Consider the following 144,179-nt stretch of genomic DNA (forward strand, 5'->3'; position numbering starts at 1 on the left):
TGTGAAATAAAAATCATGAATTTGTGATACATCTTTGTATATACTCCCCTGTCGGAGGTTCGAGTCCCCGCTCGGGTATGGGTGTGTGTGTTGTCCTTAGCTTAAGTTAGTTTAAGTTAAATTAAGTAGTGTGTCAGTCTAGGAACCGATGACCTCAGCAGTTTGGTCCCATAGGAACTTACTACAAATTTCCATATTTCTTTGTATATACATTTCCGTGTGCTGTTGTTATTGTTGTTGTGGTCTTCAGTCCTGAGACTGGTCTGATGCAGCTCTCCATGCGACTCTATCCTGTGCGAGCTATTTCATCTCCCAGTACCTACTGCAGCCTACATCCTTCTGAATATGCTTAGCGTATTCATCTCTTGGCCTTCCTCTACGATTTTTACCCTCCAGTACTAAATTGCTGATCCCTTGATGCCTCAGAACATGTCCTACCAACCGGTGCCTTCTTCTAGTCAAGTTGTGCCACAAACTCCTCTTCTCCCGAATTCCATTCAATACCTCCTCATCAGTTATGTGATCTACCCATCTAATTTTCAGCATTCTTCTATAGCACCACATTTCGAAAGCTTCTGTTCTCTTCTTGTCTAAACTATTTATCGTCCATGTTTCACTTCCATACATGGCTACACTCCATACAAATACTTTCAGAAACGACTTCCTGACACTTAAATCAATAATCGATGTTAACAAATTTCTCTTCTTCAGAAACGATATCCTTGCCATTGCCAGTCTACATTTTATATCCTCTCAACTTCGACCATCATCAGTTATTTTGCTCCCAAAATAGTAAAACTCCTTTACTACTTAAGTGTCTCATTTCCTAATCTAATTCCCTCAGCACCACCCGACTTCATTCGACTACATTCCATTATCCTCGTTTTGCATTTGTTGATGTTCATCTTATACCCTGCTATCAAGACACTGTCCATTCCGTTCAACTGCTCTTCCAAGTCCTTTGTTGTCTCTGACAGAATTAGTATGTCATCGGCGAAACTTAAAGTTTTTATTTCTTCTCCATGGATTTTAAAACCTACTCCGAATTTTTCTTTTGTTTCCTTTACTGCCTGCTCAATATACAGATTGAATAGCATCGGGGAGAGGCTACAACACTGTCTCACTCCCTTCCCAACCACTGCTTCCCTTTCATGTCCCTCGACTCTTATAACTGCCATCTGGTTTCTGTACAAATTGTAAATAGCCCTTCGGTCCCTGTATTTTGCCCCTGCCACCTTCAAAATTTGAAAGAGAGTATTCCAGTCAACATTGTCAAAAGCTTTCTCTAAGTCTACAAATGCTAGAAACGTAGGTTTGCCTTTCCTTAATCTTTCTTCTAAGATAGGTCGTAGGGTCAGTATTGTCTCACGTGTTCCAACATTTCTACAGAATCCAAACTGATCTTCCCCGAGGTCGACTTCTACCAGTTTTTCCATTCGTCTGTAAAGAATTAGCGTCAGTATTTTGCAGCTGTGACTTATTAAGCCGATAGTTCGGTAATTTTCACATCTGTCAACACCTGCTTTCTTTGGTATTGGAATCATTACATTCTTCTTGAAGTCTGAGGGAATTTTGCCTGTCTCATACATCTTGCTCACCAGATGGTAGAGTTTTGTCAGGAGTGGCTCTCCCAAGGCTGTCAGTAGTTCTAATGGATTGTTGTCTACTCCCGGGGCCTTGTTTCGACTTAGGTCTTTCAGTGCTCTGTCAAACTCTTCACGCAGTATCATATCTCCCATTTCATCTTCATCTACATCCTCTTCCATTTCCACAATATTGTCCCCAAGAACATCGCCCCTGTATAGACCCTCAATGTACTCCTTCAACCTTTCTGCTTTCCCTTATTTGCTTAGAACTGGGTTTCCATCTGAGCTCTTGATATTCATGCAAGTGGTTCTCTTTTCTCGAAACGTCTCTTTAATTTTCCTGTAGGCAGTATCTATCTTACTTCTCGTGAGATAAGCCTCTACATCCTTACATTTGTCCTCTAGCCATCCCTGCTTAGCCATTTTGCACTTCCTATCGATCTCATTTTTGAGACGTTTGTATTCCTTTCTGCCTGCTTCACTTACTGCATTTTTGTATTTTCTCCTTTCATCAGTTAAATTCAGTATGTCTCCAGTTGCCCAAGGACTTCTACTAGCCCTCGTCTTTTTATCGACTTGATCCTCTGTGCCTTCAATATTTCATTCCTCAAAGCTACCCATTCTTCTTCTACTGTATTTCTTTCCCTCATTCCTGTCAATTGTTCCCTTATGCTCTCCATGAAACTCTGTACAACCTCTGGTTCTTTCAGTTTATCCAGGTCCCATCTCTTTAAATTCCCACCTTTTTGCAGTTTCTTCAGTTTTAATCTACAGTTCATAACCAATAGATTGTGGTCAGAGTCCACATCTGCCCCTGGAAATGTCTTACAATTTAAAACCTGGTTCCTAAATCTCTGTCTTACCATTATATAACCTGAAACCTTCTAGTATCTCCAGGGTTCTTCCATGTATACAACTTTCTTTCATGATTCTTGAACCAAGTGTTAGGTATGATGAAGATTTGCTCTGTGCAAAGTTCTACCATGCGGCTTCCCGTTTCATTTCTTAGCCCCAATCCATATTCACCTACTACGTTTCCTTCTCTTCCTTTTCCTACTCTCGAATTCCAGTCACCCATGACTATTAAATTTTCGTCTTCCTTCATTACCTGAATTATGTCTTTTATCTCATCATACATTTCATCAATTTCTTCATAATCTGCAGAGCTAGTTGGCATATAAACTTTTACTACTGTAATAGGCGTGGGCTTCGTGTCTATCTTGGCCACAATGATGCGTTCACTACGCTGTTTGTAGTAGCTTACCCGCACTCCTATTTTTTTATTCATTATTAAACCAACTCCTGCATTAAAAAAATGGCTCTGTGCACTATGGGACTTAACAGCTGTGGTCATCAGTCCCCTAGAACTTAGAACTAGTTAAACCTAACTAACCTAGGGACATCACACACATCCATGCCCGAAGCAGGATTCGAACCTGCGACCGTAGCAGTTGCGCGGTTCCGGACTGCGCGCCTAGAACCGCGAGACCACCGCGGCCGGCCAAGACTCCTGCATTACCTTCCTTTGATTTTGTATTTATAACCCTGTATTCACCTGACCAAAAGTCTTGTTTCTCCTCCCACCGAACTTCACTAATTCCCACTATATCTAACTTTAACCTATCCATTTCCCTTTTTTAAATTTTCTAACCTACCTGCCCGATTAAGGGATCTGACTTTCCACGCTCCGATCCGCAGAACGTCAGTTTTCTTTCTCCTGATAACGACGTCCTCCTTAGTAGTCCCCTCCTTAGTAGCACCTACGGTACGGCTATCTGTGTCGTTGAGGCTCGCAAGCCTCCCCACCAACGGCAAGGTCCATGGTTCATGTGCTGTTGCCTGTAATTCCTAACTTTCGACTGTACTATTTACAATTACCTGTTGTTGAAGAGATATTTAATGGTTGGTTGGTTTATTTGGGCCAGTGAACCAAACAGCGAGGTCACTGGTCCCATCGGTTTAGGGGAGGATGGGCAAGGAAGTCGGCCCTGCACTTTCAAAGGAATCATCCCGGCATTTGCCTGAAGCGATTTAAGGAAATCACGGAAAACCTAAAGGAGGATCGCCGGACTCTGGTCAGAACCGTCGTCCTCCAGAATAACATCTTAACAGTATTTTAACATTTTAATTGCACTTCGTACATTATGTAAGCACTTTAAGCCATAGAAGAGGTAAATCATAGTTCAAGGTGACAATAAATAATATGTTCGTCGTTTCGGAAAGTACATTCGTTCATAAATGTCAGCTTGTACGACCTCAAAGATAATGAACTACCGCAGTGATCACAATTATTATCTATGACAACGCCGGATACAAATTATAGAGTTAATATGTACTTTAAAACAAGTAAAATAGTAAAATAACACGAAAAGTGGTCTCTTATTAATCATAAATAAATTGGCTTCGTATGAAGCTGAGCGTCCACAATGTACTTCTGTTTACGTTATTTAAAGGTCTCTCTTATATTAAAATTTTACATGAATAATAAGTATTAGTGCAAAATCGACATGTAATCTCAGAAGCCGGCTAGTAAACCTTTGTAAAGGACCTCATTCACCCCTGTGCGATTAGTATGTGTTGTGATGTGGACTTGAGAAATAATCACCTAGAACTTGCACCGCAAATATTGCAGAAATGGAAAGTGCTGTTGGTGTGCGGTTTTCACAGAATGGATTGGTAGTAAGAGTCTCGTATTGTGAGCCATTAACGAGATCATAACAGTAGTTCGGAAGTGTATTTCTTGAGCAAACGTACACTTCTACAAATGGAACGATGTCTGTTGAGGTACAGACTAAAAGCAGGGTAAATTAGAATGTCAGTGGTGTTTGTTGCAAGAGTCTAGTGCGAGTTATTTACGAGATATCGTAATTTGAAAAGTTTCTTCTCCGACACTTGCTTGTGCCATTCAACATGCGTCGTTGTTAGATACTCCATGATTTGTCTACAATGTGCTTGTGTGTTTCTTGAGCGCATTGTTAATGTGTGACTGTCCAAGCAGTGGATCATGGGTGAATGATGAGATTTATCAATGCAGAAAAAGCCAACATGCTCATGGTGTATGGAGAGTGTAGGAGAAATGAAGTTCGTTCTTGTACACGTGTATGAGGCTAGATGTCTCAATAGGCATCAACCACCTAGGCAGTTGTATTTCCGAACCTCTTGAACATGTTACGTGAAAGTTGTAGCGTAACGCCTGTACAACGTAACAGAAAGAAACAAGTGAAGTCAGAGAGGGGGAAATTAGTGCTCTTAGTGCCGTTTCAGTTGATCTGCACATTAGCTCCCATGCAATTCCACGAGGAAGGGGAATGAGTCAGGAAAGTGCTGTACGCTTTCTCCATGGACATACGTTCCATCCCTATCACATCTCTCTCCATCAAGGGCTGTATGGAAGCGATTATGAGTGTCGTATTAACTTTTGCACGTCGGCATTTAAGACAGGATACTCTGGATGTATCATGTATCTCGCTTAGTAATGAAGCAACATTTACCAATCATGACCTCGTAAACCACCGAAACATGCTCTATTGGTCTGTTGACAATCTCCGTTGGCTTCGTCAGGTTCAAATGGTTCAAATGGCTCTGAGCACTATGGGACTTAACATCTGTGGTCATCAGTCCCCTAGAACTTAGAACTACTTAAAGCTAACTAACCTAAGGACATCACACACATCCATGCGCGAGGCAGCATTCGAACCTGCGACCGTAGCGGTCACGCGGTTCCAGACTGAAGCGCCTAGAACCGCACGGCCACAACGGCAGGATGCTTCGTCAGGTGGAACGTCAGCGTCCGTGTAGTGTAAACGTGTGGTGTGGTATAGTGAACCATCAGTTCATAGGCCCGTTTTTCGTAGACTGAACACTGAATATCGCACTCTCCTAACGGCCAACCTTCTACGGATGCTAGAAGACGTTCCTCTGCAGAGCAGGAGGAACCTGTGATACCATCATAGTGGCTGTCCAGCATTCCATTTGATGCACAGGACCTGTACCTTGGCCAGCCCTTTCCCCGGATCTGACACCTGCAGATTTTTTTTTCTGTGGGAGACAGCTGAAAGACGATAGCCACAAGTACGTACCAACTGCACGCGATGATATGCAAGGATGTATTACGGGAGCATGTCGGATGTTGTTGTTGTGGTCTTCAGTCCTAAGACTGGTTTGATGCAGCTCTCCATGCTACTCTACCCTGTGCAAGCTGCTTCATCTCCCAGTAACGTACTGCAGCGTACATCCTTCTGAATCTGCTTAGTGTATTCATCTCTTGGTCTCACTCTACGATTTTTACCCTCCACGCAGTCCTCCAGTACTAAATTGGTGATCCCTTGACGCCTCAGAGCATATCCTACCAATCGAACCCTCCTTCTAGTCAAGTTGTGCCACAAACTCCTCTTCTCCCCAATTCTATTCAATACCTCCTCATTAGTTATGTGATCTACCCATCTAATCTTCAGCATTCTTCTGTAGCACCACATTTCGAAATCTTCTGTTCTCTTCTTGTCCGAACTATTTATCGTCCATGTTTCACTACCATATATAGCTACACTCCATACAAATACTCTCAGAAACGACTTCCTGACACTTAAATCTATACTATATGTTAACAAATTTCTCTTCTTCAGAAAGGATTTCTTTGCCATTGACTGTCTATATTTTATATCGTCTCTACTTCGACAATCATCAGTTACTTTGCTCCCCAAATAGCAAAACTCCTTTACTACTTTGTCTCATTACCTAATCTAATTCCTTCAGCATCACCCGACTTAATTCGACTACATTCCATTATCCTCGTTTCGCTTTTGTTGATGTTCATCTTGTGTCCTCCTTTCAAGACACTGCCCATTCCGTTCAACTGCTCTTCCAGGTCCTTTGCTGTCTCTGACAGAATTACAATGTCATCAGCGAACCTTGAAGTTTTTATTTCTTCTCCATGGGCTTTAATAACTACTCCGAATTTTTCTTTTGTTTCGTTTACTGCTTGCTCAATATACAGATTGAATAACTTCGGGGATAAGGCACAACCCTGTCTCACTCCCTTCCCAACCACTGCTTTCCTTTCATGTCCCTCGACTCTTATAACTGCTATCTGGTTCCTGTACTAATTTTAAATAGCCTTTCGCTCCCTGTATTTTACCCCAGCCACCCTCAGAATTTGAAAGAGAGTACTCCAGTCAACATTGTCTTAGGCTTTCTCTAAGTCTACAAATGCTACAATCGTAGGTTTGCCTTTTCATAATCTACCTTCTAAGATAATTAGATAATTCGTAGGGTCAGTATTGCCTCATGTGTTCCAATATTTCTACGGAAGCCAAACTGATCTTCCCCGAGGTCGGCTTCTACCAGTCTGTAAAGAAATCGTGTTCGTATTTTTCAGCCGTGACTTATTAAACTGATAGTTCGGTAATATTCACATCTGTCAACACCTGTGCACGTCGGATGTCTCCGCTGAAATGCTAGCAGGTGTGCGGCAGTCATTCCGGACAAGGCTGGAAGCCTGTCTTGAAGCTGGGGGCGATCAATCTGAACACAAACTGAGATGGTCAGTTGTCTCGTTACTGATCAGAAGCCACGTAACTAATGTACGCAATTGAGTTGTTCTTTAGTATACGCTACCACAGGTACTGTACAAGTGTCGGTGCGGAAACTTTTCAAGATACTATATCTCGTAAACGACTGGCACTAGAGTCCTGCAACAAACACCTCTGACATTCTAATTTACCATTCTATTAAACCCGTTTAAAAAAGTGTATCCGACCGGGTTGGCCGAGCATTTCTAGGCGCTACAGTCCGGAACCGCGGGACCGCTACGTTCGCAGGTTCGAATCCTGCCTCGTGCATGGATGTGTGTGATGTCCTTATGTTAGTTAGGTTTAAGTAGTTCTAAGTTCTAGGGGACTGATGACCTCAGAAGTTAAGTCCCATAGTGCTGAGAGCCATTTTGAGAAAAGTTTAAGTTTGCGCAAAAAACTATTATTGGAATCTCTTGATGGGCTAAAAATACGAGCCCTTGACTACCAATCCATTCTGTAAACACCGCATATCAATACAGCTTTCCATTTGAGCAATATTTGTGGTGCAAGTTTTAGGTGATTCAGCCAGTGTGAGGTAAGTGTCCGGAGGTATTTAATTGCAAAGCTTTGAAAATCATAGAAGCAAATCGGTTTCAATTTAGAAGTAAGTAGTGACAGTACAGGCCCTGCAATTTCGAAGGGTTACGTAAAATGCAAATCTTTAAACAAATGTGCTCATTATCGGTAGATTAACTAATTATGGAGTGCAGCCTCCAGAGATAATTTCCTCGTCATATTAGCATAACTGCTCATTTGCTAAATCGATAACTGTACTGTAAAGACAATCACTGATTACTGCAAACGAGTTCTGCGGAGGCCTTAATTGGAAGAAAGACCACACAGGAGTCGTTATAGCAAGTCTCGTGAGGTTATGGAAGCCACACCCACCCACCCACCCAGCCGCCCTGCGAGACAAGCAGCTCGTCACGACGCACGCGGTGTGTGTGTTTAAAGAATTCCGATGCAATTAAGATTTTAATTTGTGAGTGCGGGAGCGCGCGTCGGCAGGTAACGGCGTCGGGTGGCGTCACCCGGGCAGAGCGCGTAATGAGGGCTGCGCCCAATTACGCCGGCGATCTATCTGGACCGGCGTCAGAGGCCGACGACTGCTCCGCTTCTCTCTCTCCCTGCCAGATAGCATCGAGCGCGGCAGCGGCGGCAGAGGCAGAGGCAGAGGCAGAAAGTGAGCAAATCGAAAAGCAGAGCGCAGCCGGCGAGAGCGTTAATCGAGAACGTGTCGAAACGGTTCCGGCGGCCGCTCGCCGACGCGTAATCTGCTCCGTCTGCGACTGACGCGCGTCAGCTGCTCCCGGGACGCACCGCATCTATCAGTACAGCGAGACACCTGTGACTCTAGCGTGGTCTGCATCGGCCGCTCTCCTACACTGCCAGGAATGTACCGCGAGGGATACAAACGGACAAAGTGATAATGCAGACAATTTTAGACAATACTGGCCATTAAAGTTGCTACACCAAGATGCAGATGATAACGGGTATTCGTGGACAAATGTATTATACTAGAACTGATATGTGATTACATTTTCACGCAATTTGGGTGCATAGATGCTAAGAAATCAGTACCCAGAACAACCACCTCTGGCCGTAATAACTGCCTTGATACGCCTGGGCATTGAGTCAAACAGAGCTTGGATGGCGTGTACAGGTACAGCTGCCCGTGCAGCTTCTACACGATACCACAGTTCATCAAGAGTAGTGACTGTCGTATTGTGACGAGCCAGTTGCTCGACCACCATTGACCAGACGTTTTCAATTGGTGAGAGATCTGGAGAATGTGCTGGCCAGGGCAGCAGTCGAACATTTTCTGTGTCCAGAAAGGCCAGTACAGGACCTGCAGCAGGCTGTCGTGCATTATCCTGCTGAAATGTTGGGTTCCGCAGAGATCGAATGAAGGGTAGAGCCACGGGTCGTAACACATCTCAAATGTAGCGTCCACTGTTCAAAGTGCCGTCAATGCGAACAAGAGGTGACGAGACGTGTAACCAATGGCACCCCATACCATCACGCCGGGTGATACGCCAATATGGCGATGACGAATACACGCTTCCAATGTGCATTCACCACGATGTCGTCAAACACGGATGCGACCATCATGATGCAGTAAACAGAACCTGGATTCTCCGAAAAAATGACGTTTTGCCATTCGTGCACCCAGGTTCATTGTAGAGTACGCCATCGCAGACGCTCCTGTCTGTGATGCAGCGTCAAGGGTAACCGCAGCCATGGTCTCCGAGCTGATAGTCCATGCTGCTGCAAACGTCGTCCACCTGTTAGTGCAGATGTTTGTTGTCTAGGAAACGTCCCCATCTCTTGACTCAGGGATCGAGACGTGGCTGCACGATCCGTTACAGCCATGCGGATAAGATGCCCGTCATCTCGACTGCTAGTGATACGAGGCCGTTGGGATCCAGCACTGGCGTTCCGTATTACCCTCCTTAACCCACCGATTCCATATTCTGCTAACAGTCATTGGATCTCGACCAACGCGAGCAGCAATGTCGCGGTACGATAAACCGCAATGGCGATAGGCTACAATCCGACCTTTATCAAAGTCGGAAACGTGATGGTACGTATTTCTCCTCCTTACACGAGACATCACAACAACGTTTCAGCAGGCAACGCCGGTCAACTGCTGTTTGTGTACGAGAAATCGGTTGGAAACTTTCCTTACGCCAGCACGTTCTAGGTGTCGCCACCGGCGCCAACCTTGTGTGAATGCTCTGAAAAGCTAATCATTTGCATATCACAGCATCTTCTTCCTGTTGGTTAAATTTCGTGTCTGTAGCACATCATCTTGGTGGTGTAGCAATTTTAATGGCCAGTAATGTATTTCTATGCTATCAATGTATGGTAAGGTTATTGAAAAGGCTGTGTATTATAAATTATGCGTGTCCTTTGGAAGTCAGGTCTGGAAGCTGGAGAGACTGAATAAGAGTCACTAACCGTTCTTTCCAGCAACCTGAGGTCTTCTAAAGTTGTGTCCCCAGCGCAGAAGACAGCCCGTGGGTCGTGGGAGCTTCTGCGGTCGATGCTGCTGTGCTGTCATCTGGAACCTGTGACTGTGCTTTTTATTGGATGCCACTTGCCCCCATTAGTCTCTCAAGATCTGTAGGACTCACAATGATGGTTGGCGACAGTTCTCATTAATGTATCCTGTTTCATTATTGTTTAAATCTTCATACGTTTTACACTCGACACAGCTTTCTTAATTGTACGGTAACTTTTCTGACAACTTCCGATATAGAGTACGACATGTTCTCCCCGTAACAGAGATACGTGTCCGGCTCTGAAGAACGCCCGGAACAATCTTACACATCTGGCGCTCCGAACGACCGAAACAGAGTTGCGTGACCGGACCTTCAGAACGCCCGAAACAGTCACTAGTGCAGCCGAAGTACTTCTTCTCCTGGCGCGCCAAAGCGACCTGGAGGTGTCCGAAGCATTTCGGTTGTAATATCATTACTCATATGTTTCTCAAAACTTTTGAAATTTAATGAGCAAAAACGGTAGACTCGTAGGGTAACTATGAGAGATTGTCATACTGAAAACTGGGTTAAATACAATGAAAAGTATAGGCGCTTCAGTCTGGAACCGCGCGACCGCTACGGTCGCAGGTTCGAATCCTGCCTCGGGCATGGATGTGTGTGACGTCCTTAGGTTAGTTAGTTTTAAGTAGTTCTAAGTTCTGGGGGACTGATGACCTTAGATGTTAAGTCCCATAGTGCTCAGAGCCATTTGAACAATTTGAACACCGACATTGGACTGTTCATGACTGGAAACATGTTGCCTGGTCAGACGGGTCTCATTTCAAATTGTATCGAGCAGATGGACGTGTACGGGTATGGAGACAGCCTTACTAATCCAGCAGGGGACTGTTCAAGCTGGTGGAAACCCTGTAATGGTGTGGGGCGTGTGCAGTTGGAATGATATGGGACTCCTGTTACATCTAGATACGACCCTGACAGGTGACAGATACGCAGTCACCCTGTCAGATGACCTGCATCCATTCATGACCATTGTGCATTCCGACGAACTTGGGAAATTACAGCAGCACAATGCCACATCGCGCGCGTCCAGAATTACTGCAGAGTGGCTCCAGGAACACTCTTCTGAGTTTAAACACTTCCTCTGGCCACCAAAATCCCCAGACATGAACATTATTGAACACATCTGGGATGCCTTGCAACGTACTGTTCAGAATTTATGAACAGCCCCTCAGGATTCATGGTGTCAGTCCCTCCAGCACTACTTTAGACAGTAGTTGAGTGCGTACCACATAATACTGTGGGACGTCTGCTTGCTTGCGGGGGCCCTACGTGATATCATGCAGTAGAACCGCCTTATCTTTAACAACACGCAGAAAGAGGTCATTATCCACAGTGTTGAGAATGGCTATGATGTGTAGTCTGAGTGGGGCATGGTTAAATGGAGGGTGGCCCAGCTATCAGGGTTGGGGCCACTCCTGTTTCTTATTTATGTAAATGATATACCGTGTAGCATTACAAGTGGTTCCAAAATCATTTTGTTTGCCGACGACACTTGATTGGTGGTAAAGGACGTTGTGTGCAACATTGGTTCTGTTCGAAATAGTGCAGTTCATGACATAAATTCATGTCTTGTAGAAAATAAACGCTAAATCACAGTAAGACCTAGTTTTCACAGTTCCACAATTCAGCAAAACCCGACGTTTTCAATTCACAGAATGGGCATATGATTCGTGAAACTGAACAGTTCAAATTACTAGGTCTTGAGGTAGATAGTAAACTGTCCTGGGACGCCCACATTCAGGATCTGAAGTAAGTGATAATTCAACACGAGAAGTAGTCTTCTTTTCTTATTTTCATTCGCTTATGACGTATGGTATTACAGTCTCAAAGGATATTTTTGGCTCGGAAAAAGTCGGTTCGGGCAATAAGTGGTGTAAGTTAGCGTAGCTCTTGTCAATCCCTGTTCGTTAGTCTGGGTATTCCGATATTACCCTCTCAGTATATATATATTCTTTACTGTCGTTTCTTGATAAAAATATCAGCTTATTACCAAGAATTACTGGCTTTCACTCAGTTAATACTGGGCAGAAATCCAATCCCCATTTCGATCGCTCTTCCCTGACTCTTGTGCAGAGAGGTGTGCAATATACTGGTCGACCCATTTGTAGTTAGCCACCGCAAGAATTCAAAAATCTTAGCTGTAATTCACGCGCTTGCAAATCGAAACTGAAGAGTTTTCTCATGGGTCACTCCTATTCTGTCCAGGAGGTCCTTGAAAAATTAAGCTGATTCCTGTGTTATGTTGTTGATTGCGTTTACGTACACTTATAGCTTGTCTTTCTTGGGTTCAGAATCATTTTTGTTATCTGTTACTACTTTTATGTTGTAATTTCATGTAGTGACGTGTTCCATGACCTTGGAGATTTGCTCCTCATTTTGGTCCTACGGAATTAGGCGTGTAAAATAAAACAAAAAGTCTATTAGTCTTCCAGTTACTGGCAGCTACAATACAAGCGTCACTCGAAAACAAATGCTCGTTAGTCATGTTTTAACATCGAAGATGTTAAGTAACGATCAGCGTCTTGCATATACACATAGCGCCATAGAGGGCAGTGCACACTGAGGAAGTCATGGCATAGCGATACATGTACTAGATGGCAGTAGTATCGCGTACACGATGTGTAAAAGGGCAGTTCATTGGCGGAGCTGTCATTTGTACTCATGTGAAAAGGTTTCCGACGTGATTAAGACTCATTGGACATTCCATTTGGGAAATCGTTAGGGAATTCAGTATTCCGCAGTGTCTAGAGCAGGGCCGGCCAAACGCTGCACAGCGTGCAGACGTGCGGAAGTGCTGCACATGTGCGCACGTGTGCGACAGCGACATCTGTTATTAGACATGTGTCCTAAATGAACGGCGGCCTCTCCACTTCCCTGTTTATGTGGTACAAGCAAGAGCGCAACATACCCAGTCTCGTTTACCCCTGGCAACCGTACCCTTAACAGAGAAGTACTGAGAAATGGCAGGTACGGTAAAAAGCAAAGGACGGGAGATCTATGTTCTCAGTCGTTTAAAAATGACTGGGAACTGCAATTTTTTTTTTTTTTTTTGTAGCCGTTGGTGAAAACTCACAGTGTTTGCTATGCCACCTAATAATACGCGGCCAGCGAAACTTTTCAATTGAAAGACACTACAATATATATCACAAAGACGAGTGTAGTGTACTCAAGAGTGAAGAACGGCAAGCAAATTTAAATGTCCTTAAGAAAATGGATGAGACACATCAACTCGATTGTCATTTCTCATGACCAGTGATGAAAGTGTTTGGATTTATACCTTTCATAATTAAAAGTTATTGTTTACTAACTGTGCATTAGTGCCTCATTCTGTTCCATGTTACATTATTATCAGGAAACTTGGTCATTAAACCGATTGTTCCAATGTATACTTATATTTAGGGTTTTTTTAATGTGTGAAGGGCTACGCTCAGCTGAAGTCGATAAAACGTAACATTCATCTAACTGTCGGTTATTATTCAGATTTCAGACGGAGCTGATGAAAGATGTAGCAATAATGGTATTGAGATAACAGGTGATCATCGAGAAGTCTGCGGTTATCATTCTGTTCAGAGGTCAGTGAGACAGATTATGTGGGTGTAACTGAGGGCACCGAGAATTAGTTATAGGAAACCTTGCATTAGTTTAAAGTTATTTGAAATCATGAATAAGGTTCGTTGGAAGTCGCTAAGTGCTCTCCTTCTTAAATACTAGATCAAAAACATTACTCGTATTTACATGCCGTCAGTCAGGCTGCCATAATAAAAACCCACGGTTGTTAACTGTATTACTTGTCTTACTGGGTTAAACTATTAACATAAAAGTAGACGTCTCAATGAGTAGACTGCGACAGTATTTTAAATGTTTAATACGCGAAATACCTTCCCATGGTTGTCTTGCCAGCTGTGGAAAGAGCACTAGAATGCGCCGGTACAGAGTATCCATAAAGCGACATCTGTGAGTAGACACATGCACTACATGAACGCTGACGGCTGCGGCGTGCACGCTGTGACCCGGGAGTTGCACATGTGCAGGAGCACCGCACGCGTGCAGAATTTCTGGCCGGCCCGGGTCTAGAGCGTGCAGAGAATACCAAGTTTCAGGGATTACCTCTAAAAATGCCCTAAATCTGGTATTCTGAGACGGTAATGCCTGAAATCTGGTTCTCTCGGCACCACATTTCAGGCGTTACCTCTCACCAGAGGGACAAGGAACGAGCCTCCGCGAAGAATGCGCTAAAAACATCAGTATCACATTCGGGCGTCCCCTGGGCAACCGTGGTTCACTAGCTAATCCTTCCAACCGGTACTGCAACACAGCAAACATGGTCACTACAACGTTAAATTGAAATGGTCTTCCTCAAGACCCCAAAATTCTGCCAATAGGCACAATCTTGAACATCTGTGACCTAAATGTCGAAGGGATCTCTAAAAGCAACTGTGGACGCCTCTCAAGTCTGTGCTGTGAGAACAACGTAAACGTAATTACTCTACAAGAAATACAAAAGACGGCAGTGGTCCCCAAAACAGAGGAAAAATCCCCGGATATAGATCGTTAGATGCTCTTCACGACGAATACTATGTGTACGGAATAGAAACATATTTTAGGATGGACGTAGCTGATCAGAGAGTGGTTTCGAAGGACTCTCCAGACGATATTTTTATTTTGGCAGTGATGACATGCGGCACTACTACTATCAACATCTACAAACTTCCAATAGTGATTTGACCCACACCCCTATTCAGACATTCTACTGGCCTTGCCATGTATGTTGATTTAATAGCCACCACCATACTTGGGAACGTAAGGCATAATGATAAACATGACAATATCTTACATGATTGGCTGTCGTCGAATAATGTGTATTTCGGTTTTAGTGCAAATGACAAAGGTATTTTCCAGTTCGCAAGACGGCAGAAAGACACATCACCAGACCAATGCTTTATCACTATCCGGTCAAGTTAACTAAAATGAACTGGCAATCGGGAAAATTAAGTATCTTTTCCACACAGCCAACATAGGCCCATTCTTATTTATTATAGCATCAAGATACCGTTATCAAATTAAACTACTAAAGTTCACTGGAATTTTAAAAAAGCGAACTGGCAACAGTATGCTGACGAACTTGACGAGATTATTGATTACACTCTTGTGCAGATTAAGAACTCTGACAGATTTAATAAAGTTGTCAAAGAGGTAGCAAATGGTTCAAATGGCTCTGAGCGCTATGGGACTCAACATCTTAGGTCATAAGTCCCCTAGAACTTAGAACTACTTAAACCTAACTAACCCAAGGACATCACACACACCCATGCCCGAGGCAGGATTCGAACCTGCGACCGTAGCAGTTCCGCGGTTCCGGACTGCAGCGCCAGAACCGCTAGACCACCGCGGCCGGCAAAGAGGCAGCAAAAAAACGATAGCCAGAGGACACAGGAAACAGTACATCCCTGGATAGCCCTATGATTGTGATGAGGTATACGAGGTATATCAATTTATATATTCAAATAAAACAGCAGACGAACTTCTTCAAGCTCTCAATGAGCACAGAAGAAGAAATTGGAGAGCCTCTACTTCACCCACTCGAGGCGTAAAGTGTGGCAGCTAATCAAGAAACTGGTTGCGGATTCTAAGCCTGAGACATGGCAATACATCACACCAAATGAAGTCACAACACCCTTATTGCATAACTCTAAATCAGCTATGAACAAGAACCGTATTAGACTGGTGAAGACATTCACGGGCAAAACGCTCTCACCTCGTCCCCATCCAGAGCTCTCACGCGAGGCCACAATCTATGAGCTGGAGGAAGCTTTAGTAAATGTGCGTACGGACAAAGCGGCTGTTTTCAACAAAATATATCCAGATTTCCCGTAAAAACGAGGGCCCGAAAACGAAGCAGTATTTATTACAGCTATAGAATGTAATAGGACCACTAAAAAACTGACAACAAAATTTAGGTCTGCAAAGATATCCGCTGTGAAAAGGCTGGTAAAGATGGCATCAAAGCATCACATTAGAGACCCATATCACAACTTAGTGTAGCTTATAACCTGGTATAAAGAATGTTGTTACACCGAATTCAACTATTAACTGGCAAAGTAACTTCACTGCATCAAGACGGTCTTCGAAAGAATCGCAGTTGCTGTGATCAGGTATTGGCACTAACATCTTTCATTGAAGCACGGTACCAATGCAAATTAAACAATGCAATAGCATTTGTTGGTCTTACTGTCGCATTTGACGCAGTTGGCACCATGACCTGCTCCTGAAATTTGCAGAAATCATACCATGTAAGAAGTGGGTTATTTTAATGGATACACGCACAGCAACAGGCGATTTCAGGTGTTCCTTGGAGACCAATGGAGCAGATAATGAAGGCTGGATGATGGGATGCAGCACGGCTCTGTGTGATGACCAACCCTTTTTAATCTTTACACCAGCGATATAACCAACACTAGCACTAAAAAGATAGGCTTTGCTGTCGAAGTAGCACTAGCTTATCAAGCAAGAAAGCTGGAAAAGTGGAAGGATCTGTAACCACAGATTTACACGTAATGGGCGACTATTTCAAGAACTGGACATTGAAGTCAAAGCCATCTAAAAGGGAGGTAAATGCTTACCATCTTAGTAAACGTGAGGCAAATCGCAAATTAAATGTGGTTTTCCTCAAATGCACCCTGGAACATAACCCATGCCCAAAATACTTGCCAGTCATTTCAGATCAGGCACTTTCGTTTAAGAGCTACTTAGTAAACGTAGCAAAAAGTGAGCACCATAACTGATATTGCTGGAAAACTGGCTGGATGGCTGGGTAAGAACAGGGTGCAAATGCAGATGCTCATCCCATTGCTTCAACGGCATTGTCCGTAGGCCTTCACTTAGCGACCGAGTGCAGCAGCTTTTGCGTCGGGTTGTCAGTGCAAAGACAAGCAACACTGTGTGAAGTAACTGCAGAAATCAATGTGGAAAGAAGGACGAACGTATCCGTTGGAACAGTGCAGCGAAATATGGCGTTAATGGGCTACATTTGACAGCATGGAACCGACGCGAGTGCCTTTGCTCGGAGCACGACATCGCCGGTAACGTCTCTCCTGGGATCGTGACCATGTCGGCTGTACCCTGTAACGCAGCAATACCGTGACCTCGTCAGATGGGTTCGATTTCAATTGGTAACAGCTGAGGCTAGGGTTCAAGTGTGACACAGAACGGGGCCATCGAATGGTCCCATTCAAAAATAATCAACATATGCAAAATACTAACGCGAATTCTTTACAGACGAATGGAAAAACTGGTAGAAGCCGACCTCGGGGAAGATCAGTTTGGATTCCGTAGAAATGTTGGAACACGTGAGGCAATACTAACCTTACGACTTATCTTAGAAGAAAGATTAAGAAAAGGCAAACGTACGTTTCTAGCATTTGTAGACTCAGAGAAAGCTTTTGACACCGTTAACTGGAATACTCTCTTTCACATTCTGAAGGTGGCAGGGGTAAAATACAGGCAGCGAAAGGCTATTTACAATTTGTACAGAAACCAGATGGCAGTTATAAGAGTCGAGGGGCATGAAAGGGAAGCAGTGGTTGGGAAAGGAGCGAGACAGGGTTGTAGCCTCTCCCCGATGTTATTCAATCTGTATATTGAGCAAGCAGTAAAGGAAACAAAAGAAAAATTCGGAGTAGGTATTAAAATTCATGGAGAAGAAGTAAAAACTTTGAGGTTCGCCGATGACATTGTAATTCTGTCAGAGACAGCAAAGGACTTGGAAGAGCAGTTGAACGGAATGGACAGTGTCTTGAAAGGAGGATATAAGATGAACATCAACAAAAGCAAAACGAGGATAATGGAATGTAGTCAAATTAAATCGGGTGATGCTGAGGGGATTAGATTAGGAAATGAGACACTTAAAGTAGTAAAGGAGTTTTGCTATTTAGGGAGTAAAATAACTGATGATGGTCGAAGTAGAGAGGATATAAAATGTAGACTGGCAATGGCAAGGAAATCGTTTCTGAAGAAGAGAAATTTGTTAACATCGAGTATAGATATAAGTGTCAGGAAGTCGTTTCTGAAAGTATTTGTATGGAGTGTAGCCATGTATGGAAGTGAAACATGGACGATAACCAGTTTGGACAAGAAGAGAATAGAAGCTTTCGAAATGTGGTGCTACAGAAGAATGCTGAAGATAAGGTGGGTAGATCACGTAACTAGTGAGGAGGTATTGAATAGGATTGGGGAGAAGAGAAGTTTGTGGCACAACTTGACTAGAAGAAGGGATCGGTTGGTAGGACATGTTTTGAGGCATCAAGGGATCACAAATTTAGCATTGGAGGGCAGCGTGGAGGGTAAAAATCGTAGAGGGAGACTAAGAGATCAATACACTAAGCATATTCAGAAGGATGTAGGTTACAGTAGGTACTGGGAGATGAAGAAGCATGGAGAGCTGCATCAAACCAGTCTCAGGACTGAAGACCACAACAACAACAACAACAGCATGCGTTAACGATCAATTCTTGTTTCGGAAAACGCGGTCGAGCGCTGATGGTCCACAATCGCACCCTCTCTTACACTGCGTCGTCCGACTGAAACCAACATGTCGCCAAAGATGTGAAAATCACGGTGAAAGATCCGGGCTGTACGGCTTCCTAGATGTTTTGACTACATGATACTTGGTAGTTTCTACAAAGTGTCTTCACAGTCCTCCGTAATGATTGTGGTTCCACGCTCGAGGAATCGACGAGCAGAGGAAGTATCACAAACTCTAGGAATTGGCGCAGTTCAAAGTTGCAGAACTCGAAAATTTCCGTTAGGTGAGACAAAGAGAGAACTGTAGCAACCCACGTGCTTGCAGAATTTTTTGCACAGTCTTCAAGGCGGTAAGTCCAGTTGGTGGGATTACTAGTTTCACTGCAGCAGGAAAGAGGCAGAGCGTACCGAAACCGATAGCGTAAAGTGACAGATGTCGAACACATTAATCTTGTGACTGTCTGTTTCAGTTTAATTATGAGCCTCCAGCTTTCATTCAACTTTCAGATATTCGTTTGAGAAACACGCATAACCCATTTTACATGTAGAGAGCTAATTACCAAGTGTGCGACTTCAGTGGTGACGGTAACTTATGAACGCTTCATGTAATGTATCGGAAAACTGATCAACATTGTAGGAAAGTCGTTGCAAAAGCGAAAGCTCATCAGTTTCTTATTCACGTACTGAGGTAACAAATTATTGTAACTTAGGCCCGAGTTTTTGTGCATCCTGTAGTTCGAATGTATATCAAAGTATTAACAGAATCTTCCGCCGGTTCTTGGTAGAACAATATTATAATAATAAATGAAAAGCACCAGTTTGCTTTTGTTCTACAAATTGTAGAACAAAAGCAAACTGGTGCTTTTCATTTATTATTATATCAAAGTAATTTTTCTGTTTTCTTTTGTGCACTTGATCGTACATCTTAAATACATTAAACAATATCACAACCCTGTAATAAATAAATAAATTTCAAGATTGAATCAGTGCTTTTTTTTTCTCTGACTTATCAGTCTTCTGATTGGTATGATGCGTCCCGCCACGAATTGCTCTCTCGTGCCAACCTATTTATTTTCAGTGCTATTATTTTATAGCGTCCAGCGCTATTATGGACGCTATAACAATTCATAGAAGTTACAAGTTTCTTGGTGAATACTTTCTTTAATTACACATTTCAATGTATGCAACATACGGCTAACTGGGCGCACTAATCGGCCACTCGGTATTGGGGCGAGGTAAAATGAATTTGTTGTGCAGGTGAACGCCAGCGGCCCCAGGGGTTCACGGTAGACTAAGACAGTCCAGGTGCAGACATGGGAAATTTTGGTGCTAGAGCGAAAAGACGATGCTCCCAGGAATGGCGCAGTGTCACGCAACCTGAAAGATGGCAGAGCGTCTATAGTAACTTAGAATTAAATATTGATGCAAATCGGAATACATCGGACATCCCAGAAATAGGAAGGCGCATCCACTAACACAACAATAATTTAGTTGTCTTTTAAACAAAAAAGTTTGTAATTGACGGTGACTAAATATTTGAACAACTAACCGCTGAATTAACAACTTTTAAACGCTTCATTCAATTAAAACAGATCTTAATACATTAGCAATCCCAGAAAAATGACGCACATCCAATGACGCAACAATAATTCCAGTACCTTTAGAACAACAAAATTTACTAATTTTTTGTTGTGGTCTTCAGTCCAGGGTCTGGTTTGCTGCAGCTCTCCACCCTGTTCTATCCTGTGCAAGCCTCTTTATCTCCGAGTAACTACTGTAACTTACATCCTTCTGAATCTGCTCACTGTATTCATCCCTAAGCCTAACTCTACGATTTTTACCCTCCACGCTTCCCTCCAATACTAAACTGGTGGTCCCTTGATGCCTCAGAGCGTGAACGACCAACAGATACCTTCTTCTAGTCAAGTTGTTACGCAAATTACACTGCTCCCCAATTCTATTCAGTACCTCCCTATTAGTTACGTGATCTACCCATCTAATCTTCATCATTCTGCTGTACAACCGCATTTCGAAAGCTTCTATTCTCATCTTGTCTTAACTATTTTTCATCCATGTTTCACTTCCATAGATGGCTACACTCCACACAAATACTTTCAGAAAAGACTTCCTGACACTTAAATCTATACTCGATGTTAATAAATTTCTCTTCTTCAGATACGTTTTCTTTTGCATTGTTAGTCTACATTTTATATCCTATCTCCTTCGACCGTCATCAGTTATTTTGCTGCCCAAAGTACAAAACTCATCTACTACTTTAAATATCTCATTTCGTAATCTAATTCCCTCAGCATCACCCGACTTAATTCTGCTACGTCCAATTATCCTCGTTTTGCTTTTGTTGATGTTCATCTTATATCCTCCTTCCGTTCAACTGCTCTGCCAAGGTCTTTGCTCTCTCTCCAGAAACTGCAATGTCATTGGCGAACCTCAAAGTTTTTATTTCCTCTCCCTGGACATTAATTTCCACTCTAATTTTTTTTTTTCCTTTACTGCTTGCTGATCTTCCCCGATGTCGACTTCTACCAATTTTTCCATTCGTCTATGAAGTATTTGCGTTAGTATTTTGCAACGTGAATGATGAAACTGATAGCTCGGTAATTTTCACACCTGTCAACATCTGCTTTCTTTGGGATTTGAATTATTACATTCTTGGGTTAGACAGAGCAGCAATCAATCGTAGAATTAAGTTGCTTTAATATGACATTTATAGTCACAGCGCAGATCAGATTTCGACCTGTGTCACGTCATTATCAATACAGTGCGGAATTGTAGCAGTTATTCGTGCTCAAGTTCTACATCTACATCTACATCCATACTCCGCAAGCCACCTGACGGTGTGTGGCGGAGGGTACCTTGAGTACCTCTATCGGTTCTCCCTTCTATTCCAGTCTCGTATTGTTCGTGGAAAGAAGGATTGTCGGTATGATTCTGTGTGGGCTCTAATCTCTCTGATTTTATCCTCATGGTCTCTTCGCGAGATATACGTAGGAGGGAGCAATATACTTCTTGACTCCTCGGTGAAGGTATGTTCTTGAAACTTTAACAAAAGCCCGTACCGAGCTACTGAGCGTCTCTCCTGCAGAGTCTTCCACCAGAGATTACCTATCATCTCCGTAACGCTTTCGCGATTACTAAATGATCCTGTAACGAAGCGCGCTGCTCTCCGTTGGATCTTCTCTATCTCTTCTATCAATCCTATCTGGTACGGATCCCACACTGATGAGCAGTATTCAAGCAGTGGGCGAACAAGCGAACTGTAACCTACTTCCTTTGTTCTCGGATTGCATTTCCTTAGGGTTCTTCCAATGAATCTCAGTCTGGCATCTGCTTTACCGACGATCAACTTTATATGATCATTCCATTTTAAATCACTCCTAATGCGTACTCCCAGATAATTTATGGAATTAACTGCTTCCAGTTGCTGACCTGCTATTTTGTAGCTAAATGATAAGGAAACTATCTTTCTATGTATTCGCAGCACATTACATTGAGATTCAATTGCCATTCCCTGCACCATGCGTCAATTCGCTGCAGATCCTCCTGCATTTCAGTACAATTTTCCATTGTTACAACCTCTCGATACACCACAGCATCATCTGCAAAAAGCCTCAGTGAACTTCCGATGTCATCCACAAGGTCATTTATGTATATTGTGAATATCAACGGTCCTATGACACTCCCCTGCGGCACACCTGAAGTCACTCTTTCTTCGGAAGACTTCTCTCCATTGAGAATGACATGCTGCGTTCTGTTATCTAGGAACTCTTCAATCCAATCACACAATTGGTCTGATAGTCCATATGCTCTGACTTTGTTGTTCTTGAAGCCTGAGGGTATTTCACCTGTCTCATACATCTTGCTCACCATTTGGTAGTTTTGTCATGGCTGTCACTCCCAAGGCTTTCAGTAGCTCTAATGGAATGTTGTCTAATCCCGGGCCTTGTTTCGACTTAGGTCTTTCAGTGTTCTGTCATATTCTTCACGCAGTATCATATCTGCAACTTCATCCTCATGTACGTCCTCTTCCATTTCCATAATATTGCCCTCAAGTACATCTCTGTTTTATTGACCCTCTGTGTACTCCTTCCAACTTCTTGCTTTCCCTTCTTTGCTTACAACTGGTTTCCCATCTGAGCTCTTGATATTCGTGCAGGTGGTTCTCTTTTCTCCAAAGGTCTCTTTTGATTACCCGTAAGCAGTATATGTCTTACCCCTAATGATGCATGCCTCTACATTCATACATACATTTGTCCTCTAACCATCTCCGCTTACCCATTTTGCACTTCCTGTCGATCTCATTTTTGAGACGTTTCTATTCCTTTTGGGCCTGCTTCATTTACTTCATTTTCGTATTTTGTCCTTTCATCAGTTAAATCTAATATCTCTTCTGTCACCAAAGAATTTGTACTAGTCCTCGTCTTTCAATACTTGATCCTGTGCTGCCTTTACTACTTTATCTCTCAAAGCTACCCATTCGTCTTCTGCTGTATTTCTTTCCCCCATTCTTGTCAATCTTTCGCTAATGCTCTCACTGACTCTCTACAACCTCTGGTTCTGTCAGGTTATCCAGGTCCCATCTTCATTTCTGCAGTTTCTCCAGTTTTAATCTACAGTTCATAACCAATAGCTTGTGGTCAGAGTCCACATCTGCCATTGGAAATGCATTACAATTTAAAACCTTGTTCCTACATCTCTGTCTTTCCATTATATAATCCATTTGAAACCTTGCCGTGTCTCCAGGCCTCTTCCATGTATACAACCTTCTTTCATAAGTCTTAAACAAAGTGTTCGCTATGATTAAGTTATGCTCTGTGCAAAATTCCACCAGGTGGCTTCCTCTTTCATTCCTTACCCCTATTCCATATTCATCTGCTGCTTTTCCTTCTCTTCCTTTTACTACTTTCTAATTCCAGTCCCCCATGACTATTTAATTTTCGTATCCTCCCGCTATCTGAATGATTTCTTTTATGTCATCATACATTTCTTCAATCTCTTCATCTGCGGAACTAGTTGGCTTATAAACTTGTACTATTGTGGTAGGTGTGGGCTTCGTGTCTATCTTGGATAGAATAATGCGTTCACTATGCTGTTCGTAGTTGCTTATCCGCGCCCCTATTTTTTTATTCATTATTAAAGCTGCTCCTGCAATGCCCCTATTTGCTTTTGTATTTATAACCCTGTATTCACCTGACAAATGTCTTGTTCCTCCTGCCATCGAACTTCACTAAATTCCACTATAACTTTAACCTATCCTTTTCACTTTTTAAATTTTCTGACCTTCCTGTCCAATTAAGGGATCTGACATTCCACGCAACGATCCGTAGAACACAAGTTTTCTTTCTCCTGATAACGACGTCCTCTTGAGTAGTACCCTCCCAGAGATACGAATATTTTACCCAAGAATACGCCATCATATAACCATACAGTAAGGCTGCATGTTCTGGGGAAAATTGCGGCTGTAGTTTCCCTTTGCTTTTAGTCGTTCGCAGTACAAGCAAGAAAGGCCGTTTTCGTTGTGTTACAAGGCGAGATCAGTCAATCATCGAGACTGTTGCCCCTGCAACTACTGAAAAGGCTGTTGCCCCTCTTCAGGAACCACACGTTTGTATGGCCTCTCATCAGATACCCCTCCGTTGTGGTTCCACCTACGGCACGTCTACCTGTATTGCCGAGGCCCGCAATTGACCTATGACGTCTTTTATATCTGTTTTATGACGCAAATGTTTGTCAGAACATCGTATTCTCCACATTTACACAGCAAATGAATAAAGCAATAATGCCTCACTTATTTTTATACTTGATTCATTATTTAATAAACAGTTTACAATTTTGACAATAACATTATCTAAAAGTTGATTTTAAGTGCTATTAAAAACTGTGCTGATTTAAAAGTCAGTTACGTTAGCATACACCACTATTTAAAATGAAACCACAAGATACTTTTTTCAAGAAGGCATAAATAATTGTTTAAATTACATTTAACGACATTTCATTGTCATTTAACGTGCGTGTACTTGCAGAAGAATATTAACTTATATGTGGAGGAACAAACCTATAGATATGTAATTATCGTGAATGGTGTTAGTGTGACTGAATATTTACAAAAATTGTTTCTTTAAAAATTGTTATAATATGTGAGTCTGGTCCGAGAAATGGACTTGCTGAGTCAAATCTTGTCCGTAGAGCTTAAGAACGATGTATTTTTGGTCGGGACCACGTTTAGCCAACGGCCGGCTGGTGTGGCCGTGCTGTTATAGGCGCTTCAGTCTGGAACTGCGTGACCGCTACGGTCGCAGGTTCGAATCCTGCCTCGGGCATGGTTGTGTGTGATGTCCTTAGGTTAGTTAGGTTTAAGTAGTTCTAAGTTCTAGGGGACTGATGACCTCAGATGTTAAGTCCCATAGTGCTCAGAGCCATTTGAACCATTTGAACAAAAAAAAAAGTGTCAGTTCTATTCGTCTCATTGGCAGTGATATATCATGCGAAAGTTACTTTCATCCTTAACTTTGAGACTGCAGTGCGTATAATATTTTGTATTTTTCTCACCTAACATTCTGTAAATGAAGGATTAAACTTTTCTTTATTTATTTGAGTCATCAGTCTGCTAGCTGGTTCGATGCGGCCCTCAACGATTTGCTCTCCTGTGCCTACTTGCCTTTCTCTCTCCAATCTCTGTCTTCTGCTATACTTTCCACACTCTACAGTTCTCTGTATTACCATGGAAGGTAATTTCTCATGTCTTAACAAATGTTCTACCATAGTGCCCATTCTTCTTGTCAAGGTTTTCCATTTATTCCTTTCCTCACTGATTCTACGGAGAACCTCCCCATCTCTTACCTTATCATTCCATATAATTTTCGATATTCTCCTGATGCACAACATTCTCTTCTGTTCCTATTTTCCCCTAGTCCACGTTTCAGTATCATACAACGATGTACATTCTTACAAATTTCTATTAGATCTCTCTTGGCAAGGAATGCCCTTTTAGCCAGTGCTGCCGGTCGGAGTGGCCGAGCGGTTCTAGGCGCTTCTGTCCGGAACCGCTCGACCGCTACGGTCGCAGGTTCGAATCCTGCCTTGGGCATGGATGTGTGTGATGTGGTGAGGTTAGTTAGGTTTAAGTAGTTCTAAGTTCTAGGGGACTGACGACCTCAGAAGTTAAGTTCCATACTGCTCCGAGACATTTGAACCATTTGCCAGTGCTAGTCTCTAGTCTGCTTTTTATTTGCTCCTTGCTGTCCAGGTAGGTTGTAATGTGTAGAATGCGAAAAATCTACGAAAGTCGCACAAAGCACAATACCACGGACCAGAAAATATCAAGTGTTCCTGGATACACTATCCTCTAACTACAACAGTTTTAAATGGATAAAGATGGCAGTAGTTGCGTAGAGATGAAGAGGCTTCTACAGAATGGGTGAGCGACGGAGCTTCGACAAACCAGTCTTCAGACTGACGAGCACAACAAAACCAACGTCGCAACGATATGAAAAACATTCGAGCTGTAATTTAATTTTTAAACGAGAAGAAAGATAAATACGAGAAGAACGCTGACATCTAAATTGAAATAAATAGGGAAATTCATAAATTTCCTTAGTTAGGTACCTTAACCACAGAATAGAGGCTAGAGATGCTGCAAGCAAATCAGGAAAACAGCTGTAACACCAAAACTGTGTTTGCAGTGTCGGAGAATAAGTCGTTCAGTACAGAAAGGAAAACAACAGCATTCATCTATAACTGCGAAAGTGAGACACGCTTGATGATATACAGAACTCTGCAAAGCAATGGAGAATGCGGCTTTCCAGAAGGTTAACAAGGATTATGCTGGTAAGAAGAAAATTTAGCAACGATTCAAGAAAAAAAAAAAATCCTTCACAGACGAAACCAGAAAGCAGCCACTCATACAATAAAAATAAAAATTTTTGGTCTTTTGTCTAACGTGAAAACTACTAAATAAATGAACTGGGAGCAAACATTTTGGGGAAGTAAATGAAGGAGATGCCGAGAAACAGCATAATGTCGGAATTGTCAAGAAATGAAGAGGAGAGCACCAGGTAAAGTATGTCCCGATTCTAGGTCCAGAATCTTACATCGGCGTCCTTAATGTAGCTGGAGTCATTGACCAGAAACGAGGAGCATCGACCGCCATTAACCTCAATGGGGAGTCGCCGGTAGCTGCTGCGTAGCCGCCGTTTCCATTCCACGGATGGTCAGCATGTTTCAGTCCGGCGAGTAAATAGTGCTTATGAGCCGCTTCATCGATCTTCAGCTAAACTGTTTATCTGGGTTTACATACCATACCACTTCATCGTACATTTTCCAGCTACTGTCCTGCTGCTCAAGCATCCAAGTTCCTGGAAAGCTTCTACGCTTCCTAGGACCGTGATATTCATTCCTGAAGGATTTCAAAACACGAAATGTGATCAGTAACGAATTCTTTTCGCGTGCTTTGTGGAAAGGCAATATTTTAGTTGCCTGATAGCGCCTAAGGACTACCTGGACGTGTGGACATACAGCTAAGCCAGTGTCAGGTTACAAATCCCAAAATTTCGAATGGTACTTCCATTTTCAATCCGAGCAGTTGTAAAATCGCTGTTACTTACACCACGACCGGCTGAATTTGTTTTCAGTCCGCAATATTATACTCGTAAATTTACACCATCACCGTCTGTGCAGACAGTTGTAAATCTGTCATTTTAATACATAATAGTTGTCGTAGTAAACACGAATGTGAACAATGTGGTGTATTTGCGGATGCTTTAAAATTACATTCCTTTCGTCCGTAAACATGAAAACTCTTGAGTCAGGGTGTAACGAGTGTAAGTGCAGATATTTCTGCTGGTGACTGAGGACGGTGTAGTGAACAACATTACATCAGTATTTAAGTTGTTTACACTCGTTACCGCTCATATGTTTTTAGATCATGATGATGATGATGATGATGATGTTTGGTTGACTGGACGCTCAACTGCGAAGTCATCAACGCATCTACGAAGTCCCAATGTTTACACAGTCCAATCTAGCCACTGTCACGAATGATGATGATGATGATGATTATGATGAAATGACGAGGAGAACACAAACATCCAGTCCCCAGGCAGAGAACGTCCCCAAACCGGCCAGGAATCAAACCCAGGACCGCGTGAGACAGAGACAGTAACGCTAGCCACTAGGTCACGAGCTGCGGACATATGTTTTTAGACTGGTTTGTGCCTCAAAGTACACGTGACAAGAGCAGGCTTATTTTTCCCCGTATGCAGCAGTTCAGGTGATGAAGTGTGGACATATGGGCGCAAAACGGTTAGTCTGTGCTGACAGACATAGTTCACTCAGTGGTGAATCATTACGACTATGCAGAAAACATAAGGTCGTAAAATTTTTGACGTGTTTCTGGGAAGACTGTTAGATGCAGAGGAAAAACAACTAACACACATATAAAAATATCTATACTTATCTCCATTACGTCCTGTCTACCGCAAGTAACACAATCCTACACAGATTGACTGTACTGTCGAGTTCAAAGGAAGTGCACAACTTTTTTAGCCTTTGCACCACACATTAGAAACAGAGGAACTGGAAACATAAAAAGCATCGATCATAGTCTCATTCACAACTGTTTTATTGTTATTCTGTTGACGACCCTGTCCTGTAAATGATACAGTTGTGTCCACGGTTTTGAGCTTAATTGTTCTAAAACTCCAATCCATGTGGAGGTCGCTATTGGAAATTGATGTGTCAGAAAAGGTCGAAAAGTTGTGTTAAATTGTGCTGCCTTGGTGTCTTCACTCTCATGAAGTTTATTCCTGCATAACGAAAAGCGAAGAGTTTGATCATGATCATATACCGTGGGCTGAAACAGACGCGTGATTCGAATATTCTGCCGGCCGCTGTGACCGAGCGGTTCTAGGCGCTTCAGTCCGGAACCGCGCTGCTGCCACGGTCTTAGGTTAGAATCCTGCCTCGGTCATGGATGTGTGTGATGTCCTTAGATTTAAGTAGTTCTACGTCTAGGGGATTGATGACCTCAGATGTTAAGTCCCATAGTGCTTAGAGCAATTTGAACCATTTTTTGAACGCGGATATTCTGTCCTAGACAGTTACGAGACGTAGTTATTCTATTCCTTACGTTAGCGGTAGTTAAAATAACGAAGACAGAGCCGTCACAACGTCATGTGCTCACTTCAACAGGGAAGCTAGAAATCCAGACACAGAATAATCAACACATGTAATTAATAAAGTTTCCATACACAACCGAACAACAGATGAAACTGAATTCTAACGACGCATTGGATTGGACAAAAATACGGAAACATTGCGAGGAATGTATGTTGGTACATGAATGCAATGCTAGTCAAGCCTTCAGGTTCCGCTGTTTTATTTGACAACAAACGACGTCTGCGCAATGTCCTCAATTCGTTGCAAGTGTCAGCTGTGGTCAAAACAGTGTTCTGTGTAGTTGCGAGCGCATTATGTGGGAGATAAGTGAATTAGAAGTAGCAGAAGTGTTTAATGTTACAAGAGGCACCATGTCAAACATTCTTACAGCATAGAGGGAAAGCAGGAAAACAGCATATGTTGTTACAACGCGGAACAAAGTGTGTATTGGGCGATCGTGACAGACAGTCTTTGAAGACGACTGTGCAAAAAAATAAGGAGACGACAGTTGCCAAAGTCACTGTAGAAATGAATCACGCTCTCGCGAACCGTGTCAGCACCAAAGGAACACGAAATGAGTTCTAGAAGCAGGGAACTGTAGGGCGAGCTTGAATTCCAAAACCTCACATCAGTTACGCAAATGCTGGATTCCTAAAGACATGGTGCCGAAGCCATAAAACATGGACTATGGAGCAATGGAAGCAACATCGCTCAAAAGAGGAAAGGCCGCTGGACCTGATGGGATACCAGTTCGATTTTACACAGAGTACGCGAAGGAACTTGCCCCCCTACTTGCAGCGGTGTACCGTAGGTCTCTAGGAGAGGGTACCGTTCCAAAGGATTGCAAAAGGCCACATGTCATCCCCGTTTTCAAGAAGGGACGTCGAACAGATGTTCAGAACTATAGACCTATATCTCTATCGTCGATCAGTTGTAGAATTTTGGAACACGTATAATGACTTTTCTGGAGACTAGAAATCTACTCTGTAGGAATCAGCATGGGTTTCGAAAAAGACGATCGTGTGAAACCCAGCTCGCGCTATTCGTCCACGAGACTCAGAGGGCTATAGACACGGGTTCCCAGGTAGATGCCGTGTTTCTTGACTTCCGCAAGGCGTTTGATACAGCTCCTCAGAGTCGTTTAATGAACAAAGTAAGGGCATATGGGCTATGAGACCAATTGTGTGATTGGATTGAAGAGTTCCTAGATAACAGAACGCAGCATGTCATTCTCAATGGAGATAAGTCTTCGGAAGTAAGACTGATTTCAGGTGTGCCGCAGGGGAGTATCGTAGGGCCGTTGCTATTCACAGTATACATAAATGACCTTGTGGATAACATCGTAAGTTCACTGAGGCTTTTTACCAATGATGCTGTAGCATATCGAGAGGTTGTAACAATGGCAAATTGTACTGAAATGCAGGAGGATCTACGACGAATTGACGCATTGTGCAGGGAATTGCAATTGAATCTCAATGTAGACAATTTTAATGTGCTGCGAATACGTAAAAAGAAAGATCCTTTCTCATTTAGCTACAATATAGCAGGTCAGCAACTGGAAGCAGTTAATTCCATAAAATGGAATGATCATATAAAGTTGATCGTCGGTAAAGCAGATGCCTGACTGAGATTCATTGGAAGAATCCTAAGGAAATGCAATCCGAAAACAAAGGAAGTAGGTTACAGTACACTTGTTCACCCACTGCTTTTATATTGCTCACCAGTGTGGGATCCGTACCAGATAGGGTTAATAGAAGAGATAGAGAAGATCCAACGGAGAGCAGCGCGCTTCGTTACAGGATCATTTAGTAATCGCGAAAGCGTTACGGAGATGATAGATAAACTCCAGCGGAATACATAAGAAACACGCGATTGCAGTAAAAGTCAACGAAATGAAGCACAGTCACACACACACTGACAACATCAAAGAAATGGCTTAATACACACAAAATAACGCACATGAAAATGGAAATTATTTCTCGAAACGCGTCGTGCAAAAAGTAAAATAAAGAAAAATCGTGACTGGTAGCAGAAGATTCATTTATTTATAAGCAAACCTATTGTTTCTACAGTCGCAGGCTTTCAAAAACCTTTTATAATGTTGTTGTTGTTGTGGTCTTCAGTCCTGCGACTGGTTTGATGCAGCTCTCCACGCTACTCTATCCTGTGCAAGCTTCTTCATCTCCCAGTACCTACTGCAACCTACATCCGTCTGAATCTGCTTAGTGTATTCATCTCTTGGTCTCCCCCTACGATTTTTACCCTCCACACTGCCCTCCAATACTAAATTGGTGATCCCTTGATGCCTCAGAACATGTCCTATCAACCGATCCCTTCTGGTCAAGTTGTGCCACAAACTTCTCTTCTCCCCAATCCTATTCAATACTTCCTCATTAGTTATGTGATCTACCCATCTAATCTTCAGCATTCTTCTGTAGTACCACATTTCGAAAGCTTCTATTCTCTTCTTGTCCAAACTATTTACCGTCCATGTTTCACATCCATACATGGCTACACTCCATACAAATACTTTCAGAAATGACTTCCTGACACTTAAATCTATACTCGATGTTAACAAATTTCTCTTCTTCAGAAACGCTTTCCTTGCCATTGCCAGTCTACATTTTATATCCTCTCTACTTCGACCATCATCAGCTATTTTGCTCCCCAAATAGCAAAACTCCTTTACTACTTGAAGTGTCTCATTTCCTAATTTAATACCCTCAACATCATCCGACTTAATTCGACTACATTCCATTATCCTCGTTTTGCTTTTGTTGATGTTCATCTTATATCCTCCCTTCAAGACACCATCCACTCCGTTCAACTGCTCTTTGCAAGTCCTTTGCTGTCTCTGACAGAATTACAATGTCATCGGCAAACCTCAAAGTTTTTATTTCTTCTCCATCGATTTTAATACCTACTCCGAACTTTTCTTTTGTTTCCTTTACTGCTTGCTCAATATACAGATTGAATAACATCGGGGAGAGGCTACAACCCTGTCTTACTCCCTTCCCAACCACTGCTTCCCTTTCATGTCCCTCAATTCTTATAACTGCCATCTGCTTTCTGTACTAATTGTAAATAGCCTTTCGCTCCCTGTATTTTACCCCTGCCACCTTCAGAATTTGAAAGAGAGTATTCCAGTCAACATTGTCAAAAGCTTTCTCTAAGTCTACAAATGCTAGAAACATAGGTTTGCCTTTCCTTAATCTTTCTTCTAAGATAAGTCGTAAGGTCAGTATTGCCTCACGTGTTCCAGTATTTCTACGGAATCCAAACTGATCTTCCCCGAGATCGGCTTCTACTAGTTTTTCCATTCGTCTGTAAAGAATTCGTGATAGTATTTTGCAGCTGTGGCTTATTAAACTGATTGTTCGGTAATTTTGACATCTGTCAACACCTGCTTTCTTTGGGATTGGAATTATTATATTCTTCTTGAAGTCTGAGGGTATTTCGCCTGTTTCATACATCTTGCTCACCAGATGGTAGAGTTTTGTCAGGAGTGGCTCTCCCAAGGCCGTCAATAGTTCCAATGGAATTTTGTCTACTCCGGGGGCCTTGTTTCGACTCAGGTCTTTCAGTGCTCTGTCAAACTCTTCACGCAGTGTCGTATCTCCCATTTCATCTTCATCTACATCCTGTTCCATTTCCATAATATTATCCTCAAGTACATCGCCCTCGTATATACGCTCTATATACTCCTTCCAGCTTTCTGCTTTCCCTTCTTTGCTTAGAACTGGGTTTCCATCTGAGCTCTTGATGTTCATACAAGTGGTTCTCTTATCTCCAAAGGTCTCTTTAATTTTCCTGTAGGCAGTATCTATCTTACCCCTAGTGAGATAAGCCTCTACATCCTTACATTTGTCCTCTAGCCATCCCTGCTTAGCCATTTTGCACTTCCTATCGATCTCATTTTTGAGACGTTTGTATTCCTTTTTGCCTGCTTCATTTACTGCATTTTTATATTTTCTCCTTTCATCAATTAAATTCAGTATTTCTTCTGTTACCCAAGGATTTCTACTAGCCCTCGTCTTTTTACCTACTTGATCCTCTGCTGCCTTCACTACTTCATCCCTCAAAGCTATCCATTCTTCTTCTACTGTATTTCTTTCCCCCATTCCTGTCAATTGCTCCCTTATGCTCTCCCTGAAACTCTGTACAACCTCTGGTTCTTTGTTTATCCAGGTCCCATCTCCTTAAATTCCCACCTTTTTGCAGTTTCTTCAGTTTTAATCTACAGGTCATAACCAATAGATTGTGGTCAGAGTCCACATCTGCCCCTGGAAATGTCTTACAATTTAAAACCTGGTTCCTAAATCTCTGTCTTACCATTATATAATCTATTTGATACCTTTTAGTATCTCCAGGGTTCTTCCATGTATACAACCTTCTATCATGTTTCTTAAACCAAGTGTTAGCTATGATTAAGTTGTGCTCTGTGCAAAATTCTACCAGGCGGCTTCCTCTTTCATTTCTTAGCCCCAGTCCATATTCACCTACTACGTTTCCTTCTCTCCCTTTTCCTACACTCGAATTACAGTCACCCAAGACCATTAAATTTTCGTCTCCCTTCACTACCTGAATAATTTCTTTTATTTCATCATACATTTCTTCAATTTCTTCGTCATCTGCAGAGCTAGTTGGCATATAAACTTGTACTACTGTAGTAGGTGTGGGCTTCGTATCTATCTTGGCCACAATAATGCGTTCACTATGCTGTTTGTAGTAGCTTACCCACATTCCTATTTTCCTATTCATTATTAAACCTACTCCTGCATTACCCCTTTTTCACTTTGTGTTTATAACCCTGTAGTCACCTGACCAGAAGTCTTGTTCCTCCTGCCACCGAACTTCACTAATTCCCACTATATCTAACTTTAACATATCCATTTCCCTTTTTAAATTTTCTAACCTACCTGCCCGATTAAGGGATCTGACATTCCACGCTTCGATCCGTAGAACGCCAGTTTTCTGTCTCCTGATAACGACATCCTCTTGAGTAGTCTCCGCCCGGAGATCCGAATGGGGGACTATTTTACCTGCGGAATATTATACCCAAGAGGACGCTATCATCATTTAATCATACAGTAAAGCTGTATGCCCTCGGGAAAAATTACGGCCGTAGTTTCCCCTTGCTTTCAGCCGTTCGCAGTACCAGCACAGCAAGGCCGTTTTGGTTATTGTTACAAGGCCAGATCAGTCAATCATACAGTCTGTTGCCCTTGCAACTACTGAAAAGGCTGCTGCCCCTCTTCAGGAACCACACGTTAGTCTGGCTTCTGAACAGATACCCCTCCGTTGTGGTTGTACCTACGGTACGGCTATCTGTATCGCTGAGGCACGGAAGCCTCCCCACCAACGGCAAGGTCCATGGTTCATGGGTTTTTTTTTATAATTATCAGTTCAAAATGTCTAAAACTAAACTGATATAGGACTTTCTGTTTATTGGCTTCTGGTGTGCAGTTGGAGCATATTGCCCCAATAGGCACACCAGCTGTGAACAGCAAACGAAACACGATACTGCAGTGCCCGTGTTATTCCGAATTACAGCGCAAAGTTTATTCAGACATGCACGCATGACCGAAAGAGCTTTTCATCGTAATTCACAGCAATAAAGGCACTACAATATCGTACTTATCCGCCTTCACGGGGCAAGCGACTTTCGAGTAAAATATCTGCCCTCTACCAGAATATACGTTATGAATGTACGAGTACTGATTGTTACGACACATGGTTGACGTTATAAGGAATTGTGGGTCTGGCTGTGAGTTGTGACCGGATAGCCAAATGGTCAAGCGACCGCTCGCTATAAATACGGGTTCGAATCCCGGTCCGCACAAATATTCGTTGTCATTTCATTATGCAGCTGATGGAAGTTCACATTCGCCATTGCAAATACATTTAATGTATATATATTATACAAAATGTCATTTGCTAGTTTATTTTAAGATATTATATTTTTAAATAACTATTTTCTCTATCTATGAACACCTGACGTTGAACAAAACATGTTCGAAACGCGATATAGCGCACTAAATTAAACACAAAACAAGTAAACTGACTGGTACCATAAAATAAAAATAAGTATGATACAGACTTATTTACAGAAAATTTATGACGCTAAACGCAAAGTTCTTGAATGAACAATGGTACAGATAAAAAGAATGTAGTCAAATGCAATACAGGTTTTGTCTAGAAACACATTCAGAATGGAGACAGTAATTAAAATAAAACTGTGGTACTGTCCAGAGATCGCGTTGCCACATCAAAATTGGCAATGCTTGTCGTTACCACAGATATTAGCACTGTCTCGCTGCAATTTACAATGACGAGTGGGAGAGGCTGAAGAAGACACGTCCTCTGTCTCAGCACAGCAGCACCCTCACATGAAAGTCAATACAGAGTTGGGCATGGAAGGGCTCCGCCCATTTCGTGACGTCAGTCAGTTTCGTCGCGTAGGATTAAAGAGTTATTCAAGTCTCAAATGGATATGTAGAACTGTATATGGTAAACACTGTACTTCAAGAGAAAAGTTTATTAGTTAGTGCATCAAGTGACGGTTTAATAGTAAATGACAGTTGCAAGACATTTTATCGAGTTACGTAAATCTTTTTTATTTTTTCATGCAATAAAGTGAACTTCACACAAGCCGTATATCTGAACAATCGGAGAATGTACTGTTATGGTCAGACGATTGTAGTTTGGTCATAACAAAAGCAATCATTAAAATCAGGTTTATGTCCGCTGGAAACATGTAAGGCGCTGAACTTATTAATACGATGGTATGATATGATATGTGATATACCAATATTATACTAATACACTGAAACGCCAAAGAAACTGGTACAGGCATGCGTATTCAAATACAGAGATACGTAAATATGCAAAATGCGGAGCTGCGATCGGCAATGCCTATATTAGACAACTAGTGTCTGCTGCAGTTGTTAGATCGGTTATTGCTGCTACAATGGCAGTTTATCAAGATTTAACTGAGTTTGAAAGTCGTGTTATAGCTGGCGCACGAGCGATGGGACACATCATCTCCGAGGTAGTGATGAAGTGTGGATTTTCCCTTACGACCGTTTCACGAGCGTACCGTGAATATCAGGAATCGGGTAAAACATCAAATCGCCGACATCGCTGCGGCCGGAAAAAAAGACCAACGACAACTGAAGAGAATCGTTCAACGTGACAGAAGTGCAACCATTCCCGTAAATTGCTGCAGGTTTCAATACTGGGCCATCAACAAGTGTCGGTGTGTGTACCATTAAACGAAACATCATCGATATGGGATCTCGGAGTGGAAGGCCCACTCGTGTACCCTTGATGACTGCACAATACAAAGCTTTACGCCTCATCTGGGCCCGTCAACATCTACATGGTACTGTTGATGACGGGAAACATGTTGCCTGGTCGGAACAGTCTTGTTTCAGATTGTATAGAGCGGACAGACTTGTACGGAAATGGAAACAACCTCATGAATCCATGGACCCTTCATGTCAGCAGCGGACTGTTCAAGCTGTTGAGGCTCTGTAATGGTGTGGGGCGCGTACAGTTGGAATGATATGGGACCCCTGATACTTCCAGATACGACTCTCACAGGTGACACGTATGTAGGAATCCTGTCTGATCACCTGCATCTGTTCACATCCATTGTGCATTCCGACGGACTTGGGGAATTTCAGCAGGACAATGCGACAGCCCACTCGTCCAGAATTGCTACAGAATGGCTCCAGGAATACTCGTCTGAGTTTAAACGCTTCCGCTGGCCACCAAATTCCCGAGACATGAACGTTGCTGAGCATATCTGGGATGCCTTCCAACGTGCTGTTCAGAAGAGACCTCCAGTCCCTGTCACGTCGTGTTGAGTGCTCGCGGGGACCCTACACGATATTAGGCAGGTGTACCAATTTTTTTGGCTCTCCAGTTTATAAATATGCCAAAGGAAGGTCGGTTTGAGAGGGTTTGATGAAAAGTTGAGGCAGAATGTTGACAGAGAGAAGGTAGTTGCAGCAGAACGGGAGTAACGAGTAAGCCCCGGGATGCAAGTGATGCCTGCTGTGTGGTAGCGGTTAGTGTAGAGACAGTTGACTGTGGACAGGTGGCGATGTTCAGTGGCTGCACGATGCGGCCGACATAGTGTGACTTTATACTGACCTTTCCACTCAGCTGCAAACAACCAGGTATCCCCGCTGGCGCTGCAGCGGAACACGTGATGTGGTCGACATCTCCAGAAATCGGTATCTTGCATTCCACGGGGGCTGCATGCAGATGTTAATTTCTGCTGTTACAGCCCGGAGACTTGATGAAAATTTATACTGGGAATCTTTTACAGTCGCTCTTCAAAGTGCCGGAACTTACTCGAACTGAGAAAATTCCTAGAGGGGGGGAGGGGGGGGGGCTGCTGTTGTACTAGCTGTTAGCGAGTGGCTGAAAACTTTGGTGACAGCTGTTTTGACTTTTCGTTTCAGTATTCTGGGAAGGGGTCATGGAAGAGTGAGTGTAAAGATGTTGGGTTCTATTATTATTACATTGGACAGTATTATTATATTTATCCTTTTTGCGAACATTATTCTATTATTTTATCTATTAGTGTAAATAATGAATTGCTTGCCATTTGTACTTGAACATTCAACAGGATTTTCCCCTCTGCTTTGCTTTTATGTATGTGGTAATTTTTTTGTATGGTCAGAAGGTGCTTTTTATTGTTGATTCTAATTATTCTCATGTCATCTTCTGTAGCGGTTGGTTTGTGGTCATTTTCGCTTAGGTGTTCTGCAAATGTGAAGTGGTTTGACCCATATTTCCATGCTCTCATGTGTTCCTTGTATCTGACGTCAAATGTTCTCCCTGTTTGCCCTATGTATGAGCCTTCACAAGTGGTACACTGTAACTGGTATATACCTGCTTTCTGGTGTATGTCTCTGTTTTTTGTCAGTTTTGGGGTGTATTTTTGTACATACAGGGTGATTCAAAAAGAATACCACAACTTTAAAAATATGAATTTAATGAAAGAAACATAATATAACCTTCTGTTATACATCATTACAAAGAGTATTTAAAAAGGTTTTTCTTTTCACTCAAAAACAAGTTCAGAGACGTTCAATATGGCCTCCTCCAGACACTCGAGCAATATCAACCTGATACTCCAACTCGTTCCACACTCTCTGTAGCATATCAGGCGTAACAGTTTGGATAGCTGCTGATGTTTCTCATTTCAAATCATCAATGGTGGCTGGGAGAGGCGGCCGAAACACCATATCCTTAACATACCCTCATAAGAAAAAATCGCAGGGGGTAAGATCAGGGCTTCTTGGAGGCCAGTGATGAAGTGCTCTGTCACGGGCTGCCTGGCGGCCGATCCATCGCCTCGGGTAGTTGACGTTCAGGTAGGTTTCATAACTAACCTTTTTCGTAGGACTCTCCATACAGTTGATTGTGGAATTTGCAGCTCTCTGCTAGCTGTGCGAGTCGATTTTCTTGGGCTGCAAACAAATGCTTGCTGGATGCGTGCTACATTTTCATCACTCGTTCTCGGCCGTCCAGAACTTTTCCCTTTGCACAAACACCCATCCTCTGTAAACTGTTTATACCAACGTTTAATACACCACCTATCAGGAGGTTTAACACCATACTTCGTTCGAAATGCACGCTGAACAACTGTCGTCGATTCACTTCTGCCGTACTCAATAACACAAAAAGTTTTCTGTTGAGCGATCGCCATCTTAGCATCAACTGACGCTGACGCCTAGTCAACAGCGCCTCAAGCGAACAAATGTACAACTAAATGAAACTTTATAGCTCCCTTAATTCGCCGACAGATAGTGCTTAGCTCTGCCTTTTGTCGTTGCAGAGTTTTAAATTCCTAAAGTTGTGGTATTCTTTTTGAAATCACCCTGTATTTGTCTGTTGAGTATGCTATGTTTATTTTCTGTCTTTTGAAAATGTTGGTGATTTTATGAGTGAGTTTGTGTTTGTATGCCATTGTGTACCATCTTGTGTTTTCTTTCATCTTTTTCTGATTAATCTGTGTAGTTGTTATAATAATATCTCCTTAGTGTAGTGGTTGGATTTATTGTTATGGAAATGCTACGTAGAGCACGAGTAATCGGCCTAGCAGCAGCGAGACAAAGGTAGGCAGGCAGCCAGCTACCTGTGAGTGTGTGTGTGAGTGTGTGTGTGTGTGTGCGTGGCGCCCCCCTGCAGCAGGCGTCGCCCGCGCAGCCACACACGGCGGCTGAGTGAATGACGCTGCCAGCCACTGGCCTTCGCCACATGCAAATGAGCGGACCGGCCGGCCGTCTTAATGGCTCGCCTAAGCGCGCCAGCGCACGCCACGGCTCTCGCGACCACCGTCCCCCCACAACACACAACCGCTTCTGGAAAGCGAAGCACCGCACAGCAGATACGGAAACCACTTAGTTATATTAATTTACCCTACCTAATCAGCTTGAAACATTCACGACCTCTCTTACTTCAGGCCATAATTTAACACACCTTAAACACTTGTGCCACTGTTTTATTACACTATCGGCCACTAAAATTGATACACCACGAAGATGACGTGCTACAGACGCGAAATTTAACCGACAGGAAGAAGATGCTGTGATATGTAAATTATTAGCTTTTCAGAGCATTCACACAAGGTTAGCGCAGGTGGCGACACTTACAACGTGCTGACATGAGGAAAGTTTCCAACCGATTTCTCATGCACAAACAACAATTGACCGGCGTTATCTGGTGAAACGTTGTTGTGATGCCTCGTGTAAGGAGGAGAAATACGTACCATCACGTTTCCGACTTTGATAAAGGTCGGATTGTAGCCTATCGCGACTGCTGTTTATCGTATCGCGATATTGCTGCTCGCGTTGGTCGAGATCCAATGACTGTTAGCAGAATATGGAATAGGTGGGTTCAGGAGGGTAATACGGAACGCCGTGCTAGAACACAACGGCCTCGTATCACTAGCATTCGAGATGGCAGGCATCTTGTCCGCGTGGCTGTAACGGATCGTGCAGCCACGTCTCGATCCCTAAGTCAACAGATGGGAGCGTTTGCAAGACGACAACCATCTGCACGACCAGTTTGATGACGTTTGCAGCAGCATGGTCAATCAGCTCGGAGACCAAGGTTGCGGTTACCCTTGACGCTGCATCACAGACACGAGCGCCTGCGATGGTGTACTCAACGAGTAAACTGGGTGCACGTCATTTTTTCGGATGAATCCAGCTTCTGTTTAGAGCATCATGATGGTCGCACCCGTGTTTGGCGACATCGGGGTGAACGCACATTGGAAGCTTGATGGTATGAGGTGCCATTGGTTACACGTCTCGGTCACCTCTTGTTGGCACTGACGGCAGTTTGAACAGTGGACGTTACATTTCAGATGTGTTACGGCCCGTGGCTCTACCCTTCATTCGATCCCTGCGAAATCCTACATTTTAGCAGGATAATGCACGACTGCATGATGCAGGTCCTATACGGGCCATTCTGGATACAGAAATTGTTCGACAGCTGCCCTGTCCAGCACATTCTCCAGATCTTTCACCAATTGAAAACGTCTGGTCAATGGTGGCCGAGCAACTGGCTTGTCACAATACGCCAGTCACTACTCTTGATAAACTGTGGTATCGTGTTGAAGCTGCGTGGGCAGCTCTACCTGTACACGTTATCCACTCTGTTTGACTCAATGCCCAGGCGTATCCGGGCCGTTATTACGGCCAGAGGTGGTTGTTCTGGGTACTGATTTCTCAGTATCTATGCACCCAAACTGTGTGAAAATGTAATCATATGTCAGTTCTAGTATAATATATTTGTCCAACGAACACCCATTCATCATCTGCATTTCTTCTTGGTGTAGCAATTTTAACGGCCAGTCGTGTACTTCTCAAGGTGGCGCTGTGGTTGTGTACTGGACTCACATACCGGAGGACGCCGGTTCAAATCCGCGTGTTGCCATTCTGTCTTAGGTTCAAATGGCTCTGAGCACTATGGGACTTAAAATCTTAGGTCATCAGTCCCCGAGAACTACTTAAATCTAACTAACCTAAGGACATCACACACATCCAAGGATTCGAACCTGCTACCTTTGGTTTAGCGACGAAGCCCACTTTCATTTGGATGGGTTCGTCAGTAAGCAAAATTGGCGCATTCGGGGACGGAGAAACCGCATTTCGCGATCGACAAGTCTCTTCACCCTCAACGGGTGACTGTGTGGTGTGCGATGTCCAGTCACGGAAAAATCGGTGGGATGTTCCTTGATGGCACGGTGACTACCGAACGGCACGTAAATGTCTTGGAAGATGATTTCATCCCCATTATCCAAAGTGACCATGTTTGCGATACGATGCGGTTGATGCAAGACGGAGCTCGACCCCATCGGAGCAGGAGAGTATTTGGTGTCCTGGCGGAGCACTTTGGGTACTGCTGGCTCTGGGGTAATAAGAGGCCACTGTCATGCGCCTCGATTGGCCGCCATATTCTCCGTGTCTGAACACACTCCTTTCTGTGTGGCTAAAGACGAAGTGTACAGCAATAACCCCAAAACCATTGCTGAGTTGTAAACAGCCATTCAGGAGGTCATCGATAGCATCGATATCCCGACATTTCAGCGGATCATGCAAAATTTCGCTATTCGTCTACGTCACATCATCGCCCATGATTGCAGGCATATCTAACATGTCATAACCTAAATCCGAATGTCTGTAGTGACGTTGACGTGTTAAATAAAGTGTGTGGAAGCCGTTGTTTGTAACTAATTTACGTTTCTTTTATACAGTTCAATAACTGCCACACTGTAACGCAACGAAAATACTCTTGACATTCACACGGCAGATTTCCTACAATACCATTCCCTATTGAGCAGGTTGTCAACGAAAGGTAGTGCTTATTGTTGCGCTCTACCAAAACTACGGTACGGTAGTTTTGGTATAGTCCGTAAATAACGTAGTGAATTTTAGGATTACCTGTAGCAGATAGATTTGGTAACGATACAAATATAAATGAATATGATCATTTTTTCCTTGACGTGGAGCGACAATTATACAAAACTTTCAGAAAAATATAACTCTATTTGACTGAAAGATATGCTTGGTTACACGGTCCATATTTCAGCTTTAAGCCACTATTAAGTGTTACTAATGTCGAAAACAACTCACTTGTGTAGAACCCAAGTCATCGTTAAAATATGTATCTTCTATAATATATACCTGGTGTTTTGTTAAGTAAAAGTGAGAACATTTTTGTGATGTTACGTATACGCCAGCCACTTAACTTATCACAAAAATATACTCATTTTTTTTCTTTTAAAAAAAAAATCAGATTTATGCAACCGAAGATACGTATAACGATGACTTGTGTTCCACACAAGGCAGGTGACTTTTGACATTCGAGCACTTGATCATGACTTAAGGCTGAAATCTGGATCTTGCAATAAAGCATACCATGCAATAAAGCATACCATACATTCAAATGACGCAAGCATATCGAACATGTCATAACCTAAATCCGAATATCCTTTCCGTAAATAAATGAGTGTGTGAGAGAGGAACTGGGACTTGACGAGTTCTCTATTTTTCTTGTTTGTTTGCTTTGCACATAGAAGCCCATGTCGTTCAATGTTAGCCTATGGAATATAAATTGCGTTTTAGAAGTATTAATAATTAGCTGCTCGTGTGATTTCTGCTGTTTTATGTAACCAAAGCAATTACCTTTGATGAAGTTACAGTTCACATACACAAATATACTAAAATTTATGTAGTTATTGTTGTTATTTTGTGCTCAACAGAACGTCTCTTCACATGATCAAAGATAAGAATATTCTGTTATTATTGACAAGTGCTAAAGTTTTTTAGCAGCAACAGAAACGTGTTTTTTTTTTGTTCTATGTTTTACTTTTTCTAAAATTTTACCTTTACCTGAGGAAATTGCTTTTACCAGCGCTGTATGATATATATTTGATTTTCTAACTTTTACTGCAACGTCCCTCTCTTTCACGTTTCAAGAATTTTCGAACAGAACCTGAACTACGTATTGACAATTTCAATTTTGCTATAAATACTGTTTATTTTGAAGTAACAGACATGAAGGTATCTATGTGGAACAAAAATGTTCCGTTTGTTTTGCGGCCCGTGTATATACAGGGTGGTCCATTGATAGTGACCGCGCCAAATATCTCACGAAATAAGCATCAAACAAAAAAAACTACAAAGAACGAAACTCGTCTAGCTTGAAGGGGGAAACCAGATGGCACTATGGTTGACCCGCTAGATGGTGCTGCCATAGGTCAAACGGATATCAACTGCGTTTTTTAAAATAGGGACCACCATTTTTAATTACATATTCGTGTAGTACGTAAAGAAATATGAATGTTTTAGTTGGACTCCTCTTTTCGCTTTGTGATACATGGCGCTGTAATAGTCAAAAACGTGTAAGTACGTAGTATCACGTAACATTCCGCCAGTGCAGACAGTATTTGCTTCGTGATACATTACGCGTGGTAAAATGGACCGTTTACCAATTGCGGGAAAGCTCGATATCGTGTTGATGTATGGCTATTGTTATCAAAAATGCCCAACGGTCGTGTGATATGTATGCTGCTCGGTATCCTAGACGACATCATCCAAGTGTCCGGACCGTTCGCCGGATAGTTACGTTATTTAAAGAAAAAAGAAAGTGTTCAGCCATATGTGAAACCTCAGCCACGACCTGCAATAAATGATGATGCCCAAGTTAGTGTTTTAGCTGCTGTCGCGGCTAATCCGCACATCAGTAGCAGACAAACTAAGCGAGAATCGGGAATCTCAAAAACGTCGGTGTTGAGAATGCTACATCAACATCGATTGCACCCGTACCATATTTCTATGCACCAGGAATTGCACGGCAACGACTTTGAACGTCGTGTACAGTTCTGCCACTGGGCACAAGAGAAATTGCGGGATGATGACAGATGTTTTGCACGACGAAGCGTCATTCACCAACAGCGGTAACGTAAACCGGCATAATATGCACTATTGGGCAACGGAAAATCCACGATGGCTGCGACAAGTGAAACATCAGCGACCTTAGCGTGTTAATGTATGGTGCGGCATTATGCGAGGAAGGATATTGGCCCCCATTTTATCAATGGCACTCTAAATGGTGCAATGTATGCTGATTTCCTACGTAATGTTCTACCGATGTTACTACAAGATGTTTCACTGCATGACAGGATGGTGATGTACTTCCAACATGATGGATGGCCGGCACATAGCTCGCGTGCGGTTGAAGCGGTATTGAATAGCATATTTCATGACAGGTGGATTGGTTGTCGAAGCACCATACCATGGCCCGCACGTTCACCGGATCTAAGGCCCCCGGATTTTTTTCTGTGGAGAGAGTTGAAGGATATTTGCTATCGTGATCCGACAACGCCTGACAACATGCGTCAGCGCATTGTCAATGGATGTCCGAGCATTACGGAAGGCGAACTACTCGCTGTTGAGAGGAATCTCGTTACACGTATTGCCAAATGCATTGAGGTTGACGTACATTATTTTGAGCATTATTAATGTGGTGTTTACAGGTAATCACGCTGTAACAGCATGCTTTCTCAGGTACAACGGAAATAAAATGTTCAGACGTACCTACCTTCAGTATTTTAATTTAAAAAACCTACCTGTTACCAAAATGTTCGTCTAAAATAGCGAGCCACATGTTTGTAACTATTACAGTGCCATCTATCACAAAACGAAAAAAATGGTCCAACTTAAACATTCATGTTGGTTTACGTACTACGCGAATATGTAATAAAAATGGGGGTTCCAATTTAAAAAAAAAAAAAAAAAAAAAAAAAAAAAAACGCAGTTAATAGCCGTTTGACCTATGGCAGCGTCATCTAGTGGACCAACCATAGCTCCATCTGGTTTCCCCCTTCAAGCTAGACAATTTTCGTTCTTTGTAGTTTTTTTCGTTTGACGCTTATTTCGGTAGATATTTGGCCCGGTCACGATCAATGGACCACCATGTATATTTGCAAATTACGATTTACCGTTTAAAAACCAAAGGCGCAACGTATCCAATTTTCTTAACAATTATATCTCTGCAGAACCCACCTTGCAACACCCTTACAAGCTTTTCGGACTGTTTCTGACCACCCTGTATGTTTTGCCGGCCGCGGTGGTCTAGCGGTTCAGGCGCTCAGTCCGGAACCGCGGGACTGCTACGATCGCAGGTTCGAATCCTGCCTCGGGCATGGATGTGTGTGATGTCCTTAGGTTAGTTAGGTTTAAGTTGTTCTAAGTCCTAGGGGACTGATGACCACAGATGTTAAGTCCCATAGTGCTCAGAGCCATTTGAACCCTGTATGTTTACTTCGGAGTTATCAGTGCAGTATAATGTAAGTGGGGGAGAAATCGTGAGAATCGAACACGAAGATAGTCTATACACGTCTGACCTTACTCTTGAATCAATTCGGGCTCCTGGTGCCACTCCGGGAGAGATTTATTATGCTTCTATTATTCATTGTTACTTAAGTCTTCAGGTTGACAGCGTAAGTGGCCACAACTCCATGTTTTCAGACTGCGCTTAATCCATATGCTGTTTTGTAGTATTTATAATTTGTACTAACTAACATTGCACCAGTGCAGCGATATGGTCCATCTCGGAGAGTGGCGGTGACAGTACCTGTGTAGCAGATAGTTCGGATTAAATGGTGCCTTCAGTACCACTTTGACAACTCACAACCAAATCGCTACCTTTCGACCCCGAGCCACGGTACAGAAGAGTCTCTCACCACGGTCTACATTCCAAAAACTACCGAGTGTCTTCAAAAAGTACGTCACGCATCATTAAGGCAGACCAAGTAAGTTTTATTGCACACTTCACTACATTTCACAGTGAGACAGATACATGACAGTGTTTTTCAGCATAGTCACCAAGATTCTGTAAAGAACGGTCGGAATGCTCTATTAGTCGTTCATTTCTTCTAGAATAGAAATTCGCTCTTTGATCACGGAACGTCGAAAAATCTGCGGTTGCTGCGAATCAGTTCCTTAAGTGTCTGGCCATTGTTATCTGTGGTCTTTGTTCCCGACCAACATTACCGACATCGTGCGGTCTCGGTCACATTGTTGGCACCATTTCACTACGACTAGACGTGACAATGCGTTTGCGTCCACATACCACCTGAGTTTCGTGGTGAATCTGTGTACTGTTTAGACGTTTTGCCCACAGTAACCGCACAGTGCCGCGACTTCAACTTCGGAGTATATTTCCAGTTGCCACGCCTTTGCACTTGCACAATGTGATACGCCTGTTATCCGTGCCACTGCGGAACGATGCCTGCAGTGACTCCGGAACTGTGTGCTCTCTTCGGACAATACATCACTCTGGTTGCATAGTGGTCTTAAAGTGGGACGCATGTGTAATGTACTTTTTGAATTCCCCCCCTAATGAAGACCCAAAAAAATGTAGCTTCTGTTCTCTTCTAGTTTGTATACCACACGCAACATGATTACCTCACGTGACGAGGTTGACATGCGGTACTAATAGTTTCAGCAGACCCGGTGGTTTTGCTTGCAATGGATGCGACCACTGAGGCCGTGGCAAAAATGTCTCGTGCCGACGACCGTTGATCCTATGAGTTTATTATTAGGAGAGTTGTTATGACCTAAAAACTTGAAGCAGAAGTCCGCCATGTTTGCTGCCCCAAAGATTAGGTTCCGGCGGAAATGTGTTCATAAAAAAAAATGCAAATTTGTGAGATTTGCAGGTGTACTTATCGTTCTTATTATGGTCTACAGTGTAACGGAATCACATTTCATTCTTAAATGGACTCGTTCGCCCGATATTTTCTGTTTTATATAAGGGGCAGTCAAATGAAAACGAGACACATGGAAAGAAGTACTTCAAAAGTAATCGCTATATGTGTTAGTTCCATTACCCCATTGTTAGGCCGGCCTCTGTGACCGAGTGGTTCTAGGCGCTTCAGTCCGGAACCGCGCTGCTGGTACGGTCGCAGGATCAAATCCTGCCTCGGGCATGTATGTGTGTGATGTCCTTAGGTTAGTTAGGTTTAAGTAGTTCTAAGTCTAGGGGGCTGATGACCTCAGATGCTAAGTCCCATAGTGCTCAGAGCCCACTTGAGACAAGATGGTCAATGCCTTAACGGAAAAATATTTTCCGGCGCCTATCGAGACATTTTTTTACCCTGCCGTTCATCTCTTCGTCCAAATCACGCCCACGACTGTCTTTCTTCAGTGCTCCAAAAACATTGAAATCGTATAGGTTGGCTCTGAGCACTATGGGACTTAACATCTGAGGTCATCAGTCTCCTAGAACTTAGAACTACTTAAACCTAACGACATCACACACATCCATGCCCAAGATAGGATTCGAACCTGGGACCGTATCGGTCGCGCGATTCCAGACTGTAGCGCCTACAACCTCTCGGCCACACCGGCCGTCAAATCGCATAGGAAGAGATGGTGACTATATTAAGGATGTGTTAGGGCTACACAGCCAAATTTCTAAAGCGCACTGGTGATATGTGGGCCTACACAGCTCCTCCGTACATTCCCGATCTCCCCTTATTCAATTATTGTATTTTTGGAGCCCTCAAAAAAGACATTCGTGGCCGTGCTTTGGACGAAACTTTGTACGCCAGGGTACAATCATGGCTCGAAAGGGACCCGCAAACATTTTCCCATGAGGGCACTGACGGTTGTGTCTCACAGTGTCACAGTGGCATACATGTATTTATGACGATTACTTTCGAAACAGTAAATTGTCTCGTTACTTTTTCCATCTTTCTCCTTTAAATTTGACTGTCCGTTATGAGTGGATTGTGGTTGCACTGTTTGCTTTTACTTTAGTGTTTTTATGCCTGTCTTCTGATTTCCTATCAGTCCAACTCTAAAAGCGCTCTGTGAGAAGGAAAGACTGGAACCGTACCAAACATAGCAAAATACGTTCTCAGCTTTTTCGGTATGAGGGCGTACACCGAACATCAGTTCCGCCGTTCCATATTAAGGAATTCTGGATTGCGAAAGAACCCTTTTCATACCACATACTTCTTTTCATGGTTAATCGAAACATATAACAAAAATAAAGTTATGTTAACGAAGCGACATGTGTCATGTTACTCGGTAAAATATGCATTTAAGATCAGAAAAGTCTGAAAAATGCCATCCTGACGCTGTATTATTCACCACTACTCTGTAACATTCGCTGTTAAGAACTACAGTTCCGTGCACACGACATAAATTAAGAACAAGATAAACACGTAAAGAGGAATATTCTAATGTTTTGGGGCATCTAACTTCGCGGCGCCGGTTTCCCGGCAACGTACAACGCATGTCTGTAGCGCCAGCTACCGTTACTATACCTCCATGGTTGATGCGCTACCGGAAATAGAAGAAACCTGTCCTGGCGGCTCGATCGATAATTCGTGCGTAGCCATTGAAGCCTACGTTACACAAAGTGACCTCGCAATTCTGAAAATCGTCCTTGAATTTAGATTACCGATCGTGTTTTGCTGCTGTTTAAGACGATTCTGACTTTCTTCGTCGATAGTGTTTGAGTTCAGCTGCCACCCCTCTCGTTTCCCTGCCTTGGACTTGACGTCTCAGTATCCACACCCTAATTGCTTTACGGCAGTGACTTGCCTAGTTTGTGTCAGTCAAAGTCGCAAAATAATATTGTATTTTCGACACTCCGATGGAGATATTTGCTCCATACAGTTTTGATGTGGTCACCTATGTGATCCAGTGAATCCTAGATTATAAAACACACGTAAAATTTACGATTGCAGCAGGATATAAAACAGGACTTTTTGTACTTAATTTCGAATTGAACATACTACTAGAGAGCTAACAAGTAATTGTAATTAATTAATGCATAACCTACAAATTACGACTTCATTTGAATAAATTTGGAGTAGTACGATTTGCGATGGAGTAGTAGCAATGTAACATTTTCCCCCATTATTGTTTCAGGGTTGAATGGGAGAAAAGGACAAATATGCTTACAGGGTATTTGCTAGTACGATTTGCAGCAACTTAATATGGTTCTCCTATCCTCCGCCTATTCACTGTCCGTGTATTTGTAGCTTCATACAGCTTCCTTCCATGTACATAATGGGTTTATACTGTGACAAGACAGCCAAGTTCATAGTTCTGGGCACATAAACCCACCACTCCAAAATGGCTCCAGATGAAATGCCTCAAATAGCTGCATAAATAGTGTACGTGGTACTTTCAAAGTGTGAAGCAGAAGCTACAGGGCAGTTCCATCCTACCATGTCACATCATCGACAGAGAACTCGCAGTATCTGTAACTGTCAACTGAAGCTGGTAGGAAAAAAAAAAAAAAAATAGCATTTCCAGCATGTCACCTTTCGGTGGATAATGAGCGCAGAAGGGCATATTCAACTTCCAAATACGTCTCCGCTTTCACTGCTGTTTACAGAGACTGCGCAGTAAGCTAAATGTTTCTATACCAACATTTACTACTTCTACTATGTACTAAAACTTCGTAATCTGCTTTATGTCACTGTTGATCCACAAAATGAAAGTAGTTGGCCTGTCTGAGCTCGCAGTGACACAAAACAGCAGACTCTTGAGACAGACAAACACATTTTAGTGTCACAGGGTGGCCATATTTTCTCGGACGTTGACACAGTTCTACAGGGACTTGCTTTCGAGGCGCGGTGTCCTGTCTGGAAGGCTTCCAAAGTATTTAGATCAGTTGGTGCGGCCGCGGCAGCAGGGTGCGCCGATGCATGCGGAGTAGGGCACAATGAACTGTCACAGGCGACTGGCTACGGTCGTCAAGAGTGAGGCAGGCGTTTCAGACTTCCGCTTACCTAATCTTTGCTCCAACGCTGTTGCACAACTGTGTCCCGCTCCTGTTGAAGCTCCAATTCATTTAATGCTACAGCACTTCTTCTTTCTCCTGGAACGTTTCTGCGTACATAGATTGTTCATAGAGTCCCTTACAAGCTTCTGTTTTCTTACACAGTCCATTGTTCAGCATTTTCTCCCACTGCTGTCCTCTTCTGTTCACACCGACCTTCACCTGGTCTTTTCATCTTGTTCGTGGCCTTGTAATCAGATTTCTTGCAAATTCTATCCATTCTTAGAGCTGTTCTTGGAAGTATTTCTTGCCCCATTCTTTTAAATACAACCGAACCATTTCACGCTATTTCTCTCCACAGTTCCTTTTAGAGGAGCGATCTGAAGGGTGTTTCGTATTGTTTCATTCTTTATCCTGTCCCTCCTCGTCTTACCCAGGATCCATCGTAAGAAAGCGCATCAGCGTCGCTTGAATTCTGCCCAGATATTTCTTTTTCCAACACCAACATGCTCATTCATAGGTCAAAATTAGCAGATAATATGACTTGTGTGCTAGTATCTTTGCTTTGGCAGGTATTTTTTCAATTTCTAACTGTGCCCGATACACAATAATAAAATTCTGTACTCTTTTCTACCGTCTCCAAATGGATTCCTTGCTGAACTTACTTTCTAGAAATTTGAAAGCATCTACTTGTTTAATAATTTCTCCATTAGAAATTACATCCTTCCTTTTTCGTTTTCCCTGTTGATTTTCATTATTATTATTCTTAATCTTAGTTCAATGTTTGCTTCTTCTATTACTTTGTGCCAGAAATTTAGTTGTTCTTCCAATTTCTGCTCACTTTCTTCGCAAATCATCGCATCATATTCATATGCTATGATTTTCATAGTGTGTGCTGTCGACCACTCGCAAACTCTCCTTATGATGTTGTCCACGACTGTGTTAAAGAGCACTGGTGAGAGCACACTTCCACTGCTGCATGTAATGAACACAGATGCCTCGAGCAGATGATTGTTCCTCGTGTTTGAAAAAGGGAACAGGTAATACAAATTGATAATAGAGAAAGTATTATAGATCCAAATAGCTGCTGCCTTGTATCACCCACTCCTGTTTGTAGCAAAATTCTAAAACATAATTTCAGTTCAAATGAACGAAACAAATCTTTCTGCGGATATCAGCGTATGTTTCTAAAACATCGTTCATTCTTAAACATAATTGCTGTTTACAGGGGACCTCGCAAGAGGAGTCCAGAGAAGAAACCAGGTTTATTCAATGTTCCTACAATTTCGAAAAACATTAAATTGTATACCATATTGATACTTTCCAAACAGAATACGTTGCTATAGAATATGTGACCGCATACGGGACTTAATGGAAAATTTCTTGATCAGCGGCAGACAGCGCTGTATACTGTAGTACACTGCTGGCCATTAAAATTGCTACACCACGAAGATGACGAGCTACAGACGCGACATTTAACCGGCAGGAAGAAGATGCTATGATATGTAAATGATCAGCTTTTCAGAGCATTCACACAAGGCTGGCGCCGGTGGCGACACCTACAACGTGCTGACATGAGGAAAGTTTCCAACCGATTTCTCATAGACAAACAGCAGTTGAGCGGCGTTGCGTGGTGAAACGTTGTTGTGATGCCTCGTGTAAGGAGGAGAAATGCGTACCATTTCGTTTCCGACTTTGATAAAGGTCGGATTGTAGCCTATCGCGACTGGGGTTTATCGTATCGCGACATTGCTGCTCGCGTTGGTCAAGATCCAATGACTGTTAGTAGAATATGGAATCGTTGGGTTCAGGACGGTAATACAGAACGCAGTGCTGGATCCCAACGGCCTCGTATCACTAGCAGTCGAGATGACATGCATCTTATCCGCATGGCTGTAACGGATCGTGCAGCCACGTCTCGACCCCAGAGTCAACAGATGCGGACGTTTGCAAGACAACAACCGTCTGCACGAACAGTTCGACGAAGTTTGCAGCAGCACGGACCATCAGCTCGGAGACCATGGCTGCGGTTACCCTTGACGCTGCATCACAGACAGGAGCACTTGCAATGGTGTACTCAGCGACCAACCTGGGTGCACGAATGGCAAAACGTCATTTTTTCGGATGAATCCAGGTTCTGTTTACAGCATCATGATGGTCGCATCCGGGTTTGGCGACATCACTGTGAACGCACGTTGGAAGCGTGTATTGGTCAACGCCATACTGGCGTATCACCTGGCGTGATGGTATGAGGTGCCATTGGTTAGACGTCTCGGTCACCTCTTGTTCGCATTGACGGCACTTTGATCAGTGGACGTTACATTTCAGATGTGTTACGACCCGTGACTCTACCCTTCATTCGATCCCTGCGAAACCCTACATTTCAGCAGGATAATGCACGACCGCATGTTGCAGGTCCTGTACGGGCCTTTTCGGATACAGAAAACGTTCGACTGCTGCACTGGCCAGCACATTCTCCAGATCTCTCACCAACTGAAAACGACTGGTCAATGGTGGTTGAGCAACTGGCTCGTCACAATACGCCAGTCACTACTCTTGATGAACTGTGGTATCGTGTTGAAGCTGCATGGGCAGCTGTACCTGTACACGCTATCCAAGCTCTGTTTGACTCAATGCCCAGGCGTATCAAGGCCGTTATTACGGCCAGAGGTGGTTGTTCTGTGTATTGATTTCTCCGGATCTATGCACCCAAATTGCGTGAAAATATAATCACATGTCAGTTCTAGTAAAATATATTTGTCCAATAAATACCCGTTTATCATATGCATTTCTTCTTGGCGTAGTTATTTTAATGGCCAGTAGTGTAATACAAGTACGTATGATGTGGTCCAGTGCTTTTCTGTGGGGAAGTTCTGTCTGGTAAAAGTTATAGTAAGACCCTATCACATCTCGGTAAAAGAACAGCCTGACACGAATACTGGCAACTAACTCAAAACCTAGAGATATGCGGTACCTCACCTGAAAAGGATAGCGTGTGAGTTGAAGTTAGATGTAGCGGGAATTACTTAAGTTCGATAACAGGGAGAACACGACCTCTTTCCAGGTGAGTACGCTGTTATAAATACAAAATAAAATTGTGGTAATGTGGGAGTATGTCTAATAATGAATAACAAAATACGAATGTGGGTAAGCCACTGTGGACAGAGCTGTGAACCCGTTACATAAGCCTATACTGACAGGAAGACAACATCCACATTAGTTGTACAGGTTAGTACGACTTGTAGATCCGCTAAAGATGAAGAGATTGAAATAATGTATGATGGGATAAAAGAAATCATTCAGATAGTTAAAAGAGACAAAAATTAATTTGTGATATGAGACTGGAATGCGGTAGCAGGAAAAGGAACAAAACGCATAATGGCTGGTTCAAATGGCTCTGAGCACTATGAGACCTAACAGCTACGGTCATCAGTCCCCTAGAACTTAGAACTACTTAAACCTAACTAACCTAAGGACATCACACAACACCCAGCCATCACGAGGCAGAGAAAATCCCTGACCCCGCCGGGAATCGAACCCGGGAACCCGGGCGTGGGAAGCGAGAACGCTACCGCACGACCACGAGTTGCGGGCAAGGCATAATGGTAAGAGGATATGGACAGAGGGACAGATGTGTATAAAGGTTTTTAAACTGCAAAATACTTTCAAGAGTAGATGTGGATCCTGAAAGTAATTTACTGAACATGAATTTAAGAAATCGGACAAACTTAGGGACTTATGGAGATAGGACTTAAACGTATTAAAGGAACCAGAGGTTATTGAGAGTTTCGGAGGGAACACTAGGCACCGTTAGACTGAAACAGAGGAGAGGAATACAAGAGAAGACGAATGGGTAGCTTTGGAACATTAAATAGTGAAGGCAGTGGAGGATCAAATAGGCAAAAAAGCAAGACCTAGGAGAAGTCCTTCGATCACGCACAAGATACTGAATTCAACTGAGGTAAAGAGAAAACAGAAAAATGTAGCAAACGTAGCAGGAAAGAGAAAATGCATACATATAAAAAATGAAACTGATGGAAGTACAGTATGAGCAGGAAGGATTCGAGTACAAATTTAATGCTTAAAAGAACTCGAAGGAAAAGACTTGGGAAGAGCCAACAAGAAAATTAAAGAGAATTTTGAAGAAAAGAGAAGTAGCAGTATGAATATCAAGAAGTCAGATGGTAAGCCAGTACTAAGCAAAGAAAAGAAAAGTCAAAGATGGAAGATTTAAGGAAACAGAAGCAGAAAAATTCTGGACATTAAAAAAAAATGGCTCTGAGCACTATGGGACTTAGCTGCAGTGGTCATCAGTTCCCTAGCAAACTACTTAAATCAAACTAACCTAAGGACATCACACACATCCATGCCCGAGGCAGGATTCGAACCTGTGACCGTAGCGGTCGCGCGGTTCCAGACTGTAGCGCCTAGAACCGGTGGGCCACCCCGGCCGGCTCTGGACATTCCTTGGACTAGATTGAGTAAGACCAACACCAATTTTTTACATGTAGAGAAAATATTTTTCAAGAACATTAAATAATGCATAAGCAAATGCAATAATAGAAGATTGAAACTGTGATTGGTCCTTCAATGGGAGAAAAAGTTTCCTATAAAGTAACTGGTCTCAGAGACAGAGAACAGAAGTAGGATTTTATATTATAAAATTGACCATGAATAAACCAGTTTGTACTTTGTTCTGTATAATTTAATTTGTGTTCTATAATGTAAATTATACAACAATATTGTCGCAGAAGAGGCTGAGGAGCACCGTGGTGTAGTGGTTACGATGCTAAACTGTTGCATGGAGGGTCGTGAGTTCAAAAGTCATCTGGACTGTACACTTTTATTTTCTATATTCGGTTCGAGTACATTCTAGAAGTATTCACAAGTGTCAGGAATCATTGTACTGGAATGTTCTGTAGCTGTATATATAGGTTGTCCCAGCTATCTTGTCCACCCAAAATATCTCTGGAACAATAACAGCTATTGGAAAACGACTTTCACCGGTATCAATGTAGGGCTGGGGCCCATGAATGTACATATTTGGAAACATTCTAAAACGAAAGCATATGTGTCTTTTAACACAAACTTATGTTTTTTTTAAATGGACCTCCTATATTTTTTCTTCAGTAATCCATAGCATGACAAAGCACATACACAATGGCGTTGATTGCATCGCAATATTCCCATTACATCCCGAGATATTGAGACGCTAAGTTGACGCTTGAAACACCCGACATGCGCTGCTAGCGCACGTCCTGAGGCTCAGGCGTGAACCCCATGCTGCCCGTAATCGCGATGGTCCGAAACGAATAATACGGTCTGCTGCCATCTTCTTGATAAGTATGAATGTGTGATTACACATGTCAATCACATCGCGATAACGGGCAGCATGGGGTTCACGCCTGAGCCTCAGGACGTGCGCTAACAGCGCATGTCGGGTGTTTCAAGCGTCCGCGTCTCAATATCTCGGGATGTAATGGGAATATTGCGATGCAATCAACGCCATTGTGTATGTGCTTTGTCATGCTATGGATTGCTGAAGAAAAAATAAAGGAGGTCCATTTAAAAAAACAAGTTTGTGTTAAAAAACACATATGCTTTCGTTTTAGAATGTTTCCAAATATGTACATTCATGGGCCCCAGCCCTACATTGATACCGGTGAAAGTCGTTTTCCAATAGCTGTTAATGTTCCAGAGATATTTTGGGTGGACAAGATAGCTGGGACACCCTGTATACTGTATGTGTTCTGGCCGGAGGCAGTTCGCTTCGCGCTCTCGTATGTGCAAGAGCTGAATAAACCTTCGTTAAGTGAAGTTAGTGTTCGTCATTCATTAATTACACCTTCATCTACGTGGCAATATTAGGTATGTGGTATGTAGAACAGTTACGTTTATGTATGTATATAACCTATACACAAAATACTTGCGTAGTTTTATATGTATTTACAGTGTCTTATATAGCACAATTGTTCTTCACAAACAAATAAATTAATTTGAATTTGACTGATTCATCAGCAATATGGTATCATATCACTGCTGGCACCTAGCCAAATATGTAAAAAATATAGGAGATCATATGAGCTCTGTACCCATATCGTCAGCTTCTGAAAGGGCGCTCATAAAACTTTTATTTATTGTGTATGAGGAATACTAGAACTTTCGTGAATAAAGGTTTCTTGAAATTACTCTCTCTCCCACATTGCCACACCTACTCAACACTCTTTTTCTCCTTCTAGCAAACACACACACACACACACACACACACACACACACACACACAACTCCTCTTCCCACATACCACCCAGCTTAACAGTCAGTTCATTATTTCTTTAAAAGAGTAATGCTGAGATGTTTATTGTTAATTTCGTAAGTGTTGATCAATGTTAGCTAAACGCAAGACAAATTAAATGTCAATGGAAATTACAGTGCTAAAATTGTATTATCTTCCAAACTCATTCTTTAACAGATTTTATGAATATCACATGTCATTTTTGCTATAGTACTACATGTTATTTTACAATAGCGAAAATAGATACATTCTTACTGACACTAGTGTATACTACAAGAGCTCTGCCCTAACGCAAACCCTTTGACGTAACTTCAGCCATACCCTTTGATTTACTTACATTTTTCAAAGCATATGGAACGTGTTACCTGTGGCTAAGTGAGTTAAATGCAGTACAGTTAACGTCACTGGGAAACATTCATTATGTTTTCCAGAATACTATGTACATCAGCATCCAACCAATGGATACTAACCACCGTAAGTAAAGGAACAAAATCTCTCTCATAATGTGAAATATTCTAGCCATACCCAGTGCTTACGTGTTTCTTTATATATCTTGCCACAGCTACACAGCTCACACACTGATGCAGACAGTTATTAAATACCCCTTTACCATCTGAATGAATCGCTAGCTGGTTCGAAACCGGCAATGGAAAAAAAAAAAAATACGAACAAAACAAAAGGGACAGGTTGCAGGAATTTCAAGAATCGTTTAGACTTCTCATAAGCTGGATATGTTTCCGCTGAAGAAGAAACAGCTTTCGAAAATCTTAGTCTCACAATCAACAGACAGACAGTTGTGAGATATTTACTGCTTATTTGTGCTGAACTTATTGATTAACAAGCATGTCCTTAAGTGGATTTTTACGTTACTTCTTACATCATTCCATTCATTAGTCAGTTAATGTCAATGTTTAGCAATGTATATGTTTTGAGATCAACTGTTACCGATCATCGACGTTTAGACATCATCGTTGAAACCTAAATTGCTTTTGATAGATTGCCATCACTGCACATTCCTAGTTATCTTTCAAATACTTCGTTATCCACGATTCTCTTGCCACATGTGTAAAACATGTGGATCGTGAGAGACACTACTGCTTAAGAGTGCGCAGGGAAGTGTAACGATATTAAGACAGGAGGTAACTTTGTTGCGTAAGAGACAGGAAAATAGTCTGTCAAATGACATAACAGAATCTAAGGAAGCCTGTCTATTAAATAGCTCAACACAACGAAGAAAATAATTATCTTGTAGCGTCAAAAGTACAAAAAAAAGAAAGGTAGAAAGTGTAATTGAAATACAGGACGCAGCAAAAGAAAAAAATTAGAGCCAAGAGAAACGTCTTTACTTAGAGGACGGTAGGAAATCAGTTACATAACGAGCACGGATACTTTCTCCGCGCCCAATGAAATTATATTTAAACTTGTTGAAATGGAGAAAGGCTCCGTCTCACCATCCGTATTCGTCTCATGTTTATAAATTGAAAAGTTGTTTGCTATAAGGAAAGATGACGTAACACTTGATTCGTTCTGACAGCTCATATCAAAGCACTACTTAAAAGAAGCAAAGTTCTGTGCCCTTCCAGATCCACCACGACACAGCATTGGAACCTTAACTTATAGACTCCAGTACCTTTACTGTGTGGCAGAGGGTACTTCTTACACTGCTGATTTCCCGTCCTTCCCTGTCCTGTTCGTGAATGGTGCTCGAACAGAATGATTATCCGTCAGCGTCGATATGAGATCTAACTTATCTGATTTTTTTTGCGTTGTGGTCGTTACAGGAGCCATATGTGGGAGTAAGTAATATTTACCTGACTCTATTTGGAATATACCCTCTCAGAATTCCATCAGAGAAACTCTCCGTGGTGCAAATTGGTCTCTTGCAGCATCTGCCACACGAGTTTCCTGAAAATTTCCGTAACGTCGTCACACCATCTAAGAATTTCCGTGACGAAACGCGCCGGCCTTCTTCGTGTCTCCTCTGTATCTTCTATTAATACAAGTTGGTAAGGATCATGATCACATTGCGAGTTATCTACGGTTGCCACCGCTTCTCTTTCCTGTATTCTAATTCGTCCGATCAAGCCAGTCTCCTTCCTGGTGTCCTCTGACATCCATGAGGTCCCGGATATCTCTGTCCCATCTCCTCCTATGTCGTCGACGATTTCTTCTTTCCGCTGCGGTTCGCTTCCACATTTCCTTTAGCCATCGGCTATTACCCACCCTTTCTAAATGTCTATACAATTTTAGATGTTTCATATCTTCGATGTCTATTATTGATTTATCGACACCCGTAGGTTCTCATATATTGGTATTTGACACACAATACAACTTGGAGGTGCCACAACGTCACCTGCTAAAGTCCATCTCTAGCTCGAACAAATCGTTTCTCTGACGCTTATTTATTAATCAAGTTCCTGCTCTACAAGTAGCGATCTTTTCAACGACTGATAGTTCTATCACCTATTCGGTACTTTTCGTTATTTTGTTATTCCAAAGGATAGAGTTGTCGTACGGCCCTCTTGTCTTGCCCTGTTTTATTATTAATGGCATCATCGCATGATGACGCTGTAACCCCTGGACACTTAAAAGACCTACACCCCCTTGTCTTACTGGCTCCCTCCTCCAGATCCCTATGGAATTGTTGCTAATCTTCAGATGTTCGGTTTTTATCATGCTCATAGTGAGGCCTCATCTTTCAGATTCAGCTTTTAATTTCAGCTGTATGTACCAGGTGATCAAAAAGTCAGTATAAATTTGAAAACTTAATAAACCACGGAATAATGTAGATAGAGAGGTAAAAATTGACACACATGCTTGGAATGACATGGCGTTGTATTAGAAACAAAAAAAAGAAACAAAGTTCACAAAGTGTCCGACAGATGGCCCTGCACAGCAAAACGTCAGTAACTGCTACCGTGACGGGTGAGAGGTACACCGATATGTTACAGAATCGCATCATCCCCAGCCTGGCTGAAAAAATGGTTGAAATGGCTCTGAGCACTATGGGACTCAACTGCTGTGGTCATCAGTCCCCTAGAACTTAGAACTAGTTAAACCTAACTAACGTAAGGACATCACATACACCCATGCCCGAGGCAGGATTCGAACCTGCGACCGTAGCAACAGCGCGGCTCCGGACTGGAGCGCCTAGAACCGCACGGCCACCGCGGCCGGCCAACCTGGTTGTTAAACACCTGCTGGAACGTACGATGTTTATGCAGGATGGGGCTCCCCCCTACCCCCCCCCCCCCCCTACCCCCCCTCCCCCACCCATGTTGCTAGACGCGTGAAAGATCTCTCGCGCGCGTCGTTTGGTGATGATCGTGTGCTCAGCCGCCACTTTCGCCATGCTCGGCCTCCCAGGTCCCCAGACCTCAGTCCGTGCGGTTATTGGCTTTGGAGTTACCTGAAGTCGCAAGTGTATCGTGATCGACCGACATCTCTAGGGATGCTGAAAGACAACATCCGACACCAGTGCCTCACCATAACTCCGGAGAGGCTTTACAGTGCTCTTCACAACATTATTTCTCGACTACAGCTATTGTTGAGGAATGATGGTGGACATATTGAGCATTTCCTGTAAAGAACATCATCTTCGCTTTGTCTTGCTCTGTTGTGCTAATTATTGCTATTCTGATCAGATGAAGCGCTATCTGTCGGACATTTTTGAACTTTTGTATTTTTTTTTTTTTTTTTTTTTGTTCTAATAAAACGTCATTTCATTCCAAGCACATCTGTCAATTAGTACCTCTCTATCTACATTATTCCGTGATTTATTCTGTTTTCAAATTTGTACTGACTTTTTGATCACCCAACACTTAGCAACATCCTTGTCACCTGCTACGATGACCTTACCATCGGGGGAGATGAAGTGAGTACGGTATTTCGTTCCCCACAGGGACTCTCATGCCATCACATTTGCTTCTCCTGGATGTAAATGCTTCCTCCACATAGATTTTAGATAGCGTCGGTGTTATAGCATACTCTTGGCGTAGTCCTTCTGTAACAGGAAACACGGATGATACTTAATTTCCTACTTAGACAGCACTCACAGCACTGCTTGACTGCTTTGAGATGATAGTGGACACGCCAGTATTTTTTATAAAAATTTGAAAGTTTGAGGTAAGTTTCTGTGGACCAAACTGCTGAGGTCATCGGTCCCTAGGCTTACACACTACTTAACCTAACTTACGCTAAGGACAACACACACACCCATGCCCGAGGGAGGACTCGAACCCCCGACGGGAGGAACCGAGCGCACCTTGGCGACGCGTCTCAGAACGCGCGGCTAGCCCGCGCGGCCTAATATTTATGTGTCTCCACAAATTTGCACGTATCATTGGCCTTCTGCAAATCCACCAAGACTAGATAGGTCTGTATCCCTCTGGCAGTTCTCTTCTCTATTAGATTCCGTAACGTGAATATTCAATGAATACATGAGCGCCCAGGACTAAAACTATTCTATTTTTCAGATATTGTAAATTCCATCTTTATTCTTTCTTTTAAGATTCTCCCCTATAGTCGTACTAGTGACAGCATCACACTTGTATCCCGGTAACTTCACACTCTTGCCGTTTTCCTTTCTTACAGACTGAAGGAACAACAGCCTTTTCCCATTCCTTGGGAACTCCGCCCTCTTCCAAATAATGATTGTACAATTGGACCAAAATATTCCACACAACCGCAGTAGCAACCTTTATGAACTACGTGTTCAATCTTTCTGGACCCAGTGATTTTTAATTTTTCGTATCTTCGCTACTTCACAAATTTTTTTCTGTCATGTACGTAAATGTTCGTCCCATTCCATAAAATTTAATATTCTTTGTATTTCCCTTTTCTTCCTCTTGAGCAACGGTTGCTCATACTTTATCCACTGGTTCATGCTTATTAGAATAATCCCAGGACTATCTTTGTTTTTTACCCCATCCTCTTCATTATCGCTCTGCTTGCTCTAGTAGCGTCAAACACTTCTTCTCAATCCTCTGAATTTCTGCCTCGCCTCAGTTTTAGCTTTAGCAATTGCCCTTTGTTCTTCTTTCCTTTCACCTCCATATGTTTTACGCTCTCCATCAAGCCGAAAAATCTGCCATTTATTATAGGCCCCCCTTTTTCATCTTCAACCAGTTTGTCTGCTTCCCTCGCAGTACCATGGATAGCAATCTTGTTTTCTCTCGCAGAGCTCCAAGCGCCGCTTCATGTATCGCAGCTTTAACTGACAGAGCCATATTGTCTACAGTACCATCCTTAAAATGTGTTGCCTTCGTTGCCAGTCTAAATTGAAGATGGCAGCATATAGAATCCTTCTGCAATCTTAACAGATTACACCGAACCTCGTCAGACTTCATACTTGCCAACTTTTTGCGTAGTACATCTTTCCGTTTAAAGGGAAAGTAAATTCTAGAAACCATTAAATAAAGCTAAGGATCTCATATCTAAATATAACGGTCTTACAGACCCACACACGATGCCCCCAATAATGAAGACGGAATCGCACAAACGCCCTGTAAAACTGAAGCAGATAGGATCTATCTTCTACTGATGAACTGTAACTGACGTATTTCATAATATTTAATAGTTTTAATGATCGTGGGTTATTATCACAACCAAGCATAACAAACGTGAGTGTATAGGATATGTTTCTAAATAACTGGCTTAACGACCTCTCAGAATCTCTCAACCAACAAACGTGTGTTGTTTTGCGTAGTTAGCGGGGCACGGTGGCCGAGCGGTTCTAGGCACTACAGTCAGGAACCGCGCGACTGCTACGGTCGCAGGTTCGAATCTTGCCTCGGGCATGGATGTGTGTGATGTCCTTAGGTTAGTTAGGTTTAAGTAGTTCTCAGTTCTAGGTGACTGATGACCTAAGATGTTAAGTCCCATAGTGTTCAGAGCCGTTTAGCCGTTTTGCGTAGTTAAGTACGAAAATAAGCTGACTATTTTCGTACTATACAAAAATACCATGAATTCCATTCATCCTGAACCTAGAGAATTACGATCAGAAAAATGGTGGAGAACATAACAGGCCAAAAACATTTCGAAGGACAATAAATTAACTGTGGCAAGTTAAAACTACGCAGACAATATGACGTCAGAGATGACCTGTCTATCTGCAGACCTCAGTGGCTCTGCCTGCTGTGCTGCACACAGCATAACAGACTAAATCCAGACGACATTTTACAGTGAGCGGCCGATCTAATAACTAAATTTATTTCTCTTATTACGACTTTGACATTTTACAGGAATGAGACCGCTGTAGTTGGTTAAGGAATGTCGTCGATGCCCAGTAACAACGGTGAATTTTCCGCTGCTAACATAGTACGAACTGTAGCCGCTGGCGGTAAAATCTGCGAGCAACGCCAAGACCTATCCAAACTGTCGCAAAAATCTTTCCCCCCGAGCTTGCTCTGTGACTTTTTTTTTTCTCTTCTGTAACGCTACACTTCAGAAACGCCTGTCTACTACATTACAACTGGAACCATGCTAGTCAATGATAGCATCCTGACTTCTTGCCTTTGATATGGTTGGGAGCAGGATACAGTGGCTGCTGGAGTGGAAGGCCGAGCAACAAATTGAGGATAGAATATAAATTTTAATTTATTACGCAAGAAAATTCATGCAAGGTACTGGTAACAACATATTGACCTATAACTTGTTCAATTTAAATGTACATTGGCTGATTTAACATGAATCATCAACATCAAACAATCTCCAAATATGAGATTTATACCTTTCCCAAAATTTTAATGCTTGTAAAATGTTATTACGAAATACATAAAATTACCAAACTGGTCACTGTATTTAAGCCTTACATAACCTAATGGGCACAATGGCTTACAGGAAATAATATCACAGACGTATAGCAATATCTGCACACTACTGCACCGTCTTACGTGACCTTGTGTGCCACAGTGATTCACAGAACCAACTCATATAGTTAAACGGTAACTATTACCCACAATGACGCTTGAGTTATAATCTTACGAACCACACCGATTTACCAAGACAATGCAATTAATGCCAAGTACAGTCTGATCCAAAATAACGAGTGCTCTACCACTGATTAAACTACTGAGAATCAGTAATGAACTGTTTTACAAGGCAAGCACATTCAGTTCAGACAAGTTAACAAGACAGTGCCTCCATTTGAATTCTACCACAGAAATCCATCAATAGTCGTAGACCAGACGGTGATTCGAAAAGGACTGATAACAAGTTAGCCGGCCGAAGTGGCCGTGCGGTTAAAAGCGCTGCAGTCTGGAACCGCAAGACCGCTACGGTCGCAGGTTCGAATCCTGCCTCGGGCATGGATGTTTGTGATGTCCTTAGGTTAGTTAGGTTTAACTAGTTCTAAATTCTAGGGGACTAATGACCTCAGCAGTTGAGTCCCATAGTGCTCAGAGCCATTTGAACCATTTGATAACAAGTCACCGCACTGTTGGCGGTTGCCACTAAACCCCCGGCGTGCGGCAGATGTGTAATGGGCCAGGAAGCCCGTTGCAACAGGAGCCGTTAACAACAGTACCCACACAACTCTTTCTAAAACCACACTGTGAAATGACCTCAAAAGTGTTGCCAAAACAGTTTAACACTCAACAGTAGTGAGTAACAGAAAAGTACAGAAAAACAAACACACACGATACTTACAATTAGCCTTGAAATATTCCTAGCTGTGGTTAAGATTGAATTGATTTTAATCCGACAGGTAAACAGTGGTGTCACAATAGACTTAAACTTTACTTGACTATCGTGACAATTTGGGCGTCCATTAACTGACATAAGTTCAGTAACAAATTGACATGCAATTTAAAGACACTGAAGTAAAGGTATTGTGCAACACTTCAGCAGCGATTTAAGGCAAAGGTCCCAAGTTAGAGTCTCGATCCGGCACACGGTTTTGACTGTGCGGCTGGTCCAGGCGGAGGTTCGACTCCTCCCTCGGGCATGGGTGTGTGTGTGTTTGTCCTTAGCATAATTTAGGTAAAATAGTGTGTAAGCTTAGGGACTGATGACCTACGCAATTAAGTCCCATAAGATTTCACACACATTTGAACATTTTTGAACAATTTTAGCAAACACGCCCACATAGGCACTCCAGTTAATACGTAAATCAACCAGGGCACAAGTCAGTGTTTCGACACGCGACGTGGGAACACTCACTGCTCAGCAGCGCAAGCCAGAATACGACAGAAAGAAGTGTCGCTGTAACTCTACCAGATGAAGATGCACCAAACTAACAGCTCGCCTTTAACAATAGTGCTACGGTCGCAGGTTCGAATCCTGCCTCAGGCATGGATGTGTGTGATGTCCTTAGGTTAGTTAGGTTTAAGTAGTTCTAAGTTCTAGGCGACTGATGACCACAGTAGTTAAGTCCCATAGTGCTCAGAGCCATTTGCACCATTTTTTAACAATATTAATCCAAATGCCGCTAATAAGGTAATGGCCAGAATAACACCAGCCCGTAGCCACAGCGTGAGGAAGGTTGAACTCGTAAACAGAACGAACCACAGCGAGTGGCTGCAGCACCTCCATTTCGGCTGCTCGGCCGGCCCCAATGCAGCTGCCGCACTCACACAACTTGCCGACGTGACTTCCGCGATCTTCTGGCGTCGCTCCTCCCAGGCCCGGTCGTCTCTAGACTCCCTTTCGGCTTCCCGCACGGAATCCCAGAGGGTGCACCAACCCGCGCTCCGCAAAGCGAATCGAAAGAGATCGAACATATATACACCTGAACAATCAAACCGCAGGAGCATACGGCACAGCCTTCATAGCATCACGTCCTCTGAATTCTTGGTAGCAACTAACCTTTTCGCAGAGGCGACTGTGGAGATTTCTGTGATGGACATCATGCATCCCGCTGAAATACATCGTCGGGTACAGGTGTTACAAATGTGGTACAGCAGACTTTTCTAACATGTCCGTGTAAACATTACTGTTGACCGCAAAAGCTCTAGGAAGGAATGGACCACTGCAATGGTGTATACGTCCGCATCACACATGGACGCTGGGACAGTCTGCTTCCTTTTCACTTGCAACACACAGACACTTTGATTCCAATATACAATCATGAAAGATCACTTTGCCGGATACATCAAAAGGCTACTCGCCGTGGAAATAGTTCTTTTCCAAAAAGTCATTGTTTGCGTGAGTCTTGACTAGCACATCCGCTGCAAAGCGTTCGTGGTGAAATTTGTCCGTCGCCTTTAGTGTCTGAAGTCACACCCTGAAGGCGTAAATATGTAACGTTTCATGCAAGATTTTGTCTAGTGTTGATCGTGGCGTGCCGAACTCTTTTATGGTATCAGAAACAGATGGCTCAGCCGCCACCTGTCTGTGGAGAACTCCAGCTGCTTTCATAAATGACGTAAGCGAGCGCTTGTAAAATTGACTGGATGGCTCAAATGGCTCTGAACACTACGCGACTTAACTTCTGAGGTCATTAATCACCTAGAACTTAGAACTAATTAAACCTAACTAACCTAAGGACATCACACACATCCATGCCCGAGGCAGGATTCGAACCTGCGACCGTAGCGGTCGCTATGTTCCAGACTGTAGCGCCTAGAACCGCAAGGCCACTCCGGCTGGCAATTGACTGGATTTTGGAAAAGCTGAGTACATGTTTCGGGCTCTGCCCATCATCGGATTTCCATTACATAAATTTTGTTAACACTCATACATTGACGAAGCAAAATATAATTTCAATTTAAAGAATTGATATTCTGGTCGTCTTTCTTACGACAAGCTGAAAGAGTTAATTTTGCTATGAAATGGATATAGCCTGCAATATTTCATTTGGAATAAATGCACCAAAAAACCACTGTTACCTGTTCTTTTGCGATTACTCAGATTTTATAAAATTCGGTGAATTATATTAATAATAAAGCTCGCATACCTGTAGCGGCAGTTTCAGGCCGACAATGTTAATAGTTGACTGAGACGGTGGTTACTTTCCCGAACTGTCTCTAAGTTTCACTGCAATTGTGTGTCTGACTGTCTCTATGAACAAGGGTACACACTGAACTTTTTCGTGTGGCGCCCATATATTTCGTCGAATCTGTGAAAATTGGAAAATATAAAAAGTAAATGCCTTATGATATCTCTTGGCACATGTTGAAAATCAGGAGTTATTAACATTAAACTTATTATATTTTAAGGTTGTAAAGATAATTCACGAACCGGTATAGACAAAAACGGATCATTATACTGCGAAAAAGACGACACTATACAGGGTGGTCCATTGATCGCGACCGGGCCAAATATCTCACGAAACAAGCGTCAAACGAAAAAACTGCAAGGAACGAAACTTGTCTAGCTTGTAGGAGGAAACCAGATGGCGCTATGGTTGGCGCACTAGATGGCGCTGCCATAGGTCAAACGGATATCAGCCGTGTTTTTTAAAATGGGAACCCCATTTTTTGTTACATATTCGTGTAGAACGTAAAGAAATATGAATATTTTAGTTGGACAAGTTTTTTTCCCTTTGTGATAGATGACTCACAATTTTAGACGGACAATTGGTAACAAGTACGTTTTTTTTAAATTTAAAATACAGAACGTAGGTACGTTTGAAAATTTATTTCGGTTGTTCCAATGTGATACATCTACCTTCGTGAACTTATCATTTCAGAGAACGCATGCTGTTACAGCGTGAGCCGGCTGGAGTGACCGTGCAGTTCTAGGCGCTACAGTCTGGAACCGCGCGACCACTACGGTCGCAGGTTCGAATCCTGCCCGGACATGGATGTGTGTGATGTCCTTAGGTTAGTTAGGTTTAAGTAGTTCTAAGTTCTAGGGGACTGATGACCTCAGAAGTTAAGTCCCATAGTGCTCAGAGCCATATATATATATATATATATATATATATATATATATATATATATATATATTTGTTACAGCGTGATTACCTGTAAATACCACATTAATGCAATAAATGCTCAAAATGATGTCCGTCAACCTCAATGCATTTGGCAATACGTGTCACGACATTCCTCTCAACAGCGAGTAGATCGCCTTCCGTAATGTTCACACATGCATTGAGAATGCGCTGACACATGTTGTCTGGCGTTGTCGGTGGATCACGATGGCAAATATCCTTCTACTTTCCCCACAGAAAGAAATTCGGGGACGTCAGATTCGGTGAACGTTCGGGCCATGGTATGGTGCTTCGACGACCAATCCACCTGTCATGAAATATGCTATTCAGTACCGCTTCAACCGCACGTGAGGTATGGGCCGGACATCCATCATGTTGGAAGTACATCGCCATTCTGTAATGCAGTGAAACATCTTGTAGTAACATCGGTAGATCATTACGCAGGAAATCAGCATACATTGCACCATTTAGATTGCCATCGATAAAATGGGGGCCAATTATCCTTCCTCCCATAATGCCGCACCATACATTAACCCGCCAAGGTCGCTGATGTTCCACTTGTCGCAGCCATCGTGGATTTGCCGTTGCCCAATAGTGCATATTATGCCGGTTTACGTTACCGCTGTTGGTGAATGACGCTTCGTCACTAAATAGAACGCGTGAAAAAAATCTGCCATCGTCCCGTAATTTCTCTTGTGCCCAGTGGCAGAACTTTACATGACATTCAAAGTCGTCGCCATGCAATTCCTTGTGGATAGAAATATGGTACGGGGGCAATCGATGTTGATGTAGCATTCAAAACACCGACGTTTTTGAGATCGCCGATTCTCGCGCAATTTGTCTGCTACTGATGTGCGGATTAACTGCGACAGCAGCTAAAACACCTGCTTGGACGCCATCATTTGTTGCAGGTCGTGGTTGACGTTTCACATGTGGCTGAACACTTCTTGTTTCCTTAAATAGCGTAACTATCCGGCGAACGGTCTGGCACTTCGATGATGCCGTCCAAGATACCGAGCAGCACACATAGCACACGCCCGTTGGGCATTTTGATCACAATAGCCATACATCAACACGATATCGACCTTTCGGGCAATTGGTAAACAGTCCATTTTAGCACAGGTAGATGTATCACGAAGCAATTACCGTCCGCACTGACTGAATGTTACGTGATACCACGTACTTATACATGTGTGAAGAACGTGGTCCAACTAAATATTCAAATTTCTTTATGTACTACACGAATATTTAATAAGAATTGGGGGGTCTCTATTTAAACAAAAAAAAACAAAAAAAACGCTGTTGATATCCGTTTGACCTATGGCAGCGCCATCTAGCGGGCCAACCATAGCGCCATCTGGTTTCCCCCTTCAAGCTAAAAGAGTTTCGTTCTTTGTAGTTTTTTAGTTTGATGTTTATTTCGTGAGATATTTGGGCCGGTCACTATCAGTGGACCACCATGTATATCAAATAAGTCAATAATTGTAATTCTGGATAAAAAGTCTTCACGAAGTTTCTGCAACTTCTCAAGTCCATCACCAGTCATTCATAACACTTCAAATAACGGCGATGATTTTGTGTGTGTCAGGCAAGGCCTCTTCGTACGTGTCGAGGCACCGTTCATTAGTGAATCATTTGCCATTCAGCTCTGCAGATGGAGTCAGTCCATGTGTGCACAGCAGCGTGAGAAAGTGATGGCGAAATCCGACTGAAGATAATGCGACGAGGACAGCTGGGCCCGTTAACGGGGCTACATTGCAGTCAGGTTGGTGTCGGGAAAGTTTTGATTATCATGAGGCAGTGAACACTTTCTGCTTCTGAATCTACATTCGTACTCCGCAAACTGCTGTACGATGCACGACGGAGGGTACCTTGTACCAATACTAGCCATTCCGTTTCAGGCGCCCCTCGCAAATGGAAGTAGGCAAAAACGACAGTCCGTATGCCTCCACAGGCGCCTTAATATCTCTTATTTCGTCTTCACGATCCTTTGTACTTGAGTGCTAGCAGAATCCTTCTGCAGTCACCCCCAAATGAAGCTTTTCTGAATTTTATCAGTAGTATTTTGCGAAAAGATCGCCATCGTACTTCCAAGGATTCCCAGTTGAGTTAACGGAGAATTTTCGTAGCATTCGTGTGTTGATCGAACCTAACCGTAACAAATATTGCCGCCTGCTTCGACGTCGTCCTTTAATCTTACCTGGTGGGACTCCCAGCCACTCTAGCAGCACTTAATAATAGGTCGCTCTGGTGTCCTATTCTCGTTGTCCTTTATAGATGAGCTATACTTAATGAAATTTCTCCCAGTAAGCCGAAGCCGAACTTCCGCCTTCCCTACTAACGTCCTTACGATTTCATAATTTTTGCAACATTACTTCTAGATATTTAATCGATGTGACTGTGTCAAGCAGCATGACACTAACACTGTATTCGAACATTACTGGATTGTTTCTCCCAACTATCTGCGGCAACTTACATTTTTCCATAATTCGAAACGAATCACACGAAATAGAAGTTCCGTTCTTGTCATCCTGCAGACTACTTGAGTGACGCAACGATGACACTTTCGTGTACACTACAGCGTTATCGGCAAGCAGTTGCAGGTCGTTGCTCATCCTATCTGCCACATCTGTTCTACGTACAGTGAACAAGAGTTGTGCCGTCACAATTGCATGGGACATACCTGACGATACACCATCTTTCTAATTTTGTTAGTAAACGATGGTGGGCCCTCTCCGTTCGTAGCCGGCACGTACTTCTGGAGAGAGCGATTGACAGATAGTTTGAACTTTGTCCGTAATTCTTCTACGTCCTTCATATTGACACTAAGTGATGGTCATGTACTGTATATGTAGGAAGCTAAAAATTGTTTATTTGCTCTTTCCTGCAAAAAAAAAAATTCTACTAGGCTTCTTGTAAACATCGTCTTTATGAGGACATTATCGTCATGAACATCAACAAAAGTAAAACGAGGATAATGGAATGTAGTCAAATTAAATCGGGTGATGCTGAGTCAATCAGATTACGAAATGAGACAAAGTAGTAAAGGAGTTTTGCTATTTGGGGAGTAAAATAACTGATGATGGTCGAAGTAGAGAGGATATAAAATGTAGACTGGCAATGGCAAGGAAATCGTTTCTGAAGAAGAGAAATTTGTTAACATCGAGTATAAATTTAAGTGTCAGGAAGTCGTTTCTGAAAGTTTTTGTATGGAGTGTAGCCATGTATGGAAGTGAAACATGGACGATAACTAGTTTGGACAAGAAGAGAATAGAAGCTTTCGAAATGTGGTGCTACAGAAGAATGCTGAAGATTAGACGGGTAGATCACGTAACTAAAGAGGAGGTATTGAATAGGATGGGGGAGAAGAGGAGTTTGTGGCACAACTTGACTAGAAGAAGGGATCGGTTGGTAGGACATGTTTTGAGGCATCAAGGAATCACAAATTTAGCATTGGAGGGCAGCGTGGAGGGAAAAATCGTAGAGGGAGACCAAGAGATGAATACACTAAGCAGATTCAGAAGGATGTAGGTTGCAGTAAGTACTGGGAGATGAAGAAGCTTGCACAGGATAGAGTAGCATGGAGAGCTGCATCAAACCAGTCTCAGGACTGAAGACCACAACAACAACAACATCGTCACTAATCACTGTCTGTAAACTGACACCATTAACAGGTTCAGGACTGTTTGTAGCTGCAAGGTCTAAAACATTTCAGTTGCGTGTGGGTTGTCGTACAGGCTTCTCTAGAGAGTTCTAGGGAAATGTGTTCAGAACTATTTGACAGATCTGTCTGACCGTACCACCAGCAATGATTTCATAGATGTCCCGGTCTATACTTGGTAATTTAAATCTGTCTTCAGCTAAAGTGCATTATCGGTGTACTTCGACTTCACCAAGCGTCGCATTTCTATAAATGACTACGCGTCCCAATAACTTCACAGTCAGACTCAATTCCGACCTCGATACACACAATACCTTTGTCAATCTATAGCGTGTGCGTTGGTTGGGAGAACAACTGCATCTGTGGATACCTTTTGAGCCATTTTCTTTTAAGAGTCTGAATTAATTGTATCAACTGACATTGTGCCCTAGAAGATCAGTCATTTAATGATATTCTGTCCCAGGGGTCGGCTTGATTCCTTCCAGCAGGTGCCTCGTCGCCTGGTAAGGAAACGATTAAAGGGAGAGCGGGAAAGCTGCAGACCAATGAAAGTCAATATTGTCTTGCAATGCATTCAGAAATGGATGTATAAAGGGGAGGTAGCCCTGTCACTAGTTTCGTAACGTATCACTCGCAATGAAGCAGGCGCTTAATAAGCAATGGACGTGCTGCAGGACAAGTCAAAAGAACAGAAGTACACACTAGCCCCTAGCGAGAGCGCAAAATGAAATAATATGCGTTTAGAATGCGTCTAGAATGCTGCCATAGTAACAGTGGTCGGACAAAAGAGCTCACCACGCAACATGTCGATTTGCAGCACCGGTGCAAATATAACGACAGCGCAGAGCCAACTGTTGCAGTTACAGCTTGCTTCGTAATTGTACAAATCACAAGCAACACGCGGGTACTGAATACCAGGTTGCTCCCAAGATAATGGAAAATAACAGTTCCTACAAAATGGCAGTAACTGGTGAACTATTTGTAAGTAGGCTGTTTGCTATGTAAGTAGGCTGTTTAGGTTTTAATGTTGGTAACGTCACGTAGCGCTCTGTATGAAAATCACTGGCTGTGCTGTGTGCAGTCTGTGGCTGGTTGCCATTGTTGGAATATTCGCTATTGTAGTGTTGGGCAGTTGGATGTGAACAGCGCGTAGCCTTGCGCAGTTGGAGTGAGCCGCCAGCAGTTGTGGATTTGGGAAGAGAGATGACAGAATTTTGAGAGCGGACGATCTCGACATGTGTCCATCAGAAAGAGTAAATTTGTAATACTGTATATCATGAACTGATATATATATGATGACTTTTGAATATTGTTAAGGTAAATACATTGTTTTTCTCTATCAAAATCTTTCATTTGCTAACTATGCCTATCAGTAGTTAGTGCCTTCAGTAGTTAGACTCTTTTATTTAGCTGGGAGTATTGGCGCTCGCTGTACTGCAGTAGTTCGATTAACGAAGATTTTTGTGAGTTAAGTGATTCATGAAAGGTATAGGTTATTGTTAGTCAGGGCCATTCTTTTGTAGGGATTATTGAAAGTCAGATTGGGTTGCGCTAAAAATATTGTGTGTCAGTTTAGTGTTGATCAGAATAAGTAAAGAGACAAATGTCTGAGTACGTTCAGTTCTGCTCAGCTGTTTGAAAATCAAATAACGTAAGAGGTTAACCAGTACAGTAATTGATAGATTTTTCTAAGGGAATGTTACATATTGTACGAAGAACCTTGCGATGTTGACGCCTTTAGTAACTGCAAAGAAATGTGGTGGAGAGCTGCTCCCTGGACTGTTTAGTTACTCGGTCGACGAACTACAGTACGCTGCGTACTCACGGTATACGAAAAGGTCCTTATAGCCACCGTAACAAAAGTTGACGGTTAGCTGACCCTACTGTTTTGGCGGACTGGAGTGAGCCAGTTCTTGCTTTCAGGTTGAGTGACACGAGCTGGAGCGAATTCCCAGAACGCACGAGACTTCGTATGTCTCTGCCACAGCGATTCGAAATAACAGCCACCACGGGCGTTTCCTACATTAAGCGAACGGGAAATGCCAACTGACGATCCTCTATGCAGAGAATATCTCGGTAGTGCCTAAGGAGCTCGGAAAATTAGTTTAGTAGTATTCATTTGTAATTTAGATTAACGACTTCTTAATTAACTGACCGACCGGCGTCTGTTTGGTATCAGTTTACCTTGAATTTTATTGGGAGTTCAAGTCTGTGATCAAAATTAAAGGGTTAATTTTGGTAGTCTCTCTTCCATTGTGCTGGCGAACGTTGTGGACAAACGTTGTGGCCCCGCCACGTACGTTATGTGCTTGGTGCAGTCATTGCTTTACAGACCTATGGCCTTAGGTGTCTAACCTGTCTTATACGCTCTTTCTTCCTTTTTCTTCTTTTTTGAGTCATCAGACTTGTGACTGGTTTGATGCAGCCCGCCACGAATTGCTTTCCTGTTCCAATCCCTACATCTCTGAATAGCAGTTGCAACCTATGTCCTCAATGGTATTTTGGATGTATTCCAATCTCTGTCTTGCACTACAGTTTTTGCCCTCTGCACCTCCCTCTAGTACCACAGAAGTCATTCGCTGATATCTTAACAGATCTCCTATCATCCTGTCTCTTCTCATTATCGCTGTTTTCACGTATTCCTTTCCTCTCAGATTTGCGCGGAACGTGCTAATTCCATACCTTATCATTCCACTTAATTTTCGTCACGTGTGTAACGTCACATGTCAGATGCTTCGATTCTCTTCTGTTCCGTTTTTCCCACAGTCCATGTTTCACTACCATACAATTCTGTGCTCCAAACGTACATTATCAGAAATATCTTCCTCAAATTAAGGCCTATGCTTGATACTAGTAGACTTCTCTTGGCCAGGAACGCCCTTTTTGCCAGTGCTAGTTTGCTTTTGATATCCCCCTTGCTCCGTCCGTAGTTGGTAATTTTGCTGTCTATGTAGCAGAATTCCTTAACTTCATCTACTTTGTGACCATCAATCCTGACGTCAAGTTTCTCGCTGTTCTAATTTTTTCTACTTCTTATTACTTTCGTCGTTCTGCAGATTACTCTCGGTCCATATACTGTACTCATTAGACTGTTCATTCCATTCAGCAGATCATGTAATTCTTCTTCACTTTCACTCAGGATAGCAATTTCACCAGCGAATCGTGTAACTGATATCCTTTCACCTTGAACCGTAACACTACTCTTAAACCGATCTTTTACTTCCGTCATTGCTTCTTCGATGTTGAGATTGAATAGTAGGGGCGAAAGACTACATCCCTGTATTACACCCTTTTTAAACTGAGCACTTCGTTCTTGGTCATCCACTCTTATTATTCCCTCTTGGCTCTTGTACATATTGTATATTACCCGTCTCTCCCTATAGCTTACCCCTGTTTTTCTCAGAATTTCGAATACCTTGCGCCATATTTCATTGTCGAATGCTTTTTCCAGGTCGATAAATCCTATGAACGTGGCTTGATTTTTTTTCCTTTTTTTTTTTAGTCTTTCTCTATGCCTCGTTATATATTTCGGGTCTTTCTTCTTCGGGACTAGAGCTATGAGGAATGCCTAGCTGCCACCCTGAAAGCCAAGTTTGCTGAATAAGCTGCCGTTGCTGGTGCGAGGTGTCCGTGACGGCAAGTAGCAGTCCAGTGAGGCAGACTGGGAAAGCGCGAACGACAGCGGCTGAAATAGAGACGCGCGACGCAGAACGAATCCGGACGTTGGGCAAGAGCCTATCACGGCCGGACAAACGATCGGTGAAACTCGACCTCCAGCCGTGAAATGGGAACTCCGCCGCAATATCGAGTTCGAGACGGCTCCTTGCGAAACGAAAGACGCGACGTGGAATGCGGGTTGGCCGCTGTCGGCTTAATCCCGTGCTCACAGCAACGACTGCGAGTGTATCTCGTCTACGTGTGTAAATATTTTCGAAATCCAGTTCCTTAGGAGCGCAGATCTTCCTCTGCTATGTTTCTACATATCTGTCATAACTGCCCAGACTTGATCGCAACTTGAATGTTTTCGCTCGTCAAATGGACCCACACAACTTCGTGCTGCAGCACGAAAGATTCTTACACAATTGCTGTTCTGTTTGTACACTACTGGCCATTAAAATTGCTACACCACGAAAATGACGTGCTACAGACGCGAATCAGGAGAAAGAAAACTGGTGTTCTACGGATCGGAGCGTGGAATGTCAGATCCCTTAATCGGGCAGGTAGGTTAGAAAATTTAAAAAGGGAAATGGATAGATTACAGTTAGATATAGTGGGAATTAGCGAAGTTCGGTGGCAGGAGGAACAAGACTTTTGGTCAGGTGATTACAGGGTTATAAATACAAAATCAAATAGGGGTATTGCAGGAGTAGGTTTAATAATGAATAAAAAAATAGGAGTCCGGGTTAGCTACTACAAACAGCATAGTGAACGCATTATTGTGGCCAAGATAGACACAAAGCCCATGCCTACTACAGTAGTACAAGTTTATATGCCAACTAGCTCTGCAGATGATGAAGAAATAGATGAAATGTATGACGAGATAAAAGAAATTATTCAGGTAGTGAAGGGAGACGAAAATTTAATAGTCATGGGTGACTGGAATTCGTCAGTAGGAAAAGGGAGAGAAGGAAACATAGTAGGTGAATATGGATTGGGGGGAAGGAATGAAAGAGGAAGCTGTCGTCTGGTAGAATTTTGCACAGAGCATAACTTAATCATAGCTAACACTTGGTTCAAGAATCATAAAAGAAGGTTGTATACCTGGAAGAAACCTGGAGATACTAAAAGGTATCAGATAGATTATATAATGGTAAGACAGAGATTTAGGAACCAGGTTTTAAATTATAAGACATTTCCTGGGGCAGATGTGGATTCTGACCACAATCTATTGGTTATGAACTGCAGATTGAAACTGAAGAAACTGCAAAATGGTGGGAATTTAAGGAGATGGGACCTGGATAAACTGAAAGAACCAGAGGTTGTAGAGAGTTTCAGGGAGAGCATAAGGGAACAATTGACAAGAATGGGGGAAAGAAATACAGTAGAAGAAGAATGGGTAGCTCTGAGGGATGAAGTAGTGAAGGCAGCAGACGATCAAGTAGGTAAAAAGACGAGGGCTAATAGAAATCCTTGGGTAACAGAAGAAATATTGAATTTAATTGATGAAAGGAGAAAATATAAAAATGCAGTAAATGAAGTAGGCAAAAAGGAATACAAACTTCTCAAAAATGATATCGACAGGAAGTGCAAAATGGCTAAGCAGGGATGGCTAGAGGACAAATGTAAGGATGTAGAGGCTTGTCTCACTAGGGGTAAGATAGATACTGCCTACAGGAAAATTAAAGAGACCTTTGGAGAAAAGAGAACAACTTTTATTAATATCAAGAGCTCAGATGGCAACCCAGTTCTAAGCAAAGAAGGGAAGGCAGAAAGGTGGAAGGAGTATATAGAGGGTTTATACAAGGGCGATGTACTTGAGGACAATATTATGGAAATGGAAGAGGATGTAGATGAAGACGAAATGGGAGATATGATACTGCGTGAAGAGTTTGACAGAGCACTGAAAGACCTGAGTCGAAACAAGGCCCCGGGAGTAGACAACATTTCATTAGAACTACTGATGGCCTCGGGAGAGCCAGTCATGACAAAACTCTACCATCTGGTGAGCACGATGTATGAGACAGGCGAAATACCCTCAGACTTCAGGAAGAATATAATATTTCCAATCCCAAAGAAAGCAGGTGTTGACAGATGTGAAAATTACCGAACTATCAGTTTAATAAGTCACAGCTGCAAAATACTAACGCGAATTCTTTACAGACGAATGGAAAAACTGGTTGAAGCGGACCTCGGGGAAGATCAGTTTGGATTCCGTAGAAATGTTGGAACACGTGAGGCAATACTAACCTTACGACTTATCTTAGAAGAAAGATTAAGAAAAGGCAAACCTACGTTTCTAGCATTTGTAGACTTAGAGAAAGCTTTTGACAATGTTAACTGGAATACTCTCTTTCAAATTCTGAAGGTGGCAGGGGTAAAATACAGGGAGCGAAAGGCTATTTACAATTTGTACAGAAACCAGATGGCAGTTATAAGAGTCGAGGGACATGAAAGGGAAGCAGTGGTTGGGAAGGGAGTAAGACAGGGTTGTAGCCTCTCCCCGATGTTATTCAATCTGTATATTGAGCAAGCAGTAAAGGAAACAAAAGAAAATTCGGAGTAGGTATTAAAATTCATGGAGAAGAAGTAAAAACTTTGAGGTTCGCCGATGACATTGTAATTCCGTCAGAGACAGCAAAGGACTTGGAAGAGCAGTTGAACGGAATGGACAGTGTCTTGAAAGGAGGATATAAGATGAACATCAACAAAAGCAAAACGAGGATAATGGAATGTAGTCAAATTAAGTCGGGTGATGCTGAGGGAATTAGATTAGGAAATGAGACACTTAAAGTAGTAAAGGAGTTTTGCTATTTAGGGAGTAAAATAACTGATGATGGTCGAAGTAGAGAGGATATAAAATGTAGACTGGCAATGGCAAGGAAATCGTTTCTGAAGAAGAGAAATTTGTTAACATCGAGTATAGATTTAAGTGTCAGGAAGTCGTTTCTGTAAGTATTTGTATGGAGTGTAGCCATGTATGGAAGTGAAACATGGACGATAACTAGTTTGGACAAGAAGAGAATAGAAGCTTTCGAAATGTGGTGCTACAGAAGAATGCTGAAGATAAGGTGGGTAGATCACGTAACCAATGAGGAGGTATTGAGTAGGATTGGGGAGAAGAGAAGTTTGTGGCACAACTTGACTAGAAGAAGGGATCGGTTGGTAGGACATGTTTTGAGGCATCAAGGGATCACAAATTTAGTATTGGAGGGCACCGTCGAGGGTAAAAATCGTAGGGGGAGACCAAGAGATGAATACACTAAGCAGATTCAGAAGGATGTAGGTTGCAGTAGGTACTGGGAGATGAAGAAGCTTGCACAGGATAGAGTAGCATGGAGAGCTGCATCAAACCAGTCTCAGGACTGAAGACCACAACAACAACAGACGCGAAATTTAACCGACAGGAAGAAGATGCTGTGATACGCAAAAGATTACCTTTTCAGAGCATTCACACAAGGCTGGCGTCGGTGGCGACTCCCACAACGTGCTGACATGAGGAAAGTTTCCAACCGATTTCTCATACGCAAACAGCAGTTGACCGGCGTTGCCTGGTGAAACGTTGTTGTGATGCCTCGTGTAAAGAGGAGAAATGCGTACCATCGCGTTTCCGACTTCGATAAAGGTCGGATTGTAGCCCATCGCGATTGAGGTTTATCGTATCGAGACATTACTGCTCGTATTGGTCGAGATCCAAAGACTGTTAGCAGAATATGGAATCGGTGGGTTCACGAGGGTAATACGGAAAGCCCTGCTGGATCCCAACGGCCTCGTATCACTAACAGTCGAGATGACAGGCATCGTATCCACATGGCTGTAACGTATCGTGCAGTCACGTCTCGAAACCAGAGACAACAGATGCGGACGTTTGCAAGACAACAACCGTCTGCACGAACAGTTCGACGACGTTTGCAGCAGCACGGACCATCAGCTCGGAGACCATGGCTGCGGTTACCCTTGACGCTGCATCACAGACAGGAGCTTTGCGATGGTGTACTCAACGACGAACCTGGGTGCACGAATGGCAAAACGTCATTTTTTCGAATGAATCCAGGTTCTATTTAGAGCATCATGATGGTCGCATTCGTGTTTGGCGACATCGCGGTGAACGCACATTGGAAACGTCTATTCGTCATCGCCATACTGGCGTATCACCTGGCGTGATGGTATGAGGTGCCATGATTAGACGTCTCGGTCACCTCTTGTTCGCATTGACGGCACTTTGAACAGTGGACGTTATATTTCAGATGTGATACGGCCCGTGACTCTACCCTTCATTCGATCCCTGCGAAACCCTACATTTCAGCAGGATAATGCACGACTGCATGTTGCAGGTCCTATACGAGACTTTCTGGATACAGAAAACGTTCGACTGCTGCACTGGCCAGCACATTCTCCAGATCTGTCACCAACTGAAAACGACTGGTCAATGGTGGTCGAGCAACTGGCTCGTCACAATACGCCAGTCACTACTCTTGATGAACTGTGGTATCGTGTTGAAGCTGCATGGGCAGCTGTACCTGTACACGCCATCCAAGCTCTGTTTGACTCAATGCCCAGGCGTATCAAGGCCATTATTGTGGCCACAGGTGGTTGTTCTGGGTACTGATTTCTCAGGATCTATGCACCCAAATTGCGTGAAAATGTAATCGCATGTCAGTTCTAGTATAATATATTTGTCCAATGAATACCCGTTTATCATCTGCATTTCTTCTTGGTGTAGCAATTTTAATGGCCAGTAGTGTATGTATTGTGGCAACGCAATAGCTCATAACTCGTTACTATACTGCATAAGGTACAGCAAGCCATTCAGATCACGACCAAATCTTCTCTCCGACATTTCTTAGGTTCTGATAATGAAGGCCGGCCGGAGTGGCCGAGCGGTTCTAGGCGCTTCATTCTGGAACCGCGCGACCGCTACGGTCGCATGTTCGAATCCTGCCTCGGGCATGGATGAGTGTGATGTCCTTAGGTTAGTTAGGTTTAAGTAGTTGTAACCCTAGGGAACTGATGTCCTCAGATGTTAAGTCACCATAGTGCTCAGAGCCATTTGATTTTTTTTCTGATAATGAAAAGAGTATACCCTCACCACAAGAACGGGATTTAATTTACCCATGACCTGCCAGGAAAGACAAGTAGAATATCAATATAATGACTAATCAACGGAGCTGAGGAGGGTGAGAGTAGATTAGAAGTGTTCCGGCGTAAAGTTGAGTGCCAGTACGCCAGTCGGGAACAGTTGAGAAGTGCTGGCTGTGAGAAGACGTCAGCTGACGTCGCTGACCGACCCCTCTGCAGGACGACAACGCGACAGCAGCGGACCCTATGTGAAGAGGACACAAGCGCCGCGACCGACTGGCGACGCTCGAGCTCATTAGCGGCTTCAAGACTAACGACTTGCATAGAAGCTATAAAATAAATAAAATAAAATTAAATAAAATGAAATATTAATTATTTTTATCTGTATGATTGGCTCTCCTATGAGTCGTCAGGTTTTGATTATTCGGTATCAGACGCTTGACAATGGCTTTTTCGTAAAGGCAATGTTACTCGTAGTTGACCGTGAAATAAAACTGAAATAATCGGACTTCGTAATTAAATCGTTTCCAAAGACTGCTGCGGTAGGTGCGGACTCATAAACTAAATCTCAATATTACAATAATTTGCCAGCCATGCCAAAACGTCGTACAGAGGTGATTGTCTACTAAACAAAAAATTACACAGTTAGTTAAATCAGATATATTCAATGAATAAGCCTACAGTTCATAATCCTACTTACTTTTATAAATATAAATTCTTTACAGAATCGAGTGCCTAGTATGGTTGCAACTCGCAGTAATTTTCTATATCATGAAATATGGCGGTGTGCCAGACAATAAACTAAAATACGTGCTTCTCGCACCACTTCAACCAGGGCTCTCCTTTTTTTTAATCAAACATACGAGTAACGTAAATGTACTTTTGTTTTATCAGCGACACAGCGCTGCAGTTGTGTGCCATAGGCTTTATTTATTTGTCACTGATTATTTATTTAATTAATATCTCGCGTTTCCGAGGAAACTCACGCTCGGCATGCAAATGTGCCTTTATATTGCCCCCTGAATTGCGAGGCGAAAGGACACACCTGCAGGCGAGCAATTCACCTAAAGGCACAAGAAAATCTAAGTTATCTACAACTATTTACATGACTTACATTATACTGTATATTATATACAAAATTTGAATGACGCGCGTGCGCCGAAAAAGTTCTTATGTTGGCAAAACAGAGTGCGCGCATGCGCAGAAGCGTCTGTGTAACTACGGCACTGCCGTTATTTCGTAAATTTAGATCACGCGGCACAGTATTGCAGTTCATATTGTTCGTGTGCGCGCGCATTTCTTAGTCGTTGCACAAAGAAAATATTCCACCAAGATTACATATGAAGACTACATTCTATGACAGGTAACTTAGTTTTAAAATTACAATATTTGTTATAATACAATACAACTTTAGATTGTTGAATGTTCTTAGTTACATAGCATTGCAATGAAATGCTTCAACGAAAAATGTTCTGTTGTTTCAGGTGCGTTGACCTATACACATGGTGTCGTTATCACAGTTCATATTCATCTGCTGCACAATAATTTTTTACAGGTTAGTATCGTCGTGGTAAAGTTTTTTGATCACAGTAACATCGTTGTATAACAACGTGATTAATACATAAGCGTGTCCATTTCCTATTTCCATTATAGTCGTTGTGATGCAGTTCGTTGTGACAAAAAGCATTGTTTATTACAGATCAGACGTGACCCGTCGAGTAATTGGTCCACGTGCAGTTCGTTTTTTTTTTTTTTTTATTCCGTGGAAGCTTGGTTGCAGAACCTCGGACGGCACATAGCTGGCGTCGATCCTTGGACAGTCCAGGTAAGAGTGTCCGTCACATTTCGAGAACATTTCATTCCCTGAAGTTCCAACCAAAACTCTTCCACCCGTCGTGTTGTTTTCTGGACAGGCACTTTGTGTCCATTTAATCCAGTTAACATCTTGAAGTTGGGTACTGTAGTAATGTCACTAGACGATGCACGAATTATGCACTTCACATATTCAGTTTTTCGCTGAATATAGCTCACCTAAATGTTCGTTAATGTCCGTGAACAGAGGTTCACTATGCAATGTCTTTTTGGCACTCGTTTTGTTCAAATTTTTACATGATACATCAGTTAAAAAAATAAGTAATTATACATACACACGTCACATATTTTCTTAGCATAAACATAATACAGTTGCACATAAACATGTTTACATCATCATTACATAGCTATAAATTATTACATTGTGTCACATTTGATTACATGGATTGCAGATATTTACATCCTCTTTAGCGGTTTTGCTGGGATTTTATCGATGTTTTTTGTGATGTCATCTGAAATTAAGATAGGTTAGACACAACATTCATTACATCAGTAGGCAAGACCAGGCGTTTTCACTACTCAATAAATATTCAAAATAGTAAGAGAGAGAAAATGTTCGATTCCTCGCGTTTTGTGCGTGTGTGTAGAGTGTCTGTGTGGCCTTGACTACTGATAGATGCTTTTCGTGTTGAGAGATGTGCGTCTAATCTATTTCTCAAAGTAAAAGATCGCTTCACAGATGACGTCTGTCAGTTCGTCAGGTGTCATACCAGGTCAGTGGTACCTACAGTCACAAATGTTCCGTGGAAAATTTATATATCATTCACTGCTACGTAATCATAAATTTTACTTTAATATTCAGTCTTCTCGGTGGAGCCGCGGCGTTGAAAGAAAAGTTCTTCTGTCTTCAACTGCGTCACTGGAACGCTGAAATGAAAATTTCTATACTACTTATAATCTATGTTGTAATTTGTTTTAGTTCTTGCCATACAGCAGGTCGTTGAGATAACGGTACGTTATATGTCTTATGGTAGAAGATCTTGTGAGGCTTAACTTCAATCTTGTACACATACGTGTTGATAACACCTAATCGTTTGGTAAAAACTTGTAAATATTTGGATAACACTTCCTGTAGTTTTATACGTTCATGTACACTGAGAGCTGTAGCTTCACTTATCTTATGATCAAGCAATGTTTTCAAGTCCATTAGCTCTGTGTCAGATGAGTGTGTTTGCATGTCTTGAATGTCTTTGTCAAGTACTAACTGAACCTTGTACCCTGTACAGTGTTTGTCATGCTTTAGAGTTCTCCTGTCCAAATCAATAATAATTACCCTGCTTTTATCATTTAAAATACATTTACCTTTGGAGAAGTCTATAATGCAGTCCTTCTCGCTCATAATATCTATTCCTAATATGCAATTAGTCACAAGGTTTTGTACAACCAGGAATGGCCATTGTACGGTTCCATTACCTATTTTAACGTTTACAAAAACTTGCTGCGTAACCCTATATGACTTATTACCTAGTGCAGTAGTTATTTTACAGTTTTGGGCAGGAAACTCAGGCACAGGTTCCAATTCACACATCTTTTTATAAAAATTAAAAGATAAAACGCTCACAGCTGCACCTGTATCTAGGATAATAGTAGTTGGAATCCCACCTACTACACCCGTAGTGGATGCTACAACAATTTCATTTGTGTTTAAACGACATTGTGTACTGTCTTGTAAAAGTTCATCTGATATATTGTTATTGTGGTTGTATCTTATAAATAAAACAGGTAGTTTTTTGTTTAGAATTACTCGGCATATCATTATTCTGTTGTTCAAGTGTGGTGTCAAATAACTGACTAACATTGAAGCCGCCCCCCAAGGATTCTTCAGCCACGACCTGGGGCAAAGTAGTGACTGTTTCTAGTTTGTTGGATTAGCATTTGTACTAGGTACTGACACAGATTGAGGTTGTGCATCAGGTGTCATTTCTATTATATTCACATTCGGATATTGCCTATTATGATCTCCAAACTTTTGCGGTTGTTGTTGCTGTTGCGCATTATAACTTACCTGTCGGTCGTAAGGTATGCTCCAATTTTGACCTGGTGGCTGCTGTGGTAAAGCAGAGTTTGAATGAAAGTACTGATCGTTACGAGTCCAACCTTGATGCTGTCTTGGCTCGTAGTTATTATTATTTCTATTTCTGTTTGTGTTTTTGTTATTACCTTTGTATCCGTTGTTACCGTTGTAGTTATTACCGCGGTGCCTTTTGTATGGATTGCCGCATGAAATGTTATTACTGTTGTAACTACTGTTCGTATTGGAATACGCGTGTTGATTTTGATTTCCGTACTGAGACGGCATGTGAGTTTGCTGTTTTTGTTGTACCGCGTATCCAACTGTGGGCGCGCCAGAATTGTGTTGGCAAGCCTGCATGTTTTGCATACCACTAGTGTAAACATTGTGGCTGCTGTTTTGCCGCGAGAAGCGCTGATCTTCAAGTAACATGTCAACCGAATCTAAAGCTGTTAAAAAATAATCTGAATCGTCATCCGGGATATGTAGAAGTTTTTCCTTAATGTTGAAAGGCAATTTGGCCTTCAACGCTCGGAGTATATCACGTGTTGCGACTGGTTCGTCTAAAAAATGTCCCATTTTCAAGTATTTTTCAAAATATCTACGTAAGTTACCATTTTTACTGTTAAAAGTTTCAGGTTCTAAAATTTGTCTTCTGAGTCGCTCCTGGACGGATTGCGACCAGAATTTGTTCAGAAAAGCACGCTCAAACTCACTGTACGTGGTACATACGTCAGCTTGACTGTATGCCCAGACAGCTGCATCGCCTTGGATGTAACCGACAATATATGAAATCTTTTTCCGGTCACTCCAAGTGCGTGGAAATGCGTTACTAAAAGATTTGAGAAAAATCACCGGATGAATGGTTCGTTTTTCTGGGATAAAAATCTGAAATTGCCTGTGTTTCATTAAGCTTTCTTCTTCCTTTGCATTATGATATGGATTTGTACCACTGTAATTACTGCAATGCTCAGCTGGCGAGTAATTACGATAATGTTGCTGTGGTTTACCATGATAATACCTTGTGTTTGTGTTTGCACGTTGTGGTGTGTGTTGTTGTCGTGGTGTGTTTTGTTCTTGTGTGTATGTTGTGTGCGGTATGTGTGCGTCATACTCGAATGTATATTGATTTCTGAACTGTACATTTTGACTGATATTTTCGTTACATTCAGACTGTGGTTGATCGGTGAATTGTCTCATGGGTGCAGTGACGGATTGTACTGCGTCACTAATCAGCTGTTTGTTATTAGTGATGTATTCCGCTACGGAGTCGTGCACAATTGTTGGTAAATTTTCACGTATGCATCTATCAAAATGTTTGTCTTTGTTCTCTACCCAATCATGAAATTCTTTATTAATATTTTGAAAATGAGCTGTGGCATCAGATTGTAAGATGTCAGTCAGGTGTTGTTCAACATCGTCAAATTTATTCTGCACGTCAGTAATTCGTTTTTCAAGGTTGTCGTGTACTGAAGGATATGTTTGAATTTGTTCAGTAAGAGCTTCACACGTGACATTAAGGTTTTTTAATTGTGTCTGTAAAAGTGCTACGTCATTTGTAGTCTTTTCTTGTCTCGTATTAAGCTTGGAAAATTTCGTACTGAGTTCAGTCATCTGTTTGGTCAGTGTGGCGTCTATAAGTTCCACACGCTTACATAAAGTGTCATTAGCTGTCTTGAGTGCTATGAGATCAGATTTGATTCCGTCATTTTGTGTCTTTAACTGTTCATTTTGCATCTGTAAGGTTGCCATGTTTTCGGCGTTTTGCTTCATTAGCATTTGTAACATGTCGGCAATGTTTACCGTTTGCAAGGTCTCTGCCCCCGCCGCGTCATTAGACGTGACGTCATGCATTAACATGGGCTCTGATTGAGACTTTGAAATTTTTGTGGTGGAAGGCCTATTGTCAAAATTTTCGTCAACACTCGCGTCAATGTTTGATGAATCGTCACTACCGGTTGCTGTCGTAAAGTCACTTTCTAACATTTGTCTCTCGTCCGAGTCGGATTGCGTCTGAATAGTACGTCTTTGCTGTTCCATTTTTGCGTATTGTTTTCTAGTTATTACCATGCCACACGTGATATATGTTTCAAGAAAATATTTGACACTGATTTTAAAATAAAATACAGTTGAGTATGAATCGGTCGTAGCAACAATGGCTGTCTGTTAATTTAAAAATATAAACTGAATTTGAGATTATTGGTAATGGCTGCTGGCCATGTTACATGATATCGTACAGAAGTCGGCCATATTGTACACTCGTGTATTGGTATTGTTGCATACGTTATTGTTTAAGGAAAAATACTGAGAATGGAATTTATCACTGAAACTGTTATGCGGAAAAGAAACACTACAGAATTTTACTGAAAAGCTAATACACTGAATTATACGTCTGGTCAAGCCTGCTAATGCAAAGATGCTGCGTCTTACCTTATTTTGCTGGAGGCTTCTTTGCGTCTTCCCGCAAAATTTTATAATTGGCAAATATCTTCTGATTTTTTTATTTCTCATATAGTCAAGTCCAGGACCAGAAGGTTGATTTTTCACATGAAACAAAGAGAACAATGTAACAAATGACAAAGAACAACGTCCTGTCACGGTCGCCAATATAAAATAAATAAAATAAAATTAAATAAAATAAAATATTAATTATTTTTATCTGTATGATTGGCTCTCCTATGAGTCGTCAGGTTTTGATTATTCGGTATCAGACGCTTGACAATGGCTTTTTCGTAAAGGCAATGTTACTCGTAGTTGACCGTGAAATAAAACTGAAATAATCGGACTTCGTAATTAAATCGTTTCCAAAGACTGCTGCGGTAGGTGCGGACTCATAAACTAAATCTCAATATTACAATAATTTGCCAGCCATGCCAAAACGTCGTACAGAGGTGATTGTCTACTAAACAAAAAATTACACAGTTAGTTAAATCAGATATATTCAATGAATAAGCCTACAGTTCATAATTCTACTTACTTTTATAAATATAAATTCTTTACAGAATCGAGTGCCTAGTATGGTTGCAACTCGCAGTAATTTTCTATATCATGAAATATGGCGGTGTGCCAGACAATAAACTAAAATACGTGCTTCTCGCACCACTTCAACCAGGGCTCTCCTTTTTTTTAATCAAACATACGAGTAACGTAAATGTACTTTTGTTTTATCAGCGACACAGCGCTGCAGTTGTGTGCCATAGGCTTTATTTATTTGTCACTGATTATTTATTTAATTAATATCTCGCGTTTCCGAGGAAACTCACGCTCGGCATGCAAATGTGCCTTTATAAAGCGTCAACGCTCGTTACCTCGCTTGTACACTCTGTCTTGCACAGACCTGGAACTGTTTACACTGGAGAAGATCCATTATTTCGTATGTCGCCTTTGCTTGCGACACATCTGTGTAATTGTCAAAGTTACTTATTGTCATTTACTTTTTGTAATAAAACTCATTAATACGATTTGTTTGAATGTTGTCTATTGTTACGAGTAAGTGGGCTTCTTAGACATCCCATATTTGACGACGAGCGCGGAGACATAATAAGGAGGATGCAGGAAGGGGGAAGGGGAAGAAGGGGATAGCCAGGGGAATCAATAACATACCCGAAAGCGAGTTAAGTTACTGGATCTGTGATTTCCGTTCTTAATTTCAGAGCAACTAAATTAGTCACCTGTGAACGTAAGTTGCTAAATCAATGGTTTACTACTGCTGTTGTTGTGGTCTTAAGTTCGAAGACTGATCTTATGTAACTCTCTACGTTGTTCTATCCAATGCAAGCGTCTTCATCTCTGAATAAATACCACAACCTATATCCATTTGAACCTGCTTATTGTATTCTAGCCTTGGTCTCCCTCTAGTATCTGAATTCACTATACTTCCTTCTTGGCACTTTGCTATTTTGCATTATATCCGACCTATCAATTTCCCTTTTTAATTTCTTTAATCTGCTTACCCTATTAAAGGATGTAAAAGTTCACGCAGTGTCGGTCGGTTATCATGCGCTTATGTGTTACACAGCCCCCTAAACATCGAGCTAAAGCTATGCCATCTTGCTTCGAATGCGAACCGGAAATCGCACTAAAACTATGCCATTTATCTTCGAATGTGAGCCGCAAATCCCACTAAAATGGTTCCATTTCTCTTCCCGTTGTGCTGGTATACACATAAAACGGACTGAAATATGTGTTTTGAAGCTCTTTCCACACTAACTAGGAATAAGTGTGGAGTGCTGAAATGAAGTTCAGCTACACTACGATCAGCTCACAGAAGTGATGTAGATGTCTGTTTTCCACCGCACGTAGTCTGTTGTGTCGTTATACTTTCCTCTACGAGTGCCACTTTACTCACAGCACCAAGTAACTATTTTTCTTTAAAATTTCGGGTAGCATTATGTGCAAGCGTTGAGTACGAAAACTTATTTAAAGAACTGTTGTGATGGCAGTGTGGGTGAGTGGCGAAAAGAACCGGCTTTTAAACTGTGGACAAGCGTTCGCCTCCTGTTGATGCTGACATTTTTTTCGTTTCCATTTTTCCTTGGAACGCTGAACTGTTAACTACAAAGTTTAAATATATTTAAGCAGTTCAATTACCATACCTAAAATTCATATATTCAATTTAGTTACAATTACTAACATTGCAGCCGGCCGATGTGGCGAGCGGTTCTGGGCGCTTCAGTCCGGAACCGTGCTGCTGCTACGGTCACAGGTTCGAATCCTGCCTCGGGTATGGATGTGTGTGATGTCCTTAGGTTACTTAGGTTTAAGTAGTTCTAGGTCTAGGGGATTGATGACTTCAGATGTTAAATCCCATAGTGCTTAGAGCCATTTGAACCATATTTACTAACCTTGTACAGTCAGTTACGCAAGAAAGACTACACCATAATTTTAAAAATAGCTTCCGCAGCGACGTCTCTGGTAGTTGTCTCGAATCTGTAATCAATGAGCTTTTGCAAAGTGTATGGATAAACAGAAACCAGATGGCAGTTATAAAAGTCGAGGGGCATGAAAGGGAAGCAGTGGTTGGGAAAGGAGTGAGACAGGGTTGTAGCCTCTCCCCGATGTTATTGAATCTGTATATTGAGCAAGCAGTAAAGGAAACTAAAGAAAAATTCGGAGTAGGTATTAAAATCCATGGAGAAGAAATAAAAACTTTGAGGTTCGCCGATGACATTGTAATTCTCTCAGAGACAGCAAAGGACTTGGAAGAGCAGTTGAACGGAGTGGACGGTGTCTTGAAAGGAGGATATAAGATGAACATCAACAAAAGCAAAACGAGGATAATGGAATGTAGTCAAATTAAATCGGGTGATGCTGAGGGGATTAGATTAGGAAATGAGACACTTAAAGTAGTAAAGGAGTTTTGCTATTTAGGGAGTAAAATAACTGATGATGGTCGAAGTAGAGAGGATATAAAATGTAGACTGGCAATGGCAAGGAAGTCGTTTCTGAAGAAGAGAAATTTGTTAACATCGAGTATAGATTTAAGTGTCAAGAAGTCGTTTCTGAAAGTATTTGTATGGAGTGTAGCCATATATGGAAGTGAAACATGGACGATAACCAGTTTGGACAAGAAGAGAATAGAAGCTTTCGAAATGTGGTGCTACAGAAGAATGCTGAAGATAAGGTGGATAGATCACGTAACTAATGAGGAGGTATTGAATAGGATTGGGGAGAAGAGAAGTTTGTGGCACAACTTGACTAGAAGAAGGGATCGGTTGGTAGGACATGTTTTGAGGCATCAAGTGATCACAAATTTAGCATTGGAGGGCAGCGTGGAGGGTAAAAATCGTAGAGGGAGACCAAGAGATGAATACACTAAGCAGATTCAGAGGGATGTAGGTTGCAGTAGGTACTGGGAGATGAAGAAGCTTGCACAGGATAGAGTAGCATGGAGAGCTGCATCAAACCAGTCTCAGGACTGAAGACCACAACAACAACATTGACAAACAGTGTGAGAGTTGAATGTTTTGTTTTGTCGGTTGCAGATTCGGCTATTTGCACTTGTTTACAGCCAATTTAAATGCTAACAAACGCGCAATATTAATCAAAAATCCCTTCTGAGGTCCGTTAAGAAGCTATTTGATTCAAACGAGGCAAACAGGGTGCTTCAAGAGGATAATGGTCCGAAACATCGCAGCCGTCTCTGTACAGCGTGGAAAGAAGACAGTGGGGTGGCCACGATGGGTTGGCCTGCAATGTCTCCGAATGCAAAGCCGATCGAAGACTTTGGTTGTACAATAATATGAAACTTGAAAGAGAGTGAATATGTACTTTGAAGTAGCTGTCATATAAAGTCAGTACGATGTAGTGATCGTTACCGAGAGAATATGCAGAAAACCTAGCAAAAAGCATGACAGAAAGGTGTCAAGCTGTAATCTATAATGATGGCGATTGAATTAACTATTAAATGATTGTAGAGTTAGCAATAACATGTATTTTAATTTAAACATATATGTATAATAGTGTCTTATAATTCATGCAGATTATGGCGTACACTTCCATGTGGAACTAACTGTAAGTCAAAATGCTGTGGGTCACACTGTATCCTGTTGTTGTTGTTGTTGTTGTTGTTGTCTTCAGTCCTGAGACTGGTTTGATGCAGCTATCCATGGTACTCTATCCTGTGAAAGCTCCTTCATCTCCCAGTACCTACTGCAACCTACATCCTTCTGAATCTGCTTAGTGTATTCGTCTCTTGGTGTCCCTCTACGATTTTTACCCTCCACGCTGCCCTCCAATGCCAAATTTGTGATCTCTTGATGTCTCAGGACATGTCCTACCAACCGATCCCTTCTTCCAGTCAAGTTGTGCCACAAACTTCTCCCCAATCCTATTCAATACCTCCTCATTAGCTACATGATCTACCCACCTTATCTTCATCATTCTTCTGCAGCACCACATTTCGAAAGCTTCTATTCTCTTCTTGTCCAAACTAGTTATTGTCCATGTTTCACTTCCATACATGGCTACACTCCATACAAATACTTTCAGGAATGACTTCCTGACACTTAAATCTATACTCAATGTTAACAAATTTCTCTTCTTGAGAAACGCCTGTAGCCTACTGGTATAATTTTGTACAGACTACCACTGGGTTCACGTTCCTACCGATGGAATGACAGTTTTATTTTTCCTGGTGAGGACATATTACTGTGTAGTACTGCCTGAAGATCCGAATTGGAGGTATTTTTCTTGTGGAATGTTTTACCCACGAGAATGTCGTCGTTATTCAAACACACAGTACCGTCGCATTCTCTGGAGAGCAAGGTCAGATCACTCAGTCATTCAGCAACTGCTGTAAGCCCAGCTGAACCTGTTCGAGAGCCACAGATTTGTCTGGCCTCTGCACTGATACCTCTCTAGTTTCACCTACCATGCGGATATAGTTGAGACACACAAGCCACCCACTTCGGCTTGGTGCAAGGTTTATGGACAAAGGGGGTCTTAAACTGTTATTACACAATCTTAAATATCTTATTTTACTCTACCTTTTTTATGTAATCCTTCGAAAGGTTTTCGATGATGATTCTGTTAGATATTCGTGAAGGAATAGGCTACACCCGCTATCTCCTTGTTCGTTGATGGTGGGCGTTATCTCCCTCTACTATAGAGTTATCCAGCTCAGACTGGTGGAGATTTATTGGCAGCGACAGTAAGTAAGTAAGACGTACGGTCCATATTTCTATCATGCAAACGTCCATCAAACTCGGTACGGAGCGAAAGTTAACGAATAAAAAACTAAGGTCATTGTGACGAGTACTGCTGAAAAAAGAAATAGCCACAGTTTCGGTGAATAGACAAAGCTTAGCAGGTGTACAAAAATTCCCTTTTTCTCCTATCTTCCAAAGGTCATGGAGCATTTCTGCATTACTTTTTTATAGGATTAGCGCTACTGGAGGTACTGACGGAAGTTCAGCTGTGAGTGTTCTCGTGAGTCGTGCCCGCATAGCTCAGTCATTAGAGCACTTTCCTGTGAAATGCAAGAGATTCCGGGTTCTGCATACATTTCTAATCCGCCAGGAAGTTACAGATCAAAGTGCACTCGCTGCTGAGTGAAAATTTGTTCGGAAAATGACAATCCGTCTGCACAGGTGAATATACATTCATTACCATTATCATTTTACGTCATTTTACAAATAAAGGACGCCGTTACTGATGACAGTAGTCTTCCGCCGTCGGAGTCGATTTCATCACGATGTCCAACGCCGTCTGCAGTGGCAGGCAAAACACCGACATCTTTCTCCCGCCATGACGCGGCCTCACACCCAGGTGAATCTTACTGAAACTTCCTTAGTAATTAACTTAAACTGCGTAAAACAAGTAGCCATCAATAGGTACATATTGCTTCATCGTCTACAAAACATTCGTGACATGCCCCGCATTTGAAAGCCGATTATTATTTTCATTTCCGTAGAAGAGCACCACGCCAATATTCGTCTAGTAATTGTGTGCTTGGTGAATGAACTTAAAACACATAAGTAAATAAATAACAATAAATCAATGAGGAAATTATTTGAAATTGTTTTCGGTGAAATTCTTGAAGTGTGTCTTGATTTAAAAGCCATTTCAAGGGCCAATTTTCGAAAAAAATTACACTTTATGTGTAGTCTGCGGCAAAATTATTGCCAAAACGTGAAATCTTCAGTAGTGTTATCGAATCTTCTCTCGGAGCGAGATTCACACGAAAATAAGTCGATTAGGGGAAGCCTGCCCTCGCGACATATTTCAAAAAAAAAATAAAAAAATAAAAAACTTCTCAGCTGCTATTTTACCACCCTGGGAGTGGCAATTGGAAAACTCTCTTCTTACACGATGCCTACAGTATAAGATCAATGTCGTCTCCAAATTTAAATATTCTATCCTAAGCAATTTGGGCTGGGCAGTGACTCAGTCAAGGTATTGCCTTTTATATATTGCCTCATCCAGAAAAATGCACCAAATCGTCCTGATGAATAAACATAAGAAAAAATATAAAAATCAATGTCAGAACTGATATAAGAATGAAATAAGGCCATAGAAGCATGGTTTTTCCATTTATACCTCTGAACAGAAAGGGATTCTGGTAGGTAGATTCCATGGTTTTTGTTAATCATCCTTTTTGCCTTCTTGTGGTGATATTTTCATAGCAACTTTCATCCATTAACGCATATTTCTCTGTATCTAACCGGGGGGTGAAATACAAAGTTACATAGATTTACCTTTGAAAATGCTTTCATAATGAAATAATTTCATAAATACCGCTGAGGGTTTGAATTTCCAGAAACAGTGAAATTCGTATCTTTTATTTCGAACAGAGAAGCCAAATCCAAATTTTCATGGATTTAGCTTAAAACATACATTCATGAGCAAATATTTCTGTAAAACTTCCATCCCATATTCCTCCTCCATAGGAGTTTAATTTGTAAAAACAGTGAAATACGTACTTTTTACTTGTAACCGAGATATCGATTACCAAGTTTAATAGATGTACCGTTAAAAATACTTTAGCAGTTATTCAATAATGATTTATATTCAAAAGCTTTCGTCCACAATTTCACCCCAGTAAGGATTAAATTTCCAGAAATGCTGAAAGACGGTTTTATTTATTTGTGATAGAGAAACTAAATAGCTAGCTTCAAAATTACCTTAATAGCGACATATTTCAACAACAAAAAATAAAATAGAATAAAAAAACTTCTCAGCCGCTATTTTACCAGCCTGGGAGTGGAAATTCGAAAAATCTCTTCTTACACGATGCCTACAGTATAAGATCAGTGTCGTCTCCAAGTTTAAATATTCTATCCTAAGCAATTTGGGCTGGGCAGTGACTCAGTCAAGATATTGCCTTTTATATATTGCCTTAATAGCGACAGGTTTTAAGAAACTTTCCATCCCCCATAAGGGGTTGAATTCCCAAAAACACTGAAAAACGAGTTTTTGTATTTCTAACCGAGATGCCAAATACAAATTTCCATAGATGCCAAATTTCCAAAAATGCCTTCAGGGTGAAAGATTTTCATACAACTCGTCATGCCCTGTTGAAACCTCTTAGAGGATAAATGTCCAAAAACATTGTAGCAATTTTTCTAGTTCTAGCTTCAAAATTGTTTTAAGAGCAACATATTTTCAAAAAAACCTTTCATATCCTATTTCACCCCTTAGAGCTGGAATTTCCCAAAATACTGAAATACTTTTTTTTTGTTTCTGATCAAGAAACCAAAAACCAGTTTTTGTAGTTCTAACTCCAAATTGGCTTTAATAGTGACATATTTTCACAATGCTTTTCATCACCTATTTCATCCTCTTATGAATAGACTATTGGAAAATCCATTCTTAATCGACGCCTACAGTGTAAGATCAACAGACTCCGCAAATTTCAAGTATCTATCCTTAGTGGTTTGGGCTGGGCGATGATGGATCAGTGAATGAGTGAGTCAGATAATCCGAACATTTCCTTTCACGATGTAAAACTCAGCTGCATCTTGACAATTAATATAACGCCCTTGTATCCCCCTTACTTGATAAGAAACATTCGTATAATAACCTTTTACGGACATAGGTAGGGAAATGAAAAGACGAGAAGTAAAATCACTAAAAACAATAAACGAGTTTCGAACACGGGGCGCAAAAGTGAGAAGCTGCGACGCTAGCAGCTGTTATGATGGCGGCGCTCTAAACGGCATCTAAATTAAGTCGAGGACTTTGACCGACGTTTTCTCAAAAGCGATCCAGTTATCTACGGATGATCAGAGACAAGTGTTCGCTTATTTCGACTCCACTTCCACTGTGCGAAGTTTCCGGGAAATCAGGTTATGGCATTTGCCGTGTTCTCCTCGTTAGTCTGCCGTAACTTCTCAGAATTTTAGAGTGTAGCCGACGATCATTCATAACGGAAAAACTGCTGCGAATGCCAGGATTGTCAACAAGAGAAGCCGGCCGCGGTGGTCTCGCGGTTCTAGGTGCGCAGTCCGGAACCGCGCGACTGCTACGGTCGCAGGTTCGAATCCTGCCTCGGGCATGGATGTGTGTGTGATGTCCTTAGGTTAGTCAGGTTTAAGTAGTTCTAAGTTCTAGGGGACTGATGACCACAGCTGTTAAGTCCCATAGTGCTCAGAGCCATTTGAACCATTCAACAAGAGAAACAAGATCTTCACTCAAGCAGAACAGTAAAAATTGTATAAAACGATGACTAGCGGTTGACAGTTATTCAGAGGACTAGATGGCCAGCCTAGTAAGGTGTTTTGCAGTGACTTTTAAAGCGGAATCACTTTCGGTTTACAGCAGCTTAGCTTCTAGCACCAGCGGCGGCCACAAGAAGCTTCTCGTATTTATCTGTCATTCAGAAAAATCTGTGAGCGGACAGAAGCGGCGAGGGCAGTGATAGGAGGCTTCGTGTTGCACCGCAACTGGCACGCGACGTCGCTGGGAGACCTCTCTGAAGATGGCGCCACTGTACTGTGGACGGAAGGAGCCGTGATGTACTGGCCGGGTAGCGGGGTAGGCTCACAAGCGGACCGTGCCGACTTGCCTGCGGGTTTAAGCTTAAGCCGTCGGCACACGGACCGTGCTGTCGAACGTCTACACTGAGCGTGCCGAGTTCAACGTGCTGCTGAACGCTCAGGAACGATGCGATTTGTGCATACGATACGCGGGCTCCAACGTGATATACGCGATCGCAACGCACTTCAGCGGCAGTTGAGGGATGTTTCTAGTTCGTAAATCACACTGTTTACTCAACGGGCCCGCTTAAAATTCCCACGTTAGCTCTATTAAAACGCACATTTCCTCCATCGTCCACGAAAAGGAAAGTACCATGTCCAATCAGCAAGGACAGAGACATATAAAAGTTCCATTACAAACAGTGCAGTACAAATTTGGAATATTTCTCCGCTTAAGATAAACATTATTTCATCATTCCCACATTTTAATAAAACCCCAAGGTCAGTCTTACTTAATCACTGTCCCTACCCAGTAGCAGAATCTTTGCAATATGTGAATTACGAAGCGTAAAAGAAAAAGGAGCAATATATTTTTATACAAGTAGCGCAAGCTGTCCTGTAAATTAAGCCAATCGAACAGTCACATCTCAAAGAAAGGTGAACTTATATTTACGTAACATCAAATATTATAGTATATACTTATATTAAACTAATAATAAAGTATCAGAACCTAAAAAAACGCGAATGTTAGGAAATAAAATTTAGCGGTGTCAAGACGCGAATCTCCGCCCCCACTTCCAAATCATTACAAGATAATGACTCAACTTTTTTTTTTCTTTGATCTCATTTTGTTCGCTTTTGTTCGTTGCATCTGCTCGGGGCGGACGTCATAAGATATCCTTTGAAGTTCGTTGTTGATCGATTAACTCAGTTTTTTTTTTTTTATTTATTTTTTATTACAGAGGGCACGTAACCCTCTGACCAAACACGCTGAGCTACCGTGTCGGCATACTCATTACGACAAACCAACAACACAGACATAACAACTAATCAAAGTATGTTACCCATTGTAGAAAACCTTAACGTAGATATGTTACTAATTATAACAAATTGTACCAAGAACAATGCGTTTTGGGTGGATCTTCCGTGTTTCGCTGCCTTCATACAGCCCACTCTCATAATACGAAAGTTACAATAATTCCTTTGCCATGAAAATGATGTTTCTCGTTATTTTATTGGAACGAATCACGCAGTTAACAACGGGTTTTCCAGTGATTCTGAATTTTCTGGTGCTCAGAAACGGTATGTATACATATAAGCATGAAATGAATGCCAATATGGCGCCTCACATCTCTGTACTGAAGGGAGACGGCGTGCGTGTGACGTAGGTGGCGTTGTGCCATCTCATTGGTCAACGCTCAGAAGCACGCTCAGAATATCTGACATGCCGGATATTGCTCTGCACGTTCGGAAAAACTCCCGAACGTGCTATTCCGCGCTATGACGTCAGAAACTCGGCACGCTCAACGCTCGACGTTCGGATGCACGGTCCGTGTGCCGACGGCTTTAGTGTACACGACGCCACTATGCTGCACCCAACTGTGCTACCAGCCACTGCTCATGTGCGGGGCGCATTTGCGCAACTCATTGGTCAAACTAAACATTTTCGGCTTATTCCAACTTCGGCGACACTAGTTGTATGAATATTGACGTTAGGTGTGTCGGTAGAGACCAAACAAACTGAAACATTAGGACAGGATCAGAGGATATTGTTCACTTTTTGTGTGTCAGTGCTATGCGTGGGTATTTGTAGGGTTTTAGTGGCGGTGACTACAAAAACAAGAAGCGACTTGTTGTTGCCCTTGAGGCTGTCATTCGCGATCTCAACAAGTATTCGTGGACAATATCCGGGCTGCAGGGCAAAATCTATTCAATTAAAATTGTAGGAGTAAATACACATATGAATTAAGAAAAATGCAGGCAATGAGAACAGCTGCGGAATAGCACACGTCTACAAGGCTTAAATCCTATGGTTCGAGTTGGCCGATTCTTTTTTGAGGAAAACAGTTCACAGGAGAAAAGGCTACAGAAATCTGAAAGCTCATATCTTTGTTCAACATTAATTCATTTAAAACATCACAGCAGTGCTCCCCAATCACGAACTGTACTACAGATGATTAAAATAACTTACAGAGCCTTCCAGTACAATTAAACTACCTGCCATTAAAATTGCTACACCACGAGGATGACGTGCTCAGACGAGAAATTTAACCGTCAGGAAGAAGATGCTGTGATATGCAAATGGTTAGCTTATCAGAGTATTCACACAAGATTGGCGCCGGTGGCGACACCTACAACGTGCTGACATGAGGAAAGTTTCCGACCGATTTCTCATACACAAACTGCAGATGACCGGCGTTGCCTGGTGAAACGTTGTTGTGACGTCTCATGTAAGGAGGAGAAATGCGTACCATCACGTGTCCGACTTTGATGAAGGTCGGATTGTAGCCTATCGCGATTGCGGTTTATCGTATCGCGACATTGCTAATCTCGTTGGTCGAGATCCATTGACTGTTAGCAGAATATGGAATCGGTGGGTTCAGGAGGGTAATACGGAACACCGTACTGGATCCCAACGGCCTCGTATCACTAGCAGTCGAGATGACAGGCATCCTATCCGCATGGCTGTAACGGATCGTGCAGCCTACGTCTCGATCGCTAACAGACCATCTGCACGAACACTTCGACGACGTTTGCAGCAGCATGGACTATCAGCTCGGAGACCATGGCTGTGGTTACCCTCGACGCTGCATCACAGACAGGAGCGCCTGCGATGGTGTGCCCAACGACGAACCTGGGTGCACGAATGGTAAAACGTTAATTTTTAGGATGAATCCAGGTTCTGTTTACAGCATCATGATGGTCGCATCCGTGTTTGGCGATATCACGGTGAACGCATAATGGAAACGTGTATTCGTCATCGCCATACTGGCGTATCACCCGGCGTGATGGTATGGGGTACCATTGGTTACACGTCTCGGTCACCTTTTGTTCCCACTGACGGCACTTTGAACAGTGGACGTTACATTTCAAATATGTTGCGACCAGTGGCTCTAGCCTTCATTCGATCCCTGCGAAACTCTACATTTCAGCAGGATAATGCACGACCGCATGTTGTATGTCCTGTAAGGGCCTTTCTGGATACAGAAAATGTTCGACTGCTGCCCTTGCCAGGACATTCTCCAGATCTCTCACCAACTGAAAACGTCTGGTCAATGGTGGCCGAGCAGCTGGCTCGTCACAATACGCCAGTCGCTACTGATAATGAAATGTGGTGTCGTGTTAAAGCCGCATGGGCAGCTGTACCTGTGCACGCCATCCAAGCTGTGTTTGACTCAATGCCCAGGCGTAGCAAGGCGGTTATTACGGCCAGAAGTGGTTGTTCTGGGTACTGATTTCTCAGGATCTATGCACCCAAATTGTGTGAAAATGTAATCACATATCAGTTCTTATATAATATATTTTTCCAATGAATTCCCATTTATAATCTGTATTTCTTCTTGGTGCAGCAATTTTAATGGTCAGTAGTGTATTTTCAACAACTACCAAAAATTTCAGTTTACACTCGACAATGCGGCCTCACAAAACGACGAAACAGAAGTGCGAACTGGTGGCACCGTGTCTACAGACATATACGGATCCAGGTGCGTGCATCCGCTTAGTGGCCGCACCAGGGACGCTGGGGAAAAGGAGTGGGAACGTGTGTGTGTGTTGGGTGGGGGGGTGAAGGGGAGGGGAAAGGGCGACAGGGGGAGGGGAGCGGCGCCTGGCAGAGAAATGGATGGGAGCAGCGGTAGCGTTCATCTGAGGTGCAGCTGAAGGCCGAAGGACGCCTCCACATGTGTCTGTTCCATGTGTCTGCCGAATTGTGGCACACCTTGTATGCTAGGAAACGCGACTTACACTTGCACTTCCATCTACGAGGGGCGTTCAATAAGTTAAGCAACAATTTTTTTTTCTCCGCCGGTTTCTGTTGAAAATTACGGAATTCGTCGTGAGAAATCGTGGAATATACCCGCTTCACTCCCTATAGTTTCATGAAGTTCCGATACTGTAAATAAGTTTCAGAATGGCATCTGTAACTGAGGTGCATTCCAAGCAGAGAGGTGTCATTGAGTTTCCTTTGGCGGAAAACTAAAGCATCGTAGATATTCATAGGCGCTTGCGGAATGTCTACGGATACCTGGCAGTGAACAAAAGCACGGTGAGTCGTTGTGCAAAGCGTCTAGTTATTATCTCTACAAGCTCGCGCAAATATGTCTTGTGCTACCCACAGGAAATTGATGAGACGACTTCAGCGTATTCGTCTGTACAAAAATACAAACGAACTTCTCCTGCTTCATAACTACGAAAAGCCTCGCCTAAGTCTGCGCACCCAAACGGAGCTCACAAACCTTCATTGGACTGTTCTTCCTCATCCACTCTACAGCCAGGATCTAGCAGTTTACGACATCCATCTGTTTGGACAAATTAAGGATTCAGTCCGCAAAAGGTAGTGCGTGGATGATCGGAGATTTTTGATGTAGCGAGACGCTGGCTCCGTCGTCGACTAGTAGAGTAGTACCGTGCCGGCCGGCCGTGGTGGCCAAGCGGTTAAAGGCGCTACAGTCTGGAACCGCGCGGCCGCTACGGTCGCAGGTTCGAATCCTGCCTCGGGCATGGATGTGGGTGATGTCCTTACGTTAGTTAGGTTTAAGTAGTTCTAAGTTCTAGGGGAATGATGACCTTAGAAGTTAAGTCCCATAGTACTCAGAGCCATTTGAACCATTTGGTACCGTGCGGGCATTCAGACCCTCCCGATAAGGTAGCGTAAGACCGTCGCATTGAGCGGATACTGTGTTGAAACGCAGGCTTTTGTATCCAAAAGAGTGAGAAACAATTTGGTGTGTTGTAATGGCTCTGGGCACTATGGGACTCAACATCTGAGGTCATCAGTCCCCTAGAACTTATAACTACTTAAACCTAACTAACCTAACCACATCACATACATCCATGTCCCAGGCAGGATTCGACCGTAGCGGTCATGCGGTTCCAGACTGCGCCTAGAACCGCTCGGCCGCACAGGCCGGCGGTGTGCTGTAATCCTCAGTAAAACTGATCTGCATTACTGACCTGCAAGTTGACCCTCGTACAACCGTACTCCGCAAGACACCTTACAGTCGGTGGCGTTGGGTACTTTGTATATCTCTGCCGTTTGCCCGCCCCCCCCCCCCCTTTCCCTTTACCAGTACTAAATGGTTCTCATGATGAATAATTGTTGATATCTCTTTGTGTAAGCTTCTCGAATTTTTAAAACTTTTACCTTCATGGACTTTTCCGCAAACATACGTAGGAGGAAGCAATATATTGACTGACTCGTCAATGAACGTATGCTCTCGGAACTATGGCATGATCTTTTTTTCTTTAACGTTGACAATTTCCGGTTATTTATGCCAATACGGTAGGTTGGAAATTGCTTTAGTAAAATAAAACCAAGGAAATATACATATACTTAAAAAAGGACTTGAGAATCTCATCAGATCATAATGGTCCAGACATTGACAAACATTACTTCATAAGAACTATCGATAAAAACAATTTGCTTTCTCCCATTGACACATACAAACACTTTACCTTAGGAACACTCTGAATGAGTTCTTGATTCTGTAAACACCATAGTTTCCACGTTTTCCACGATTAGCAATAAGATCTGCCCATCAGTTCCAAGATTTTGGGTTCAATTTTCTTGTGATAGTGAATACCCCTTCATTTTTCTGAAAATAGTTGCGAGATATTATTTGTTATCACTGCCATCTCCAAAATGAATTTCTTCGGCTTCTGGAGAAAAAAAAAAGTTCAAATGTGTGTGAAATCTTATGGGATTTAACTGCTAAGGTCATCCTTCCCTTAGCTTACACACTACCTAACCGAAATTATCCGAAGGACAAACACACACATCCATGCCCGAGAGAGGACTCGAACCTCCGCCAGGACTAGCCGCGCAGTCCATGACTGCAGTGCTTTTGACCGTTCGGCTAATCCCTCGCGGCTTCTGGAGAATAACTGGAAATATTTTGTTGATGATTTTGTTGATGTAGCGTGGTGTCATTTTTTTTGTTTAGTTTGCTGTAAATTGATGTGTTGCAATTATTCAAGAATGTGTTTTATTTCAGGATCGCTGATGTATCAATATCAGATGGAGAAAACTTCGCCGGCCGGTGTGGCCAAGCGGTTCTAGGCGCGTCAGTCTGGAACCGCGAGACCGCTACGGTCGCAGGATCGAATCCTGCCTCGGGCATGGATGTGTGTGATGTCTTTAGGTTAGTTAGGTTTAAGTTGTTCTAAGTTCTAAGGGACTGATGACCTCAGATGTTAAGTCCCATAGTGCTCAGAGCCATTTTTTTGGAGAAACCTTCTAGAGTAAAACAGTTGTTTCCTTATCTTAGAATTTACTCGCCATGGTCTGCCATGCAGAAACATGAGACTGTAGGCCTGTCGGCATTTGAAAGTACAGAATATTATATACGAACATTTTCCGTAAAATATTCAACAGTCTGGGCTTTTAAACAATCACTAGCACTAACTAACTTACCATGTCACTAGGGAAAAATGTAAAGATCACATTATCATCGTAATCAGTCAAAACAAAGCAGAGGAAGACTCACATCCACCTACACGCAGCTAAATAGCGTAAGGACTGTAAGTGCAGGGATTCAAACTGGTACCGAGCGTCAGACAATACGTACGTAGACATTCTGCTATATGTTAACAAGGTACTGAAGGTTTCAAGTAGTCATTCGTTTGCACGTCAGCGCTAAAAGTGCTTGTGATGTGAGAACTGTATGCTGCGCAGTTTGGCCTCTGAGCTTTTGCTTTTTACGAAAGAATCGAAATATGGTAGGAACGAGCAACAATAATAGTGTTCATTAGAGACCAAAGGGGAATTCGTAGTGGCGGCTGTGAATGCTTGTTTCTGCAGTTTATACCATATTTCAATTTCTTCGCAAAAATCGTTAAGTTCAGATTCCAAACAGCGCAGCAGACAGTTCTCATATCATACATAGTTTTAGAGCTGACGTGAAAACGAAAATGACGAGTTGAAACCTTCGTTACCTTGTTGACATGTCACCGAACATTTACGGACTTATCATCTGTGACTCGAGAGCAGTTTCAATCTCAGCACTTTCAGTACTTGCGCTGTCTGGCAACGTGCAGTTGAATGTGGGTCGTTCTCTGCTTAGCTTTGACTGTTAACTGTGACAATCTGGTCATCATATTTTCTCCCGTTTTGTGGTAAGTCATTTAGTACTAGTAACAGTTTAAAAGCCCGAAATGTTGAACCGTGTCAAAGGTAGCGTGTTAAATTCTTTACACTCCTGAGAACGGAAAGAATACGGAAAGTGTCATCCAAGCACTTTAGAACATATACGTGTATTTGTTCAGAAATTTGTAACACATTGAACAATACCTAGGACGCAGTAATAGCGTCTTTTTGCCTTATCCTTTGTATCTCGATTTGTTAAGTGCCAAGAACATCGAAAATTGCTTTCTCATCAAATAACTCTGAGTTTTTCACTGTTGAAATAAATTTCAGCAAAACACATTTATCTTTTCACTTTCTTATTTATGCACAGTGAAGGCTTCTTCTGACAAAAAAGTTAATGCCTCTATGCTTCAAATATTTTGTCTACCTTGTAACAGAACCCTAGCAGGAAAAAATATTGTGACCTTGTGTAACGTTTCAGTGTGTCACGAAAACAAAGAAAACAACGCATTAAAGATTAAGGAGACACGAAAGCATAAAGTGCGTTTCTATAATACATGTGAGCTCGGCCAGAATCTGTTAACTTTCCATTTTGGCAGATGCTGCCAAAGTCCACTGTTTCTGCGCGTGCACAGCGGGCAGCATACACCGAAATTTAGAACTCCATACTCAGTACAGTGTGTAGATCATTGACGTCATACACACACCCGAATCGTGGCCGGTTGCTGATTTAAGCCGTCGGCCCACGGACCGTGCATCCGAACGTTGAGCGTTGAGGGTGCCGAGTTTCTGACGTCATAGCGCGGAATAGCACGTTCGGTAGTCTTCCCGAAAGTGCAGAGCAATATCTAGCATGTCAGATATTCTGAGCGTGCGTCCGAACGTTGACCACTGAGATGGCATAACGCCATCTACGTCACATGTACGCCATCTCCCTTCAGCACGAAGTTGTGAGTCTCCATATTGGCATTCATTTCAAACCCACACGTATCGTTTCTGAGCACCAGCAAATTGAGAATCACAGAAAAACCCGTTGTTAACTGTGTGATCCGTCGCAATAAAATAATGAGAAACATCATATTCGTGGCAAAAGAATTATTGTAACTTGCGTATTATGAGAGTAGGCTATTTGAAGGCAGCAATACACTGAGGATGCACCCAAAACGCATTGTTATTGGTACGATTTGTTCTAATTAAATTTCAGTTAGTAACATAGTTACGATTAAAGGTTTCAGCAAGTGCTAAGATTGGTAAGATCCTAGGATTGGCAAATAACTTGAAAATGTTAGTTTAGCGTGGTGAGTAGCGTCACTGATGTGTCAAATTTTTATGTTTGGGCGGTGGTTCGCGACTCGCCAGTATGTAATTTTTTGTCCTAACATAGGCGTTTTCATTACGTTCTTTTACTTTATTATTAGTTTAATGTAAGTATATACTATAATTTATGATGTTATGTAAATATAATTTCACCTTTCTTTGGGTGTTCGATTTGCTTGACCTACATGACACCTTGTGCTACTTGTGTAAAGCTATTTTGGTACTTTTTCTTTTACGCTTCGTAATTCACGCGTTGCAAAGAATCTGCTACTGGGTAGGAGCAGTGATCAAGTAAGACTGACCTTAGAGATTTACTAAAATGTGGGAATGATGAAATAATGTTTATATTATGTGGAGAAGTATTCCAAATTTTTACAGCACTGTTTGTAATGGAACTTTTATAAGCCTTTGTCCCTATTGATTGAACATGGTACTTTCCTCTTCGTGGACAATGGAGGAAATGTGCGTTTTATTAGAGCTAACGTGGCAATTTTACGCGGACCCGTTGAGTAAACAGTGTGATTTAAGAACTAGAAACATTCCTCAACTGCCGCCAGAGTGCGTTGCGATCGCGTGTACCACGTTGGGGCTTACTTACCATATGAACAAGTCGCATCGTTTCTGAGCGTTCAGCAGCACGTTGAACTTGGCACGCTCAATTTAACGTTCGACAGCACGGTCCATGTGCCGACGGCTTTACAAGCAAAACGTACACTCACTTTGAGTAGTCGATTTTGACCAGAAAGTCGCTCGTGTAAAACAGGCCTTAAGCCGTCGGCACACGGACCGTGCATGCGAACGTTGAGCGTTGAGCGTGCCGAGTTTCTGACGTCATAGCGCGGAATAGCACGCTGGGGAGTCTTTTTGAAAGTGCAGAGCAATATCTAGCATGTCAGATATTCTGAGCGCGCATTTGAGCGTTGACCAATGAGATGGCACAACGACGCCTGCGTCACACGCACGCCGTCTCCCTTCAGTACAGAGTTGTGAGGCGCCATATTGGCATTCATTTCAAGCCTATATGTATATATGCCGGTCTGAGCACCAGCAAATTGAGAATCACTGGAAAACGTGTTGTTAGCTGTGTGATTCGTTCCAGTAAAATAATGAGAAACATCATATTCGTGGCAAAAGAATTATTGTAACTTGCATATTATGAGGGTAGGCTATTTGAAGGCAGCGACACACTGAACATCCAGCCAAAACGTATTGTTCTTGGTACAATTTGTTATAATTAAATTTCAATTAGGAACATATCTACGATTAAGGTTTTCAGCAAGCGGTAACATAACATGATTAGTGGCAAAGGGTGTGATGTTAGTTTAGCGTTCAGCCGGCAAGGTAGCTCAGCGTGTTCGGTCAGAGGGCTCCTTGGCCTCTGTAATAAAAAAGAACTGAGTAAAGGAATCAACGATCCACTTGAAGGGATGTATTGTGACGTCCGCGTAGACCAAATGCTACGAACTATATCGAACAAAATGAAGAAAAAAAAAGCGTTATGAGTAGAGACACTGACCTCTGAAGAGTTTTGTGGTGGGGCAGTGGTTCGCGTCTTGACCCTGCTAAATTTTTTTCCTAATATTCGCGTTTTTATTAGGTTCTGATACTTTATTATTAGTTTAATATAAGCATATACTATAATATTTGATGTTATGTAAATATAAGTTCACCTTTTTTTGAGGAGTGACTTTGTTCGATTGGCTTAATCTACAAGAGAGCTTGCGCTACTTATATAAAGATATTTTGCTCCTTTTTCTTTTACGCCTCGTAATTCACATGTTGCAAAGGTTCTGCTACTGCGTAGGAACAGTGATCAAGTAAGACTGACCTTAGGGTTTTGCTAAAATGTGGGAATGATGAAATAATGTTTATCTTATGCGGAGAAGTATTCCAAATTTGTAATGCACTGTTTGTCATGGAAGTTCTATGAGCCTGTTAATTGGACATGGGACTTTCCTTTTCGTGGATGATGGAGGATATGTGCGTTTTAATAGGGGTAGCGTGTGAATTTTACGCGCGCCCGTTGTGTAAACAGTGTGATTACGAACTAGAAGCATCCCTCAACTGCCGCTGGAGTGCGTTGCGATCGCGTATACCACGTTGGGGCCCACGTACCGTATGCACAAGTCGCATCGTTCCTGAGCGTTCAGCAGCACGTTGAACTTAGGACGCTCAACGTTAACGTCTGACAGCACGGTCCGTGTGCCGACGGCTTTACAAGCAAAACGGACACTCACTTTGAGTAGTCGATTTTGACCAGAAAGTCGCTCCTGTAAAACGGGCCTTAGGGAAGGCGCTGGCTCAGGGTGGAGTGGGGCGCTGGAGGAGTGTGAGCAGGTAGCAGGTAGGGACAGGTATGAGGCTGGCAGCGTCGGCGCGGTGCGTGGGAGCGCCGGCAGACCGCGGCTGGAGACGGGTGGCGCAGCGGTGGAATGCGGGGAGAGGCCGTGCGTGAGCGGCTCACGTGCGGCTGTGTGCGTGTCCGTGGCGCCAGCCAGTCTGGAGAACACCTGCGCCTCTAGCTGCCCGCCCGACAGCCACACCTGGCCGCCGCACAGCCGCCAGCCTCCCAAGCCGCCCTCTGCACGCGGGACCAGCGCTGGGCGCCGCAACCACAACTATGCCTCGGTCATCGTAAGAATAAGCGAGATGCAAACAAATACAAGCGCGATGATTGGTCAGCAGCAGTAGCGCACTACTTACGAATTAGATATCGTTTCACTGATGTTTCCAAGAAAAATGTTCAAATGTGTGTGAAATCTTATGGGACTTAACTGCAAAGGTCGTCAGTCCCTAAGCTCACACACTACTTAACCTAAATTAGCCTAAGGACAAACACACACACATGCCCGAGGGAGGACTCGAGCCTCCGCCGGGACCAGCCGCACAGTCCATGATTACAGCGCCTCAGACCGCTCGGCTAATCCCACGCGGCTTCACTGATGTGGTCTTCAGTCCAAAGACTGGTCTGATGCAGCTCTCCATGCTACCCTACCCTCTGTATGCGGATTCATCTCTACTGCATCACTACAGCAACCTACATCCTCCTGAATCAGTTTAGTGTATTCATCGCTTGGTCTCCCTCCAACACTAAATAGGTCATCCCTTAAGACCTGTCCGCAGCGCGTTCTCACTTCCCACGCCCGGGTTCCCGGGTTCGATTTCCGTCGGGGTCAGGGATTTTCTCTGCCTCGTGATGACTGGGTGTTGTGTGCTGTCCTTAGGTTAGTTAGGTTTAACTAGTTCTAAGTTCTAGGGGACTGATGACCATAGATGTTAAGTCCCATAGTGCTCAGAGCCATTTGAACCATTTGAACCTTAATACCTCAGAACGTGTCCTACCAACCGAACTCTTCTTCTAGTCACGTTGTGCCACAAATTCCTCTTTACCCCAGTTCTGTTCAGTACCTCCTCATTAGTTACATGATCTACCAATCTAATCTTCAGCGCTCTTCTGTAGCGCCACATTCCAAAAACATCTATTCTCTTCCTGACTCTAAACTGTTTGCCCGCATCTCGTGGTCGTGCGGTAGCGTTCTCGCTTCCCACGCCCGGGTCCCCGGGTTCGATTCCCGGCGGGGTCCGGGATTTTCTCTGCCTCGTGATGGCTGGGTGTTGTGTGCTGTCCTTAGGTTAGTTAGGTTTAAGTAGTTCTAAGTTCTAGGGGACTGATGACCATAGATGTTAAGTCCCATAGTGCTCAGAGCCATTTTTTGAGCCATCCATGTTTCACTTCCTTACATGACCACCCTCGACACATGTTCTTTCAGAAAGGACTTCCTTACACGTAAATCTGTACTCGATGTTAAAAAATTCCCTTGCTCAGAAATGCTTTCCTTGCCATTTCCAGTCTACATTTTACGTTCTGTTCGCCCCTGGTAGCTGAGTGGTCAGTGCGACGGAATGTCATGCCTAACAGCCCGGGTTCGATTCCCGGATGGGTCGGAGATTTTCACCGCTCAGGGACTGGGTGTTGTGTTGTCCTTATCATCGTCATTTCATGCTCCCCATCGACACGCATGTCACCGAAGTGGCGTCAACTCGAAATACTTGCACCTGGCGTACGGTCTACCCGACGGGAGGCCCTAGCCACACGGCATTTTATATCCTACCTACTTCGACCATAATCACTTATTTTTACGTCCAAATAGAAAACACACCTACTACTTTAAGTGTTTCGTTTCCCAACTTTATTCCCGCAGGATCACCTGATTTAATTAGACGACATTCCAATATCACCGTTTTGCTTTTATTGATATTCATTTTACATCCTCCTTTCAACATACTGCTCTTTCAAAAGCTTAGCTGTCTCTGGCATAATTGCAATGTCATCGGCAAATCTCAGAGTTTCTATTTCTTTTTCCTGGACTTTAACTCCTGCTCCAAATTTTTGTTTCCTTCACTGCTTTCTCAGTATACAGATTGAATAACATTGGGGATAGGCTACAACACTATCTCGCTTCCTTCTCAACCACTGCTTCCTTTTCGTGTCCGTCAACTCTCATAACTTACATCTGGTTTCTGCACAAATTGTAAATAGCTTTTCGTCACCTGTATTTTACTTCTGCTGCCTTCAGAATTTGTAATAGAGTTTTCCAGTCAACATTGTCAAAAGCTTTTTCTAAATCTACAACTGCTATAAACAATGCCTACGAAGTCTTTCGCGACGCAGTCCTTGCATAAAAAGTTCTCCGTTTACTTGCCGCGTCAGATTTGGATAAAATTCCAAGCTTTCGATGACTACATCCGTCAGTTTTACCCCTGACGAAGATGACGGAGGTAGTCATCGAAAGCTTGGGATTTTATTCAAATTTGACGCGGCAAGTAAGCCGAGAACATTTTATGCTATAAATATAGTTTGCCTTTCCTTAACTTACTCTGTAAGATAAGTCGTAGGGTCAGTATTGCCTCGCGTGTTGCTACATTTCTACGGAATCCAAACTCATCTTCTCGAAGATCGGCTTCTATCAGTTTTTCTATTCGTCTGTAGAGAATTTGTGTTAGAATTTTGCTACCGTGAATTTTTAAACTGATAGTTTGGTTATCTTCACACCTGTCAGCACATGCTTTCTTTAGAATTGGAGTTATTATATCCTCCTTGAAGTCTGAGGGTATTTCTCCTGTCTCACACGTCTTGATCACCAGCTGGCTTTCCCTAGGATCTCAGGAGTTCTAACGGAATATTATCTACTCCCGGGGCCTTCTTTCGACTTCAGTCTTTCAGTGCTTTGTCAAATTCTTCACGCAGGATCATATCTCCCATGTCACCTGCATCTAAGTCCCCTTCCATTCCCATGATATTGCCCTCAAGTACATCACTCTTGTATAGTCCCTCTATACATTCCTTCCACCTTCCTGCTTTCCCTTCTTTGCTTAGGAGTGGTTTTCCATCTGAGCTCTTGATATCCACACAATGCTTCTCTTTCCTACAAAGAAAAAAAATGGCTCTGAGCACTATGGGACTCAACTGCTGAGGTCATTAGTCCCCTAGAACTTAGAACTAGTTAAACCTAACTAACCTAAGAACAACACAAACATCCATGCCCGAGGCAGGATTCGAACCTGCGACCGTAGCGGTCTTGCGGTTCCAGACTGCAGCGCCTTTAACCGCACGGCCACTTCGGCCGGCTTCCTACAAAGCTCTCTTTAATTTTCCTGTAGGCGGCATCTATCTTACGCCTAGTGATATATGCTTATTCATACTTACATTTGTCCTCTAGCTATTCTTGCTTAGCTGCTTTGCAATTCCTGGCGATCTCATTTCAATATAGTACAGGAAATGAAACTTACGATACTCTAAGGTACTAATAGCCATTAGCGTTTTTCTTAATCATACTTTAACTATGTTGTGTTAGGTTCAAAAATCGTGTACAATCTCAGTGTCTGTACTATTGTGCACCGATTGTCACGCTCGTGATACGTACTGGGAAATTGACTGCCGCTGTTTTCTGCTCTCTAGTGAAACACACTCGTTGAATACCGTCAAAACATGGCGAGAAGCAGGCTGTTCTTCATGTTTTCCATAGCTTTATAGAAAGATTCAACTTTAACGATTTCTGTGAAAATGATTTTCTAAAGTTAAGAGGGTCTGCAAACCGTATTTATAGCTTAATTGACAGTGTTGTAGGATCGTAAAATTCGAGGATAGGTGTTACAAAGGTCCCTGTGATTTCCCTTTTTGCCGTTGAGTTTCGAGTACATAATTTTTTTTTTAAATTCTATATTTATCAAATATGTGCTAATTAACACATATCTAATCGTAATTTTAAGGAAAAGTGCACGTCCCCTTCTTTCTAACAACATTCACCATGCAGAATTACCATAACACTGCAATACGATCCCAACGGAACACAGCTGATCGGGAGCCTAGGTATGGCATTTGCCGCGAGAAATAACAAGTCATGTAAGGAACCAGACATACTGGAACTAATGCAGGAAGCTTTTATCACACATCACTACCGAATGGTGTCGGGATACAGAATCGCACACCACAAACGAAGGGGAGAAAATGTTGCACTTCGATCTCTTCATGAATTCTATTACTGATCTACTCGGAAAAAAGACCGGTTCAAATGGCTCTGAGCACTATGGGGCATAACATCTGAGGCCATCAGTCCCCTAGAACTTAGAACTACTTAAACCTAACTAACCTAAGCACATCACACACAGCCATGCCCGAGGCAGGAGTCGAAAGTGCGACCATAGCGGTTGCGCGGTTCCAAACTGAAGCGCCTCGAACCGCTCGGCCTCACCGGCCGGCTGATCTACTCGTTTTCAGTGTAGGAGGTGACAGTTCCAATACTGAAATGTATTTCTTAGATTCCAATATGGAAGGATTTCAGACATTACCAGACGTGTGACAATAAATAAATACCGTGAAGTCCCTGCAGTACGCTTTTGCTTCACAGATAGAGCATGCAGAAATATTACTGTTTGTTTAAGTTATGGTTTCATCACTCTTGCTTTTAATAACAGTTCTATATTAGCTGAGAACGGGAGCATGTTAAGCTTCCCGTCTGCGGTACTGGAGCTTTCTCGAATATTATTTCATTCACTTTAGAAATTAACGACATTCGAAGCTATATCGTTTCTCTCCTCGCCTCTTTTTGCGACGTAACACCAACAGCTAACATCACTGCGGGTTAGTTGGACCAGCTGGCTGACCTGTCCTGTCCTAAATGCGCCTGCAGAGCTGTTGTCCCGTGTTATCGCTTAGTCGATATGCGCGTAACGCACAGCATGAAACGTATCCCTGTTCTCGAGACAGCCTGACCTCCGCTCGACATGATCAAAATCCAATGTGATTTCAGCAAACACGGATGAATACATGGTGTAATGTTCACATCTGGTTTATTCTTATGACGAACACAGTAAGTTTCAGCCCTGCTTAAGACCGATATTACACCATCAAATTTACTGGACAAAGTTTATTTGTCCAATACATTGGCGGAGTGTAATAGAGAACTTGTGACAAAAGGTGCATTTCGTCCAATTTAGATGATCAAATCTAGCGCCTCGCCTAAGATCTGATCAAAGAAATCGTTCGTCTGTTTTCTGCAGTGATAAATGCAACCGTTTGGAGCGGCAGCATCGCCGCAGCTTTCTGCCATCCAATATTCACCAACATGTCTTCAAAAATTGCATGGTATGTCGCATCTGCAACGATACTAATAGAAAAGTACGAGGTAGATGAAGCAGAATATAGAATGAAATTTTCACTCTGCAGCGGAGTGTGCGTTGATATGAAGCCTCCTGGCAGATCTAAAACTGTGTGCCGGACCGAGACTCGGGACCTTTGCCTATCGCGGGCAAGTGGTCAACCAACCTTTTTCTTATTTTTATTTTATTTTATTTTATTTTTTTTAATGAACCGCTGCAGGAGCAGGACGACGGGTAGGGCAGGGGTCGACACCCGAAGCCTGGCCGTCCCGCCGCCACGCCCAAGCAACGTGTTCGAGTTCGAGGATCGAAGGATCAGGAAGAGGATGTAGTGGGTTTGTCGATGTTGTTTTATTTATTTATTTCTAAAAATTTTTGGAACATTTTTAATTTTTTTTCAAATTTTCATATTGTATTGTATTTATAGATTTATTTTTGTTTCATTACAAAGAAAGATGCTACAACTGCCGTAGCCGAGCGTCCGAGTCGTCTTCTCGTCTGTTGGGAGGGGTTCCCCCCTATTCCGTCCGTAGAGGATCAATATGCTCCAGGACTCTTCTTCATTTTCAGCGTCTCATACCCGTAACGCCCCAGTGAGCAGGAGGATCCGCAAATAATGGACATAAATAATTTGCGAAACGAGTTCTGTACTTCGGGTGGCGGCTGAAAGCTGCATGTGTCGTCATCAATAGGGACCAAAAGTCGAGTGTGCCTTTGGGAGCATCGCAAAAATGTAGTAAACGGCCATGCCTTTTAGCCAGTTAACGGCGTTCGTTCCGGTCGATGGAAAGTAGACGCCGTCGGGGCGCAATACATTATCAGGGGAGATAGACTCCGGCAATCGCCGCAAGAGTAACGCCAGCATGCGCTGCGTCAGTAGCCAGCACTCGCTGGTCGCGGCACAAGTCAGACGGTGTGCATCCGAGTCAGCGACTGAGCACGTCGGACACAAGGGGTCGTCCGTCAGATGTATGGAATGTAGCCTCTGACGAGTAGCGAACTTCCCATTCACAACCCCGTACCACAATGAACGCACCGTCGTAGGTAGAAAAGGCGTGTGTACCGCTCGCCACACCGTGTTCCAGGCAACTTCAGGATGTCTGTGGGCGACCGTATTTACAGGTTGCTGCTGTTGATAGAGGCGATAATAGTCTTTTGTGCTGGGCTTCCGTGTCGTCGGAAATTCTGACCGTAAGTAGCTGAAGTCAACCAAGAACTCTGATGTGGGTGAGTGCCGGTGAAATGTGTCCTACAGAAACCGGGGGATGCAGAGAGTGTGGTGCCACTTCCGCTATCAGGGTGCCTGTCAGAGTGGCGTGGGCAGAGGTCCACTTGCGACGCATAGTGTTGAGATAAAGCGATCGCGCACGGTTATATTCATGAATTAAACCGCTACCGCCCGCCCGCTGCGGCAGTGTCAGGGTGGCGTATCGGACTTTAAAAACCAGACCGGTGCCTACGAAATGTCCATATGCTGCCTAAAATCTGTCGGCCATCGCAGCCGTCAAGGGAAGGATATGCGCAAAATAGTTCAGTTTTGAGACAAGATAGGTGTTGACATAACGTGTTCTGAGGAGCATATCCAAGCGACGCAGTTTGTTGTCCTGCAGCAGAGCACGTGTCTGGTGTAGGAGCCGGCGGTACGTAGCCGCCGCCGTGCGGCGGACATTGCTATAGAATTGCACTCCTAAACACTTGAGTACGGGCACCTTGTCAAAGGGCACCGCCGTTGTGTGGGAAATCCCCCCTCCGGCATCCATGTATTTTGTCTTCTTCACGTTGATGACGCTCCCAGCGACCGCCCCGTACTGGCGTAGCCACTGTAGCGCCATATGCATTTCATCCTCTGATCTGGCCAGGAACACCACGTCATTGGCGAATGCACCACAACGAAAGGTCACGTCCCGCAAGGAGATACCAGTTAATCGCTGCCGTAAACCATGTAAAGCTGGTTCAAGCGCTGCAGCAAATAATATACGCGACCGTCCAACAACAATGTGACCAGACTGATAACCGTTGACCATCATGCGGGAGCGCGCTCCGTGGACCAGTCGAAGGACCACCTGTGCAGACTCCGGAGAGAGGCCCATGTGTTGCAAAACTGCGCGTAAGAAGCCGTGGTCGACGCGGTCGAATGCGTGGTCAAAATCTACGGCGACAAGGACGCCTCGTATTTTGCAGACCGCCGTCGAAGCAATTACGTCGCGGTATGCTCCTAACGCCGTATGAATGTTGCTGACACCACCTAAACATGTCTGATCGGTGCGGATGGCTTTCCCGATAGCTGTGTGGAGACGCGCGCGGAGGATACGGGCGAAGATCTTGTAGTCGTTGTTGAGGAGTGTGAGTGAGCGAAAGTCCTGCCACCTACAACCACCATTCGGTTTCGCTACTGGGATCAAGATGCCTTCTGTGAATTCTGTGGGGACAGTGAAACCAGGGCGGATCAGGTCTTGAAACATTTGGAGCCACTTGTCACCCATAAGGTGGTGAAACGTGCGGTAGAATTCCAGGGGTAAACCGTCCAGTCCAGGCGACTTGTTCGGTGCTCCACGTGCCAAGGCCGATGTCAGCCCGTCGGGTGTAATGGGCAACAGCAGACTATCATCGGGTGCCACGTCCCGAGGGGCGGGAAAATCGTGCAACAGCTCGTCATAATCACGTACATTTCGCGGATCTTCCATATACAAGGTCCCATAGTGTCTGGCGAACGTGTGCACGATGTCCGTTTGTGTCACTGCACGGCCGCCCTCCACCGTGTTTACCGCCGTAATGAGCTGACGTTTGCGGTGGCGCCTCTCGCGCACAATGTGATACACTGACGCCGTTTCGTTGGGGATACAGTCTTACACTCGCGCACGGATGCGAACACCTTCTAGCTGCTCTGCCCTGATGCGAAGTAGACGAGCTTTGATGCGTTGTACGGACATCTGACGTTCGGGAGACGGCGGTTGCGTCGCCAGCTCACGTAACGCTGTATAGTAAAATTCCAATGTTGCCCTTTGGCAGTTTGATCTGTCACGCCCGTAGGCCATCAAGGTCTTTCGGAGTGCAGGTTTGACACATCCCAGCCACCACAGCAACGTGGAAGCATACATGGGCAGGCGCCTGATACATCGACGCCACGTGTCAGTGACTGCTCGCCGACACGCTTCCTCGCGAAGGAGGGAGACGTTCAGCGTCCACGGGCCCCTGCTGCGTCTTGTGAGTTGTCGGGGTAAGGTGACAGTGCAGATGTACGCGAGATGGTCCGTGAAGGCCGTCGGCCAGAGTTCTGCATCACGGGTTGCAGTGCGGAGGGCACGCGAGACGTATATCCGGTCCAGACGACTGGCAGAATGGCTGGTAAAGTGCGTATATCTACTCTGGGTCCCATGATGTAAGAGCCATGTGTCGTGGAGCGCGAGGTCACGTATCAATGCTTGTAGAGCCGGGCATGGGACGTAATGAGGTATCTGGTCCTCGGGCCGTAGAACACTGTTAAAATCGCCGCCCACTATGTAATGGTCCATATCTCCTTGCAAAAGTGGGGCTACCTCCTCCGAATAGAAGACACGCCTGTCACCACGGTGCGAATTACCGGAGGGAGCGTAGACGTTAATGAGGCGGACTGCGCCAAGTGTGAGTGCGATGCCTCGCCCGTTCGGCAAGTACGTCACGTCCGTCGCGTCTATGCCATCTCGGAGAAGGATGGCCGTTCCTCCTGCGCCATCACCTAAGGGTAGGCTGTAGGTGTTGTAGCCATATAGGTCTAAACGCAGCTCGGGACGGACCTCCTGGAGAAGGGGAACGTCCAAGTCAGCCGCTCTGATCATGTCGTGTAACATGCGGGTGTCGACAGTGGAGTGGACACCATTTACATTGACTGTTCCCACACGGTATGACTGAGACATATCAAGTGGCGGAGGCAGTGTGCCGGTGCAAGCCCACAGTGATCTCACACACCACACAGCCACCCATCTGCATGCTGTGCATTACTGTGCCGTATGAGTCCCTGAGTGGCAGAGCCCTCCGGGCTCAATGTCAGCCATGGGCTCTGGTGGAGATATCGATGTTTGCTGTGCATCATCTGCCTCCATATCGTCTGCCCTATCACCAAGAGACGATTGTGATGTCATTGGTGGCTGTTCGCTTGCACAGGAGCCCACATTTTGGGAGTCGACGCAATGCGCCTCGTTTTCTGGGCCACCAAATTTAGGAGAGTGTTCCTTGTCTTCAGGCACTTTCTGGTGAATGATGCCACTGGAGTCCGTTGCTATTGTGGACGAGTCAACGAAGTCGGTGTCTTCCGCCGGCTTCACATCCCTGCCCTGTTCTTCAACTGACAATCGCCTCTTCTTGTGTCGCTTGGGTGATTTTTGCTTTCGGGTCCGAGATTCGTCATTCACTGGAGGGCGGGGCTCGACACAGTCTCGGTCGCTCGGAATCCCTGTGTCCGATCCCGATAGTGACGGTGGCTGGCCACGACGCTGCAGTGGGCAGAGGCTGTAGGAACCTCTGCACCGTTGGGCTGCGGCGTCTTCGACGGAGCTGACTCTCCAACGGAGCTGGCAGCGGCTTGAAGAGGTAGCAGGTTTTGATCATCCATCACATCATGTCGTGCCGCCTCCACATATGTTAGCGGGAGAGAGGTCATAGTGGATCGTTGGGGAAGTTCATTGCGGGGCACCTGAACGAGGCGGCGCTGCAGACACTCAGTTCTAACGTGGCCCTCCTGGCCGCAGCCCGAGCAGGTCCTCGGTTGTCCATCATTAACAATTGCGCGGCAGCCACCAACGAAAATATATGATGGAACGTGCTTCTTAAGTTCTATGCGCACTTGTCGTACCCCGTTAAGGACAGGGTACGTTTCGAATGCGTTCCATTTCTCCTCTGTGTAGCTCAGAAATGTGCCGTATGGCCGCAGCGCATCAACGACTAGGTTGGCAGGAACTTCGAACGGTAGTTAAAAGATGCGCACGGTACGCACCCCCAGACCAGCATGGTCAACTCCTACCACGCTCACGTTACCGTCTGCGTGACAGAAGCGAAAGCCGTTTGCAGATCGTTGGAGTAATCTGTCGCAGGCCGCTTCGTCGATCAGTTTGGGGTACACTGGGCTGGTTACAATAGACAGATGAATGCCTATCAGTTCTTGTGGTCCTATGTGCATGATGTCTCGTAGAAACCGTTCAATTTTATGGGCTTTCGGTCTCGTGTACGATGCGTTGAACGTTAGTTTGATTGTAGCTTTTCGATATGAGAACGCCATGTCGGGTCGGTACAGGTACTATACGGCAATACAACGACGCGACCGCGCGCCACCGGGTAAACAACAACACCTGCGGAGCACTGCCCGGCGCGCCGAGCCCGTCCGCACGGTATCACGGCTGAAAGCCGACTGAACCAACTGAGCTACCCAAGCACGACTCACGCCTCGTCCTCACAGCTTTACTTCTGCCAGTACCTCGTCTCCTACCTTCCAAACTTAACAGAAGCTCTCCTGTGAACCTTGCAGAACCAGCACTCCTGAAAGAAAGGTCCGGCACACAGTTTTAATCTGCCAGGAAGTTTCGAAGCACAATATAACTTGCGGCTTCAAGAATACAAAAGAGAATAAGAAAAAGCGAGAGCTATAAAAAAATTGCTTTGTCCATTAGCCAGGGTGTACCTCCGAATATATAAAAGAGAAAATCTAGAACATTTGCAGAAATTAAAATATTTCTTAATGGCTATAGTGTGCACTAAACAGTTATTTGCCTTCAGATGTTTCTCCTTCAGTGCTTTATAAATAGCCTCACATGTTTCTCATATTATTTCGTCAATGTCCATTGTGGTATTCGAGTGCTATGCTGTGAACTACATTATCTTTCTTCTGCTGCAAGAAATCGTTCTGTTATCGTGTGTATTTTTGAGACATGGCATTTCTGAGGTGAGTGTTTCGCTTGGCAATATTAATAGCCACTTTCCTAAGCACTCGGTGATATACAGGGTGAGTCACCTAACATTACCGTTGGATATATTTCGTAAACCACATGAAATACCGACGAATCGATTCCACAGACCGAACGTGAGGAGAGGGGCTAGTGTAATTGGTTAATACAAACCATAAAAAATGCACGGAAGTCTGTTTTTTAACACAAACCTACGTTTTTTTAAATGGAACCCCGTTAGTTTTGTTAGCACATCTGAACATATAAGCAAATACGTAATCAGTGCCGTTTGTTGCATTTTAAAACGTTAATTACATCCGGAGATATTGTAACCTAAAGTTGACGCTTGAGTACCACTCCTCCGCTGTTCGATCGTGTGTATCGGAGAGCACCGAATTACGTAGGGATCCAAAGGGAACGGTGATGGACCTTAGGTACAGAAGAGACTGGAACAGCACATTACGTCCACATGCTAACACCTTTATATTGGTCTTTTTCACTGACGCACATGTACATTACCATGAGGGGTGAGGTACACGTACACACGTGGTTTCCGTTTTCAATTACGGAGTGGAATAGAGCGTGTCCCGACATGTCCGGCCAATAGATGTTCAATGTGGTGGCCATCATTTGCTGCACACAATTGCAATCTCTGGCGTAATGAATGTCGTACACGCCGCAGTACATTTGGTGTAATGTCGCCGCAGGCTGCCACAATACGTTGTTTCATATCCTCTGGGGTTGTAGGCACATCACGGTACACATTCTCATTTAACGTACCCCACAGAAAGACGTCCAGAGGTGTAAGATCAGGAGAACGGGCTGGCCAATTTATGCGTCCTCCACGTCCTATGAAACGCCCGTCGAACGTGTACCTCACCCCTCATGGTAATGTACATGTGCGTCAGTGAAAAAGACCAATAAAAAGGTGTTAACATGTGGACGTTATGTGCTGTTCCAGTCTTTTCTGTACCTAAGGTCCATCACAGTTCCCTTTGGATCCCTACGTAATTCGGTGTTCTCCGATACACACGATCGAACAGCGGAGGAATGGTACTCAAGCGTCAACTTTAGGTTACAATATCTCCGGATGTAATTAACGTTTTAAAATGCAACAAACGGCACTGATTACGTATTTGCTTATATGTTCAGATGTGCTAACAAAACTAACGGGGTTCCATTTAAAAAAACGTAGGTTTGTGCTAAAAAACATACTTCCGTGCATTTTTTTCTGGTTTGTATTAACCAATTACACTAGCCCCTCTCCTCACGTTCGGTCTGTGGAATCGATTCGTCAGTATTGGATGTGGTTTACGAAATATATCCAGCGGTAAAGTTAGGTGACTCACCCTGTATACTCTCATCCATCTGCAAGTAATTTCCAGCTACAAATTTTGTTATATGTTTCTATTATCTCGCCCCGAAACCCGCAGCTTCATACAAGAACTTTTCCTTCTCCTTTTGTTCCGCTCCACTTCCAAATGCAAACGCAACGGAACTGAAGTATACGCAACTGCAGAACATAGTAACAATTGTTGACAGACTTTCTGAAATTTTGACGAAATATTGGGTGACTGTGTAATACCATCTCTGTCCAATAGATTGCCTGGGAACGAAGACGAGCGTCGCATCTTTGCAATGACGATCGGCTGCAAACCCGACATAAACTGCTGCCTCTAGTGGATGAAGGTCCATGCCAACCAGTTTCCGAGCGAAAATTCCGAAAGGGTCTGCTTGCAATGGAAGTTTGTAGTTGCATACGTCACAAGGGCCGTTGCTCACAGTTGCGCATGAAGCTGCACGCCTTTAATGGACCAGACAGCACAGAAAATTGACAATAACTGGCTGAAGGAGAGTCTGATAATGCTACTTTCAAAAGTATGCAAAGCGTCGAGTGAGCCAACGGACCATTGAGACGTCTGTCACTCAGTGTTCGAAGGCTGTAGCTGGGATCGGAAGTTGTCCTGTGATGATTTGGGGTTCTATTTCGCACTCATTCACGTTACCATGAACATGTGCCAGGGAATTCATTTCAAGAATTTCGGTGACCAAGCATTGCCGTTTCTTCTACATCTTCATGCACTCCCGCCTTTGAATGGGACAACAGCTGCATTTATAGGGCGGCACCTCTACCTTCCTGGTTTGACGAACATTCACCCTATCGCTTCCCGTCTGTCCCGTAAACTCACTCAATTTTAATCCCGTAGCAAATCTCTCGGAGTATTTGCAACAGTGGGTGAAGCGGAGCCATCAGCATTCCCGGTATTTGGTTGATCTTATTATAAATGAGTCATTTCAGTTGGATATTTCGTACCTTGCAAAATCCCATTTCCGCTGTTTTATCTCCTAACCCAGAAAATTAATTGCGGGGAAAGCCACTCCTCAAAGACATAACCTATGAATCTACAGGTGCGCAATTTTAGGTGGATAACACCGCTATACTAGGATTGCCATCAGTCCCGGTGTATCAGGACCGTTACCGTTTGGACTTTTTGTCCCGACATCCCTAACTGTATTCTGAATAAAAAGTAATTATATTAAATAATTTTTTTACTTCATTTCTACACCCCCGTATAAGAGTATCCCAGCGAAGTTCCAACTAAATATGACAACCCTGTACGATGCCTCATGTGTAGACTCTATAGTGGGGATTCGCATAATAAATACACTACTGGCCATTAAAATTGCTACACCACGAAATTGACGTGCTAGAGACGCGATATTTAACCGACGGGAAGAAGATGCTGTGATATGCAAATGATTAGCTTTTCAGAGCATTCACACAAGGTTGGCGCCGGTGGCGACATCTACAACTTGCTGACATGCGTAAAGTTTCCAACCGATTTCTCATACACAAACAGCAGTTTACCGGCGTTGCCTGGTGAAACGTTGTTGTGATGCCTCTTGTAAGGAGGAGAAATACGTACCATCACCTTTCCGACTTTGATGAAGGTCGGATTTTAGCCTATCGCGAATGCGGTTTATCGTATCGCGACATTGCTGCTCGTATTGGTCGAGATCCAATGACTGTTAGCAGAATATGGACTCGGTGGGTTCAGGAGGGTAATACGGAACGCCGTGCTGGATCCCAAGGACCTCGTTTCACTAGCAGTCGAGATGAAGATGACAGGCATCTTATCCGCTTGGCTGTAACGGATCGTGCAGCCACGTCTCGATCCCTGAGTCAACAGATGGGGACGTTTGCAAGACAACAACCATCTGCACGAACAGTTCGACGACGTTTGCAGCAGCATGGACTATCAGCTCGGAGACTATGGTTGCGGTTACCCTTCACGCTGCATCACAGTCAGTAGCGCCTGCGATGGTGTATTCAACGACGAACCTGGGTGCACGAATGGCAAAACGTCATTTTTTCGGATGAATCCAGGTTCCGTTTACAGTATCACAATGGTCGCATCCGTGTTTGGCGACATCGCGGTGAAAGCACAATGGAAGCGTGTATTCGTCATCGCCATACTGGCGTATCACCCGGCGTGATGGTATGGGCTGCCATTGGTTACACGTCTCGGTCAGCTCTTGTTGGCACTGACGGCACTTCGAACAGTGGACGTTACATTACAAATGTGTTACGACCTGTGGTGAAAACCCTATATTTCAGCAGGATAATGTACGGGCCTTTCTGGATACAGAAAATGTTCGACTGCTGCCCTGGCCAGCACATTCTCCAGATCTGTCACCAATTGAAAACGTCTGGTCAATGGTGGCCGAGCAACTGGCTCGTCACAATATGCCAGTAACTACTCTTGATGAACTGTGGTATCGTGTTGAAGCTGCGTGGGCAGCTGTACCTGTACACGCCATCCAAGCTCTGTTTGACTCAATGCCCAGGCGTATCAATGTCGTTATTACGGCCGGAGGTGTCTGTTCTGGGTCCTGATTCCTCAGGATCTATGCACCCAAATTGCGTGAAAATGTAATCACGTCAGTTCTAGTATAATATACGTATTAGTCCAATGAATACCCGTTTATCATCTGCATTTCTTCTTGGTGTAGCAATTTTAATGGCGAGTAGTATAGCATGTAACTAGAATGGATGTGAGTGGTGTCCTTAGGTTAGTTAGGTTTAATAGGTTTAAGTAGTTCTAAGTCTATGGGACTGATGACCTCAGATCTTAAGTCCCATAGTGCTTAGAGCCATTGAACCATTTGAACTAGAAGATATCTGTTAAAAATAATCCACTGTTTAAACACTTAAGTTTATTATACGTATTTAAACATGGATTCTGGTCACTCATGATAAGAGGCGGTAAATAGGTTGACAAACGCTAACTACGTGAACTTAATAGTATTAGAGTTTTATGGACAGTGTTACTCGACTACCTAACTGTTAACCCATAGGTCTAGGGCGCTGCAGTCATGGGCTGAGCGGCTGGTCCCGGCGGAGATTCGAGTCCTCCCTCGGGCATGGGTGTGTGTGTTTGTCCTTAGGATAATTTAGGTTAAGTAGTGTGTAAGCTTAGGGTCTGGTGACCTTAGCAGTTAAGTCCCATAAGATTTCACACGGATTTGAACATTCTGTTAACCTATATTCTGATCTGAGGCTCAGATTTAATAGCACAAAAATCCTAGTGAAGAAAACACTGATTGCAAGCTTGGTGACTTGTTAATCAGATCATACATTCAACACATGATTGCTGAACCCGAGACGAGATGAAATTTCACAAATGCTGACTGAAGCAAATGTCAGAAGTCTCATCGTAACTCATATCGTCCGGTGTCGGCTCAGGAAAGATCGGAGAACTATCCATCAGCTACTGATATCATTCCGAAAGCTGCCGGGCGGCAAGTGGCGACTTAAGAGTCGTCGTATATCTGATAGGAAGTATAACAGGCGCCGGGGGAAATACTACTCCTCCAGTCGGTAGCTGTGTTATCCGTCGCTGCAGACGTTCAGATCTGATGTGGCCCTCTTTTGCACACCCAGAACGAGTAATAGTTGTCCATCCTACATGGTCCGCTGATGGTCAGGCAACACGGAACATGACTGCACAGGTCAATAGTGGTCTGACGCAACACGTTCAGAACAGAGTAAGGGAAAGTGGGCCCAGCGTTCTGCCTTATGACCATGTGCAGCGCCGTACGGCCGAAAAGCCACTATGGCGTCCTCTGCAGGTACCTCGAACACGCGAGTAGTTCTAACGTCTAATTCCTCGTTGAGTCGTGGTAAAGGTTGCTGTTTTGAAGAGCGCACCGCAGCGCGTTGTGTGAAGCAGTCGCCCTCCAATTCTGGCGGTGGCGCCGCTGTGGCAATCGCAGCTTTGGTGTCTCCCTCTGGTAGGAAATGGGAAAGATTGCCTGTTCACGTGCATTTAAGGGGCGCTATGAGCTCGCCAGGGAGTCAATCTGGGTGAGTCTGGAGTCAGTCTGGGGTCTGTCTCTCGTCCGAATTTGTGGCGCAGTGAGAGAACTCAGCGAGTGGTCGCCCGGTCGGGGCTGAGTTCCTGCATCTGAGTCTGCGCGTTAGGCGGCCAATCTGCTCGAGTAGCTCGGGCTACGGTCATTGGCGGTTGGATCGATCGGTTGGTCGGTCGCGCAATGAGACACAAGATGACTTGTACGTCATGAGCGTCGGTGCATGCGAGGTCGCCACGTTGAGTCCAGTGGCCGCGCCTTATAGCGAGGGGTAGTGACTTCGCGGCCGACACGAGAGCAACAGGAGTCAACCCACGACATCGGCCTGGTTGGTGCGAGCTGCGACGCCGTTGAGTCGGGAGATCGGCGCGCCGTCCGGCGTCCGTTGAAGCGGCTGGCCGCGGACGGTTCAGGAGAGCGTTTTGGAGGTGCTGCAGCAGGACTTCGCCAGAAATCGCAGTTTATTAGAAGTTAAGTGATTGGTGATATCTTGTTTCATTTACTTGTTAAATTCTACTTGTTTCTTGGTTAGGTCACCGGCCGCTTTTTTTTTTTTTTTTTTTTTTTTGGGTCGTTCCACCATTCTTCTCCGTTTGCCCACCCGCGGGAAGGTAGTTATATGAGTTGGGTGGTCCGTTTTTCCTTTGTGGAGTAGGGGCAGGTTAGAGAAAACTGCGGTTAGGGTTGCTCGGTAATCTCCCTATCGATCTGCCGTACGTTAATAGCTGCCTCTGTCATGTTTGTCGGATTCGGTGTGTTAACGAATTTATTGCTTGAAGTGTAACGGCCTAATTCCTGAAATATATTTTTATCTTGCCTATCATCTTGTGAGGCGGTATATGCGTACTGTAGAGCATGTTTGGCCAACCTTGTATAATTTAATGTAAGATTACATTTCGTAGGCTTTTATTTCAACGGTCATTTTAGTATATAAAGTTGCCACCTTCCACCGTAAGACTTTTCTTAGAAGTTAAAATGAAGTTGCACCTTCAGTGGCAAGTCAATCTTTTAATTTTAGTGTTTTGTACCATTTCCATCCCTCCTACAGGGTGCAAAGTTTGTGTGCCTGTGTGAATTGTTAATAGTTTTACTTTAAAGTAATCTGGTGTGTTGCAGATTTGCACCTTTGTAGCCTCTCACAGGTTGTTGTGAGCGGTCGTGACTACGGCCGTGTCAAAAGGGAGCAGCAAGGTTCTCAGCCCGAAAGCTCATACACTCAAAAATTTGTTCTTTCTGCCTCTGAATAAATTGTGACTTGATATTTAGAGGGTGCTTTCTGCTTATAATTTTAAATCTGTTTTAAAATAAAAAAGGGCTTTTAGGGATAAAATTCCTATCTGTTAAAAGCAATTTCATTTTGATTTCATCAGCTACACCCTGGCAACTACTTCCACGCTCACATAGTGTGATTAAATGTGTTAATGTTCTTGATGAATCGCTAGTAAAGAAAGTAAATTTTTAAGAAAAAGTTTTGAAAGTAAATTCACGGTTCACGCGTGTTCGACTTTTACCACGCTCACGTTACTGTCGGCATTACGTAAACGGAGTCCCTGTTTGGTAGTTTTTAAAACGCGTTAGCACGCAGCATCATTCATCCTTTTAATGTTGCTCAGAATCGAGAGATGGGTTGCCAAAATTTCCGATGGCGGGATCTTCGCCTCCTCACGGAGGAAACGTTCCACATCTAAGCATTTCGGTCGTGCAAATTCCGGCCAAATGTGGAAACGTAATATCGATTTTACGAACTTATTTGCCATGATCGCAGTGCGTGAAGCTCGCGCACGAGCCGAGTCGCAATATAAACAAATACGAGCTCACACGATCCTCTCAGAGCGCCCGCTGGAGTCGCACTGTCACACCACTGAGCTACGGGATATACAAAGCTCAGGAGGTTGGCTGAAAGATGTGTGAAGGCTACAAGTTGTACTTTGAAAAAAAAAAAAATGAAATTTCTTGTTTATCAGGAAATTTCAGATAACTCGTTAGTCATAGTATTAGAGGAGGGAAAAATGTTTATTTTACTTCCAGCAGTTCCCAGAACTGACGAATAGGATCACATCAGTTGTCCAGTAAGCTCAAATTTATTTTTATTTCAACAGTCGGCTAAGTAAACCCGTATCAGCTCAACAATTTCAATCAGTGTTCAACAGTCATTCCAGAACAGGAATTTACCGAAAACAGTACACGTTCGCGATAAATTTTACAGTTCTCTGGTTTAATTTGTAATTAAGTGCTGATGTTCTGTTTCACATCTGTGTACAGCCACGAAAGAGAACTTATTTCTTTGAAATATTCACAGAATGCTTCGCCGCCTCGTTTCATCCGTTCTGCATGCTTGTGTTTTGCAGGGCTAACAACTCAAAATTAATGCAAGTTCCATATCGTCGAGCGCCGATATAATCGCTATGAAGACGCAGTTCTCACTCAGGAATCCCAGACGTAAATATTGCGCAATAACGGTGCGCCGTTCTCGCACTTTCTCCCAGTATAGTGACGCAATGTATTATCTCAGTAATGTGGAGCGTGTGTGGGCCACTTATGACGTAGAATACAGAAATGAGAAGATTACTTCAGCAAAGCAAGAGGGTGGACCAAACCAGTTTGTGGGCGACGAGTTTTAGCGCAAGAAATGCTGATATGAAGTGATAAGTGCATCTTCGTAAGGGCGTGCGTCCATTGGCAAGTAAACATTCGCAAGTCGCTCGCTGAAGCAACTTCAGCACGTTGTTTGGCGTGGAAAACACCAAGCAAGTCAACTTCCACAGTATTCGACATCCTCCAAAAAATGTTCAAATGTGTGTGAAATCTTATGGGACTTAACTGCTAGGGTCAACAATCCCTAAGCGTACACACTACTTAACTTAAATTATCCTAAGGACAAACACACACACACCCATGCCCGAGGGAGGACTCGAACCTCCGCCGGGACCAGCCGCACAGTCCGTGACTACAGCGCCTTAGACCGCTCGGTGAATCCCTAGCGACGAAATCCTCCAAAAGAAGCTTCCACGAGTTAGTGGAAACAGTTACTTGCGTCGTGCCGCACGGTCCGAATTTGTCAGTTGTGGCAGATGGCTAGATGGGCAGAAATAAATACACAAAAGAACTTCTAATCACACACACTGAAGTGACGAAAGTAATGGGATAGCTCATAATGTGGTGCCACACCTCATTTTGCACGGCGTAGTGAAGCAACTGGATGTTGCTTGGACTCAATAAGTCGTTGGAAGTCCCCAGCAGAAATATGCTGCCTCAATAACTGCCCATAGCTGCGAAAGTGTTTCCGGTACAGGATTTCGTGTAAGAACTGACTTCTTGATTATATTCCATAAATTTTCAATGGGACTGCTGTCGGGCGATCTGGGTGGCCAGACCATTCGCTCGAATTATCGAAAACGTTCGTCAAACCAATCGCGAACAACTATAGCCCACTGACATGGCGCACTGTCAACCATAAAAATTCGATCGTTGTTTGGGGATATTCATGAATGCCTGCATATCGTCTCGAAGTAGCCGAACATAACTACTTGCAGTCAATGATCGGTTGAGTTGGACTATAGGACCCAGGCCATTCCATGTAAACACGACCCACACCATAATGCAGACACAGTGTCTTGTTGACAACTTGTGTCCATGGCTTCGTGGGGTCTTCGCAACATTCGAAACCCACCATGAGCTCTTACCAACTGATATGGTCACGAGCCCAGACTAGGTGCTGCAGGCGAGATCGTGCTGTTAGCAAAGGCACTCGCGACGGTCGTCTGCTGCCAATTAGCGCCATATTTTGCCGCACTACCACAACTAGCACCTTCTCTCCCTGTTCCACTCCCAAACATAACGAGGGAAAAATGACTGCCTATATGCCTCTGTACGAGCCCTAATCTCTCTTAGCTTTGTGGTCTTTCCGCGAAATATAAGTTGGCAGCAGTAAAATTGTACTGCAGTCAGCCGCAAATGCAGGTTCTTTAAATTTCCTCAGTAGCGATTCACGAAAAGAACGCCTCCTTTCATCTAGAGCCTCCCACCCGAGTTCCTGAAGCATTTCCGTAACACTCGCGTGATGATCAAACCTACCAGCGTTCGCATGAGTAACTGCGTGCACATTTATGCCTAGAAAAGTCCTATGATACTCAGCGCTTCCGACAAGTCTTACGCATATACTGAAATTTCAGCCACTCATTAGCTTAAGACTTGCTATATCTGGTTCAAATGGCTAAAGTACAAAACATTCTTAACAAAACAGAGGGATGTGGAGACAGGAATTACGTCTTTTGATCCTGACGTTCTGGTAATAACAGCAAAGAAATCTGTTGTAAATTAAAATCACAAATTGCTACGTAACACTGATGTCTTTCTGAGAATCGTTTCCATAAGGTATACTGACATGAAAAATATGTCTTGAACTGGAAGTTTTCGTTCTGTGTAACTACTGCTTATGGAGAAGTTTAATATGCTCCAATGAACATTGTTTTCGTACCTTCTACCACTGGTTTCGCTTCCATCTTACTCTCACCATTACAACATCTTTTCCGCTCTACGCTGTTTGTTTCTACATGAAGATCATCGGTGTTGCTCAAAAGGGAGTCCTCCAAAACTTAATGTACTTCTTGAAAGAATAAAAGGTCTTTTGTAAAGAAAGAGCTATCTGGAGTAAGAAACTTTTATTTTACTTTCACAACGAAAATTAAAATCGCTTCTTGTAAGATAACGTTACGCCTCTGGGCGATTAGAGCGCAGAGCCCGTCCTGCGACCGCAGCCAGCGTTCACCTGCCCCCTTCGCCGCCCCCAGCCAGTGTTTACACGAGATAACGCTTTTACGAGTGGCCGTGGCGGCGGTATTTACCCGGGCAGCAGATTTCACACGTTCCACAGCAGAGAGGGAGGGCCGTTATCTCGGCCGAGCTCGTTTGCCCCTTCAGCGCAGTTCCCACACCTCGACACCGAAGCTGCGTTTAGGTCAGGATGGAACGCTGTAGACATAGCAGAGGTGCCACTCTCACGTAATGAAATAACAGATAAATGTTACCCGTACTTAATAGTTACTGTCGAGATTCATATCCGTAACAAAGTACTCGCTACTTTCTTTAGTCACTTTACACTCCCTGTCAATTTCATTTTTAGACATTTACATTCCCTTTTGCGTGCTTCGTTGACTGCATTTTTATGTTTTCTCTTTCATCAATTACATTCAATATTTATTGTGTTATCAAGGGATTTCTACTGTGCCTTGTCCTTTTACCTCTTTGATCCTCTGCTGCATTCACTGTTACATCTCTCAAAGCTCCCCATTCATCTTTCACAGTATTCCTTTCTCCTGTTCTTGACAATTGTTGCCTAATGCTCTCTCAGAAACTCTCAGCAACTTGTGGTTCATCAGCTTGTCCATGTCCTGTCTCCTTACTTTCCTACATTTTTGCAATGTCATGACAAATGAACTGTGGTCAGAGTTCACATCTGCCCATTGGAAACTCTTGCAGTTTAAAATGTGGTTACAAAACTACGTCTTATCATTGTATAATCAATCTGAAACCTTCTGATGTCTTTAGATCTCTTCCAAGCATACAACATTCTTTCATGATTCTTAAACCAAGTGTTAGCAATGATTAAATTATGTTCTGTGCAAAATTCTACATCTACATCTATACTCTGCAAACCACCACGAGGTGCATGGGAGAGGGTATGACCCATTGTACCTGTTATTAGGATTTCTTGATGTTCCGTTCAGGTATGGAGCATGGGAAAAATGACTGTTTTATAGCCTCTGTGCATGCAGTAATTATTCTAATCTTAACCTCACGATTCCTAACTGACGATAAGTAGGGTGTTGTGGTATATTCCTAGAGTAATCATTTAAAGCTGGTGTTGCACAACTGAACACTTTTTAGGCTTTGTCTGTAATCAGTGCTGTAACAGAAGACTGAAATATTTTCTTCTTCCATTTTTAGATGATAGCGTTCATCCTTTGTGTGCTGCAGCTCTTTTTCCTGAAGTCACAAAAATGACTCCAGAAAAGTATGGTTTTACCAAATGCGGAAAGAAGTTCCGAATTACAGGGTCATACAAAAAACTTATTTTGTATTTCGCGAAGTATAAAATGCACATGAGCAGACTGCATACCAACGAAAGAAGGTAGTTTCAGAGTTTTTTTTTTTTTTTGACACGGGTGATATAAAATGTGTATTCCCTTTGCTCCACACCAAACATTTAAGCACTAGCCGGACTCACCCCACACGAGAAGCATGTCTTGTTTTGCCCAGTACACTGCAACACTGAGATGATTCCGCAGGTCGGGCAGATTTGTTGGTTGAGGCGGGACATAAACAGCCTCCGTAACACAGCCCTACTAGAAAAATCACAGGGTCTGAGAGCAGGAGGTCACGGTGACCAGAAGTGTAGAATGAGGTCTCGATTTCCTGTGCGATCAATCCACCACCGAAGAAGAGATTGATTTAAATATCCTCCGACATGACTGTGTTAATGGGTCGGAGCTCCATCCTGTTGGAAAATGAAGTATTGGGAATCTTCGGTAAGCTGAGGAAAAAGCCTATGTTCCAACGCGGTCGGCCCAGGCTTCTTCCTTTGCAGACACATCGAGTTTGTTAAAATTGCTTAATTCAACGGCTTATGCTTTTCCTAGTTGGTGCTTCAGTTCCGAATCGGAGACGAAATGAGCGCTGTACTGCAACTGCCGACTCACTTCTTCGAAACTAAAGAACGTAGAAAACCTTCTGTTGGTCGTAGCCATCTTATTTACGACGAGTATCCCAGCGGCCGTTTACGCAATTATCACCGCCCTAACGGCCGTTTACGCGACTTATGGTTAACAGAATTAAACTTTGGACCTTCCTCTGTCCTTTGGTAAGCAGACTGTTCATGTCCCACGTGTATGTCGTGAAATGTAAAGGTCCATCTTTTTGAATAATTCTGTACAATATGGTCATAAGCATATGAACAAATATTGCATTCAAATTTAACACCGTTACTATCGAGGATATCTCATAAATACCGTATTTATTAGTCAAGCTCTAACATTACTATTTTAAGAAAACGTCAATAATCAGTAGGGGGAATCAAACTAAATAGAAATATTAACCGAAACTGACTGCAAATTAAATTCATCTTTAAGCAGAAGCTACTGGAAACGAACACGGGGAAAATTATTAATACGTTAAAAAGTCTCAGTTCGTTGGAAGTATCACATGTTCCTTGGTCAGCCATTCTTGCATTTCAAAGCACAGGATGGTGTACAACGAACGAAATATGACTTAATCATCCAAACATGATGTACAGTATTTAGTTTTAAAAATATGTAGAATTTACTCAACATAAAATTCGGCAAATTAATGTACTGGGCTAATATAAATGATTCATTCGTTTTCAAAGATCCATATTTTCCAAATTATTACATGTACAAACATGATTCATGCAGGAATAGAACCGTCAACTACCCAAGTTTGCGGTTTGGCTGAACAGTGTTCTATGTACGATCCTCTGGTCACGTCCCCAAGCGGTGTCAACTTAGTTCCACACCTTACGTTACAATCTTCTCACAGAATAAAAACTGTTCAAACGCCGTAGTTTGCGACACTGCACTCAAAACGTTAACCTTTGACTAATCTCGTTCATGGGCCACAATTTCACGACGCTATTCAGAGCTCCACACTCTCAGATTAGCTTTTCCAGATAAATGGCAGGTTACTACGTCGCTGAATATCAGTTTGTAGGCGAAATGTTCATCTTTCAATGCTTCCTGCGTTGTGAGGCAAAATTGAAGACGCTAGCCATAATGTTGCTGTTTTAATTGTTGCTCGAGCTGCAGGAAGCACGCTTTGAAATGTAGCCGCCGTCTCAAAATCTTCCGCTTTATTGCAGCTTCAGAGCTTGCGCGGACCGTGGTCTATTCCGGCCTACGTACGAAATTTTCCCTCGTCCTCTCCACGGCTGCACCTGGCACACTTGATCGAACGATACTTTAATGTTGACAAAGGCACTGTGTCCCTAAATTGTCGACACCAACCCACAATTCTCTAGTGATTAAAATTCTTCTGGGTATTATGCCGCGTCATTGCTAAAAACTAACAACAATAATAAACTAAAACCGACATTTCGGCCGAATTGCTACGGCATTCCTCAGGGCACGACTGGTTTTGCATGGGGATAGGTGCTTCTATTTATTACAGACTATCGATGTCTGACGTCACTGTTGTAAAACATTTAATTGGCCCACCAATATGATTGGCTAGTCATGACGTAAGGGAAGGTGGAAGGAAAGAGGCTATTCGTGGATGTCCATGTCGTCAACGATTGGTAGCTGTCCGCCAATCAGCGTTCGGCTTCTGTTCGGCAAGTTTTCCTCCTGGTGTGCGCGGAAGTGGATTGACAGTTGCTCTACAGCTGTTGGTGCAGATACGTGCGTGTCCCGTGTAGCTTCTGCCCCGCTACCGCTCGCGGCCCGTTGGACTGGGATGGCCGGCAGCCAGGACGCCGGGAGTTTGTAGCCATCTTCTCTGTTGATGTTGTCAGGCTGCTTAATAATGGCTCTGAGCAATATGGGACTTAACATCTGAGGTCATCAGTCCTCTACAACTTAGAACTACTTAAACCTAACTAACCTAAGGACATCACACACATCCATGCCCAAGGCAGGATTCGAAGCTGCGACCGTAGCGGTCGCGCGGTTCCAGACTGAAGCGCCTAGAACCGCTCGGCCAAACCGGCCGGCGGCTGCTTAATAATTTCGATCTCCTCTCGTATTTTGCGTTCTCGCACCCACGGTTCTTTCGCCAGTACTCGGACTTCCTGGAACCTGATAGGTTGTCCACAGTCACGGTGGTGTTCCGCTATCGCCGATTTATTGTGTTGCTGTAGTCGTACATTGCGTTCGTGTTCTGCTACTCGTAAGCTGATAGGTCTCCCTGTTTCTACTATGTAGGTAGCCCCGTACTCACAGCGTAGTTCATAAACACCTGCGGTTTTAAGATTGTTGACCACATCCTTCGTGGACAGTCGTGCCCTGACGAAGGCCGTTGCAATTCGGCCGAAACGTCGGTTTAGTTTATTATTGTTGTTAGTTTTGAGCAATGACGCGGTATAATACCCAGAAGAATTTTAATCACTATGACACCGGCCGCGGAAGCCTACGTTCTTATACCACAATGCTCTGTTTAAGTGACGGTTCTCTCCCACAATTCCTTCTGAATCCACCAAGCACTGTTATAATGAATAAGCAATCGGCATATTCCAACACACAAGAAGTCTTTTCTTACTCGTACTTTGCCACCAATTTGTCTAGGAACCGCACTTGTAACGCCAGCTGGTAGGCACAATGTAAATTCAGTTAGTTTACTGTTCTGTTTATGCATTAATCATATTTGTACAAGTAATACTATGGAAAATACAGAACTCTGAAAACGAATGAATCATTTATAGTTAAGTGAAAGCGAAACGTATGGGCAAAAGCAAGTGAACTGTTCATGATTTCGAAATTTTCTGACATGATTGTTAATACATTAACCATGCTATAAGACAATATGGTTAATGCCTTCATAGAAAAACGTTTACAGTTGCTGCGTAACTTCTGCAGCCTAGTCGAAGCAGTCTTGACTGCTCCGTATAGTAGCTCTGTATTGTACAGCACTTAAATATACTGAACTCAAGATATTTACAAATTCTGCACAAAACCCCATATCTCACAACAACAAAAACAATAGATTATGCCGCGAGGGATTAGCCGAGCGGTCTGGGGCGCTGCAGTCATGGACTGTGCAGCTGGTCCCGACGGAGTTTGGAGTCCTCCCTCGGACATGGGAGTGTGTGTTTGTCGTTAGGATAATTTAGGTTAAGTAGAGTGTAAGCTTAGGGACTGATGACCTTAGCAGTTAAGTCCCATAAGATTTCACACACATTTGAACAATAGATTATGCAGGAAAACGCTTATGTTGGTTTCTGATCGAGATTCCTCCATGTAATTTTAATTCCTATAACCATACTGAGAAAGAAACTCGGAAAGTTCATCTGGCACACTCTCCTCCAGATACAACTCTGTCCACCGCTGAATTCCATTATTTAGAAATGTTTATAGAAATTGTTGTGGGTCCTCCTCTTCAGTGATCACGAAGCTTGGACCTCACATCAGAGGAGCTGGTCGAAGAACTAAGTTCCCATCCTTCCATGGAGATCCACATCGCATTCCGTATTTACAATGTCTCTGGTCCCACATTCCTCGTGTCAACAATCGCAGAGCATGCTCCCACCATCGATCGCCTTCTCACAGAGGCTGCCCTCATCTACAACCGCCGTCACAAGATTGAACCTTCTAAATCCCCCCTCCAAATCCTACCATTGACAAAAGCATCTCCTATATAACGACAACCTTACTGTTGATTCCAGGAATCCTCGCACATGTTCCCACCTTAGGCAATCCCACTTCCGTAAGCAATGTCCCAACCTACGTTCCCCCATCCACCTACAACACCTGCAATGATGCTCACCCTACTTACTCCAGCAAGTGCAAGGCCAAACCCTACCTGTCAAACCTGAATGAAATGTTCTGTCCACCCTACAGACTACTCCATCCATCCCAACAAATCTCTCTGCCCACTCCCCACTGCTGAGATCATTCGTTTCCTTATCATCGTGCTCCAAAATATTCACACCTTCCGACGACCACTCACCCTTCAGCAAATCTCGCTTGCTGTCCACTCAGTATTCCAGCTGAACACTTAAGTCACAAACTCCCAAAACCAAGACCACTTCGTTTTCATTCATCTCAACAACTTCGTATAAACCTCTCTACTCGTAACCTCTGCAATCTGCTTCCTTGCCGCTGAATGTGGTGTGACAGCACTACCGCATCCTGTATAGCAGTATCCGCTTCATACCCACCAGCAACATCCTTTGTATGAATATCTTATCCCAACTCAACAATTATTTCTTCATTCTCAATTAAATGTTCCTCCTTCCATACCGCAATATATGTACCTCTCCTATATCCTCCACTGCATTGATAATGCCTCTGCCCCTGACCAGAGGCAGAGTAGCAATTGGCCATCACAGGAAAACCCCTGCTTGGTCACAACCCTTACTCAACAATCGCACCAAACAGCTTATCCTTATCCTCTTCTTTAAAACACCCACTGTTACTGTGCCATCATTTACATCTGACCTAACAATCCCATCTCCTATGATTACCTCTTCCATATCAACAATACCTTCTCCACCTATATTGTTGCCACTGACCTCAATATCCATAGTAGATTCCCTGAAGAACGTCACTGTTGGCATAAGTTTAGACAGTCCCTCCACAACTGCATTGTCCACATTCACAGCACTACCGTCCTGAAAGCAACACCACCTCCAGTTTCATCCTAGCATCTCCCAACCTCCTTGAATGCCCTGTTGCAGAAGTCCTTGTTGCAATTGGAAGTGACCAAATGCCTGTCCTCCTCACCATGCCCTACACTCTACCCTGTTCCCATGCACCCCATCCCTATTTCCATCTATACATTGTCCATGACTAATCCTGTACAAGCTGGAATGCTGCCTAGAATCCATGGATACCTGGACTGGAAGCCACCCTGTAACCTTCCAGCAACCTACTGATCGTTTATTTTCTCCATGTCATAGCCTTCTTGCAGCAGACATCAGATGCTATCTCTGCCCACATCCTACTAAAGCCATATACCCTCATGATCCCACTCTGCCACCACAAGCTGTAATCCTTCTCCACGATTCTTGTTATTATATAGATCCTTCCTCTATACTCGTGACAGGGATACACTCACATGCCAATGGCAGATACAGCGACACATTAGAAATTTACTCAATGAAAATCTCGCTGGGACTGGCACCAGACATGCACCAGACTCAATGCTACACTCCCAATCAACTATTTCCAGTCTTGGAAAGCATTTCACCGACCTACTGGCACCCACACCATCCCTCACTACACAAAATTCCCTTACCTGACGCCCTGAGCAAAGCCAATCACTTTGTATCCCATCTCTCTGACTTCTCCATATCTGTAGACCTACACTTCTTCGCCTAATTCACTCCTGTCCATGAATGCACGGATACCACAGTCCCACCCCTGCGTTCCAGTACTTAAAAACATACCAGAAATACAATTAAATGTTCCAATTACAGCACAGGACATAATGCAAGTACTTCACAGAAAATGCAACACATCTTTTGGTCATGACCATAATACCTATCACCTCCTCATAGAATGCATCCCTCATCACCCTTGTAGTCCTGTAGACCACTATCCTCTCCTCAGGCTACTATCCTGACCTGTGTAAAACCTCCAAAATCTTGCTGTTCCTCAAACCGAACAAACTCTCCACTGATACACCCCATCTGCCTCACCTCGGTGTTTAGCAAGGTCTTTGAACCCATCCTTTCTCAATTTATCCACCACCATCTGCATCAACACCATTTCTCTTCCTCTGCTGGTGATCAAGCCCTGAACCTTACCCATCTCCCATTCCTGCAGTTCAACAACCGTAAATTCTCCATCTCTGTCTCTTCTGACCAAGAGAAAACCTTTGACTGGATATGATGTTCCAGTTTTCTTTTCAAACTCCAGATTTATGCACTTCAGATCAACTATATGTGCCTTATTGCATCCTTGTTGTGATTTGTAAAATGATCTCAACATGCACCATAAATGGTGTTACAAATTGTATGCTTTGTAACTTATGATATTTTGTTGTTTAAAGTCACTAATTATTGCAGTGATCCTGACATGTGCCATCAACACATGCTAGTAACCTTATAGTATTTTATCATGAATGATGTAATATTATAATTGTCTTGTTTTGTATTGGATTGTCAATATTTGATGTCACAAATATGACACCTGTTTACAAATATGTATGTCCATCTGCTTACACAGAGACTGAGGGATTTTTATAAGAGTTTTGTATAATGTTCTTAATGTTAAGGACATTATGTTTCTATATACATACTCGAATGTAACCTTAACTATATGTTTTTGATAATTTACAAATTCTGATCCTACAGCACTAAAATTGTGGTATGATTTGATTTTCTCGTGTTTTGGATGATAACTACATGTATTTTTATACTGTACACGTTAATGTATTTTTATTTGTGGACCCATTCATTGTATTCATCATAGACAATGTTGCATGGTATGTTTATAAATGAATGAATGATTTGCTATAGTGATACAGTAAGTGCAAATGTGATAACTAACTGTTGAACTGATTTTGAATGTTTGGGTTCTTCAACACAAACCATCCATGTGTATTTGAGGTCCTCAAGGCATCGCCTTTGTTAATAAATATTGTAAAACTGATTAGTGTGTGTCTTGGTACTATGTAGCTGATGTTCTCCTATATGTGTATTCCAGATAATTCCAGATAAATTTACCCTTACACCAGCATATGTGTATGAGTGTGAGGAGGCATGTTAGTAAATGTGTATGTGTATTTCCATGTTTGCTGCCTTGGCAGCAAATCAGCCTTTTCCACCAGTAACACGTAACATGAATCCGATCAATCAATGACCACCAGAAACAAACCCATAGTCCAACAAAAATGTCTTTGATGTATGTGCATTACAGATCAATCTCAGCACAGGTACACTGGTATCAGTTTTGAAAACGACTAGCAGGACATGTTATGTGGCTTCCTATGTCTAAACTGTCATGTAATTTGTTTTATAATTTAATATGCTGGTGGTGCATGAAAAATGCAAGCAATATTCATTATTGTCAATGACTGCATTGCTAATTCTTTTCTCCTTCCCTCTTGATACAGTGAGGGAGTGTTGTTATGTGAGCAGTCTTACAGGGGTTTTTAATTGCCTTGTGGAAGTGAATGAACAGAGAGATCATTAAGTTGTTTGACGCTGAAAGGTGTTCTTTCATCAGGTATAGAGCAGGAGAAAACGTCTGCCATGTCAATAGCATCCAGAGAGCCAAGTGGCTCGCGACAAGAATAGCATTATGCGAGAAGTGAAAAGGCATCAGAAAGTCAGGTGAAAACATGAGATTTCACAGTGTGGGATCAGCTGCTGAACTCTGAGATGCCTTGCTGGAATTTTTGTTTAAATTCTAGTAAGAGATATCCTAACTGATTCACAGTAATTATTGCAATAAAAGGGGAGAGTTCTTGCACATACAGAAGTGCAGGGGCTTCGGTTGGCCATTAGCGAAAACCTGCAATACGGTGGGAGAGATTTACTGCCTTCCTGCCTGTACCGTAATTTGCTGGTTAGACATTATAAAATACAGAATAACAGGAATTTGTTAAACTTGTTTACAAAATTGTCATTGGTTGCAAGTCACAAGGACTACTGCAGCTGGCTCGCGAGATTCGAGTACAGGCAGAAGCAGCTAAGTTTTGAAGAGTAAGGGACAATGTTGTTTGCTTAGGGACGCTGTAGTCGACACTTGTTCACGAGCTTGAGACAAAGCTGCAAGGAGACATGTGTCCAACTTAGAACACAGTTCAAAGGCTGACCTGAACTTCGAATTTTCAGCTCCTTCTGCATCTACATCTATATCCATAATCTGCAAACCACCGTGAGGTGCATGGCAGAGGGTATGTCTCATTGTACCAGTTATTAGGATTTCTTCCTGTCCATTCACATATGAAGCACGGGAAGAAAGATTGTTTGAATGCCTCAGTGCATGCAGTAACTATTCTAATTTCATCCTCACAATCCCTATGTGAGCAATACGTAGGGGACTGTAGCACATTCCTAGAATCACCATTTAGAGCCAGTTCTTGAAATTTTATTAACAGACTTTCCAGGGATAGTTATGTCTATCTTTAAGAGTTTTCCAGTTCAGTTCCTCCAGTAACTCTGTGACACTCTCCGATGGATTAAACAAACCTGTGACCAACTGTGCCACCCTTCTATGTATACATTCAACATCCCCTGTTAGTCCTGCTTGGATTCTATGGAATCAGTGTGGAACGGGAATAAACAAGAAAAAGACTAAAGTGATGGTATGCAGTACAGGAGCAGAATATGAACCTCTGAGAACGAGAATTCGAAGAGAGGAGGTGGAAGTGATAGAGGAATTTACTTACCTGGGAAATCACAAGACATGGTAGAAGCCGGAAAGAAATTGAGACCAGAATACAAAGGCCAAAATTGAATTTAATCGGAGAAGGGACTTACTCACCAGCAACAACATCAGTCTGAAAATAAGAAAACATATCATGAAAGAATGATAAGCATTCGCCTTCTTTGTACCCACCGAAACAACTTGCATCAACGTTTCATTTCGGAGATATAATTTCCACAGCCATCTAGTTGCACTCATCATGCACTTTGGTAAAACTATTGGTGTTCATTTGTGTTTTTCTGGGAACTCTTATTTAAATTACTAACCACTCATATCTTCATGCGTAAGTGGGCCACAACTGCTCAATTCCAAGTAGAGCGAGTAAGACGTTTGCTGTTGTGCGACCTTGTTTGTTTTAAATTTGCATGATGTTATGGGATCGTAACCTCTGCCTTACTAATCGGCCTGTCCTGTTTGCGATATAAAATATGACCGTGGATCGCGTTTGTACCTAATGGAATTTTTCTAATTGGATAAGGCCATCTTTCTCGAAGAAGTAATACCGTTAAGTAGGGGGAAAGTGTACAACCGATCTTTCTGATAGAAAAATGTACTAAAAATAAAAAAGTAATTAAACCGAACAGGGCTACAATTTGGAAAAATGAAAGTTATTTTGTGCTTTCACTCACGAACAACACTGGACAGGAAAGGCGTACCACTGATCATGAATCCAAAAATTGCACTAATGAACGAAAAGGAAATAATTACGGTCGCCAGTCCACTAGGGCGATTTACATCGAAAATCCTGTACAAGATGATGGGAAAGAAAAACATTTATTATTAAACACTGACGTGGCAACTGAAGGTTGTCACGTTTTTTGACACTAATTTTAAGTGAGTATGTAATGATAAAGAAAACTGAGAAGTCACTTTTACGTTAAGTTTGTCATTAAATTCTGAAAAAGGCAACGAGTAATGATTCTAAAATATCCACTTCAACTGTATGTTAGTATTGAACTTCGTTATGTGAACAATGACTTTCAGAGACCTCAAAATAACGTCATCAAAGAAATTTAGAGAGCGGCAAGCACTTTTTTCTTTGCAGTTACTTAATTTTCAATTTGGATTTCATACTATTGTCTGAACAACTGTGCCCTTTTTATTGACTTGAACAGAATTAAATACTAGAATACGTACAAAACCAAACAGGCATGTGATCCAAGCTATGTGTAAAATAAATAAAACTTTCGCACTCTTAATTTGTGCATTTTCTTTAGATTTTGATTTTTTCCAGTGATAGATTCTCAAACTTCGGTTAGCATATAAGGAAAAAAGTGAACAAGGACCCTGCTTGGTAACAATGTCTGGGGGCAATGAGGACACAATCGCCCTGAATTTAACTTATTGTTATTTACATAAAGTTCATTAATTAAATCACATTCAGTTGTGCTGCTGGGTTAGCCGTTAATACTTTCTACCAATGAACATTCTTACTTCAGTGCTGTGCGTGCGACAAAACTCGGAGCCGACAACGAATCTGTGTTGCTGAAACTGCTGCTGTTGTTGAAGATGGTAGCATCTTGTGGGGCCACGGCTAATTACAGGAACGGGCAATTGTAATTAATGCAGCCTCTTCCGCCCGTCTACTGTCCTTCCTCCTGCGACTAGTCATCTGGCCGGCGCGCGTACATGATGCCGCCGAAATGGTACTCTCTACTGCGAGAGCGTTAACACCACACTTCCGCACACTGCAAGCGCTGGAACCCGTCTCTCGCTCTCTCCGCGTGGCTTTGAGCAACAACTCCCTACCCAAAGATTTTACAACGCACAAGCACTGCTGTTATCGTTGCTGGTGGCTGCAAATTACAATTCCTTTGGCTTTTTCCCAAAGCTTACAAGTTTCACAGTAAAACACAGATAAATACAATAAAACGTCAACAGACTTCTACCTGAATGTACACATACAGTGAAGCAATATCCTTACTTATTAAAAGAAAGCATGAAAATTACAAATATTTACATACAATTAAAAAAAGACTATACATCGGTAGCAGGCGCCATGCATCCTGCATTTTCGGTGTTACAGGATCTTCTCTTCGCTGTAGGTCACAGGAGACCAGATCTGTAGCATCTTAGGTGTATGCTAAGAAGCTCAGATGCTACCTCACAAATCTAGTAACAAGTAGTTTACATGACACAAAAAAGTTTGAAAATCCGAATTTTTCAGTACATTGATTAACATGTGTTTCGGAGACTAGTAAATAACACTGTGTTCGATTGTCTAAACAAACCGGTAATAATAATATCACAAACAAAATTTAGTAAAATAATGCCAGCACGCAAGTAAGAGAGAGTGTAACAGGATCACATGATGCATTGTTTTCATTTAGAAGCCATCTACAGCTCTCGAACGTGACAAGTGTGCGCATTGAATCGAAAGATTAATATTTCGTCCCGTGAGTTTCCCACTTAGTGACGTTCCCTAAAGAAGCACAACGAGATGGAAGCGAAGTTTTAGCGGATTGTATCGGACATGTCTGCTTCTCGGCTGTAAGCTTCTTGTATATCTGTTCAGGAAGCAATTCAGCTCGCTCCCTTGTCTGTCTGGAGACCCGCATAAACTCTGTCCATTACCCTATTAGACGGAGAGTCTCATTATTTCTCTTCCATTACTTCAATTTATCGTCTCCCACGTATGTCAGCGGCGTTAAAACGAGTCCCAGGCGTGGGAAAAGTCTCCAAGCAGCACGCTCGTTCAGCGTTCGCAGTGGCATTGCTTCATCAATTCGCGGCCTCTTGCTTACAACCAAAATAACTGCGACTTGTCATTACGACACGTCGACTGCATTCGAGCCACCGCCTGCGAGTTTCTTTATTGAATAGCTTATAATCAGACGCACGAGTAAATTGGTGTCTCCCGTAGTTACCTCGCGCAGTCGCGTTAACGAGACGCTCCATCGGCTGTCTCCTGCGACACGTGTGAAACTGCTGCGACTTCCGCCAAAGGCTACGGTGCGAGCCGTCCCTTGTGAGGCGGTACCTAATGAGAGGATAAAACGGGAGGTGACGCCTGGACGGCAGCCCTAATGTCGCCGGATTGCCTCGTTACAGGCGTCGCCCGGCGAACTTAGCATGGAGCGCGGCGCGCCCGATCTGCCAAGTGCAGGCTCAGCGCTGACTGCTTTTGGTGAGGACAGCTCTCTGGTCCGATCTGACAGCTTGCTTGCTGACGCCACAGATGGTGCTCATTCTCGACGACTTAACACTTAACAAAACTGTGAACGTAATACGAAATGCTCGTCTGGCTCTGCCCACATGTTTACTTTCTATTTTTAATAGCTTTCGTGCTTTTACTTATTCCCACGCTTATTGAAATTCTCCACTACCTCAATTACTGAGTGAGGCCAATAACTTACATGGGGAAAAAATTCTCCTTATAGCCCTGAAATAATACAACTGAAATCAATCCATTGCGAATCGCTCTGAATTCTTGTCCCGCATCTCGCAGACTCATGCAGCGACAAACTTACTTCTTAAGCTGAAAGAAAAACCTTTGTGCATCACGTGTGTGCAGTGGTACATAACAATGATTTAATCTATTAGAGAAGTGGAAATCGTGATCATGGGAAGAGGTAGTCCTAGGATTACGGTATTATGAAGTTGGTGTGCATTATCAGTGGGGCCCTGATCTTAAGGAGTCATATTTTTTCCTCAAATTTAGGACGAATTTTACAACAATTCATGCTCTAATCCAGGCATGGCAGTGTAGAAAAATGTATTTTATTGTGGTTATAAGGTCATGTTTAGACATTTTAAGTAATATGTTTCAGCCAACTTTCGCGTTGACAGGTCGTATTTCGATCAACTTTTATCAAAAAGTTTCTCGTACCTTTAAGAACACGAGATTGAGACTGAAAACGTAAATATGTTGTTCACTTGACGCTATTTCAGATGGTATTGTCACAAATAAACACAACAATCACTAGAAAGCTTTATTTTCGGCACTGCTGAAGACAAGCGGAGGAACATACTTGTGTCTTCGCTGACGTAAGACATTGTTGCGCGGTTTCGACAAAACGCCAACGAAGCCAACAAAGATGGCTTCCGACGTAATAAACATAGCACACGTAGTCACAGTATCCAGTCTGAATACAAACTCAGTCTGATTTAATTTGCGGAAAGTAAGGCGCTCCCAGAGCATGCAGTTGTAGGATCTGTTTGTGATTTTGGAGAGAAATTCCTCAGCACTGACGGGGAAATATTACATTGCGAACTATTTGAGGCTTAGTTTAGTGCAGTGCTGGTCTGCAGTGACCCCGCCGCCTTCAAATACGGTCCTGTGAAGTGGAGAGGAGATTTTTCAGATACAAAGCTATACTCAGCGATAACAATAGATCTTTGAAAATGAAGCGCACTCAATATTGATAGGACATGTTAAGTAATTTGGAATTCTTTAAACAAGTGGTGTGCAATGCAAAAATATGCTTTCACTTTTTGGATAGGTATTATTGTTTTCATTGTACTCTGTGTATTTACTTTCTTTTTTTCAGACATGGGCAGACATCACAAAAATTAGGCTAGTTAGTTTCAAACGCTGCCAAAAATAAGTACTACAAAAAATGTTCAGAAGTTTATTTTGTATTACATTGTACATAAAAAGTCAACAAGCATGTTTTTAAGTAAACTTATATAAAATCATATTTAAGTTTTAAGGTCATATTTATATAAGTTTTAGGTTACAAATGCTTGCATATTTCGCTGTTTAGGAATGTCAGACGTCGTGTTGTGGCATTTCTGCGTGCTCGCGGGGGCCTTACGCCAGTTTGTTTGGCAGGTGTACCAGTTTGTTTGGCTCTTCAGAGCCAGACAGCAGTGTGATAGACGAATGAAAAGAAGGAAAGTGTAGGTGTCTGGATGGTAGTGTATCTAAATAATGCAATCTGTACGTAGAGTAGGCACTAAAGAAACGAATGAGAAATTTGGGAAAGGAATTAAAGTAGATGGAGAAGACATAGAGACTTTTAAGTTTGTCAATAACAACGTAATTCTATCAGACACGGCAAAGGTCGTGGCACAACAGATGAACGGTTTTTCTTTTGAAAAGAAGGTAAAGATTGAAATCAACGAAATTAAACGTTATGGAGTGTAGTGGAATTAAATCAGACTATATCCTGAAAATTGCATTAGAGGGTGAGACACAAAAAGTAGTATATGATGTTTGCTATTTGGCCAAAAAATAATTGACGGTGGTCGAAATCGAGAGGATGTAATATGAAAATTCCACATAAAGTTTTTCTGGAAAAGAAAATTGTACTAACGAGGAATATAAACGTACATACAAGAAAGCTTTTCTGTAAGTATTTTTCTGGAGTGTGCTCTTATATGAAGATGAAACATGGGCGATGATCGATTCACACAGGAAGAGAACAAAAGCTTTCTAAATTTGGTGCTACAGAATAATTTTGACGATGTACTAAATCAAACCGGTGAGGATAGACCTTTATGTAACAGCTTGGAAGAAAGAGCTGAATAATTGAAATGTTGATAGCACACATTTTCAAGCATCAAATGATATTTAATTATGTAATTACGTACGTAAATGTTGGGTTAGCGCGAAGAGCTCTATTAAACAAATCGTTCCGATAAATACAACAGCAACAATTGATAGCTTTGTAATCTGCGAATGTGTTGTGCTGTCACGTGAGCAATATTCTAAAGTATTGAGCTCCGACTGCTGAATTTAGGACTACTTCTGGTGCATTGTTGGATTATTGGAAGCTCTGGGCAGCTGGTAGGATTGGAGTGCTGATACATTGGACTTAAATATCATTGAAGTTATTAATGTTGGGAGTTTTAGGGATGGCAAAGGTATCTTCAAACAAACAGGATGCATTTACTAAGGTTATCGGGATGTTGTTGGTTGTTACGTGACAAAGGATAATGCAGTGGGGGAACTTTTAGTCCTACACTCTTGTAGAACACTTGCTTTCGGAGAATCGGTTAGGTATGTTCCTCCTTACGAAATGCCCGGGCTGTTGCAGCGTGTTAAAATTCAGACCTGTGCCCAATAAACATTTAACATCGTCCAGAAATAAGCTCCGCTGTTGTCGTCCGCTCGCGACATCTGCTTGCTGTCGCAGTCGACCCCGCAACAGATGTCCCAACGTCAGGAGCAGGCAGGCTGCTGCTGGAAATAAACGGCGCCGGCGTCTTGTCCATAGCAGCAGGCACGTGGCAGACATCGACTTAAGATCAACGTGTCCTAACATGTTTAGCCTAACGCGACAAACAGGCGCGTAACAGAAGACTTTATCTAGGGAATTAATAAACGTCAAGGCCGAAAATTCTGTTCTATCTATGTCAGCAATCACTTTCTCCCAAATCTTGTACTGTCCTCACCAAGTAAGTGTTTTATCAATACTGAGCAGTACCTGACAATGGAGGGGAAACTATACAAGCATTTCAAGGTTACTGTAAATGTTAATATAAAACTTCCTGGCAGATTAAAACTGTGTGCCGGAACGAGACTCGAACTCGGGACCTTTGCCTTTCGCTGGCAAGTGCTCTACCAACCGAGCCACCCAAGCACGACTCACGCCCCGTCCTCACAGCTTTAATTCCACCAGTACCTCGTCTCCTACCTTCCTTAAAGCTGTGAGGACGGGGCGTGAGTCGTGCTTGGCTGGCTCGGTTGGTAGAGCACTTGCCCGCGAAAGGCAAAGGTCCCGAGTTCGAGTCTCGTTCCGGCACACAGTTTTAATCTGCCAGGAAGTTTCATATCAGCGCACACTCCGCTGTAGAGTGAAAATTTCATTCTAATGTTAATATAGTTCAAGAGTTTATGAGCCAGCTCAAAATGAAAACAATAGGAAGGAAGATTAGAAATTAAAGTCTCGTCTGCGACGCGGTCATAAGAGACGAAGCACATTCCTCGGTTTAGGGAAGGAAATCGGCCGT

The sequence above is a fragment of the Schistocerca serialis genome, chromosome 4 (assembly GCF_023864345.2).
Source record: "Schistocerca serialis cubense isolate TAMUIC-IGC-003099 chromosome 4, iqSchSeri2.2, whole genome shotgun sequence".
Taxonomy (NCBI): domain Eukaryota; kingdom Metazoa; phylum Arthropoda; class Insecta; order Orthoptera; family Acrididae; genus Schistocerca; species Schistocerca serialis.